The sequence below is a fragment of the Aquarana catesbeiana genome, linkage group LG03, assembly GCF_042186555.1.
Source record: "Aquarana catesbeiana isolate 2022-GZ linkage group LG03, ASM4218655v1, whole genome shotgun sequence".
NCBI classification, from domain to species: Eukaryota; Metazoa; Chordata; class Amphibia; order Anura; family Ranidae; genus Aquarana; species Aquarana catesbeiana.
The window spans coordinates 506,488,729-506,632,907 of record NC_133326.1 but is presented as its reverse complement, the minus strand read 5'-3'; the positions used below and the strand labels follow the sequence as shown (position 1 = coordinate 506,632,907).

Below are 144,179 nucleotides of genomic sequence, written 5' to 3'. Positions count from 1 at the left end.
TATCGTAAGACATATAATTTGACAGTACATCAGGCTATCATAAAAACTACCATTATGAGAGGTAAACTTGAAGCAGCCACTACTCAGTTATCACAAGACGCCCATCATACGTAGTATGATGTGTTCACAGGTTGGTCACCGACAGGAAGTGAGGTAGTGAAAACTACTATTTGGTTTGTACTATAAAAAGGAAAATTAACTGAATGATTAATAAGGCTGCTGATGAAGCCTGGGCAAGCTTATTTCCAAGGTAATATGGAGAAAATAATCATATTCATGATAAAAGAGGGGATTGAAGGGTTAATGATGTTTCTATGCTGTTGTTATTCTGTATATTTCCATGTTCCTCTCATAATTCTATTATCTGAGTTTGACTTGGAATGTTTTTACTTGCTGGAAATGTTTAGGCTAACTGATTTAGCATGGCTGAGTTCTCAGGCTGAGGATGGCCTGACCTGTACCTTTTACCAAGAATTCTATGAGGCCACACGTCATATGGGGGTAAACACCTTTTCTTACAATTGTTATTCTTTTTCTCTGTAACCGAACTCTAAATGTATTGTAATCCATCCTATATTTTACTTTGTGTAAAACCAAGGGGCATTCCCCTTATTAAACAAGTAGTATTTGATCTCATCTTAAGTGGGTATCAATCTGTGCTTCCAGGTTCCTGGTGGGGGTTATCCAGCTGTCTGGTTCAAGTCCCCGACAGGTTATAGATTATACAATTATAGAACACCCCCAACCCTGCCATTTAACCACTTAAATACCAGCATGCAATACTCCTTCTTTATCAAGCCATTTGTCAGTTTTCAGCACTGTGATTGTTTGACCAGCAATAACTTCCCCATACAAAACTGTATCAAAACATGTTGTTTTTTTTTAACTTTTTTGAGAAAAATAGAACTTTCTTTGGTGATATTTAAATGCGTTCTAAAGGCAGAACTTTTTTTATCTTAAAGCATTCTATTCCGCTGTTGTCAATCACAGTCAGTGAGACAGGAGCGGAGGCACGTTGGAGCCCCGCTCTGTGTGTCTTATGGAATTAGAACCAATGACCACCTGTTGGATGCCTTTTGAATTTATAATGACCCCTTCTCACACATTTTGTATAATAATTCTTTGGAACTTTTCCATAGTCAGATACTTACAGATCCTCTGAATAAAGGAATCTTAATGAATGGGAAGGAGTTAAAATTGGCTGCATTTGTGGACAACTTTTTATTGTTCTTGTCTGCTCCTCACACTTTGCTCCCCACCTTGCTTGCGGCTCTTACTAAGTTTACAATTTTGTCTAACCTGAAGATTAACTACTCCAAGTTTAACACATTGAATGTCTTACTAACGTTGGAGGAGGTGTTGTGCTGTAAGCAACATTTTCCGTTCCCCTGGCAGAATTATGCTATCACTTACTTGGGGATTCAGTTACCTGCCAACCTGTCTGACCTCTACAGTTGGAATTTCTTACCTCTGCTTTCTTGGATCCAACAGGATCTCCAACAGTGGGATAAATTGCTGATTTTGCAGAGCATCTCTCCTCAAAATGAATATTTTACCCCCTCTGTTGTATGTGTTTAAGACAGTCTTCATCCTCATTCTCTCTTCTGTCTTTTCATTCCTGCATAACATTATGCTCACTTTCTTATGGCAAAGGAAGACCCATCGGTTAAGCCATGCTCTCTTACCTCTTCCTAGGCCCAGAGGTTGTATCGGCCTCCCTGATATTAATAAATACTACTGGGCTTGCTAGATTGGTAGATTAATCAGTCCATCAGCAGGTGAATCACTGGGTCACTGTAGAGCAGATGTATTCTTCCGTGCTATTGGACGCTCTTCCTTGGCTCCGTTCTTCTCCTTCCTATCGCCAGCTCAGTAGCCATCCTGTCATCGGCCCTAGGCTGTGGGTTTTGATGATTAGTGATGAAACAGTTTGCTGTTTCATCACTGAAGGGCCCGCTCACACCCCTACAATTTAACCCTGATTTCCTCCCTGGCCTCACTGGTAAGTTTTTGGAGGACTTTTGGCCTAAACCTAATATGCAAGCAGATCACTTTTTTGACCGGGGACACTTCTTAGATTGGGCAGCAGTTCCCACTCTATCCCCAGACTCTCTGATACCTTTCTGGGCCTATTTTCAAATTTGGCATTTCTTGTCAGCCTCATTAGTGGGCAGGATTCTGTATGCTAGATCCCACACACTGAGTCTCTATGTTCCTCGAACAAGCTTTAAATGCACTCTAGTGACCCCTCTCTGTACCCTTCTCAATCCTCTGACAACCTGGCGTCGCACCTGAAATGGGAATGTGACCTTGACTAGACATGTGCAGAACGAAAAAATGTGTTTTGTTTCGATTTGTTATTTACATACATTTGATTAGTTTGTTTCATTCGTTTAATTTGTTTTCGGGATTCGTTTTGTTTAGTCATTTTTGAATTGGATGGAACAGTTTTCTAATCAATCTCGAATAGTTTTCGAATTCAAAAAGTTTTCGAATAGTTTTCGAATTTGAAAAGTTTTCGAATATAGAAAGTTTTCGAATTTGAAAAATTTTCGAATTTGAAAAGTTTTCGAACTCGAATAGTTTTCAAATTCAAATAGTTTTTTCAATTTCCAAAAAGAATAGAAAATAAAGGAATAGAAATATTTTTTTCTATTCTAGTCCTTTATTTTCTATTCTATTTATTTCTCTTTGGAAATTGGAAAACTATACAAATTCAAAAAGTTTTCGAATTTGAAAACTATTCGAATTCAAAAAGTATTCAAAAACTATTCAAATACAAATTTTGTCCGCATTCAAATTTCGTTATTTCGGATTCGTTTAAAATTAAGTACTATTCTAATTCGGAAATTTGGATACATCGAACATTTCCGAATAAGGAAAATTTGTCTGAATTTTAATTCAGAACAAAATGAACCGCTCATGTCTAACCTTGACATTTAGCTCACCACTGAAGATTGGGAGGCAAACCACACTATGATTGAATATTAATGTCAAATAGTGTGGCTTCAATCTGCAAACTCAGTGGTATCGTACGCCTAGTGTGGTACATATATACTATCCAGCTGTAACATAACAGTTTTGGCATTGTCACATGAAAGTAGGGTCTCTGCTTCACATCTGGTGGCAGTGCTCCATTCTGAGTGCCTTATAGAAAGCAGTTTATAAGATTACAGTGGCAATCTCAAGTTTTGCTCTGGAATTTACTCCTACATAGTTTCTCCTTTATCACTCTAGCATACGTAAATGTCAATATTTTAAATCATTAGCTATGCGTATGGTGAACATTGCCAGGCTATAGGACCCTGTCCACTGGAAATCCTCTGCACCTCCTACTATGGTGGAGTGATTCTCTCACAATAATAACATTTTTGAAACAGAGTAGTTGATTCATATCTCTCAGGACAGAATCTTCCACTTTAATAAGGTATGGGCATGTTGGATTCAATACAAGTCTACGGCTGTCTATGCCAAGGCACTTTAAGGGCCTCAGCTGAGGGTTTTGTACTTTCACCCTCCCCCTCCTCTTTTTGCACAGCTACTATGAAATCTAACAAATGGAGGTGTTTTCCTTTCCCTCTTTTCTTCCTATTTTGTCTCCATTTTCTCTTCTCCTCCCCATCTTCCTCCCCCCTTCCCCTACCCCTTCTAGTTTCTCCCTTTGTTTCACCTATTTGCCTTTTTCATTTGCTTTCCTGTTGTTTTTTGTACTTTTTTACCTGCCCTGGCTGGGTTACCCCTCATGGGAGTTAGGACCCTTCTGGGGGTTTTTTTCACTTCTGCGCCCATTTTTATACTCCTCACTTCTACTTGGATGGGCAGTCTTTATCAGTCTCCTGATTTTTGTTAGACATCTATTGCCCATCATTGTTTAGTATGTGGGGCCGTAGCCTGCTCCAGATTATTGGGTCTGTCTTGTTTCTAGTGTGTGACCTCAGCACAGTGTTCTTGTATGTTCCTATGGACTTCATCATTTTGATATTTGTCCCTATTTCCCTTGTCATTTGTACTGTTTATATTTCTCAATAAAGCTTTTATGAAAAAAAGAAACATCCCCAGTCCCTGCAACAGAATGAATGGATCAGCAGCTGCAGCTGCTGATCCGTACATTCTGTGTCCATTCATAAACACTTGATCTCTCTCCTTCCACTGTTGTAAGGGAGGAGCATGGATCAGCATTTTAAATAGTACCATGTGAGCATTGTGATGACCAGTCACAGTAATTGCATGGTACCTAGCAACTCAGATTGCCTGGATATATTGTCTCAGTTTACCAAACCATCTAATGTTGGCTTGGTACACAGCAATCACCTGACGGATCGACCAACCAGTGACTATTTATACAGTGGCATTCATAAACCGCACTGGGTAAAGGGCCACAGATCTGCTCTTAAAATAGGTCTCAAGGTACATAAGAGGTTAAGCTCCCATCTGAGAACAGTATCCAAAGTTGTCTTCATTGCTCAGTGTGAACCTCTGGGGGTATATTTGTTCCTTTCCATAGTGCACTATCTCTCTCCTTATTTGTAGAGTGACTTTCTGATTTTTCTTGGTTCCATCTCCTTTTTTTGTTATATTATTTATTGGCATAATAATGAATTGTCCGTTAATATGGCTTCTGATTTGCAGTAAGACTTGCATACAATTTAAATTATTTAAATAAATTGAATTGCTAATTTATTTTCTTAGTTGCATCTTACAATATTAGATTGGGTATCGTTTGCATATTTTGAATCATGGAATAGTAATTTAACTACTCATTTATGATAACTAGATTTTGAAGTGTGACTAAATTAATTTTGCATAGGGTGTTATTTTAGATGGAATTCTTGAATGTTAGATTATACTGTATATTATTTTATATCATTGGGGAATTCATCATATTGAGAAATACAGTACTCCAAGCACTTTATTCTTTACTCAGGAATAAAACCAGTAAGATGTTGATCCTACAACGGTTGCAATTTATTTTAGAGGAGCTTAGTCTATTGAATGATAGGATTGTTTTCATAGCGATATTATCCTCTTCCCACCCGGTCGGAGGGGCGGGTAGGATCATCATAGTGGTAACATGCAAGAGAAAAAGGGGGGTGAGGGAGAGGTGGTTCTGCCTAGCAACATGACAGGGATCTACTGCTCCCAGTGATCGGGAGCAGTGATCTCTGTCATGTTCTAGTGAGCCCATCCTCCCTACAGTTAGAACACACTGAGGGAACACACTTAACCCCTTGATCGCCCCCAAGTGTTTAACCCCTTCCCTGCCAGTGACATTTACACAGTAAACAGTGCATTTTTATAGCACTGATCACTGCATAAACGCCAATGGTCCAAAAATAGTGCCAAAAGTGTCCGATCTGTCCGCTGCAATGTTGCATTCATGATAAAAATCGCAGATCACTGCCATTACTAATAAAAAAAATGTAATAATAAAAATGCCATAAATCTATCCCCTATTTTGTAGACGCGATAACTTTTGCGCAAACCAATCAATATATGCTTATTTTACCAAAAATATGTAGAAGAATACATATTGACCTAAACTGAGAAAGAAATTTGTTTTTTTATATTTTTTGGGGATATTTATTATAGCAAAAAGTAGAAAATATTGCTTTTTTTTCAAAATTGTCACTCTTTTTTTGTTTATAGCGCAAAAAAATAAAAACCACAGAGGTGATCAAATACCACCAAAAGAAAGCTCTATTTGTGGGAAAAAAAGGTCGTCAATTTTGTTCGGGTGCAACGTCGCACGACAATTGTCAGTTAAAGCGATGTAGTGCCGTATCGCAAAAAGGGCTTGGTCATGAAGGGGGTAAATCCTTCTGGGGCTGAAGTGGTTAGAATAAAAAACATTCTGCCTTTACAACCACTTTACCTATGTTTTTTCCTTTTATCTTTGACTTGTCACTGGACATTTGTAACACAGTTAGCAGTAGTACCAAAGGAGGATGGGATTGGGAAACCTGAGGGGAGTTACAAGATTTTTTGTGGCTCAAAAATGGGTCTGCCTATTTTTATTTTAAACAGGAATAGCCTAGGAGTCCATATCACCTTGGATAGAAGAGAAGACCACCCTCACACTATCAAGTGTGATCCTTTACAGTACCTGTTTCATGACATTCACACGCCCATCAAATTTGCTGGTATTAACAGTTTTTCCCCAAACAGTGCAGAGAATACCACTCACACAGGCAAGAGTCCATTCACTCTGGCTGCATTCGACAGTCTAGGCGATGTCTTTTTAGTATTCATTGCTTGTAGAACTTATAACAGGAGAGGGGTTGGGGTGGTATGGAATACTTCAAAAATGCTGACATTGAAGGATACACTTCACTAGGTAAAACATATTTAAACAGTCTTTAAGCCAGAAACAAAGGGGAAGGCAAGAATTGACTTGTCTCAGAGAGTAAGCTACTACTGGCACACCAAAAGTAGAACAGCACACAATCACTAGTTTTCTGAGCTTTGGTCAGTGCTCACAATGTCCCAGGGCAGTTACACACCTTCCACCCTTGACCAGGCACTCTTCAGTGAGTTCACCCAACCAGATCACGAGGTGAAACTGCTTAGTTAGCTCCAAAAGTAATCAGGAATAGCCCCCCCAGCTCTGTTATAGCTGGGACCTACATGAACATCAGCGGACTCCAGCACAAATGCCTCAAAGGGACCAAAGCCCCTGAGGCTGAGAACTTCTCCAGCAGGACAAGATTAGGACTGCTCCAGACCCCAAACTATTTATGTTCCCCCCAAACACCTACTGAGCACACCTCCCCAGGGTTTGGCTGCAGCACAATAAATATTCAATCTGCCTATTTGACTCCCCTCTATGTTCTGAAAGCCTCTTGAGTGCAGCTGGAAGCAATCCTGCAGCCTGTGAGATCTAGAAGAACCCAAAGATATCAACAGCTGGATTACAGAGGAGCCAAAAAACTAAATTTACCTAGCAACCTACCTAGTAGGGTGCTACACTAGATTTTGGAAACAGGAAAGACACCTATCTTAGATTGTAAGTGAATAAGATAAGTGAGGCTGAGCCGCGGGTGTCTAATTCCATGGTATATACAACACATTTTATGACATTTGGTCCAGTGAGATATGTTAAACCCATATGATTGGTGTGGCTTTGTTGTCCTTGGGACTTGGCCTACCTTAAGCCTCTGCTGATTTTGTTCTGTGGCTATACTGTCTGCATTAAGGACACCAATTCTCACCTTCATTGTCTAAATAGTGTATGCTTGGAAGTGAAAATTATAGAGAACACTCAACTCCCCTTCCCTGAACTGGCTATATTTAGTATATGGCTTTGCTGTAAGCAGGTGTGTTGCAGTTTATTTTTCAGGTCTGCTCAGGTTTTCCATAAAGCTGGTGGCTGATTGCTCCAGTATAGCGCTGGAAGAAGATTCCAACAGTTGATCGGGAGGATCAATCACTAGGATCATGATTTGTTTTGGACCCTAGCCTGAGAGGCTGAACACTGGAGAGATGGAACCTTTCACCTGTCACCTTTCACCTGTTGCTCCAGGTATGGGTGAGATGCCAGAAGTTGCTGCTTAAGAACTGTGAGTGCTCACTTAAGCTGCACACTACAGCGTTTTAAATCGCGGGCAGATTTGCCGCGGATCTGCTGGCAATTTGACAGCAGTGTGAATGACAAAATGCAGGGCCCGTATTTGGGATGCCATTCATTTGAATGATACCAATCGTGGTGCGGGTCTGCCCCGATTATCGCACGATAAAATGTGCTGCAATCGCGGCAATATGCATCATGTCGCCCAAAAGTAGCTCCTGAACTATTTTTGGGCGACATGTGTCCCTCAATGTGGATTACCACTATTGCAGCACGTTTTATCGCTTGACAAATGCGGCAGACCCGCAACGCAATTTGAGGTGTCATTCAAATGAATTGGATATAATAGATGGGGAAATGGCGCTACCCTATATGTGTCTTATAATGATTACCTATGTCATAAAATGAACGAGGATATTACTATCCCAATGTTTCTACCACACTGTACTTAATTCCATAAAAGTGCATTAGGTTTGTAAAAATAATAATACTGAGTGATAATGGTGTCCAGTGTCTAAACTGTGACAATATGTCCCTTTGGCAGACGCCCTTAATGTGTGGTAATGTGTAACATCCAGAGACAAAATCCCTTTAAAAAGAATATCACTAGCGGTGCAAACTCAAACAGGTCTCAATGTGTACATACATTATATACAGTACAAGAATTAGTGTTTCAAGGTGGAATGTTTGTGGAGTGCCACCACTTACTACACCTATATATTCGAAACCTGTACCCTGCATGGGCTAATTGTGATTAGAGCATAGAAAAGATTATATGTATCTCAAACCGTATGTGCTGTGACCTGTTAAAAATAGAATATACATATATCAAAACTGCATTTTCAACTATATAATTGTGACAAGAAAGCTATAAAAAAACTATGAACAGAGTCCAATGAATCAAAAATAAATAAAAAATAATAAGTAAATTATAAAGCGTCCCGACTGTGTGCAGTCCAAACTTATTTTAAAAAAGTGGGTGAATATGTCAACGGTGACTTCTGTGCTCTTCAGAGACAAGAAAAATTGGTGACTCCAGGTGCTCCCCCCCAATGTGATCCCCACTCACCAGAAGTAGTCACCCCTGCAGGGGTAGCAGGCATAGAGTGGGTTTCTAGAGTGAAGATTCCTGTGTATTTCCTGGTTGCCTCCGGTTGTCCGTGGGTGTATCCCAATGGCTCGGTGTGGGGTCTCCAGCAGGCTTTGTTCAGGGATGGGCTCCTCCGTATTTCCTCAGTAGATCAATGTGTTTTCCTCCAGGATGATAGAAGATGCATGCTCGTCAAAGTAAAGTGCAGTCCTGGCATTCCACATGGCTCTGTGGGTCCCACCGCTGTTCCAGATAGCTGGAAAGAATTGAGTAGCTGGCTGGAATGGATCACAGTGTTTCTCCAGGAGCATAGGTCCAATCAGATGCCGGTGATATCACTTCCTGTTCCACGGTCTATGCTGGTCTGTGTGGAGCTGCTTGGTTCCTTTGCTCCTGGAGAAACACTGTGATCCATTCCAGCCAGCTACTCAATTCTTTCCAGCTATCTGGAACAGCGGTGGGACCCACAGAGCCATGTGGAATGCCAGGACTGCACTTTACTTTGACGAGCATGCATCTTCTATCATCCTGGAGGAAAACACATTGATCTACTGAGGAAATACGGAGGAGCCCATCCCTGAACAAAGCCTGCTGGAGACCCCACACCGAGCCATTGGGATACACCCACGGACAACCGGAGGCAACCAGGAAATACACAGGAATCTTCACTCTAGAAACCCACTCTATGCCTGCTACCCCTGCAGGGGTGACTACTTCTGGTGAGTGGGGATCACATTGGGGGGGAGCACCTGGAGTCACCAATTTTTCTTGTCTCTGAAGAGCACAGAAGTCACCGTTGACATATTCACCCACTTTTTTAAAAAAAGTTTGGACTGCACACAGTCGGGACGCTTTATAATTTACTTATTATTTTTTATTTATTTTTGATTCATTGGACTCTGTTCATAGTTTTTTTATAGCTTTCTTGTCACAATTATATAGTTGAAAATGCAGTTTTGATATATGTATATTCTATTTTTAACAGGTCACAGCACATACGGCTTGAGATACATATAATCTTTTCTATGCTCTAATCACAATTAGCCCATGCAGGGTACAGGTTTCGAATATATAGGTGTAGTAAGTGGTGGCACTCCACAAACATTCCACCTTGAAACACTAATTCTTGTACTGTATATAATGTATGTACACATTGAGACCTGTTTGAGTTTGCACCGCTAGTGATATTCTTTTTAAAGGGATTTTGTCTCTGGATGTTACACATTACCACACATTAAGGGCGTCTGCCAAAGGGACATATTGTCACAGTTTAGACACTGGACACCATTATCACTCAGTATTATTATTTTTACAAACCTAATGCACTTTTATGGAATTAAGTACAGTGTGGTAGAAACATTGGGATAGTAATATCCTTGTTCATTTTATGACATAGGTAATCATTATAAGACACATATAGGGTAGCGCCATTTCCCCATCTATTATATCCAATACCCGAATAGTCCCACCAGGGACTCACTAGGGGAGGCTGCAAACCCTGCCATTCCTAAGCGCGGACTAATCACATATATTAAATCATTCAAATGAATGGCATCTCAAATGCGAGTCCCGCGTTTTGTCATTCACACTTCGGCACTGTCAAATCGCGGGCAGATCCGCGGTAAATCTGTCTGCGATTCAAAATGCTGTAGTGTGAATGCAGCCTTAGGGTACAGATTTACTGGCTGTCCCCTTTTCTTCAGCATTATTTCTGAGGATGCTACTATAGGACCTATTACTGCTGGGACAAAACTTTCAGGAAGCTGTTCTCTAGGATTTATATATCTCTGTTATCCTGCACCCTCAAACCTCCTCCTTGCATTTCGTTCATGATCTACAATAAACCTTAAAAAGACCTCTAGACTGAGCTTGAATTTGTTGGTGTACTACTAGAACTGGACACAGGACGGGCAGCCTCTGAACAGGTAAGAGGGGCGCCCACTTTATTTCAAGCTGCCTCTTTGGGCATCATCACTACAAAGGGTAGATGTGAGTTTCCTATTTACCAAAGTGTACTGTACATTTTTGTTCTCCCCTTTTTTTTCCTTTACTGCACCAGATCTTTTTACTCTATTCTTTTAATATTTCTTTAAAGTTATTGGTGAACCATCACTACCTCCTGCAATCACAATTACACATTTAGAGATCATGCTATAAGGGCGCTTAGCAAGGAATCAGATATACAGTGCTGTGAAAAAAATGTTTGCCCCCTTCCTGATTTTTATGTTTTTTTGCATACTTCTCACACTTAAATGATTCAGATCATCAAACACATTTTAATATTACACAAAGATAACCTGAGTAAATCCGAGATGCAGTTTTTAAATTATTCTTTCATTTATTAAGGGAAAAAAGCTGTTCAAACCTGCCTGGCCCTATGTGAAAATGTAATTACCCCCCTCCCATGCTGAATGAACTGTGATTAACCACAATTGTTTGGAAAGCTGGGTTAAATTTCACTTGCCACACCCAGGCCTGATTACTGCCAGACCTGTTGAATCAAGAAATCACATAAATAGAAGCTGTCTGACAAAGTGAAGCACGTTAACAGGTCACAAAAAGCCACACATCATGCCACAATCTAAAAAAAATCAGGAACAGATTAGAAACAAAGTAATGTGCATGTATCCATCAAGGAAGGGTTTCAAAGCCATTTCTAAGACTTTGAAACTCCAGTAAACCATGGGGAAAGCCATTATCCATAAATGGAGATAACTTGGAACAGTGGTGAACCTTCCCAGGAGTGGCCGGCCTACAAAATTTACTAAAAGAGCATGACGACGACTCATCCAGGAGGTCATAAAATAACCCAGAACAACATCTAAAGAACTGCAGGCCTTACTTGTCTCAGATAAGACCAGTCAGTGTTCATGATTCAACAGTAAGAAAGAGACTGGGCAAAAATGGCATCAATGGGAGAGTTCCAAGGCCAAAGCCACTGCTGACCAAAAAGAACACAAAGACTCATCTCACGTTACCAAAAAACATCTTGATTATCCCCAATACTTTTAGGCAAATATTCTGTGGACTGATGAGACAAAAATATAACTTTTTGGAAGCTGTGCGTCCCATTACATCTGGCATAAAAACGAATACATTTATGCATTATTATTTATACATTATGCATTTCATAACAAGAACATCATACCAACAGTCAGACATGGTTGTGGAAGCGTGATGGTCTGGGGCTGCTTTGCAGCTTCAGGACCTGGACGACTTACCATAATTGATGGCACCATGAATTCTGAGCTCTACCAGAAAATCCTAAAGGAGAATGTCTGGCCATCAGTTCATGACCTCAAGCTCAATTGCACTTGGGTTATGCAGCAAGACAATGATCCAAAACACAACAGTAAGTCCACCTCCAAATGGTTCAAACAAAGCAACATTTTGGTTTTGGAGTGGCCTAGTTAAAGCCCGGACTTAATTCCAATTGAGATGCTGTATCATGACCTTTCACAGGCCTTTCATGCTGGAAAACCCTCCAATGTGGCTAAATTAAAGCAATTCTGCAAAGAAGAGTGGGACAAAATTGCTCCACAGCAATGTGAAAAACCCATTGCCAGTTATTGCAACCGCTTATATAAAAAAGAGGAATGACCTATTATAAAACACAGGAAACAACCTGGAGATCCTCTAAAGAAAAAATTAACAGGAACGTCTCTGTCACTTCAGATGGGCAGAAAGCTTGAGTAAAGGTCACCATACACATTCAAATCTGGCTGTACAATCTTTGTACAATCAGCTTTAGATTTACCAAATCTATGTGATATGAGGACCTACCTAACCTATCCAATCAAGATTTTGGTAGATCTAAAGGAGATTGGACACTCCAATGGATTATAAAGTGTATAGCAAGCTTTAGTGATGCAATGATCCCTTCATCCAACAGAACTGAGCACTGTCTGGACTCCCTACAAACACATCCATCAGGAGAGCAATCAGGCATCCCCTTATCAGGCTGGCCAAGCCCATCAGTATTGATAATAAAATAGTAGGAAACAGAGAGAAGAGTTTTGGGACTTTATAGGTGCAATCTATACACATTTGTGAGACAACAGCAGTTAAAGGGAAAAAAACATTTATTTATACACATAGATAAAAAAAAAATAATATTCTTTTGTATACAAGAACATAAAATACAGTACAATAGTGTCCATTAGACATACAGGATACTGTTTTCTGATGTGATTTGGCCGTTTTCACGCCTTTATTTCAACATGTTTCGCCAAAAGGCTTCTTCGGGAAATCATAGCTACTGAAAAGATAAACAAGCACATGTCAAAGATAATTGTACACAATGCTTGATTACGTACATGTTAAAACTACACTTATAATAAAACAGCAAACATCACGAATGCATGCCCCCATTCAGACAAAAGGTTCCTCCATATAGCCTATTCCTACCTCAATTGATAAAGAGGTGAAGTCACTAAGCAGCCAAGTGAAAGTAAAGGCCCTGCACATCCAGTCAGTCACATATTGATCGTCTACATGAGCCAGAAGTTCCCCAAAGAGGGATATATGGTGATAAAGTATGTATTCAAGAAAAAAGAGACACTTATGAATCAATGCAACACATTATAGTAAATACTAACTTTTAGGACAAAAGCCTCTGCAAACATAAAAGAAGAGATAAAACTCATAATATTAGATCATAGCTTACTTCTTTACAGCTCACAACTGAACATGTAGGGAGCCTGGATATCCACTAGAAGGTGTGAAATGCCTAATCCTTCACAATAAAATTCACTGAAAACAAGCAGGGAAAATTATTTTAAAGCAGACATTCTGTCATTTTTTCAACTTTCCATCTATTAAATCTTCTGGCCTTGTTGTTTTAACTTTGGATAGTAAAACATTTTTTTTCTGCCAGCAAATACCTTATATAGCCCATTTCCCGTTTCTTGTCTGGTCGTTAGCCTAGCCTTATAACATCATGCACAGCTCTCTTCTCACTCTCATGAGAGTTTGCCAGGAAGGTGGGGAGAGTCATAAGAGGGCCAATGAATGCTGCAGGGCTGCAGAGCTGGAGGTGTGCCTCTGTGTCTGTGAAAATCCAGGAAGTGAACAGGCAGCAGCTTCAGTTGTGGCCAGACTTAGTGGAGGGAGATTTCTGCAGGATATTGGCAAGTACAGAATCACAGTATAAATAAAATAATATGCAATTGGTTGGAGGGAAGCTTCAGAATTACAAAGATGTTTTTATTACAAATTATGTGAGCAGACTGCAGTTCCTCTTTAACAGCATACGAAAATATATATACCTTTTTAGTGTGGATTACATGCGTGGAATACACATCCTTGCACAACACAAAGGGTCAGTAAATCCAATGCAAATGGAAGAGGGGACCTGAGGTAACAAATCCCTCTTTTTAATCCTGCAAAACATAAAGGCACCAAACAGGGTGAGATTTCCATGCTGCAAATAGATCCACAGACAATCATCCAATCCAAATTACAAGGCTGCAGTAACAAACCTGCCAGTGTTGTAATGAAACCAGGCTCCCATAGACTCCAACAGCATGGCCGTGGCCATGTGGGTCCTTATATATCCCTCCTCATCATGCCAGGTGCTAATTACCATAACGTGATGCGAATGCAAGGGGGAGAAGACACGCACACATAGCCATCCCAGGTCTACACCCAGGGCAGCTCCAGAACATGGGCAGGGACAAGGCCCACAGGTAGATCCCACCTACCGACGAGCGCCGCCTCAGGAACCAAGCCCACAATCTGGAAATGCAAGTGGAGGGGAAACACATGAGTGCATTCCCGCCGCAGACCATGCACACCCAAGCCCCTCCAAATGGACGGGTATGGGGACACCAAGCCAGCAGATCTTTTTCATACTATATACCTAAGGGATGTTGATGACATATATTTACATTCTCAATTGATCCGGATTTGACCACATACTCACTATATAATTAAATGTACATCATAGCAGCCATCTAAAGTGGACCTAGCCTCAAATATGTTTTTCATGTTCAGTGCATAGAGCCTTTGCAGTTTTTGGATGCATTCACAAATACCTGACACCGAATCACCCTCTGCCACAGCCCCTCACCTTGTGAATTGCTATAAAGTTAACAAGGTTGATTTACTAAAGTGAAAATTATACTATGCACTTTGCAAAGTGCAGTTGCACTCTGCAAGAGCAATACCTCCAGAGCTTAGTAAATTAACAGAAGTTCTACTGACTTCCATCATCCAATCATGTGCAAGCAAAATGCATTTTTTTAATTTTCCTTGCACGTGGGTATTCTTTGCAAAGTGAAGCTTTACCTCATTTACTAAGCTCTGGATCAACTGCACTTGCACAGTGCAACTGCACTTTGTAAAGTGCACAGTCTTTTTGCCTTTAGTAAATCATCCCCAAAATGCAACATGATCTCTGGGGCAGAGTACAAAAGCTTCCTCCTGCCAGCAGCAGACTGATGACATCATTTGGGCCTAGGCAATGTCACAGGACTGGAACTCAAGATGACTTTTTAAAGATAGATGATAGAGTTTTATTTTTTTGACACGCCATGTATTTATTTATGCAGACTTGCAAAGTTACTTGAAGGTCCACATTAAGAAACCTCCTATAATATGTGAGTGAAATTTACAGTAATACATTACATTATCTGCTAGTAATTGTCAGTGTTCCTTTGATATAACTGCCGCCAGCTAAGCTTTGCATTCTGTTTGAAATAATTAAAGCTCTAGTGAAATATCTTCACTTTCTTACATATGTATTTGCCATATAATTGGACTAAAACAATCTCTTAGCCAGGACCCATTCTTTTCAATTTGCCTAAATGTCTCAGTGGACTTTTTTCAATTTCTTCGGAATACAAAATGGCAGTATTTGAAGGCCCCAGGAGCAGCCTTTGAGCCGTCTCTTATATATGTGAAAATTGTAATGTATGTAGTCTCTTGGCAAATAAAAATGTAAATGTTCACAAAGGACATACAAAGAACACAATGTATGAGCCAGCAAGAATTCTCTATCTCTAACTAAACCGGAGTCTAAGCAAATTGTTTCCTCCATACATTTTTTTTTACATATCTTAGGGCCAGTTCACAACAGAACGCAGTACACAAAAACTGTGTTCTCTGCCCCACGCTCGTCATATGTAGTGGGTATTGGTGATAACTTAATGGCACCCAAAAGCTAGGTCACAAACGCAGTGCAGTAGTAACACACATTCCACTTCCTATGCATTTTATAATTTAACCATGCACTACCTTTGCTGTGGTTTGGCGCAATTTCAGCCCATTCAAATGATTAGGCTGAAATTGCTCTGTACCTGGAGCTCTTGTGAATCACACAGGAACACACAGCACATTCCTGTGCGATTCATGGTGTGAACCAGCCCTCAAACTGTCCTACCTTTATTAATGAATTTATTTATTACAGGTAATTCTATAGAACCTTCAACTTACATATATATTGCTTATTCACATCAGTCCCTGCCCTGAAGGAGCTTACAATCTAAGGTCCCTAAATCACACTCATACATAGACATACTAGGGACAATTTAGAGAGGAGCCAACACCTACCAGCATGTCTTTGGAGTATGGGAGGAAACCGGAGTACTCCCACACAGGCACAGGGCGAACATGCAAACTTCATGCAGGTAGTGCCATGGTTGGGACTCAAACTGATGACCCTAGTGCTGCCAGGCAGAAGTGCTAAGCCACTGTGCTCAATGTAATCAAATTAATTTATTATGTAAAGAAAATTGCAGTTTCCTTAAAAACACATATAACACTGATAAAACATATCAGGAGAGACTGCAGCAACTTAATACGTACGGTTTTGAGGAAACAGGGCAAAGGGGAGATGTAATTGAAACCTTTAAATACATTTAAATTTTTCTGATGTTGCTCTTCCATCTTTATGTTCTAAGTGTAGTACCCTTTACTTAGGTAGTGTGCTAGGGTTGAGATTTTTGTCAGTACAGGTAAATTTTGTTTGTTTTGATCTGTGAGCTGGGAGTGGTTCAGAGTAGGCTGGTGACTCCCAGATAGCATTATCTTTTGGTTACCTCCCTTCTGCTTCTAGAGGATTCTAGAAGGAAGGAGGGGAAGAGAGGTGGAGCTGTCTGGGGTGTTCTAAGGAGCCCTGACCAATCCCCAACTTGGATTGTCAGGGGGCAGGACTCTTTAAATACCTGGAGTCAGCCCAGCTGGAGAGGAGTTGTTCGGGTGGAAGAACTGGAAATGGAGTATTAGGCTGTCGGGGCCTTTGAGGAAGCCCCCCAGTCTGGGGGGGGTGACCTTGGGCCAGAAGCTTGGAGCTGAACAGGAACCCCATACAACCCCAGGGGTGTCCTGCACAGGAGCAGGAGAGGACAGCAGGGAATACTGCCAGGCAAGTCTCCAGGAGGGATCCTTTAGGTATCGGTGAGTGACAGGCACAGTCGGGAGAGCTGGGAGAGGCATGCTGGAGAGGACTGGGAGTGTGCAGTCAGAAATGGATGTAGAGCCAGCGAGAGAGACTGTGATTTTGCTGGCAGTGAAGTCGGGCCACTGCAACTGGGAGGGCTGCAACGAGATGACTATGATCAGTAGTCCACCAAAGAGGGCAACTAGCACCAGGACTTTCTTTGCTACACCATAAGGGCCTGCGGTCCCTGTCTGTAATAAGGTACTTTTGCTAAGGCCTTGTTAAAACCAGAAATCAGGCCTAGCCATGTGCTAGCTGTGCCTGAAGAACTGTGCTGGAGGGAGAAGGAGAGATAGTCTGCAGCAAGTGTTGTGCAGGAGGAGAGTATCTAAATTGTCCTAAACCATGCAAGAATCGTTTTTTTTCCGAGGCATCCCATGAATTCCTTAACCCCATCAAAGTTTTAATCCCTTAATAAAAATACAAAAACAAAGCTGATGTACTTGTTAATTTTCTTGGAGTGACTGGAAGTGAATGCTGGGCAGCGTGACAGGTGGGCCCCATCACTCAGCAGCCCCTACGGGGGTACCGCTGCATAAGTAAAAAGCTAATTTTTTATTTAAAGTGCTGGTAAATTCTGACAATAAACTTCTCATATTTGCTTCATTTCAGTTTGCTAAATATACCATTGAAAGCATTTTGTTATATCTGATCCTTTAGTGAACATAAAATACTTGTTGATTGTGCCAGAAATCGTAATGTCCTGTGCTCTCCTCCTGTGCTGTACTCTTATCAGTTGTTCTCAGCTCTCCCTGGGGACTACAGAACACCCCCTCTCACTTAATTTTTTGGGGATGAGGAGAGGTGAATGAGTTTTGTAGTTGCTCTTCCACAGATATAGTATGGTGAGTAAGCATTGTCATTCTAGGACAGGACGTGCGATCCTGGCAGGAAAACATACTAAGGCAGTCACAACATCTAAGAACTGGTAAGCTGTAATATATTACATATTGTTCTTGTGTATAGATACGTTTAATATTATCAAAAATGTTATTGAAATTTCTGTTTCAGTTTGCAGCCCAACATGAGGTTCTCTAACTACCACAAGTAGGACCATCTTTAACACAGGGAAAATGGGGCAGTTGCCCCGGGCCCAGTCATTATTATAATTATTATTATTATACAGGATTTATTATTATTATTATAATTATTATACAGGATTTATACAGCGCCGACAGTTTACTCAGCGCTTTACAACATTAGGGCAGACAATACAAGTACAATACAATTCAATACAGGAGGAATCAGAGGGCCCTGCTTGTTAGAGCTTACAATCTAGGAGGGAGGGTCAAGTTATACAAAAGGGTAATAGCTGTGGGGGATGAGCTAATGGAGAAAATAGTGCAGTTGTTAGATGGAGGCAGGATAGGCTTCTCTGAAGAGGAAAGTTTTCAGGGATCGCCTAAAGGTGGATAAATTTGGAGACAGTCTGACAGATTGGGGTAGCAAATTCCAGAGGATGAGCGAGGCTCGGGAGAAGTCCTGGAGGTGGATATGGGAGGAGGTGATGAGGGAGCTAGAGAGCAGAAGGTCTTGGGAGGAACGGAGATGGCGATTAGGTTGTTATTTTGAGACTAGGTTAGTGATGTAGCTGGGGGCAGAGTTGTGGATGGCTTTGTAACTTATTGTTAGTATTTTGAATTTAATTTGTTGGGTGAGTGGTAGCCAGTGGAGGGATTGGCAGAGAGGGGTAGCAGACACTGAGTCATTATTGTGGGGCCCAAGGCAGGTGCCCCTTGAGCCCACGCTGCCTGCAAATAGTTGATAAGTGGATTCAGGGGAGGAGGGGCCCAAGGAATTTTTTGCCCAGGGTCCAATTAATATTAAAGACAGCCCTGACCACAAGAATAATATTAAAGTGATATTAAATGCAATTTAAAAAACAAAAAACAAACATGTTATACTTACCTGCTCTGTGCAGCGGTTTTGCACAGTGCAGCCCGCATCCTTCTCTTCTCGGGTCCCTTCCTCCTGCCGAGTGTCCCCAGAGCAAGCAGCTTACAAAGGGGGCACCCCAGCAGGCACGCTCTGAGCTGCTTCTCTACACGTCCATTCAGACATGAAGCCGTGTTCGGGCCCCGTCTCAATCTCTCCTCATTGGCTGTTTGGCTGTGATTGACTGCAGTGGGAGCCAATGCTCTTGTGCACACTGATGGATGGTGAGGGAGCCCAGGTAAGTATTAGGGGGGCTGAGGGGGACTGCTGCACACAGAAGGTGTTTTACCTTCATCCATAGAATGCAAGAAGGTAAAAACCTTCAGCCTTTACAAGCACTTTCTTGTAGTGATGAACACAGTAGTCAGTTTGTACAGAAGATTTCCCAAATTCCTCATCCCCCTGCTTCTGTAACTAGTTTAATACTTTACTAGTTTACAAACAAGCTACTGAACAAAATGTAGAAATACTGTCAATCTTCTTAGGTTTAATAAGTAGTTCAATTATGGTGAGCTACTTATATGTCAGGGTCAGCATAATATGTGTTCACATTTGTGTGTGAATTCATATATTCATAGCCATAGCAACGTCTGTATACTGCAATCAGGTCTGTTCCTATGGCTTCCTGCACATTAATATGGGGAATGACTAAAGCAAACAGTATCAATCACTATGCGATCTATGATAGCAAGAAAATCACAAACATTGACTGCTATGATAACCACCCTTTAAATTAGGGATGACAGTAAAACATGCTAATTCCTAAAGTGTGCAAGCGTAATGTGACATTCGTGCCTGTGAATGTAATACACATAACATAATAGTTCATATGGAATTATTATTAGTTTTAAAGGAAATGTATGGTGACCATTTTGTGGGCAAACCATTTGTATTTCCTATTATAGCCTATTGCATTAGGGTGTGCACCCCAAAGCTCAAAAACGTGTGTGCATGTGTATATGTATGTATGTGTAATATATACACACGCACACTCTTATAAATAAATGTAAAAAACATTTTAAATAGTGTTAAAACAGTGTTAGTAGCACAGTGGACATGTCAATAGGGCAGAGGTTGTTATTTTATTTTTATTATTTTCTTTTCGTATTATTTTTTACAATTGTTTTTAGGAGCCCCATTGGGGGGCTTTGGTGAAATATCATCAGGGGGAATCTGCACTGCATGCGGTGATTAATGTGTGCCCAGGAACACCTGACACACCCCCTCACACGCCTATGTTTCTTACAGTGTTGACCATCAAGTAATTTTTCTGACATCATTAACATTTTTATAAGCATGTTAAATTAGAGGCCATTAGAGGGAGTCTTCAGTCACTAGATGCAGTTATATTTGCTATACCTTCACCCCACATTCATCCAGAATTTGCTGAGAAACATTGATGCATTTCGATCTACATTGGCCTGATTAAAAAGAAAAAAAAATACATTCCCTAACTTCTGCAATATTTGTACTTGCATAGGAAAAGGTACCTACTGTAATACTTATCCTATTTATATAAAATGGAGTGCTAATGTAATTTACTGAACACATTTGAAAATTAAATTTGCCAGGGTCAAGGTGTCGAATCACTGCATTTTATATTGCATATACAATTGATGCCCATGGAGAGTGCTAAACCTGTGCTTTTATTACAGGTTCAGCACTTAAAGTTTTTTTTTTTCTTTTGTTTCTTAATAAAAATTGCACTTCCCATTCATTTACTGTCCAATGCAGCTGGGGCTGCAGAGAAAGGGACTGAAGAATTTGTCCTCAGTTCCTTTCTCTGTCTCAAAAGTGAGACGTCAAAAGTCTGGTTAGACCCCGGATAATTCACCAAAGCCCACAACAGGGCTTCTAAAAAAATATATTTAAAAAACTTGCAAAACATAATAAAAAAATAAAATTAAAATAAAAACTACTGTCACCATCCATTGCCCTACTGACATGTTCACTGCTCTGTTGACTGACAACAACCACTGCCCTACTGACACTTGTGTTTTAAAACATTTCAAAATGTTTGTTTACATTTATTTATCATAGTGTGTATGTCTGTGTATATACAGTAAATCACAAAATTGAGTGCACCCCTCACATTTTTGTAAATATTTGAATATATCTTTTTATGTGACAACACTGAAGAAATGACACTTTGCTACAATGTAAAGTAGTGAATGTACAGCTTGTATAACAGTATAAATTTGCTGTCCCCTCAAAATAACTCGACACGCAGCCATTAATGTCTAAACCGCTGGAAACAAAAGTGAGTACACCCCTAAGTGAAAATGTCCAAATTGGGCCCAATTAGTCCTCCCTGGTGTCATGTGACTTGTTAGTATTACAAAGTCTCAGGTTTGAATGGGGAGCAGGTGTGTTAAATTTGGTGTTATCGCTCTCGCTCTCTCATACTGGTCACTGGAAGTTCAACATTACATCTCATGGCAAAGAACGCTCTGAGGATCTGAAAAATGAATTGTTGCTCTACATAAAGATGGCCTAGGCTATAAGAAGACTACCAAGACCCTGAAACTGAGCTGCTGCATGGTGGCCAAGACCATACAGCGGTTTAACAGGACAGTTTCCACTCAGAACAGGCCTCGCCATGGTCGACCAAAGAAGTTCCAACTAATATCATTGCTCAAAATCATAATTATATTTAAAATAAACTTGTAGACAGTAATATTACAGGTCAAAGCAGGGAGGTGGGACAAAAGCCTTGCTGATGCCCCCCTCCCCTTAAGCCCCAGTGTTTGATGAGAGATACCTAATTTTTAGCCAAACCCTTTTAAACCACCACAATTCTAAAGGGTAGTTTGCTGCTCCATTGGCTTGGATACCAGCCCACATGCTGAATGTTCTGGGTTCTTATTTTTAATACTTTAAAAGCAAGAACAAAAAATTCAGTTAACCCTTTGTGATATGGAGGTGATTAAACTCAATGTGGTGAGCATTTTAAGTTAGTCCACATCACTCCATACTTGCGGTTTAAGGGCATGGCAGCCCATTTTTATTAAAAGGAAAAGAAAGTCTTAACACCAGTTTTCCCATACAGAGGTTTTAGCTTCACTCAGCAACAATGTTAATAGAAAATGGCAGGCCACCTGGCTGTCCTTTAAGCAGTACTAATGCTCTTTACACTGGTCCCCCAGACCATGGATTCCTCTGGCTCATTTAGCCATTACTCACAGCAGGTCACTGTACAGGCCCACTTCTGGCTTCTGGATAGGGTCTCCCAGCACCCCAGGCTCTCCTACTTAAAACAGTTGCCTCAGCTCTCTTTGTCCTCTGCCGACCTGCTTATCTGTTCCAACTCTCCCAATCGGGTAAGGGAATCTATCCAACATGGAGTCTTGACTCCCCAATCGATAACCTCTCCTGACTGAAGTACACTTCTATCCTCACACACTGTCCGTGTTTCTGAATGGCAGCAACTGCAAATGCTGTAATTCTGATTAGGCTTATATTGACCCTGCACACCTGTATCACTCAGACTGCAGGCATCTAGCAAAGCCTGGACACAGGATTGAAGCTTCCTTACTGCCCAAGACACTTTGGCACAATCAGGCTGGGTTGGAGTGGCTCAAAAAGGGGTCCTGTGCGTTCCTGTTCTCTGATTCAGGGATGAATCAGGCTTGAACTTTTAGCTGGATTCGGACCTGAAACGGACCAGAAGATACACAGGACTCCTCTGCAAACCGCTCTGGGTGAACTGGCTCCATTGAGAGCTGGTCACAATCTCCTGACATAAGAATTGAATGCGGGAAACCCACATCCAATTTGCACTAGTGTGAACCCAGTCTTAAGCTCCAATCCCCGACCCAGGACTACCAAATCTAGAGAAAATTTAAAACAGCTTTCTCCGCTTTCAATGCACATGCTGAATCTTCTCAAACTGAACCTTTGAGAATACTGTGACATCTGTATACCAATTTAATAAACTCATACCGCGGCAGGGCCTTCCACTATCACACCTCATAGTGCAGAAAATTCTCTCAGCAGATTGTCTTCTGTAAAAGTGACATTCTCCAGCATGCTACATTCATCTGGTACACATTAAACTTATCATAAACAGTGTGAATGTAGGTATGAAATGCCATGTGAATGTCAGGAGGGCAAATTGCTATAAAAGATAAAAGATGCAGTCAAAACACATATCTAATATATATATATATATATATATATATATATATATATATATATATATATATATATATATATAACTGAACATCAGGTGGGTTACCCTCTTATCTTGATATCCTTGTTCAATCAAGGCACCGTCAGGGTGGACTCCCAAAACTCCACCATAAATAATAGAAAAAACTCATGGAACGATGCTTGATGCCAAAAAAGGTGTCCTTTTACTGAAAAATTAATCCATTGAATATTGCAAAATACAAGCAAGCCACTGTACAGTTCCGAGCACAAATCGCTCTTCGTCAGGCTTTTCAGGCTGTGTGTGAAAGGCAAAACCACACTGTGTTCTTTTATCCACACCCAGTCTGATACATACCTGTGTCACTTAACTAATTATCTTATACAAAACACCTAAAGACCTATTTAACCCTACTGAATAAACCTACTACCCTAAAACCATCCTAAATTCCCCAATAGGGGATAATTTACAAGACAGGTTCATCATCTTACATCTCAAATCTCGTCATCATATCATTTATGAACCAATTATATTATCTCATTTCGTTAACTCGGTGTTATTGCAAATATTTATCATGAATATATATATGTTACTATTCTTGTACATGTCTCAAAATTCTTCATAGATTCCAGTTGATATTCTGCTATCTAGTATTTCCAACGGGAGTCTTTGTGATCAATCTAAAGGAAATATAACATATTAAAAAATCTCGCACTGTAAATTGCTAAACAAACAAAAACAAATCATAGTCCCTGTTCATACCATCAGGGTGTAGGGACTGTAATTTGTTAATCCACCAAACTTCACGTCTCTTTAATTTCAAAATCCTATCACCCCCTCTTTTGTCATGGGGAATCTCTTCTAAAACCATAAAACGTAGATCAGTGTCTTTATGGCCCATTTCTGAGAAGTGACGCGATACAGGTAAACTTGATTGGGGATGTCTAATTGTACTATGGTGTTGTGCGATACGGTCTTTAATTTTTTGGGTTGTTTCCCCCACGTACAGGAGATTGCAGGGGCATGTGAGAATATAAATCACATATGATGACTGACAGGTATAAAAGCCGTTAATTATTATTTTCTTGTTAGTCCTAGGATGAGAAAAATTATTCCCTTTAATAACTAAATTGCATTGAATGCAATTAAGACAAGGGTAACAGCCTTTTCTTTTGCTGCCAAGGAAAGTCATCTTTTTCTCATCCTGCCTCTCTTGTTTAAATTCAGATCGCACTAAGAGATCGCGCAAAGTTTTATTGCGCCGGTATGCCTTCATCGGAGTTAACTGAAACTCCTCTATATGAGGATAGGATCGTTTCAGTATCGTCCAATGTTTTCTCAATACATTAAAGATCCTATCGCTATAACTGTTAAACTGGAAGACAAATGGAATTCTAGGTTTATCAGCTGAGTATCTCTTCCTATTAGGAATTTCAATAGGGTTCAAAATTTTATTTAGTTCGTGTCGGATTATATCTTCTGGATAGCCCTGCTCCTTAAACTTGCAGCACATTTCATCTAATCTCTCATCTTTAACTGTAGTATCACTCACTATTCGCGTCACTCTGAGAAGCTGGCTTCTAATGATAGAACTAAAGACATGAGGGGGATGGTAGCTGTCATATCTCAATAACTGATTCCTATCTGTGGGTTTCGTGTATATGTCAGTTTCAATCCGTCCCTGTTTTATGTATGCCCGTATATCTAGAAAGGGGACCGAATCTCCGCCAATATGAATTTTGAACTGAATATTTGGTGAAATACTATTAATCCTCTCATCAAACGTTTTAAGTGATTCAATGTTGCCCCGCCATATGACAAAAATGTCATCTATATAGCGCCACCAGGTGGCGCAATGCTCCTGAAAAAGGTCATTCACAAAAATATATTTTTGCTCAAAATCATGCATAAATGAACAGGCATATGGCGGGGCAACATTAGAACCCATGGCTACCCCCGTCAATTGCACATAGTACCGATCTTTAAAGAGAAAATAGTTATTGTACAAAATCAATCTAAACAGTTTCTCAAAAAAAAATTATCTGAGCTTCCGAATATTCCTGACAATTCCTAATTAGGCTTAGCGCTGCCTCAATGCCAGCCCCATGAGGAATCGATGTGTATAAACTTGTTACATCCCAAGTGACCAGGATATATTCATTTTGAATTGGTGGTAGGTCCCTAATTTTAGTTAAAAAGTCACCGAGTCCTTGATATAGGATGGGGTGGCCTTTATCAAGGGTGATAGTACTTTGTCCAATAGCTTGGCCGTGGGTACAAAGATCGAATCCCTCCCTGATACAATCGGACGTCCCGGTGGGGAATGTTTGTCCTTATGGATCTTGGGGAGTATATACAGGACCGGAATACGAGTATGTGTTGGTAACAAAAATTCGCATAGGTCATGTGAGATTAGTCCTTCTTTTAATGCTGGTTTTACAATACTCTCCAAGATCTTTCTGATACTCCATGTGGGATCCGATTGTAGAGGTTTGTATACTGTATCATCGTCCAATTGTCGCCTGATCTCATTCTCATAAGCCTGAGGGTCCATAATGACTACCGAACCCCCTTTATCAGCAGGTTTACAAATAATATCATTCCGTTTAATTAGTTCCCGCAGTGTCACTCTTTCATGAGGGGACAGATTGTTAGGTACATGATCTTTGAAGTCCACTTGTTGTAACAGACGTTTCACATCTCGGGTAACCTCCTGTACAAACATCTCAACAGGTACATAAGTAGTAGGGGGGACGGATTTAGATTTCATTACCAGTCCTAGACTTTTACTACTTAGTTTCCCTTCAGGTATGTCATTATGAACAAATGGTTTATGAAGAAAATGGACCTTCCATCTAATATTGCGAAATAGGCGATACAAATCTTGATCTAACTGAAATGGATCTAGGTGACTTTTAGGACAGTAAGATAAACCACGGTTAAAAAGTCCTACCTCATCCGATGATAGGACCCGCCTGGAAATGTTATGGACTAGGTCTCCCTTGATCGGCCCCGGTTGCCTCGTGTATTGCGATACCTGTCGTGGCTTCCTTCTCTGTTGTAGCGGGACCTGGTTTGCATCCGAGTAGTGGACCGTTCTCTGCGGTCTGTTTGTAAAAAATTGGATGAGGAATCGGTATCTGTATTGGCTGAAGAGTTGTCAGATATCTCTCTCCTATGGCTTCCATAGTCGCTGCGACCTCGTCGGTTGTATGGACGAGGCCATCTGTATACCTGGTTCCTCTCATAATCCTCGATATCCCGATCGAATTTGCTACGTTTTCTGGTCTCCAATTCACAACGATATTTATTAATACTTTCATCGGCCATCTCCTTACATTTGTTAAACTCTTCCACAGACATCGCGGTACGCAATTCTGATTCAATCTTGGTGAGTTGTTCCGACACTGAAGCCAATTCCTTGTGTATGAATGAAATGGTCAAAGTCATTAAATCAAATGAACATTTATTGAGAATCTGCATAAATGTACTCTTAAACTCATCATTATCGCTGAATAAGGTCGGGGCCAGACGTACCCTCAAACCTCTAGGGATTCGTTGTACTCGATGGTATTCGGCCAAAGTTAGCCCGTGCAATTCAAGTGATGTGTGTTTCCTTCTTAATTTCTCCCATGTACGAGAGTTGTAGACCGGGGTATTGCCCGTTAGGAAATTTCTGGAACCTGAGATCTGAGACATGATCTGTGTGGTCTCTTCTTGGGTGTATGAAAATGTAGCTCCATTGGTATCCATCTCAATTGAAGGTAACTTACTCACTGGGAGTATAATAAATGAACATCAGGTGGGTTACCCTCTTATCTTGATATCCTTGTTCAATCAAGGCACCGTCAGGGTGGACTCCCAAAACTCCACCATAAATAATAGAAAAAACTCATGGAACGATGCTTGATGCCAAAAAAGGTGTCCTTTTACTGAAAAATTAATCCATTGAATATTGCAAAATACAAGCAAGCCACTGTACAGTTCCGAGCACAAATCGCTCTTCGTCAGGCTTTTCAGGCTGTGTGTGAAAGGCAAAACCACACTGTGTTCTTTTATCCACACCCAGTCTGATACACACCTGTGTCACTTAACTAATTATCTTATACAAAACACCTAAAGACCTATTTAACCCTACTGAATAAACCTACTACCCTAAAACCATCCTAAATTCCCCAATAGGGGATAATTTACAAGACAGGTTCATCATCTTACATCTCAAATCTCGTCATCATATCATTTATGAACCAATTATATTATCTCATTTCATTAACTCGGTGTTATTGCAAATATTTATCATGAATATATATATGTTACTATTCTTGTACATGTCTCAAAATTCTTCATAGATTCCAGTTGATATTCTGCTATCTAGTATTTCCAACGGGAGTCTTTGTGATCAATCTAAAGGAAATATAACATATTAAAAAATCTCGCACTGTAAATTTCTAAACAAACAAAAACAAATCATAGTCCCTGTTCATACCATCAGGGTGTAGGGACTGTAATTTGTTAATCCACCAAACTTCACGTCTCTTTAATTTCAAAATCCTATCACCCCCTCTTTTGTCATGGGGAATCTCTTCTAAAACCATAAAACGTAGATCAGTGTCTTTATGGCCCATTTCTGAGAAGTGACGCGATACAGGTAAACTTGATTGGGGATGCCTAATTGTACTACGGTGTTGTGCGATACGGTCTTTAATTGTTTGGGTTGTTTCCCCCACGTACAGGAGATTGCAGGGGCATGTGAGAATATAAATCACATATGATGACTGACAGGTATAAAAGCCGTTAATTATTATTTTCTTGTTAGTCCTAGGATGAGAAAAATTATTCCCTTTAATAACTAAATTGCATTGAATGCAATTAAGACAAGGGTAACAGCCTAGGGAGACCTAGCCCATAACATTTCCAGGCGGGTCCTATCATCGGATGAGGTAGGACTTTTTAACCGTGGTTTATCTTACTGTCCTAAAAGTCACCTAGATCCATTTCAGTTAGATCAAGATTTGTATCGCCTATTTCGCAATATTAGATGGAAGGTCCATTTTCTTCATAAACCATTTGTTCATAATGACATACCTGAAGGGAAACTAAGTAGTAAAAGTCTAGGACTGGTAATGAAATCTAAATCCGTCCCCCCTACTACTTATGTACCTGTTGAGATGTTTGTACAGGAGGTTACCCGAGATGTGAAACGTCTGTTACAACAAGTGGACTTCAAAGATCATGTACCTAACAATCTGTCCCCTCATGAAAGAGTGACACTGCGGGAACTAATTAAACGGAATGATATTATTTGTAAACCTGCTGATAAAGGGGGTTCGGTAGTCATTATGGACCCTCAGGCTTATGAGAATGAGATCAGGCGACAATTGGATGATGATACAGTATACAAACCTCTACAATCGGATCCCACATGGAGTATCAGAAAGATCTTGGAGAGTATTGTAAAACCAGCATTAAAAGAAGGACTAATCTCACATGACCTATGCGAATTTTTGTTACCAACACATACTCGTATTCCGGTCCTGTATATACTCCCCAAGATCCATAAGGACAAACATTCCCCACCGGGACGTCCGATTGTATCAGGGAGGGATTCGATCTTTGTACCCACGGCCAAGCTATTGGACAAAGTACTATCACCCTTGATAAAGGCCACCCCATCCTATATCAAGGACTCCGGTGACTTTTTAACTAAAATTAGGGACCTACCACCAATTCAAAATGAATATATCCTGGTCACTTGGGATGTAACAAGTTTATACACATCGATTCCTCATGGGGCTGGCATTGAGGCAGCGCTAAGCCTAATTAGGAATTGTCAGGAATATTCGGAAGCTCAGATAATTTTTTTTGAGAAACTGTTTAGATTGATTTTGTACAATAACTATTTTCTCTTTAAAGATCGGTACTATGTGCAATTGACGGGGGTAGCCATGGGTTCTAATGTTGCCCCGCCATATGCCTGTTCATTTATGCATGATTTTGAGCAAAAATATATTTTTGTGAATGACCTTTTTCAGGAGCATTGCGCCACCTGGTGGCGCTATATAGATGACATTTTTGTCATATGGCGGGGCAACATTGAATCACTTAAAACGTTTGATGAGAGGATTAATAGTATTTCACCAAATATTCAGTTCAAAATTCATATTGGCGGAGATTCGGTCCCCTTTCTAGATATACGGGCATACATAAAACAGGGACGGATTGAAACTGACATATACACGAAACCCACAGATAGGAATCAGTTATTGAGATATGACAGCTACCATCCCCCTCATGTCTTTAGTTCTATCATTAGAAGCCAGCTTCTCAGAGTGACGCGAATAGTGAGTGATACTACAGTTAAAGATGAGAGATTAGATGAAATGTGCTGCAAGTTTAAGGAGCGGGGCTATCCAGAAGATATAATCCGACACGAACTAAATAAAATTTTGAACCCTATTGAAATTCCTAATAGGAAGAGATACTCAGCTGATAAACCTAGAATTCCATTTGTCTTCCAGTTTAACAGTTATAGCGATAGGATCTTTAATGTATTGAGAAAACATTGGACGATACTGAAACGATCCTATCCTCATATAGAGGAGTTTCAGTTAACTCCGATGAAGGCATACCGGCGCAATAAAACTTTGCGCGATCTCTTAGTGCGATCTGAATTTAAACAAGAGAGGCAGGATGAGAAAAAGATGACTTTCCTTGGCAGCAAAAGAAAAGGCTGTTACCCTTGTCTTAATTGCATTCAATGCAATTTAGTTATTAAAGGGAATAATTTTTCTCATCCTAGGACTAACAAGAAAATAATAATTAACGGCTTTTATACCTGTCAGTCATCATATGTGATTTATATTCTCACATGCCCCTGCAATCTCCTGTACGTGGGGGAAACAACCCAAAAAATTAAAGACCGTATCGCACAACACCGTAGTACAATTAGACATCCCCAATCAAGTTTACCTGTATCGCGTCACTTCTCAGAAATGGGCCATAAAGACACTGATCTACGTTTTATGGTTTTAGAAGAGATTCCCCATGACAAAAGAGGGGGTGATAGGATTTTGAAATTAAAGAGACGTGAAGTTTGGTGGATTAACAAATTACAGTCCCTACACCCTGATGGTATGAACAGGGACTATGATTTGTTTTTGTTTGTTTAGCAATTTACAGTGCGAGATTTTTTAATATGTTATATTTCCTTTAGATTGATCACAAAGACTCCCGTTGGAAATACTAGATAGCAGAATATCAACTGGAATCTATGAAGAATTTTGAGACATGTACAAGAATAGTAACATATATATATTCATGATAAATATTTGCAATAACACCGAGTTAATGAAATGAGATAATATAATTGGTTCATAAATGATATGATGACGAGATTTGAGATGTAAGATGATGAACCTGTCTTGTAAATTATCCCCTATTGGGGAATTTAGGATGGTTTTAGGGTAGTAGGTTTATTCAGTAGGGTTAAATAGGTCTTTAGGTGTTTTGTATAAGATAATTAGTTAAGTGACACAGGTGTGTATCAGACTGGGTGTGGATAAAAGAACACAGTGTGGTTTTGCCTTGCACACACAGCCTGAAAAGCCTGACGAAGAGCGATTTGTGCTCGGAACTGTACAGTGGCTTGCTTGTATTTTGCAATATTCAATGGATTAATTTTTCAGTAAAAGGACACCTTTTTTGGCATCAAGCATCGTTCCATGAGTTTTTTCTATATATATATATATATATATATATATATATATATATATATATATATACAGTAAATATACTATATATATATATATATATATATATATATATATATATATATATATATATATATACACACTTGACATGGACATTCATTGTACTGTTCATTTAAGCACAAGAGAATCCATTTTGTTCTCACTGTTGAAATGTGTTCTGTAACCTTCACCTAACACACAGACACTTCTCCTACTAAACGCTCTCTACTCCCCCCTCCCTTCTCAAGGTTTTACTTTTGCAATTGTTCTATTCGCTAGTTTTTAATAATATATTTCTATTTGTTAGCTTTTAATAACATATTTCTATTTGTTAGTTTTTAATAACATCTCACACCACCCCTTTCTTATCTATGTATAAAATAACATGTAATAATAAATTTTTCACTGAACGGACATTTTAAACACAGTGATTGAGTCCTGTGAATCTGTTCCTGCAGCTGCAGTATTAACTTTGTTCCCAATCAGAAATCAGTCATATCAGTCTTGGCGAGTCATAACAGGAGTTTGGCAGAGTCTCCAGAAGGAACCGCGCTTCAATCGGGATTATCGGGAAACGCAGACCTCAAATGCCGGCTAGGTAAGCTGCCCTTAAGCTTGCTATATTTCTGCCTTTTCCTATGTATCCTATCTGTCGGTTCTCAAGGAAACCAGACCACTCTCGGACCTTACTGGTTGGGTAACGTGTGTGTGTGAATGTGTTTGTGTCCCCCTTCACGGGTTGGACTGTATGTGGATAGGGAAAATCCTCTGCAGTTCCCTGCGTTGACTCCTTGTGGGCAACCTGGGTCAGAGGCGCATGGTAGGGTCAGATAAAACTCACAGAGAAGAGAAGAGACGAGGAGGGTCTCTTAATGAGTATTTTATCTATTGTCATAAACCCCTTCTATCCACGTAGATAAGTGGAGACTATTCTTGTAAATCTGCAGATTTGCTGTACTATTTGTTTTAGAGGCAAGAGGGTATAGGCACAAGTAGAGAAGAGAGAAGACTGGCCAGTCATTATGGGCATTAAATTAATTAAGGGAATGAAGGGAGAGAGGCCTTCAGAAAATGCCCAGCGCAAGATGAGCGCTAGAGAATATATGAACCGAAGGTACGGTTCTGCCTATACTGAGCCCCTAGATAAATGGGTAGAATGGACAAAGGGAACAGCTAAACCTTTAAAATCTGAAGGGACTTTTGATTTAAAAGTATGGCAAACTTTTCTGCACGATTATGGCCCACTACTGTGCAGTGAAGGAACGTGGAGAATAGCTTGCACATGGGAGACAGAAGCTAAAGTAGCAAATCAAACTGGCTTGACGGAGATATTTAATAAAAGTACTGCCCAAATTTACTACGTTTGGCCAGAAGACTCTGTAGAGGAGGACCCCCCACCTTATGTGGCTGCCAGTTTGGCTTTAAGGGGTCCACGCACAAAAGCAAAAGAATTAGATTACATGGAACACACAAAAGATGAGCTATGCAATATAGTAGAGAGCAGAGGTTTAACAGCCCCATATCAACCTACAAAGAGGATTTTGGCTCGTATCCTAGAAACAGATGATTGGCATAAATCAAAAGGCACATATGCAAAACTAGATCTCTCTGAACTTAAGGCTTTGGCCAGAGAAAGAGAGATAGAGTCTGAACTTCCAGAGCAAACCATAATTTCCAAATTGTGGCAGCAAGATGAGGAGAGAAGGAAGGGAGATGCCAGCCCTTCTGCCCCTGGCATAGAGCAATCTGTTGCAGTTTATCCTGTCAGAACCCAATTAGTTTTTGAAGGTGATGCTGTTGACAGTAAGTCTCAAATTAAATGGCATGTACCTTTTAGTCCCCAAGATATGAGAGCCATATTAGAGGGATTGGGAGATCCTAGAAAGAATCCAATTGGGTTTGCAAACAAACTTAGTGCTGCACAGGAAGCATATGAGGCTTCTGCTACTGACGTTCATCAGCTTCTTATTAAAGCAGTGGGAAGCAACATGTCTGGCTATATACTTAAAGAATATGGTGTAGACATCAAAAATCTAGGTAAGATGGTTAGTGGATGGGAGGTTTGTGAGAAATTGAAGGAAAAATTGCCCCAAATATATGGACAAACCAGACATGCTGAATTTATGAATGCTAAGCAAGGGAAAGAGGAAGCAGCAGGGGCTTATTGGAGGCGGTTAAGCGATATGGCTAAGGAAGCAGGCATTAAAATAGAGGAAGAGAAGGCGGGAAAAACTGCAAGTCCATCTACACAACTGGTGAAACAAAGGTTTCTTGATGGTTTAATACCCCAGTTGAAAGAAAAGTTGTTCACAGCAAGGCCTGAGGCAGGCAATATGTCTATTCGAGACGTCCTGCCTATCCTGTTGTCCATAGAAAACAGGATTAACCAAAAAGACAGCAAACCCAAGGTAATGTACATGGGGAAGCAGAGAGGAAGAGGAAGAGGCAAAGGCAATTTCAGAAATCATGGCAATCGGGGACCAATTATATGCTACAATTGTGATGGGGAAGGACACATAGCCAAATTCTGCCATCTTCCTGACCGTAGACTAGAAAAGAGCTTAGAGGCACCTCATGCTGATCCCAGTTCTCTGCCAAAAGCAGTGGATCAGGCATAGGAAAATGGCATGCCAGTATCAATCATGTTAAATAGGGGAGACAATGGTCCCGAGGCCAGAGTAAAAGTATTTTTACAAGAACTCCCCTATCCTGGAGGAGAAACAGAATTAACCTGTTTAATTGATACTGGTGCAAGCCGAAGTGTTTTTAATATAGAGGACTTACCTCCAGGATTATTATCTACAAATGTTATCTCTGGTGTTGGCCTAACCGGGACCTCTACTGATTTGGTTGAGTCCAAGCCACTTAAACTCAGGCTAGGACAGCAAACAGAAATTGTCACTAAAGTGTTAGTTTCAGACACAGTTCCTACCAATCTTTTGGGAGCTGACATTTTGAACCAAATTTTAGCAAACATAGACTACACTCCTACAGGAGTCCAAGTGGTCAGTAGTCTGTCAGGAGAAGTTTTAAATTCTGCCTGTGGAGTATTTTTAATCCAGGACTCCACTCCACCATTTCCACCAGAATTGAAAGTGATTCCCGCTGAATTATGGGCCACCAGCAAATATGATGTAGGTCTGCTGGATTGCACCCCAGTCATGATAAAAATTAAACCAGGAGCCCATCTCCCACAGATTAAACAGTACCCACTTAGTATTGCTCAGACTGAGGGATAAAGGATCAAATCACTCAACTGAAAGCAGCAGGGGTTGTTGTACCAATTAAGTCCCAGGTCAATACACCCCTGTTCCCAATTGCAAAGAAGCCAGACAAGAAGGATGGGCAGGTGACATATCGCATGGTGCATGATTTGAGAGCCATTAACAATATAATAGAGGCAAATACCCTGATCGTGCCCAACCCCCGCACTTTACTAAGTGGAATACCTGCCTCCAGCACCTGGTTTACAGTGAATGATCTTGCATATGCTTTCTTTTCGGTGCCCCTGCACCCAGATTGCTGGCACCTTTTTTCATTTACCCATGATGCCCAAAAGTTAGCATAGACAAGATTGCCCCAAGGCTGTGTGAGTAGCCCCTCTGAATGTAATACTGCGTTAAAGCAAGTATTGGACCAATGGTCCCCCTCACACCCAAACACAGTTTTGCTTCAGTACATACACGATTTGCTTATTTGTTCTGATACAAAGGACATTTGTAGCAGAGAAACAGTAAGCCTTCTCATGTTTCTCTATAACAGTAACAACAAAGTTAGCAAAGATAAGCTACAATACTGCCAAGAGAAAGTGATCTTCCTGGGTCACTGCATTTCACATGGAATCCGTCACCTAACCCCAGATCGAGCTAAAATTCTACAAAACTTTGAAAAGCCAAGAAATGTACGGCAACTATGTGCCTTCCTGGGGTTAGTGGGATATTGTAGGGACTGGATTCCAAATGCATCAGAACTTATGGCTCCTCTATATGAGGCTACCACTAGAAACCCTTTTAAACTCACATGGGACAATGAATTGCAGATGAAGGAGCTTATTAAAATTTTGTCTGAAGCTCCTGCCATTGGACTTCCTGACTATACTAAGACTTTCTCTTTGTTCTGTCATGAAGTCAATGGATTTGCTGCAGGTGTACTCACCCAGCTACATGGAGACAGACGCCTGTGATGTATGTATCAGCCTCATTAGACCCTGTCATCAAAGGCTCCCCCAGTTGTATGCGAGCCATAGCAGCCTGCATTTTGCTGCTAGACAAAGTAACTGAGCTTATACTAGATTCTGCTCTGATCCTGTATGTGCCACATGCAGTACAGGAAATCGTGAATCAAGTAAATACCAGACATGTGTCTTCCAGTACCAGTCTGCTCTTTTTGCTCCATCGAATTTAACAATCAAACGATGTGTTACTTTAAATCCGGCTACTCTTCTTCCTATAATTGATGAGGAAGATGCAACAAATGGTACTGATGTAGAACCTGAGAGTTTTTCTCATGATTGTATGGCTCTTATGGAGGTAGAAAGGGCCTCTGTCACACCAGCAAAAGATGAGCCCTTATCAGATTGTGACACACACTTATTCGTAGATGGTTCCAGATTTTACACTGATGATGGTCAGCCACACACAGGGTTTGCTGTAACCACTACAGACTAGGGATGAGCCGAACACCCCCCGGTTCGGTTTGCACCAGAACCTGCGAACGGACCGAAAGTTTGCACGAACGTTAGAACTCCATTGACGTCTATGGGACTCGAACGTTCGAAATCAAAAGTGGTCATTTTAAAGGCTAATTTGCATGGTATTGTCCTAAAAAGGGTTTGGGGACCCTTGTCCTACCCCAGGGGACATGTATCAACGCAAAAAAAACTTTTAAAAATGACCGTTTTTTCGGGAGCAGTGATTTTAATGATGCTTAAAGTAAAAAAAAAAAAAAAGTGAAATATTCCTTTAAATATCATACCTTGGGGGTGTCTATAGTATGCCTGTAAAGTGGCACGTGTTTCCCGTGTTTAGAACAGTCCCTGCACCAAATGTCATTTTTAAAGGAAAAAATCTCATTTAAAACTGCTTGCGGGGGGGCGTGGCTTGGACGGGACCCGAGATGGCTGCTTGAAGAGACAGCTCCTGCACAGTGAGGACGAAAGAAGCTGAATCTGGGGTATTTGCGACTTGTCCCACGATGGGAAAGTCAAACAGGAGCACCTCCACACCCCGCACACAGAAAGAACCCACACCGCAACTTAGCGGTAGTATTCCAGACATTTTCCGGACCCGCCAGTCCGCACTGCTAGAGGCGTCACAGGCCTCATCGCAGGCCGCGCACGCCATACAGGCCGCATCCCCGGACTCGATTAGGAGCGCCATGGACCCGCTCATGGACAGCGGCGACCACACCGATCCGCACCCAAGCCTGCTAGACCTTCAAAGAGACCTCCAGAAGGTGGCTCTGGACATCAAACACACCATGATGTCAGCAATATTCGATCTCAAAGAAGACATTCATGCCATAACCCATCGGATCAATGATGTGGATGAGAACGCCAGAATGCAAGCCTCAGCTATCAGGCAAGTACAAAAAACGTACGATCTCCACCTGCCTCACATGTTTGAGCTACACAGACAGGTGGAAGACTTAGACAACAGGGGACGCAGGCATAACATTCGGGTGAGGGGGGTCCCGGAGGGGATTGACCAGGCCGCACTTCCCCAAACAGTCAGTACCATCTTTAATGACTTGCTTGATCGCCCGGCAGACTCCCCCATAGAAATGGAGCGTCTACACCGAGCCCTGCGTCCCCCCCCTCGAGACAACGAACCACCCAGAGACATTATTTGCTGTATTGTCAATTTCCCCCTTAAAGAGGAAATCCTCAGGAAGGCGAGAGAAAAAGGACGTATAACCTTTAATGGAACTGAGGTGAAATTATTTCAGGACTTATCACAAATCACATTGCAGAATAGACGCACCCTACGCCCCCTATAGGATTTGCTTCGTTCTCGCAACATTCAATACAGATGGAAATTTCCCTTCTGTCTTTCTGCATCAACCAGAGGTCGCACAGCCTTGTTAAGAACCCCGGAAGACCTACCCAATTTTTGCGAGCAGCTGGACATTCCACTGGTGGATATCCCTGATTGGCACTCATTCTATTTCCCCACGGAACTGTGGAAGCCAGTATCTACTAATTCTTCCCCCAAAGCTCAAAGGCAACACTCGAGACGCCGCAGGTTGGATCCTACCTCCCCTGGAGACCGCCTATCACGCCGAGACATGCCTGTACACAGCCCTGGGCGACATGACACCCCGCAACGAAACCTCCCGTTGACATGATAACCGCCTGAACACCCTATCCACGCAAACACGGGCAGCACTAACTTTTTCTTTTTTGTTCCAGCACCAATCTAGCCTTACTTTATGGAAGCTGACTTTCAGGTACTGCACCCCACAGACTCCAATGAAGGACATCGAAGATCACTGGGACTTTCCACCTCTTACCTTCTGCAGGAAGAAGGAGAAGCCTTGCATGGACTTATGTTTATGTAACCTACTCATCCTATTTCCAGGTACTGTTCACCAGCAAACGCACACATGCTGATGGAGATAACGTCTCTATCTTAGTTTGGTCACCCTCTTGGAACGTGGGTATCCACTCCCGTGGAGAACCCATGTGGTCCTAGAGGATCATCAAACTAATCCCATTTACTTTGTATTTTACCAACCCAGATTAGGAGTATGCTAAGACACTCGCTTACAGATAAACTTAGCTAACTTGTGCACTTTACTCACGATCCCAAAAGGCCTGCTTCCAAAACACTCTGTCTTTTGCTCTAGGAGTTAATTAAAACCCTGTAGCGACAAAATAACCTTTAATGAGATAATTTAAAGCTACTGCCCTAGACAAACCAGCCTGCTCTCCTTCTCAAAGAGTAACTATAATTGAGACTTGGGTTACACTCACAAAATGTCTCATATAATGTTTTATTGCGGTACTGATATACGCTATCCCTACTTACATAACGTAATTTAGCCTTGCTGGAGAAGGAGTCTACACCACGCTGTCCGGATTATTACTGTTACAGTTACTGTTATTGCTAGGCTTAGGCCTAGGTTTATGTTTTTGTTTTCTCTCAGTTCAATTTGGTACAGGTAGCCCTCTTGCTCTCAGTCAACATTGACCCAGGTCCTTATCCATTAATATAGTGCCTAAGATCCGTCCACCTTAGATACAGTGGCCTGCTCATATAACATACCCCCTACTTAAATGCCATTTGTTTTTCGTCTCCTGAAACTTAGACTACTATAGTTTGTTTTTTTTTTGTACACCCCACCCAGCCGAGGTATAACTCTCCACTCGTCCTCACCAGTGCAACAGATCTCACACCCGCTCAACCCTACGTACCCCACATAGCTGTCCGTACGGACTTGAGCTACCAACCCGGAATTTTTACTAGGTGGATAGGCACGCCTACGACCACCTCCGGTAACTGACTCGCCCAGTTCATTAACTGGTGTCTTTTCCCGTCTCCCCCCCCCTCTCCCCCCCCTTTTTTTTTTGTCTTCTTCTTTTTCTCCCTCTTCCCTTATTTTATACTACCCCCACCCAAACACCTCACCCCACCCCTTTCTCTTTTCCCCTTTTCTCCCCGCTCATACTTATCTTCCTTTTGTTTTATTTTCTGGAGGGGGCCGCCCCTCCGTCCGGCTCCCCGTCGTCGATCCTTGATCTCCCCCGATCGGGCAAACAGTACTAGAGGGCGGGCTAACACCCATATAAACTTCCTTCATTATTCACAATATTAACACAATGCAGAAGAGTGCCACCAGCAACTATCAACTCTCACTCAAATGCCTGTCACTTAATGTAAGAGGCCTAAACCTCCCTGAAAAGAGATCTCAAGTTCTTTCAGAACTCACAAAACACAAAGCTCACTTCCTATTACTGCAGGAGACACACTTCCGAACCAAAGCCATACCTAAACTGACAAACCATGTATACAAACAGGCCTTACACTCTACAAATCCATCTTCTAAGACAAAAGGGGTTTCTATACTAATCTCCAAACATGCAGACTTTCAATTATCTGATACACTGATTGACCAGGAAGGCAGATACATTTTCATTAAAGGCACGTATGCGTCCAAACACATTACAATAGCGAATATATACTGCCCAAACGACCATCAAGTCTCATTCCTCCGGAAAATCTGTGACTTACTTTCATCCTTCCAAACAGGCATTCTGATACTGGGAGGAGATTTTAATGTTCCATTGAACCCTTGCCTTGACTCCTCTACTGGCACTTCCACACTCCCATTCCGGGCCTTAAAACAAATTAAACTTCAACTACAAAACCTCACCTTACACGACTCATGGCGCACTTTATATCCGACTGATAGAGATTACACGTACTTCTCCCCCCACACCAGAAATATTCTAGAATTGATTATCTATTTCTATCCCAACCAGATCTCTCATATCTTTCGCAAGCTACAATAGAAAACATGTTCTTATCCGACCACCACCCCATTACGATAACCCTTTCATTCCCAGAATCGCAAAAGACTACCAAAACTTGGAGATTGAACCCATCTCTCCTAAAAGATCCTGAAACAATCCGGCAATTGAACGCCCAAATCCAACTGTACTTCCAGGAAAATTCAACCCCAGATATCACTCCGGTGACGCTGTGGGAAGCACATAAGTGCGTTTTAAGAGGCAAACTCATAGCCCTAGCCACGGCAGAAAAAAAGAGACACCAAGAACAGGTCAAAGCACTTACAGCAACAATCCACAGACTTGAAACAACTCACAAAAAGTCCATTTCTCAATCCACACTACAAGCCCTCTCTCAGGCAAGAGCATCTCTGCTAGACAAACTGGGAAAGCGCACTAGGCGAAGATACATCCTAGGTCAAAAAGTGTTTTATGAACACGGCAACAAAAGCGGGAGACTTCTCACTCGCACAATCCAGGCAGCTAAAACATCCTCCACTATACATCACCTCCGCACTGCAAAAGGCACACTTCTCTCCAAAAATGAGGAAATAGCCAAGCACTTTGAGGAGTTTTGCTCTAAGTTGTACAACTTACCTCAAAATTCACCAGATTCCCCTTCCGCTCATGACCGGTCCTTACAAATTCAAGAGTTCCTGACCCAATACTGCCCCAAGCCAATACCAACACAAAAAGCTGAGGAATTAGAACTCCCCATGACCATAGAAGAACTCAATCTTGCCATTAAACAAACGAAGGCGGGCAAAAGCCCAGGCCCTGATGGCCTACCTCTTATATATTACAAAACTTTCCTAGAGACACTTGCACCCAAAATGTTGTCGGCCTTTAATTTTCTTTCAAACCCACTCGCTACATCTGGACACATGTTAGAAGCCCAGATAGCAGTGATACCCAAAACAGACAAAGACCCAATGCTAGTTTCTAATTATAGACCCATATCGCTGCTCAATGTAGACATTAAATTGTATGCCAAAATTATAGCAAATAGATTATTACCCCTGATTCCAGACCTAGTTTTGCCCGATCAAGTAGGCTTTATCCCGGGCAGAGAGGCAAGAGACAACACCATCCGCACCCTGAACCTACATCACTGGCTCAACACATCTAATACCAAGGGATTTCTATTATCCCTGGATGCTGAGAAGGCGTTCGACAGGGTGGCCTGGGACTACATGCAAGAGGTACTCAAAGGGATTGGCCTTTTACAACGCATGTTTGCACACATAAGTGCCCTATACACCAATCCAACAGCAAGAGTTAAAGCAAATGGCCTCCTGTCGAACGCCTTCCAGATCAGCAACGGTACCCGTGATGCCCTCTGTCCCCCCTAATTTTTGTCCTGTCTCTTGAACCCCTTCTCAACAGAATAAGAGCCAACCCCGATATCCAGGGTATCCCCATAAACCGCAGGGAATTTAAGGTTGCCGCTTTTGCGGATGACATCCTATTATCACTCCAAACACCCCGAACATCTCTTCCTAATCTGTTGAAAGATATTAACCACTTTGGAACATTGTCCAACTTTAAAATTAACTATTCTAAATCCCAGGCCCTTAATGTCTCTCTCCCACCATTAGAAGTTACCCACTGCCAAGCCTCATTCCCATTTCAGTGGAAAAATGACTATATCACCTGCCTAGGCATTAGAATCCCCCGGCATCTAACTGAGCTCTATGATCACAACTTTCTCAACGCCTTGACGAAAATCCAAATAGACCTTCAAAACTGGAGTACTCTGAATGTCTCCTGGTTTGGTCGCTCGGCATTGATAAAGATGATAATTCTTCCCCATCTTTTGTATCTCATGCAAACGATCCTAATTCACTTGCCCCCATCTTTCTTTTTGGCCTATAAAAAAGCCTGTTCAAAATTTATCTGGAAAAGCGGTCCCCCTCGCATCAAATATCCGAAGCTGACATGCTCCAAAACGAAAGGGGGGATTGCTTTGCCAGACCTACATAAGTACTACTTAGCTTGCCACCTCTCTAGAGTGGTAAACTGGAAAACTCATAGACTAAGCAAACTTTGGACTATTTTGGAAAATGCCTTTAGTACTATACCCTTGCACACCCTAACATGGGTTCCAATGAAACACTACCCCCATGCTGTCAAAACACACCCGCTCATATATCCATCACTGGGTGCTTTCCCCACAGCTAAGAACTTATACCATATAGCCTCTACACCAGGGCCGTTAACCCCTCTTCGGGCCAACCCAGAGTTTCCTTCTGGAGAATCAAACTCTTTCCTAACACAAGAATGGCCACATGACGATATTTATACTCGTCACTCGTACATATAACGAATTAAAATCCATCTCACGCACAAAAGAGTTCCCCTTCTGGTCATACAGACAGCTAAGACACTTTTTCACATCGACCAACACAAACGACATTTGGACAAGACCACTTACTCCATTCGAAACAATGTATTCTCAGTCCATTCCACAAGGTCACTTAATTTCCATGATTTATTCCTTCCTCCAAGATGATTCGCTTCGCCCACAAACGGAAACCTCAAGAATATCTTGGGGGAAAGACCTACAAGTCAATTTTTCTGACGACGACTGGGAATCTATCCTCACATATGCTCATAAGGGGTCTATGAATGTAGCAATTCAAGAGAATGGGTACAAAATTGCCACAAAATGGTACAGAACTCCCGCTCGATTACATCAATTTTCACCCTCCATCCCCAACATTTGCTGGAGATGCAATAAGGCAATAGGAAACATGTTACCCATCTGGTGGGAATGCCCATTAATTCAACCGTTTTGGAAAGAGGTACACTCCATTATTACACATGTAACAACTTACTCCTTAAATTTTAACCCAGCCCAATATCTCCTCCATCACTCAACCTTGTCCAAAAAAATTTACCACAAATCACTAGCAATGCACATGGTGAACGCCGCTAGAGTGTGTATTCCTGCACACTGGCGCTCAATTACTCCCCCGACCATTACAGAATGGTTAACCAAGGTTGCAAAGTTCGAGGAGATGGAAGAACTGATTTACATATCCCAAGACCGTATCCAAAAATTTACTGCCATATGGGCTTGTTGGTCCCATTTTAAAACCACTGATTACTATAAATCCTTCTTTCCGTCCTAAACACCCTCCCTTTTCTAGCCTAATATCCATGACCTCCATGACCCGTGGGGACGCTCGTGGGGCCTGGATCGAGGGGCGGTCCCCCCTTTCTCTCCCTTCATCTGCCTTCTTCTCTTTATCTGCTATCTTTTCTTTTCTCCCCTTCTTCCGCTATACCTTCCCCCCAATCCCTATCCCTTTGCCTTAACAATCCCTCCCCACCCATCCCTTTATTTTTCCTGAATTTGGGGTCATGCTCCATGTATGACCGTCATAACGTGCCTAATTCCCCACCACAGACACTCAAATTTGTCTCCTTATATGTAATTTACTCAAGGAACAGGACGGGTATTGGACCTCTCTGCACCAGAGACAATGGAATATTTCACTACAGTGTTAGCAATAATGGTGCATTTCTTGCTATCAAGATTGCCCCCTCTTGTGTGTATACTTCAATCATTACATATGCACTATGTAAATTCAAACGTGTTACAACAATAATCTTTATGATGTATCATTGTCCAATGAGTGTACTGTATGATTCTTTCTGATATTCTTACGATGTATTGTACCTGCTATCTTATTCTTTTTTCAATAAAATCTTTTTTGTGGAAAAAAAAAAAATGTTTATGCAAATTAGTGAAACTCCCACAGGCATGCCCTCCCTAAATATAAAAAAGTGTTATGCCGCGTACACACGGGCGGACTTTACGGCGGACTTTGCCCGGCGAACTTTTCGACGGGCTTTATGACGGACTTTCTGAATGAATGGACTTGCCTACACACAATCCACCAAAGTCCGTCGAATTCGTACGTGATGACGTACACCGGACTAAAACAAGGAAGTTCATAGCCAGTAGCCAATAGCTGCCCTAGCGTGGCTTTTTGTCCGTCGAACTAGCATACAGACGAGCTGACTTTTCGACCAGACTCGAGTTCGACGGATTGATTTAAAACATGTTTCAAATCTAAGTCCGTCCAACTTTTGAGAAAACAAAGTCCGCTGGAGCCCACACACAATCGAATTGTCCGACGAAATCCCATCCGCCGGGCAGGGTCCGCTCGTGTGTGCGCGGCATTAGGATCTCTTGACAGATCACTGAAGCAATCACATGTGGAATTTAGGAAAAAGTGTGTCCATGCCATTTAAGTAGTCGGTATTTACCTAAAGTGATTGTAAAATATCGTTTCTTTTTCTCTAAAATGTTTTTGTCTAAAAATAACAAACATATTATACTTACCTACTCTGTTGACATGTTAGTTATTGTCTACATTATTATTAAATAATTGTTATATTTTCGGTTTTGATAAATTATTTGGCTGCCTTTGTTTGTTTTTTGATTATTTTTATTGTTTTCATGTATATATTAGACAGCAAGCATAAGGGCATGTAACATGTAGAGTTTTCTTCACTACGTCTTTACCACTAACCAGTTGCTCCTTCTATTGATATCACCTCAAGCGCATAAGGGCATGTAACATGTAGAGTTTTCTTCACTACGTCTTTACCACTAACCAGTTGCTCCTTCTATTGATATCACCTCAATTGAATCATTTTTGATCGATCTGTTTCACTGTGGTAATAGTTGATTGTGTTAGGTGGTGCGAGCGTTGTTTGGACCGGTGGTCATCGGCCCTGTCCTCGTGGCACACTGACGGGCCGGGTTTTATGTATTACCTTTGGGAAGATGCAGACTAGAATACTGCAATCACTGAGCAGAAAATGATATCACCTGTGATGTATTTCAGTTATCTTGCAAGCCTGGCCTGTTGGTGGGCACTGGGGGCGGGGTTGGTGACCACTGGTTTAGACCAAACACCATGTTTTGTTTTTAACACGTTCTGTCAATATTGTGAATTTTAAACAAAAATAAAAGTTTATTTTGTAAAACTGCTTGCGGGTTTAATGTAATGTCGGGTCCTGGCAATATGGATGAAAATCAGTGAGACAAACGGTACCCCCCAGTCCATTACCAGGCCTTTTGGGTCTTGTATGGATATTAAGGGGAACCCCGCACCCAAATTAAAATAAGGAAAGGTGTGGGGCCACCAGGCCCTATATACTCTGAACAGCAGTATACAGGCGGTGCAAACAAGACAGGGACTGTAGGTTTGTTGTTAAGTAGAATCTGTTTGTCATTTTGAACGGGTACATTTTTAACGTGTTTAGCTCCAGCCAAAATATCTTTTTTAAGCTTTTTGGAAAACATAGGGAAGGGTTATCACCCCTGTGACATTTGTTTTGCTGTCTTTCCTCCTCTTTAGAAGATTTCACCTCACTTTTTGTCCCAATGACAAATGTTTTTTGAAAATTTGGGGTTTTTTGTGGAACAAGGATTGGAAAGCATCAGTGGAAAGGAGAAATGTTTTTCCCATATTAACTCTTACAGGAGAGAATTTCCCTTCCTAGGGGTAGATTTCATCTCACTTCCTGTTGTCTCCTTCCGTTTGCAAGTAGGAGTCGTTTGTAAGTTAGATGTTTGAAAGTAGGGGCCTGCCCTATATACTCAGCAGAAATTTGGGCCTTAGGTGTTGTTGTGGCCACAACAACGTAAGCCCTCACAGGGCCCTGCTGTGAAATATTAGATCAAGAATTGTAATTACATGCCCCTGTTGAACAGGGGCAGAAAAACTGGGCCTTTGATGGTGGTGGTGGTGGTGCTGGTGCCACAACACTGTAAGTCCTCACTCGCTCTTGGTGGGTGCAGAAATGGGCCCTGCTGTGAAATATTAGATCAAGAATTGTAATTACATGCCCCTGATGAACAGGGGCAGAAAAATTGGGCCTTTGGTGGTGGTGGTGGTGGTGGTGCTGGTGCCACAACACTGCAACCCCTCACAGACACTCTAGTTGGAACGCAGGAACGAGCCCTGCTGCAAAGTATTGCATCAAAAATTTTAATTACACGCCCCTGTTAAACAGGGGCAGAAAAATTGGGCCTTAGGCACTGGTGCTGGTGCCACAACACTGCAACCCCTCACAGACACTCTAGTTGGAATGCAGGAACGAGCCCTGCTGCAAAGTATTGCATCAAAAATTGTAATTACACGCCCCTGTTAAACAGGGGCTGAAAAATTGTGCCTTAGGCACTGGTGGTGGCGCCCAGAACCAAAAATGTTCTTACAAGCTATCAGCGTGATGATTGAGGAGGAAGAGGATAATTACTCAGGGATAGTCACTCAGCATCAGCATAGGCAGTCTTTGAAGGGATCTGAGATTTAAAAAAAAAATATTCGGTTACATCAGCATCAGGTGCTTGGTAGCTGGTGGTGATCCAAGACTGATTAATTTTTATGAAGGTCAGTCGATCGACCGAGTCGGTGGACAGACGCACCCTGTGATCGGTTACCACGCCTCCAGCAGCACTGAATGTGCGTTCCGAAAGAACGCTGGATGCAGGACAGGCCAGTAGCTCAATTGCATACTGTGCAAGCTCTGGCCAGTGATCCATCCTCAAGACCCAGGAACCCAGAGGATTTTCGGTGGGAAAGGTGTCCAAGTCTGATCTTGCCCCTAGGTATTCCTGCACCATGTAAAACAGATGCTGGCGATGGTTGCTGGAACCGATCATACCTTGGGGCTGCGGACCAAAAAATTGTCTGAACGCATTGGTCAGACGGCCACCTTCTCCACCGCTCCTTCTTTGACTGACCGAAGCCTCAGCAACACGTTGTCCAGAAACAGGAGTTTGTAACCTCCCAGTCTCTGGGAACGCGTTGCACAGACCTTTCTGCAAGGCCTCCCGAAGATGTTTCATCCTCTGCTCCCTCTGCGATGGCAAGATAAGGTCCGCAACCTTACCCTTGTAACGTGGATCAAGAAGGGTTGCCAGCCAGTATTGGTCCTTCTCCTTGATACCACGAATACGAGGATCCTTACGCAGGCTTTGCAGGATCAGGGAGGCCATGCAGCGTAGGTTTGCTGAGGCATTCGGTCCGGAGTCCTCTGGGTCACTAAGGACGACATGGTCTGCAGCCACCTCCTCCCAGCCATGTACAAGTCCATGTGTTTTTTGGGACTGATCCCTTAAAGACTGCTGCTGATGCTGAGTGCCAGGCTCCACCTCCATATTGACACAATCTTCCTCCTCCTCCTCCTCCTCGTCCTCTTCCTGTGTGATCGGCGGGCACGCAAGAACACTGTCTGGATAAAGGGGGCCTTGAGAGCTAAGGAAGTCCTCCTCTTCCTGCCTCTGTTCTGCCTCAAGAGCCCTGTCCATTTTTCCACGCAGCGTGTGCTCCAACAGGTGGACAAGGGGGACAGTGTCACTGATGCATGCACTGTCACTGCTCACCATCCTCGTGGCCTCCTCAAATGGTGGCAGGACAGTGCATGCATCCCTGATCATGGCCCACTGGCGTGGGGAAAAAAAACAAGCTCCCCTGACCCTGTCCTGGTGCCATAGTCGCACAGGTACTCATTGATGGCCCTCTGCTGCATGTGCAGCCGCTGCAGCATGGCCAACGTTGAGTTCCACCTGGTGGGCATGTCACAGATTAGGCGGTTCTTGGGCAGGTTAAACTCCTTTTGGAGGTCCGTCAGCCGAGCACTGGCATTATATGACCGGCGGAAATGCACACAGACTTTCCTGGCCTGCCTCAGGACATCCTGTAAGCCCGGGTACCTGCCCAAGAACCGCTGCACCACCAAGTTAAGGACATGAGCCAAACAGGGCATATGGGTCATTTGTCCCTGTCGGAGGGCAGAGAGGAGGTTGGTGCCATTGTCGCAAACCACCATTCCTGCCTTAAGTTGGCGTGGTGTCAACCACCTCTGAACCTGCCCCTACAGAGCTGACAGAACCTCTGCCCCAGTGTGGCCCCTGTCCCCCAAGCACACCAGCTCAAGCATCGCATGGCATCTTTTGGCCTGCGTACTTGCGTAGCCCCTTGAACGGCTATGGAGCACTGCTGGTTCCGAGGACAAAGCACAGGAAGAGGCCATGGAGGAAGAAGAAGAGGGGGGGTGGAGGAGAGAGGTGTGTCACAATCATTAGCATTTTGGAGGCGTGGTGGCGGAACAACCTCCAACACTACTGCACCTTGTCCTGCATCCTTCCCAGCTGCCAGCAGAGTCACCCAATGTGCCGTGAAACTTAGGTAACGTCCCTGTCCATGCCTGCTGGACCATGAGTCAGCGGTAATATGCACCTTATCATCCCCTCCCTCCTCATCACTGGAGCAAACCTGGCAGTATGCTGCAGCAGAGGGAGCATGACTGCCAGATTGCTGTCCTTCTTGGGCACCCCCTCTGTCCGTGCTCATGTTACTGCCTTCATTGAGCTCAGTATCATCATTAGAGCCTTCCAAACGCTGGGCATCCTCCAGGAGCATGTACCCAACACTGTGGTCAAACAGTTCAAGGGACTCCTCAGGAGGACATGGTGGGGCTAGGGAAGGAGTCACTGATGACATTGAGCCGAGGGAAGAGGCCGCTGCTTTGCCAGACAAAGTACCCTGGGCATGGGTGAGAGAGGATGAGGAGGATGAGGACGGCTTGGTCATCCACTCGACCAAGTCTTCCGCATGTTGCGGCTCAACGCGGCCAGCTGCCAAAAAAAAGGCCAAGCGTGTCCCACGGCCACGTGCTGATGAGGATGCACCGTCTCCACGACCAGCACTAGACACAGAGCCTGCTTGCCCTCTCTTATTGGCTTGTGACTGTCTGCCTCTCCTTCTTGGCCTTCCAGACATACTAATGGCCTGTAGCTGCACTAAACTGGGATATATATATATATATATATATATATATATATATATGTACTGATACTGCAGCTAGCAAAATCAACTGCCTGCCTGTAGTATGAGAACACCACCAACCTTCTACAGGTAGCTTTAGCTGAACACTATGAGGTGGACGCACCCCACTAACTTGTAGGTTTAGCTGAACACTGTGAACAGGACGCACCCCACTAACTTGTAGGTTTAGTTGAACACTGTGAGGTGGATGCACCACACTAACTTGCAGGTTTAGCTGAACACTGTGAGCAGGACGCACCCCACTAACTTGTAGGTTTAGCTGAACACTGTGAGCAGGACGCACTGCACTAACTGTAAATAGTCTAGCTGCCTGACTGTGGTACTAATAGGATCAAAAGTACACCAGTAATTTTCTTCAGGTAGCTGTTTATACTGTAACAAGACAAGCCTGCCTGTCAGTAAGAAGATAACAGGAATGGATCTAGCTGAACACTGTGAGCAGGACGCACTGCACTAACTTGTAAGTTTAGCTGAACACTGTGAGGTGGACGCACCCCACTAACTTGTAGGTTTAGCTGAACACTGTGAGCAGGATGCACTGCACTAACTGTAAATAGTCTAGCTGCCTGACTGTGGTACTAATAGGATCAAAAGAACACCAGTAATTTTCTTCAGGTAGCTGTATATACTGTAACAAGACAAGCCTGCCTGTCAGTAAGAAGATAACAGGAACGGATCTAGCTAAACACTGTGAGCAGGACACACTGCACTAACTTGTAGGTTTAGCTGAACACTGTGAGGTGGACGCACCCCACTAACTTGTAGGTTTAGCTGAACACTGTGAGCAGGACGCACTGCACTAACTGTAAATAGTCTAGCTGCCTGACTGTGGTACTAATAGGATCAAAAAAACAGCAGTAATTTTCTTCAGGTAGCTGTATATAATGTAACAAGACAAGCCTGCCTGTCAGTAAGAAGATAACAGGAACGGATCTAGCTGAACACTGTGAGCAGGACGCACCCCACTAACTTGTAGGTTTAGCTGAACACTGTGAGGTGGACGCACCCCACTAACTTGTAGGTTTAGCTGAACACTGTGAGCAGGATGCACTGCACTAACTGTAAATAGTCTAGCTGCCTGACTGTGGTACTAATAGGATCAAAAAAACACCAGTAATTTTCTTCAGGTAGCTGTATATACTGTAACAAGACAAGCCTGCCTGTCAGTAAGAAGATAACAGGAACAGATCTAGCTGAACACTGTGAGCAGGACACACTGCACTAACTTGTAGGTTTAGCTGAACACTGTGAGGTGGACACACCCCACTAACTTGTAGGTTTAGCTGAACACTGTGAGCAGGACGCACTGTACTAACTGTAAATAGTCTAGCTGCCTGACTGTGGTACTAATAGGATCAAAAGAACACCAGTAATTTTCTTCAGGTAGCTGTAAATACTGTAACAAGACAAGCCTGCCTGTCAGTAGGAAGATAACAAGAACGGATCTAGCTAAACTGAATACAGTGTATATATATATATGCAACGCCTGGGATGCATATATATATAAAAATACACTGTAAGTGCAGCTAACTGACTGACTGTTCTGCCTAATCTATCTAACTCAAATCAAATGTCACTGTCTGTCTCTCTCTCTCTCTCAATGAACGCCGGAACACACACTACACAGGGCCGCTGTGCAGGTGGCCTTATATAGTGTGGGGCGTGTACTAAATCTCCTGAGCCATAATTGGCCAAAGCCTCCTTGGCTTTGGCCAATTACGGCTCTCTGTTCAGGCGGCGCTGTGATTGGCCAAGCATGCGGGTCATAGTGCATGCTTGGCCAATCATCAGCCAGCAATGCACTGCGGTGCCGCAGTGAATTATGGGCCGTGACGCGCCACACGAATTTGGCGCGAACGGCCCATATCGTTAGCAATTCGGCGAACGGGCGAACAGACGATGTTCGAGTCGAACATGGGTTCGACTCGAACACGAAGCTCATCCCTACTACAGACACCATTTTACATCAGGAAGCATTGAAACCCCAGATGTCAGCACAGGAAGCGGAGTTGTATGCTGTAGTCAAAGCATGTCATCTCCTAGAGAATCAAAGGGGAAACATCTACACTGACAGCAGATATGCATTTGGAATAGCCCACGATTTTTGGCCTATCTGGAAAGCACGGAACTTTCTGACTAGTACAGGGAAGCCAGTGAGACATGCAAAACTCATAGAGTGGCTATTTGAGGCCTTTCAGAAACGAGCAGAAGTTGCCATCTTGAAGGTAAAAGGGCATGCAAGGGGAAGTGACATGACAGCCAGAGGAAATGCTTTAGCGGACCAAGCGGCAAAGGATGCTGCCCTTATGGCATTTGGAGTCACATCCACTGTAGGGGTTGCCCAGGTAGCGGGGACAGATTCCCCTCATCAAGAGCAGTGGGATGTAGAAACTCTAATTCAGTTGCAGAACCAGGCCCCTGATGAAGAGAAGGATAAGTGGATCAAATGTAATGCTACCCAGAAATCAGCAGGGCCTGTGGAGCGCTGACAACAGGTGGTGTCTACCCAGGAGTTTGTACCCAGTTTTAGCACAACTGGCACATGGTGTCAGTCATCTTGCTAAGGGCGCGATGGTGGCACTTACTGACTGCTATTGGATAGCACCTGGATTTAGTGCATTTGCAGCCAGGTTTTGTGCTTCATGTCTCACTTGTGCTCTGTACAATGCAGGGAGGCCTGTTCATGTTCCCCAAAGGCATTCTCCTAAGCCAGATTTCCCTTTCCAAAGAATTCAAATAGACTACATTCAGATGCCCAGAATAGGCACCTATGAGTTTGCTTTAGTGTGTGTTGACATGTTCTCAGGTTGGCCCGAGAGCTGGCCAGTAGCCAAAGCAAATGCAAAAACAACAGCAAAGAAAATTTTAAATGAAATAGTTTGTAGATATGGAGTTCCTGAAACTATTGAGAGTGACAGAGGAACCCATTTTACTGGGGAAGTAATGAAAGAGGTAATGGAAGCACTTCACATACAGCAAGCTTTCCATACACCTTATCATCCACAAAGTAGTGGTAAAGTTGAGAGACTTAATGGAATTTTGAAAAACAGATGTGCAAAAATTAAAGCAGATACAGGAAAAGGATGGGTGGAAGCTTTGCCATTAGCCCTATATTCTGTACGAACTACCCCTAAACAACCACATGGGCTGTCCCCCTATGAGATTTTATTTTGAGGGCCACCCAAAACAGGGCTATATTTTCCCCAACAGTTGCAGGCTTCTCACTCTAATCTGTTAGAATATGTTCAGATTTTGCAAAGAACATTGAATAAAATACATGAAGGTGTTTATAAATCTATCCCCGACCCAGATTCTGTTTCAGGTATTCACAGAATCCAACCAGGTGACTGGGTGGTGGTCAAGCGACACGTCAGAAAGCCGCTAGAACCAAAATTTGACGGACCATATTTGGTGCTTTTGACAAGCGGTTCTGCTGTCAAGTTGGAAGGAAAGCCCACCTGGATTCACGCCAGTCACTGCAAGAAAATCCTGAAGTGATGATATCCTTTGAAAAAAAGATGATAATGTTTCTTTTCTTTTTGTTGTTTGTGAGAACTGAGACATGGAAAAATAACCCTTTCATCCAAATGTTAAAATTGTATGCAACCCATAGCAATGCTAGTAACTGCTGGGTGTGTTCTCACTTACATCCCCAAACAGGCACAATACCCATGATAGCAATGCCTCTCAATTTCACTGATCTAAACAGGACCAGAATAAATGGCTCATACATAGTCTCCACAGCTAATGAGAACATATCAGTAACTTTGATGGTTTCAAAACAGATAAACACTCCACAGATTTGTTTAAACATTACATGCCCCTTTAACACTAAATGTACACGGTTGGGCAATTCAGATTGCACCGAAGCAATAATTACAGTTTATGGAGGAAACTATGGTCAATATTATTATATCCCAGATGCAGAACTAAATAGAACCCTTTATAGTACAAATTGCTCACAGTTCCCAATATGTGAAAATATCGGTTTCCTGAGATTCCATGTTATTGCTTCCAGTTTTTTAGGAGCAGGCATACCGTCCATACGTAGAGGGTTATATTATATATGTGGAAATAAAGCTTACGCCTGGCTTCCTACTAATGTTACAGGTACATGTTATATTGGGAAGTTAGTACCTGCTTTGGCTGTTCGCAAAGATACAGTGCGTACAGATCAAAGTCCAGAATACCCTTTAGTGTTCAAAAGAGAGCTGTTCACTGAAGGTGACATGACATGGTCATGGTTCCCTTCCTGGACAGGATGGGGAATTGAAGCAATGAAAAGACTAAATAATTACACTAGAATTGTAGATGAGATTATTAACCTTACTACCACTGATATGAGTTTATTAAATGAAGAAATGGCTCAGCTTAAAAAAGTAGTATTAGAGCACAGATTAACGCTAAATTATCTTACTGCAGCTCAAGGTGGGATGTGTAAGGTACTTCACACTGACTGTTGTATATACATTTCTGATAATGAGGACATTATTAAAGGGCATCTTGCTAAGATAAGAGAACTACAGAATAAGGCCAGAGATATTGCTAAAGATGGATGGAACCCCTTTCAGGGTTTAGGAGGTTTTGGTGATTTTTTTATATGGCATAGCAACATGGTTACAGAAACTAGGCACTTACATTGTGATGTTCCTATTTCTCATGTTTGTTATTTACTTCCTCATCAGGCTATGCCTCTGTGTGACTACCCGCTGTACCAACAAACGTACCACCAGCCCTGATGAACCCATTATTGTGAGAAAGCTAGAAGAGAGCTGAACAGGACGCCGTCTCTCTGCGCCAATGTAGCAGGAGTTACCAGCAATCGGCTGAATGTAACGCGGAGAAAAATGGTGTCAAATAAACAAAAGGGGGGAAATGACATGGACATTCATTGTACTGTTCATTTAAGCACAAGAGAATCCATTTTGTTCTCACTGTTGAAATGTGTTCTGTAACCTTCACCTAACACACAGACACTTCTCCTACTAAACGCTCTCTACTCTCCCCTCCCTTCTCAAGGTTTTACTTTTGCAATTGTTCTATTCGCTAGTTTTTAATAATATATTTCTATTTGTTAGCTTTTAATAACATATTTCTATTTGTTAGTTTTTAATAACATCTCACACCACCCCTTTCTTATCTATGTATAAAATAACATGTAATAATACATTTTTCACTGAACGGACATTTTACACACAGTGATTGAGTCCTGTGAATCTGTTCCTGCAGCTGCAGTATTAACTTTGTTTTAGAGTCCCAATCAGAAATCAGTCATATCAGTCTATATATATAATATATATTATATATTATATATTATATTATATATTATTATATATAATTTATATATACACTATATAACCAAAAATAAAGGGACACCTGCCTTTACTCGTACATGAACTTTGATGTAATGCCAGTCTTATGCCCCGTACACACGGTCGGATTTTCCGACGGAAAATGTGTGATAGGACCTTGTTGTCGGAAATTCCGACCGTGTGTAGGCTCCATCACACATTTTCCATCGGATTTTCCGACACACAAAGTTTGAGAGCAGGATATAAAATTTTCCGACAACAAAATCCGTTGTCGGAAATTCCGATTGTGTGTACGTGCCACGCATGCTCAGATTAAATAAAGAGATGAAAGCTATTGGCCACTGCCCCCTTTATAGTCCCGATGTACGTGTTTTACGTCACCGCATTTAGAACAATCGGATTTTTCGACAACTTTGTGTGACCGTGTGTATGCAAGACAAGTTTGAGCCAACATCCGTCGGAAAAAATCCTAGGATTTTGTTGTCGGAATGTCCGAACAAAGTCCGACCGTGTGTACGGGGCATTAGTCTGTAGGGTTCAATATTGAGTTCACCCTTTGTAGCTTTAACAGCTTCAACTCTTCTAGGAAGGCTGTCCACAAGGTTTAGGAGTGTGTCTCTCCCCTTCCCCCATTATTCCCCTAAACAGGTTGGAGGATGGAGTTTTGCCTTCTATGTATCGGCATCATGATTGGATGCCCTGCTCAGTGCATCAACATGCCTGAGCAATAAGCAGATTCCCTCTTTCCATCTAATTGGTGCTCATGGTGTTGGTGGGGAGCCGCCCCTTACTGGGAATATAAGCTGCTCGGGCTGGCCAGCTGACCATTTCACAAGGACCACACAAGCAGGATTCCAGGCATGCCTATGGCCACAGAACTACGCACAAGGTAATTGAGTCTGACTCACACTCACTACAACATTTCTTTGGGCTCATTTTAGTTTTACATTACACAGGCCACCATTACATGGTGGTTTTGTTTTTGGTTCTATCTTTTGCAGGTACATGCATACATAATTTCCCTGGCTGTAGTTTTTTCATCTAACACACTTCATATCACTACAGCAATCTTCAACATTCATCACTTCACTCGCTCACAGGCATAGGCTCATCCTATTAATTAATACATTTATTTCACATGGTTTTATCTTCATACCCTTGCAGAGCAGTGTGGATTGTTAAGCACACACCAGATTCACATGGTCGTGACATGGTCGCCTGGTCTTCACCTGGCTGCTGTCTCTGGTCTGGATGGAAAGAATGAAATGGATGGAAAAGAATGAAAAAAAAAAATTACACTCCCTCTCCCTCTGACGTCAGATTGACGTCAAAATCCCACCTAAAGTGTTAACCACTTGCCGACCGCCTCACAACGATGTACGTCGGCAGAATGGCACGGGCAGGCAGAATCACGTACCTGTGCCCGAGGCGGTCGGCATTTGTCCCCCGGAGATCGGAGGTGAGGGGGAGGCCATCCATTCGTGGCCCCCCTCCCAATCGCTCCCAGCCAATGTGATAATTTCCCTGCCTCTGTATAGTACACAGAGGCAGAGGAAATGATGTCATCTCTCCTCGGCTCGGTATTTTTCATTCCGGCGCCGAGGAGAGATGACTGTAATGTGAGTGCACCAACACACACACACAGTAGAACATGTCAGGCACACATTACACCCCCCCGATCCCCCCCGATCACCCCCCAATCACCCTCCCCCCCCCCGTCACACTGACACCAAGCAGTTTTTTTTTTTCTGATTACTGCATTGGTATCAGTTTGTGACAGTTAGTGTGGTAGGGCAGTTAGTGTTAGCCCCCTTTAGGTCTAGGGTACCCCCCTAATAAAGTTTTAACCCCTTGATTACCCCCCCGTCGCCAGTTTCGCTAAGCAATCATTTTTCTGATCGCTGTATTAGTGTCACTGGTGACGCTAGTTAGGGAGGTAAATATTTAGGTTCGCCGTCAGCGTTTTATAGCATCAGGAACCCCCATATACTACCTAATAAATGTTTTAACCCCTTGATTGCCCCCTAGTTAACCCTTTCCCCACTGATCACCGTATAACCGTTACGGGTGACGCTGGTTAGTTCGTTTATTTTTTATAGTGTCAGGGCACCCGCCGTTTATTACCAAATAAATGTTTAGCCCCCCTGATCGCCCGGCGGTGATATGAACGGATCAATATCTGATCCAATCAGATCTATACTAGCATCCCCAGCAGTTTAGGGTTCCCAAAAGCTCAGTGTTAGCGGGATCAGCCCAGATACCTGCTAGCACCTGCGTTTTGCCCCTCCGCCCGGCCCAGCCCAGCCCACCCAAGTGCAGTATCGATCGATCACTGACACTTACAAAACACTAAATGCATAACTGCAGCATTCGCAGAATCAGGCCTGATCCCTGCGATCGCTAAAATTTTTTTTGGTAGCATTTTGGTGAACTGGCAAGCACCAGCCCCAGGCATCGTCAGGTTAGCGCCAGTACCGCTAACACCCACGCACGCACCCTACACCTCCCTTAGTGGTATAGTATCTGAACGGATCAGTATCTGATCCGATCAGATCTATACTAGCCTCCCCAGCAGTTTAGGGTTCCCAAAAACGCAGTGTTAGCGGGATCATCCCAGATACCTGCTAGCACCTGCGTTTTGCCCCTCCGCCCGGCCCGGCCCAGCCCACCCAAGTGCAGTATCGATCGATCACTGACACTTACAAAACACTAAACGCATAACTGCAGCGTTCGCATAGTCAGGCCTGATCCCTGCGATCGCTAACAGTTTTTTTGGTAGCGTTTTGGTGAACTGGCAAGCACCAGCGGCTTAGTACACCCCGGTCATAGCTAACCAGCACTGCAGTAGCACTTGGTGACGTGGCGAGTCCCATAAGTGCAGTTCAAGCTGGTGAGGTGGCAAGCACAAGTAGTGTCTCGCTGCCACCAAGAAGAAGACAAACACAGGCCCGTCGTGCCCATAATACCCTTCCTGCTGCATTCGCCAATCCTAATTGGGAACCCACCACTTCTGCAGCACCCGTACTTCCCCCATTCACATCCCCAACCAAATGCAGTCGGCTGCATGAGAGGCATTTCTTTATGTCCTCCCGAGTACCCATACCCAACGAACCCCCCCAAAAAAGATGTTGTGTCTGCAGCAAGCGCGGATATAGGTGTGACACCCGCTATTATTGTCCCTCCTGTCCTGACAATCCTGCTCTTTGCAATGGTGAATGTTTTGAACGCTACCATTCACGAGTTGAGTATTAGCGTAGGGTACAGCATTGCACAGACTAGGCACACTTTCACAGGGTCTCCCAAGATGCATTTTGAAAGACCCGAACCTGGGACCGGTTACAGTTATAAAAGTTAGTTACAAAAAAAAGTGTAAAAAAAACAAAAATATATAAAATAAAAAAAAATAGTTGTCGTTTTATTGTTCTCTCTCTCTCTATTCTCTCTCTATCGTTCTACTCTTTTTACTGTATTCTTTTCTGCAATGTTTTATTGTTACTACGTTTTATCATGTTTGCTTTTCAGGTATGCAATTTTTTATACTTTACCGTTTACTGTGTTTTATTGTTAACCATTTTTTTGTCTTCAGGTACACCATTCACGACTTTGAGTGGTTATACCAGAATGATGCCTGCAGGTTTAGGTATCATCTTGGTATCATTCTTTTCAGCCAGCGGTCGGCTTTCATGTAAAAGCAATCCTAGCGGCTAATTAGCCTCTAGACTGCTTTTACAAGCAGTGGGAGGGAATGCCCTCCCCCCCACCATCTTCCGTGTTTTTCTCTGGCTCTCTTGTCTCAACAGGGAACCTGAAAATGCAGCCGGTGATTCAGCCAGCTGACCATAGAGCTGATCAGAGACCAGAGTGGCTCCAAACATCTCTATGGCCTAAGAAACCGGAAGCTAAGAGCATTTCATGACTTAGATTTTGCCGGATGTAAACAGCGCCATTGGGAAATAGAGAAAGCATTTTATCACACCGATCTTGGTGTGGTCAGATGCTTTGAGGGCAGAGAAGAGATCTAAGGTCTAATAGACCCCAATTTTTTCAAAAAAGAGTACCTGTCACTACCTATTGCTATCATAGGGGATATTTACATTCCCTGAGATAACAATTAAAATGATTAAAAAAAAATGAAAGAAACAGTTTAAAAATAAGATAAAAAAGAAAAAAAATAATAAAGAAAAAAAAAAAAAAAGGACCCCTGTCCCCCCCTGCTCTCACGCTAAGGCGAACGCAAGCGTCGGTCTGACGTCAAATGTAAACAGCAATTGCACCATGCATGTGAGGTATCACCGCGAAGGCTAGATCGAGGGCAGTAATTTTAGCAGTAGACCTCCTCTGTAAATCTAAAGTGATAACCTGTAAAGGCTTTTAAAGGCTTTTAAAAATGTATTTATTTTGTTGCCACTGCACGTTTGTGCGCAATTTTAAAGCATGTCATGTTTGGTATCCATGTACTCGTCCTAAGCTCATCTTTTTTATTTCATCAAATATTTGGGCAATATAGTGTGTTTTAATGCATTAAAATTTTAAAAAGTGTGTTTTTTCCCAAAAAAATGCGCTTGAAAAATCGCTGCGCAAATACTGTGTGAAAAAAAAAAAAATGAAACACCCACCATTTTAATCTGTAGGGCATTTGCTTTAAAAAAATATATAATGTTTGGGGGTTCAAAGTAATTTTCTTGCAAAAAAAAAAAAAATTTTCATGTAAACAAAAAGTGTCAGAAAGGGCTTTGTCTGCAAGTGGTTAGAAGAGTGGGTGATGTGTGACATAAGCTTCTAAATGTTGTGCATAAAATGCCAGGACAGTTCAAAACCCCCCCAAATGACCCCATTTTGGAAAGTAGACACCCCAAGCTATTTGCTGAGAGGCATGTCGAGTCCATGGAATATTTCATCTTGTGACACAAGTTGCTGGAAAGAGACAATTTTTTTTTTTTTTTTTTGCACAAAGTTGTCACTAAATGATATATTGCTCAAACGTGCCATGGGAATATGTGAAATTACACCCCAAAATACATTCTGTTGCTTCTCCTGAGTATGGGGATACCACATGTGTGAGACTTTTTGGGAGCCTAGCTGCGTACGGGACCCCGAAAACCAAGCACCGCCTTCAGGCTTTCTAAGGGCGTAAATTTTTGATTTCACTCTTCACTGCCTATCACAGTTTCGGAGGCCATGGAATGCCCAGGTGGCACAAACCCCCCCCCCAAATGACCCTATTTTGGAAAGTAGACACCCCAAGCTATTTGCTGAGAGGTATAGTGAGTATTTTGCAGACCTCACTTTTTGTCACAAAGTTTTGAAAATTGAAAAAAGAAAAAAAAATGTTTTTTCTTGTCTTTCTTCATTTTCCAAAACAAATGAGAGCTGCAAAATACTCACCATGCCTCTCAGCAAATAGCTTGGGGTGTCTACTTTCCAAAATGGGGTCATTTGGGGGGTTGTGCCACCTGGGCATTCCATGGCCTCCGAAACTGTGATAGGCAGTGAAGAGTGAAATCAAAAATTTACACCCTTAGAAATCCTGAAGGCGGTGATTGGTTTTCGGGGCCCCGTACGCGGCTAGGCTCCCAAAAAGTCCCACACATGTGGTATCCCCATACTCAGGAGAAGCAGCTAAATGTATTTTAGGGTGCAATTCCACATATGCCCATGGCCTGTGTGAGCAATATATCATTTAGTGACAACTTTGTGCAAAAAAAAAAAAAATGTCACTTTCCTGCAACTTGTGTCAAAATATAAAATATTCCATGGACTCAGCATGCCTCTCAGCAAATAGCTTGGGGTGTCTACTTTCCAAAATGGGGTCATTTGTGGGGGTTTTGTGCCATCTTGGCATTTAATGGCCTTCAAAACTGTGATAGGTAGTGAGGAGTGAAATCAAAAATTTACGCCCTTAGAAATCCTGAAGGCGGTGATTGGTTTTCAGGGCCCCGTACGTGGCTAGGCTCCCAAAAAGTCCCACACATGTGGTATCCCCGTACTCAGGAGAAGCAGCTAAATGTATTTTGGGGTGCAATTCCACATATGCCCATGGCCTGTGTGAGCAATATATCATTTAGTGACAACTTTTTGTAATTTTTTTTTTTTTTGTCATTATTCAATCACTTGGGACAAAAAAATGAATATTCAATGGGCTCAACATGCCTCTCAGCAGTTTCCTTGGGGTGTCTACTTTCCAAAATGGGGTCATTTAGGGGGGTTTTGTACTGCCCTGCCATTTTAGCACCTCAAGAAATGACATAGATAGTCATAAACTAAAAGCTGTGTAAATTCCAGAAAATGTACCCTAGCTTGTAGACGCTATAACTTTTGCGCAAACCAATAAATATACACTTATTGACATTTTTTTTTACCAAAGACATGTGTCCGAATACATTTTGGCCTAAATGTATGACTAAAATTGAGTTTATTGGATTTTTTTTTATAACAAAAAGTAGAAAATATCATTTTTTTTCAAAATTTTCGGTCTTTTTCCGTTTATAGCGCAAAAAATAAAAACCGCAGAGGTGATCAAATGCCATCAAAAGAAAGCTCTATTTGTGGGAAGAAAAGGACGCAAATTTCGTTTGGGTACAGCATTGCATGACCGCGCAATTAGCAGTTAAAGCGACGCAGTGCCAAATTGTAAAAAGTGCTCTGGTCAGGAAGGGAGTAAATCCTTCCGGGGCTGCAGTGGTTAAAAACTGTTATATGTAAAGGTAACATGAATGGTTAAGAGTACTGGCATGTGAAAAATCTTGGAGTGTGGATCGCCACTCAAGAAGATGCCTAATAGTACTCGTCACTCAAGAAGATGCCTAATGGTACTCGCCACTCAAGAAGATGCCTAATGGTACTCGCCACTCAAGAAGATGCCTAATGGTACTCGCCACTTAAGAAGATGCCTAATGGTACTCGAACTCAAGGAGATGCCTAATGGTACTCGCCACTCAAGAAGATGCCTAATGGTACTCGCCACTCAAGAAGATGCCTAATGGTACTCGTCACTCAAGAAGATGCCTAATGTTACTCACCACTCAAGAAAATGCCTAATGGTACTCATCACTCAATAAAAGAGGCCTAATGGTACTCGCCACTCAAGAAGATGCCTAATGGTACTCGTCACTCAAGAAGATGCCTAATGGTACTCGCACTCAAGAAGATGCCTAATGGTACTCGGACTCAAGAAGATGCCTAATGGTACTCGTACTCAAGAAGATGCCTAATGGTACTCGTACTCAAGAAGATGCCTAATGGTACTCGTCACTCAAGAAGATGCCTAATGGTACTCACCACTCAAGAAGATGCCTAATGGTACTCGCCACTCAAGAAGATGCCTAATGGTACTCGCCACTCAAGAAGATGCCTAATGGTACTCGCCACTCAAGAAGATGCCTAATGGTACTCACCACTCAAGAAGATGCCTAATGGTACTCGCCACTCAAGAAGATGCCTAATGGTACTCGTCACTCAAGAAGATGCCTAATGGTACTCGCCACTCAAAAAGATGCCTAATGGTACTCGCCACTCAAGAAGATGCCTAATGGTACTCGTCACTCAAGAAGATGCCTAATGGTACTCGTCACTCAAGAAGATGACTAATGGTACTCGCCACTCAAGAAGATGCCTAATGGTACTCATCACTCAAGAAGATGCCTAATGGTACTCATCACTCAAGAAGATGCCTAATGGTATTCGCACTCAAGAAGATGCCTAATGGTACTCGGACTCAAGAAGATGCCTAATGGTACTCATACTCAAGAAGATGCCTAATGGTACTCGGACTCAAGAAGATGCCTAATGGTACTCGCACTCAAGAAGATGCCTAATGGTACTCGTACTCAAGAAGATACCTAATGGTACTCGTACTCAAGAAGATACCTAATGGTACTCGTACTCAAGAAGATGCCTAACGGTACTCGTCAAGAAGATGCCTAATGGTACTCTTCTCAAGAAGATGCCTAATGGTACCTCCGAGTTATTAGGCATCTTCTTGAGTGGCGATCCGCACTCCAAGATTTTTCACATGCCAGTACTCTTAACCATTCATGTTACCTTTACATATAACAGTTTTTAACACTTAAGGCGGGATTTTGCCGTCAATCTGACGTCAGAGGGAGGGGGAGTGTATTATTTTTTTTCATTCTTTCCATTCTGCACATGTTTTTCCCTAATTGGTGACCACTGTATAAATATGTTGTGTCTGACACTATGCACCTCATCACTTGCCTGACGAAGGGGTCCTGCGCGGCCCCAAAACGTTGCACTTCTTTTTGTGATGTAACTTCTTTCCATTAAAAAACCTTCTTGGACAACTTTTTGCTGATCCATGGTGTGCTGGCGAAGATGTACATTTGTCTGGTCTGGATGGGACTTCTCACCTCAGCCCCGGGGGAGATGATCATCCCTGTCTTCCCTTGGACATAGGTTGGGTGCCGCCATTGGGCCGTATTGTAAGTTACACACGTTTATTTTGAGAGATTGTTCTCTGCTTAAAGGATATCCTATATTTATAGATATTACTGTTTTAATTTCAGAGCATTTTACTCCTGATGATTGGCATGAGCCATGAAACGTGCTTCGACTTACATCGAACTAATGCCTAGACAAGTTTGGCTCACCATGAGCAATTGATCATGTTCATTGAATTTTCATGAATGGATAAGTGTTTTTATGTAACTGTAATGCTAATTATGTTGTATTTTATTTTGTATAATAACTATATATTCATACTAGTGTATCACAGTACATTGTGTCCTGTATTACAGATTGACACTCTTTACAATGTGATTTGTTATTAATAAATAATTTTATGAATGATTTGAATAAGGTATCCATTCAGTTACGTGCCTCACACAAAGTCCCATTCCTTTCTCTTTTCCGTTGTTTGTTAATATAGTGTATATTCAACGCATAATATATACCAGTGTTTCTCAACTCCAGTCCTCAAGGCGCCCCAACAGGTCATGTTTTCAGGATTTCCCTCAGATGAAAGGGCTGTGGTAATTACTAAGGCAGGGAAACTGATCAAATCACCTGTGCAAAATAATGGAAAACCTGAAAACATGACCTGTTGGGGCGCCTTGAGGACTGGAGTTGAGAAATACTGATATATACGCATATATATATATGCTCCCAATAGAAGTTCATTATGCAAAGTATGATCACTGTGTATCATTGCAAAGAAGAAAGTAGATCCTAAGTATTTTTAAGAAAATAAGGCTGTTCCTAAGTACATATAAAACTAAAAATTCACAAAAAATCACATTTTTCTAAAAAAAAATAAGGAAAAAAAAAATATAATTTCCTTTCAAGCTGACTGGCCATTTTATTTTATCTCATGCATGGCAAACTGAATCTGGTTTATGGTTCATTTGCCTAATACGTGTTAGATGTTAATTTCAAAATGTATTTTCACATTACCAGCTAACATGTTGGCAAATGCAATTTACCTTGGACAGTTTTCATGGCTGTATTCATCTGTTATGATCATCCAGAACACATAACATTCTCATTTTCATCTGGTAGAATAGATGTAATGGTGTGTCTTAGGAATTAACCCTTCTGTGGCTTGCCACACCAACCTGCACTGAATATCAGCGATCGTGAAAGCACCAGTGACAAGCAGCAAGAACCTTTTCATCTCAGACTCGTGCTGAATGCAGCTTGAAGTCATTGTTAGAAATGTTGAATAATTTTGGCCATCCAATCAGCATCCTTCAGGGGAGGAGAGTTTTCCACTTAAAACAGAGATCTTTGAAAAGCAACTGGTGTACAGTATCACACAGCAGCACAAACTGAGACTTGAGCAGTTTTCTCCCCTATTGAACGGACTTGAGTCCCTTGGAAAGTGCTTGAAGAGGAGCTCCTGTGCCAGTATTTAAACAGAATCCATGCTACTTCTTACTATTTTTAGCTTCTTGACACCTAGTTAAGTATTTCTCTCCTATTTATACATCATTCGGTGTGTCTTCATCTTATATCAACCTTTTGTATATCTTTATGTTTTAGTGACATTTTATTTCATCGTGTCTTTAGTTATTTAAAATTATACATTTGATTTTATTAAACCATTTATCCCTTTGTTTATTTGTTTTTCTGTTTTTGGACATACAAATTAAGTGAATCCTGGTTGTGTCTTAACATCAGAGCAATGGATGAGCAGCAGAATGTCAGTCTCATGTTGCCAGGTCATTTTCTTCCATCTGATGACACTCTCTTAAAATACCTAAACAGCACAGAAGAGTACCTGGCATATTTTTATGGCCCAAGGCGCAGTGATTTATCACTCCCCATAACTCTTATATACACAGTGATTTTCTTAGTGGGGATCAGCGGAAACATGCTGGTGTGTTTGGTGATCCTGAAGCACCATAACATGAGGACTCCGACAAACTATTACCTGTTTAGTCTAGCAGTTTCTGACCTTCTTGTCCTGCTCCTTGGGATGCCTCTTGAAGTATATGAGATGTGGAGCAACTATCCTTTTCTCTTTGGTGCTTGGGGTTGTTATTTTAAGACTGTGCTTTTTGAGACTGTATGTTTTGCCTCCATTCTTAGTGTGACAACGGTCAGTGTGGAGAGGTACGTGGCCATTATCCATCCTTTTCAAGCCAAGCTCAAAAGCACCCGACGGAGGGCCCTTAGAATCCTTATTACACTTTGGATCTCCTCCATTCTTTTCTCTATCCCCAATACTAGCACTCATGGTATCGAAGTGAAGTACTTCCCCAATGGAAGTCTTGTACCGGGCTCTGCTATGTGCACTGTTGTCCAACCCTTGTGGATTTATAACTGCATTATCCAGATAACATCATTCCTGTTCTACGTGCTTCCAATGGGAGTCATCAGTGTCCTTTACTGCCTGATGGGTATCAAAGTAAGTTGAATGACATCTAAATACATTTTTAAGATTATGCTATAACTGCATTCATCTTTATGTATAAGAGTTAGTCCACCCAAAACTGTTATTTCATTTATTGCTAGAGGCTGGGAAGGTAAACCTTCAAGTTTCTTACATCTTTTCGAAACTCTATCGGTAAGTTCTCTACTTCTGAGGTCCCAAATCTAAACCTTTTTCATGACTATTATGAGGGAGTCCTGCTCTACTTGCTGTAACTTTAGTTTATATTACAATTATCAAAATACAACAGTAGGAATAGGAACACCAAAGTTGGGTGAGAGCATCCAAAAACACAAAGTGGGAAAGGGAGAGACCCAGGGAATCACCAGGGATCACTAGCTGTTATTTTAATGAAAGCTGCAGATATAAGAATGTTAAAGATAACTTTTGAAAATTTATAATAAAATATAATAGATTGGGTTTGACCATACTTCTCAAAACAAACTACACCAGCACTTTAACCTTCAAAATTGTGATGTAGATAGCTGTATTCCTGAAAATGTTTCAGTCACATAAATACTATATCCTATGTCTCTTGTAGAAAAATAATACAGGAAGCAAAATTGGGTTTCAGCATCCTCCTTACTTTAAGCCTGATATAGAAAATACATGCTCAAATTTACAATATAGAAGGTTCCATAGATTAGGAGAGAGGAGTGAAAAAGTGTAGGGTTTTATTTCAAATAAAACGCTTACCTTTAGGACCCTGCACACGGGGCTGTCCAAATTCAGTGCATCTCTCCCAGTGTTTTAGTACACTGTGGAGGGGCAGGTGCAGTGCCCAGCCTCACTGCAGGCAGCCTGTCAATGTCTTAGGCAGGCTGTGGCTGAACAGGGCTGAATGCTGTACCAAGAGGTTCTGTGCTGAGGAAGTGAGCTGAAAGGGGGGTCTGGGCTAAGGGGGGTTAGGACTGTGGGTGAAAATCTGTACTGTGTGGGGAATTGGTCCTTTTAGGGGAGATCTGTACCATGGGGGATATGGGATGCGGGAGGATTCATACTGGCATTACATACTTTTGGCCCCTGCACTCTCTGCGTCATACAGTCCTTGACATCTTGCACTCCTAAAACCTGTGTTACACACTCCTGAACCCTGCACATTGCAAAATAACTATACCTGACATCTGAACTCTGTGTGTTATACACTACTAAACCCTGCACATTGTACAGTAAGTCCCCTACTTACGAACGAGTTCCATTCCGGGAGCTCGTTCGTAAGTCCAACAAAGACCAGTGCTTACAGACAAAGGCTATGAGCACTGATCAGCATGTTCAGGGGGGGGGGGGGGTCAGAACACAATAGCACAGCTGGAGAGATTGGCTGTACCAACATTACTTGTGTTGGTATGGTGATCTGTCAGTTTTTTTTTTTTTCTTTCAGCCCGCTAGGTTGAATGGAAAAAAACTGTGCAAACACATATTTGCATCTTTGAATGTTTGTAACTCAAAGGTTCATTTGTAGGGGACTTACTGTACAATAACTATTCCTGACACCTAAACTCTGTGCATTACACACTTCTGACCCCTGTACTTTGTGTGTCACACACCCTCCCCCTACTCCATTATATACTCCCACAGTTTTGGCCAGCATTCTGCGTGCCACCTGTAGCCAATGGAGTTGATTTACTAAGAGCAAATAGACTGTGCACTTTGCAAAGTACAGTTGTACAATGCAAGTGAAGATGCTCCGGATCTTAGTAAATGAGGTAAGACTTCACTATGCAAAGAATATCCAATAACGTGCAAGGAAAATAAAAAAAAAAACTGCATTTTTGCTTGCACATGATTGGATGATGAAAGTTAGTAGAGCTTCTGCTCATTTACTAAGCTCTGGAGCAACTGCAACTTTGCACAGCGCACAGCCTATATGCCTTTAGTAAATCAACCCCAATGTGTCTTCTGCTTCTAGATGCCTGTGTGTATGCAGTAAAATACCATAGACATCTACAGGGTCAGGAAATTGATCTGTCCTCCAGCCCTATAGAACTCTATAGGATTTTAGTGCCCCTAACACAGGAAGTTTCGCCTGGCTGATATCCTATTTGTGTCTCTCTTCAGTAAATCATGTGACATGTAAGTAATTAGTGACGGGACACTTTGTGTAACTACAAAGATTGCTGCAGATTAAAGGAGATCCACAGCACTGTCACTAAATGCTGAGTCCACTCTGGGGGTACTGTAGAGTCCTTGAGATACTCCAAAATGGCAGCAGTAGCAGCAGGAAGGAGAAATCATTGGGGTTGATTTACTAAAGGCCAATAGACTGTGCACCTTGGAAAGTGCACAAGTGCAGCTGCTCCAGAGCTTAGTAAATGAGGTAAAGCTTCACTTTGCAAAGAATACCCAATCACGTGCAAGGAAAATAAAAAAAACAGAATTTTTGCTTGCACATGATTGGTTGATAAAAGTCAGCAGAGCTTCTGTTCATTTAATAAGCTCTGGAGAAACTGCTCTTGCAGTGTGCAACTGCACTTTCCAAGTGCACAGTCTTTTTGCCTTTAGTAAATCAACCCCATTGTGTTGTTATTATGAATGCATGGAAGCCTCAATGTTTAAATGTAACCAGCGCCATCCACAACATCCATACCCAGTAGAAAGTACCTGCAGCAGGTAAGTCTGTGTTGCAATGGCTTTCTAATTTCTGGCCCCATCAGACACATCGGATCACACTACCTCCCTACCCCCAACCTCTGCCGTGGCTTACACAGACACTGCAATCTTTGGCCTGGCTGCTCACAAAGCCTACCCTCACCCCGAAGGACTACATCTGGAGTTACAGCTCCCACTGTACCAATGTGCGCTCCTGTGCTCTCCATCACTGCAGTGATGTGCCCCTCTGTTTTCAGACAGTTCAATGAATGGGCACACTTTTGCTAGTGTACACAGTCAGCAGCAGAAACGCATTCAGCCAAATACAACATTGAATGATATTGAGAATGATACCCCATTGATTAAAAATTTGTAGTTAGCCCTAAAACAATTTCATTTTCTGAGTATTACCTTCTTGATATTGAGAACCTATCACCAGTAAGGGATGAAGCAAGCCGTTTTAGGAGGCTGGAAAGGCAACTGTTAAAATATATTCAAAATGTAGAGCCTCCAAGTGTTATATAAATCTTTCTGCTTAAGATATCAGTGGTGAATTACCTGAAACTCAGCCTGGTAGAAAAATGTAATAGAATTTAGCTGATGTTTTGCACTCAGCTGTTGTTAACAAGACAACACAAATAACATTAGTTTGCAGACATATGGTTAGTGGTTACAAAACAGCACAAGGAAAACATCACTGCACCATGAAAGCAACACCTCCTTGTCGTTTCATATGAACAGGTTCCAGTAATCAGCACAGGTTTATTGTATTAAGAGACCAATGACAGCAACCTTTTTTTTATAGCAATCACACATTTTATTTTATAGGAAACAACAATTTGAATTAAAGGTGATTTTTAGGACTATAGGCTTAAAACGATTCAGACACAAAGTCATATTTTAAGCCCATCTAATCATATTTAAGTCTTGCTTAATTATTCTAACATTTTTAACCACTTGAGCTCTGGAAGGTTTTACCCACTTCATGACCAGGTCATTTTTTTCTAATCAGCACTGTGCTAACTTAACTGGCAATTATGTCATCATGCAACACTATACCCAAATGAAAATGATATTGTTTTTTTTTCACACAAATGGTGCTTTCCTTTGGTGGTATTTGATCACTACTGGGCTTTTTTTAATTGTTTCTATATAAATGAAAAAAATGAAAATTTGGAAAAAAAAGCAATATTTTCTCATTTCTGTCAAAAGACATTGAAAATAAATCAAATTTCTTCGTACATTTAGGTCAAAATGCATTGTGCTACATGTCTTTGGAAAAAAATCCTAATAATTGTATATTAATTGATTTGTGTGAAAGTTATGGTGGCTACAAACTATTGCTGCCTGTGTGTTTGCAGTAAAACCCCATAGACATCTATAGGGCCACCAAATGGATCTGTTTCCCAGCCCTATAAAATTCTAAAGGGTTTTTGCTGCCCCTAGCACAGGACCTCCCATCTGACTAATATTATATTCGTGTCTGTCTTCAGTAGATCATGTGACATGTAAGTACTGTAATTATTATTGAGACATGTATCTGCAAAGATGGCTGCTGTGGCTTACATAGGTACTGTAATCTTTGGCCTGGCTGCTCACAATGCCAAACCCCTCCCTGGAAGACTACAGCTGACAGCACTACAAGGGGCACCATTCACCCCCACACTTGCTACCACCCCACCATCACCACTGCATCAGCACACCCTCCTCCCCCTTTGCTAATGTGCTGCACTTCTCTTCTTAACACCATGCCTGAAAATTCCCCACCACTGCACCTTTTTAACAACCGCCCCTCCAAAGTTCTCAGTACATTGTCTAACTACTTTCTGTTATGAAACATATCCAATAAAAAATCAAATTTCTTCATAAATGTAGGCCAAAATTAATTCTGCTACATCTCTTTGGTAAAAAAAAAAAATCCAATAAGTGTATATTAATTGGTTTGTGTGAAAGTTATAGCGTCTACAAACTATGGTATATATATTTGAAAATTGATCACTCCTGATGTACTGATATCATTTCTTGAGGCCCCTCAAATGCCAGGACAGTAAAAATCCCCCCCCCCCCCAAATCACCTCTTTTGGAAAGTAGACAGTCTGAGGCATTTAGTAGGAGGCATAGAGAGTTTTTTGGAGTTGTAATTTTTTGTCATAATTTTTTGAAAATGAAGAAATAAAATAAAATATGTTTCTTTTTCATATTTTTCTTTTTTACATATTGTCACCAGTGCAGTACAGCATCAGCATATGACTGGTGTGGCAGTGATCAGGCATACTTACTGATGACAGTAAGTAAAAAAATAAATACTGTACATACATAATTTAAAAAAGAGCCAAACCAAAGTCACCAAAGCGACACTTTAATACTCCGAGGGGGGGGGGGGTATGGTGATCAGGAATTTTTTTTTGTTTTTTTTTACACTGTTAGTGCTTATACAGAAGAATCACTGTATAAGCAATAGTTTTAGCTGTCAATAATAGGTTAACCATTCACAAACAGCTTTCTTTTGGTTGTGATCTGTAATTGGCTACAGCTAATCACATGGTACAGGTTGCCAGGTACCATATGATTGCTGTGGGCCAATCACAGATCGTAACAGTATGCAAACTGTTCATGAATGGAAAGCCATTCTTGACAGGTTGTTTACATTGTTATTATATGTTCAGTATAACCAATCATAGCGATCACATGATACCTGGTAAAATTGTAGTCACAGGAGGGGCGCACTCCTAACCCGGAGCAGGCAAAATGACATACGTGTACATGATTGTTCCTGCATGTGCCATCCTGCCGCAGTAGAATTACTGTGACGGGTTGGCAAGAGGTTAAAGCTGAACTACAGGATAAGAAAATATTGTCTCAATACAAGAGTCATGCGTATTCTTACTTGAATCTTACTGTACTTTGTTAATTTCTTCCAGACCTGTGCAGTAATCCACTGCGAAATTGTGGCTCTGTGTAGGAGCTTCCTGTAATACAGACCGGTGACTGCTGCTTTGTCTCATTGTACAGGCCTTATCTTTGCCCCTATTGTATTTTTCTGCAGAAAGCCTATAATGGGTGGGGCCTGCTGGGTCCCTCTTACAGCTCTGCTTACTGCACAGACTTTGTACAGCACATTGATATCGTCACTGCTACTTTTACAAGGTAATATATGGGTGTGTAAAGACATATGGTGCACACAAAGTGGATTTATATTCTTTCTGACTATGAAGCAATATATTTAACCACTTGCCGACCAGTGCACCATGATGTACGTCGGCACAATGGCACGGCTGGGCAAATGGGCGTACAGGTTCGTCCCCTTTAAATCACAGCATTGTGGGCGCGTGTGCGTACCCTGCTGGGGGCCCGCGATTGTGTCACGGAGCAGAAGAACAGGGAGATGCCTTTGAAAATAAGGCATTTCTCTGTTCTGCTTAGTGACATGACAGGGATCTAGGGATTTTTGTGGGAAAAAAAGGACGTCAATTTTGTTTGGGTGCAACATTGTACGACCGCGCAATTGTCAGTTAAAGCGACGCAGTGCCGTATCGCAAAAAGTGCTCTTGTCAGGAAGGGGGTAAATCCTTCCGGGGCTGAAGTGGTTAAATAAACGTTTTTTGTGCCTGGAGTTTAGGTTTGAGAATCTGCATGAAGCAGCGATGTACTACAATCCATAATGCTACCAATAAGCAAGCAGCCTTTGTTACTATAGATACATTGGCAAAACATATGTCTGGTTTAAATTACCAGTAGTTACCGTAGATCTCAACTTTCTGAGATTAAAAAGAGGGACACACTACGGCATAAAGTATAGGACACACTCCCGGGGCAGACCATGAAGAATTTATGTGCAAAAAAAGATTAATACCACTAATTTTTTCACAATATCAGTTGGAATAACGTAGAGGTTGGCTGAAAACACGTTTGGTAGTTGAATAATACATATTTACAGAGGTCTATGCATCAGAAAAAAAGAGAGACAACTAAGGGGGAAAGAAGAATAAATGAATTTGGATCCAAATGAGGGACAGTTGGGAACTATGCAGCATTGTACAGTATTTAAAAAAAAAGGCTTTATGGATGAATTATATTTTGAAACTGTGAAAGACAGGACCTAGAATGCAATATGTATGCAGAGCCTTGTAGTACCACATTACATTTACAAAGACACTGATTTGTGGCTCTTATGCCCTGTACACACGAGCTGACTTTTTGACCGGACTGGTCCGGCGGACCGAATCCGTCGGACAATCCGACCGCGTTTGGGCTTCATCGGACTTCCGACGGACCTTTTCGGTCGAAAATCTGACTAACTTTAGATTTGAAACATGTTTCAAATCTTTCCGCTGGAACTCCGCCGGACCCAGTTCCTATCGGGAAGCCCGTTCGTCTGTATGCTGGTCCGACGTACCAAATACAATGCAAGGGCAGCTATAGCACCTGCCCGCGAGAATGTTTCCAGTGCGATCCTATCGCGCTGGTTCTCGGCGACAGGGTACTATGCATCTCGCGCTCGCTGCAATAGGAAAAAAAAAACATTTTCCTATTGCAGCGAGCGTGAGAGAGAGGCGACAATGTCCCTTAGGTCTGCTATGGATTTTAAGGAGAACCCCCTACGCCGAAAAAAACGGTGTGGGGTCCCCCCAAAATCCATACCAGACCATTACCCAAGCATGCAGCCCGGCCAATCAGGAAAGGGGGTGGGGACGAGCGAGCGCCCCCCCCCTCCTGAACCGTACCAGGCCGCATTCCCTCAAAATGGGGGGTGGGTACTTTGGGGAAGGGGAGAGCCCTGCAGCCCCCCCACCCCAAAGCACCTCGTCCCTATGTTGATGAGGACAAGGGCCTCTTCCCGATAACCCTGGTCGTTGGTTGTTGTCACAGTCCCAGGGCATGCTGGGACTGTGCCGTCATAAGGGGAGGGGTCACCACCTGGTGACCATGCCCCATGCCTATATAAGTCATTGCGCACCATGAACACAGCATTACAGTGGGAGAGAGTGTCGTGTCAACATCGGAAGAAGAGAAGAGGAAAGAAGATAATGGAGAAGACCAGGCCACTGCTAGCAAGAGAGCAGCAAAAGAGCAGAAGATAGCGGAGGAGCACGGCAGAAGAACCGGAGAGCGGGAGAAGAAGTGGAGAAGAGGCCGCAGAGCGGGAGAAGAACCGGCACATGGGAGAAGAGGCCGGAGAGAGTGGAGAAGTCAAAAGAGACCCCGAAGTCGGAAGAAGACCCCGGAGCTGCCTAATAAATTACTTTAAAAACCTGTGTAGTGTGTTTTTTTATTGACACTTTTTTCCCCAGGTGAATGGGTAGGGGTACGATGTACCCCTTACTCATTCACATAGGGCAGGGGGCTGGGATCTGGGGGCCCCCTTATTAAAGGGGGCTCCCAGATTCCGATAAGCCCCCCGCAGAACCCAACAACCAACGGCCAGGGTTGTCGGGAAGAGGCCCTTGTCCTCATCAACATGGGGACAAGGTGCTTTGGGGTGGGGAGCACAGGGCGCCCCCCTTCCCCAAAGCACCCACCCCCCCATATTGAGGGCATGCAGCCTGGTACGGTTCAGGAGGGGGGGCGCTCACTCTTCCCCACCCCCTTTCCTGACTGGCCGGGCTGCATGCTCAGATAAGGGTCTGGTATGGAATTTGGGGGGACCCTCACACCGTTTACAGCATAGGGGATTCCCCTTAAATTCCATACCAGACCTGAGGGCCTGGTATGCTATGCAACAGGGCTCACAAGATGTTAATCTCGCCGATAAAAGCGGTGAGATTGACTTCCTTTTCTAGTCCCGTCAAAATTAATGTGTGTGGGCAAGTCCAGAACTCCGTCGAAAGTCCGTCAGGAAGACCGTCGGACCTATTTTGCTGGAAAGTCCGGTCGTGTGTGCGCGAGTCCGTTCGTTTGGAAAGTCCGTCGGAAGTCCGCAGAAAGTCTGTTGGATAGACCGTCTGACCAGTCCGGTCGAAAAGTTCACTCGTGTACGCGGCATTAGAATCATAGAGAAAAGTGTTTCTAAATAACGTTCCTATATTTCCCATAAGCACTAACCTAATGGATATGTGTGTTATCTGTTTAGTTGAATCCAACTCTGCAATTTTGTGGGCCAATTCTCTGGACAACATCTAAGATACACTTGAGAGCTTTGTTCATAAAGTTTCTTATCACATTTTTTTAAAGTAGTAGCTCAAAGTATTTCCTCAACCATCTCAATTCCTATGGGCTTGGGACTGGCATGTAGAATGTGATAGCACAAATGCCCAGCCACTTCACAAACACATACTAGGTTAAATTTATTCGGGAACCAATTAAACTACCAGCATGTCTTTGGAGTATGGAAGGAAGTCTACACAAGCACATAGAGGACATGCAAACTTACCAAGATTCAAGGAAGCCACTGTACTGCCCTAAGGGATACACCACTATTGATTATTACCATTTTAGAAGGACCATCGCCATTTATAGATATTTTTATGTATTAGTAATCAGTGTTACTTTAAGGTTTTTAGGGGTCCCTAGATTACCACTGTGGTAACCTCTCAATATGAGGATCTAGTAAAGCTTTGAAAAACAACTGTGTTATGTTATGGAGCACCCTCTAGTGTGTGCTACAAGAAGTGAGTGTAGGCAAAAGCATTTGTCTGGTTTTGGGACAAACCTAAGTCACTAAATGTGGGTCAGGGATATTAGTCTTCAAAGCTGGATGATTCATGGGATGGATGGTTGCCCCTCCCCCCTGTTTTTGGAGAACGTTCTAGAAAATAATGGGTGGAGGTCGGGCGGGACTGCCTTGAATATTTATGGGCCCTCAGCCAATCCCCAGGATGCCTGGCATCCCATTAAATCCTTACCTCATTCAAGATATCATCTTCTAATAAAACAACAAAAAAACAAGCAAAAGACTTGATTTCTGTGTCCAGATGAAAGAAGGAAAATGCTGAGTGACTGGCCGTGCAGCAGTGAGGAACCCTTTTACTTTTAATCCCTGCGGGGGTAGTGCTACAGTTATAACCTGGGAACTTCACAAACTCTGGGGTCCTGACTGCAGACCTTAAAGTGGTTGTAAACCCTTACATATACCAACTGAAATGACTAACCTCTGGTCATACACAGAGATGAAAAAAATCCTCCTACATAAGTTGTATTTGTTCATTTGTGTAGCGCCCACCTACTTAGGTGTGTGCTAGATAGTTTAGAAAAGAGTTAAGAGGTAAGAGTTAGGTAAAAATCCCAGGCATTACCCTGTTTTGGTTTAAGCCTGGATGGGTTTAATTTGGTGGGAAGGAATGACAGAATAGAACTGGGGGTGTGATCACCTGCATTCTGTCAAAAGTGACACCTTGTCTGACCAGTGAGAGGTGCTGGAGAACAGGTTGTTTTAACGCAGGATGTAGTTAGTTGTATAGGTCATCCTAAGCCTATCATTAATTTGTATGGGCAGGGGTTTACAGGCCTATATAAACTGTAGGTCACATGCTCCGGGGGCTCTGGCTTGCTGATGGGAAGATTACAGCAAAGAAGGACAGAATGTAGAAGCTGGTACAGCTTAAGAACTCTCCCCTCCGGGAAGGGGAACGTGCTTTCACAGGAGAAGAGATGGAGGAGATAACTGTGGGAACCTGCAACATCTAAAAAGGAGAGGCTGCTATTACCAACAGAAGAAGAGAAAAAAAAGTTTTACAGGCCTATATAAACTGTAGGCCACATGCTCCGGGGGCTCTGGCTTGCTGATGGGAAGATTACAGCAAAGAAGGACAGAATGTAGAAGCTGGTACAGCTTAAGAACTCTCCCCTCCGGGAAGGGGAACGTGCTTTCACAGGAGAAGAGATGGAGGAGATAACTGTGGGAACCTGCAACATCTAAAAAGGAGAGGCTGCTATTACCAACAGAAGAAGAGAAAAAAAAACTGGGAGAGGACCTAAGTATGGCAATCATGGACGCTCGCTCAAATGTACACGTGAGTGCAAACCCAGCGGAGCAGTATTTTCAAGGACTGAGGGTGCTGAGGATCACCCGGGAGAAATTTCATCAGTCTGTCCAGGAACTCTATTCAGAGTATTGTTCTTAAGACTTAACTTGGATATACTGTGCGGTTGGGAAATAGTAGTAAACAGGAGGGAGAAGATTTGCAGACCATTACAGGAACCAAGTTAAGAAGGCAACTCATATTTCCGGAGGATTGTTCACATTCTTTCTGCCTTATACAAATGGAAAGAATAAAGTTCTTGTTATTTGTTCAATACTGTCTGCGGTGTCATCAATGCAGGGAAGTGGGGGGGGGGGGTAATGGAACACACTGGCGGAAAGGAACAAACTACCCAGCAGCTCCTACGGGGGTAGTGCGCTTCATTTGTTTCCATCTGTTCTCTACATCCTTCTAAAGCACATAGATCAAAAGCTTTTTCTCAGCTACAGCAGCCAGGGGACAGGGATCTGACCCCACACAGCAGGATAAAGAGGAGAGCTAAGTGTAACCTGACATCTGAGTAGAGGGAATAAATACACCCAATAATCCAGCTTTATAGGAAAACATGCACAACTGAGGCTGTCAATCACCTTTTTTTGTGTTGGAGGGGGTGGTGGGACTAACTCCAGTGATTGTCTGCTGTCAAGATAGGCTGTCAGAAGTGACCCCTGCAGACAGCAGAGGGAGGAGAGATCGGAGAGCAACCCAGTATGTGCTTTGGATTGAAGCTAGAGGAATATGCTCTGTTCATTTTTCATTTCCGATGTTTACAACCACTAAAGATATGTCACTGACAGTTACTGCGCCTTCATGCGTCAAGTAAATCCCTAGTTATGGTGTAAGTATACAACTGACTGTACTAAAATAAGGGCTGCCAAAATAGGATTGGCTGCTTCATGTGTATGTCTTTTGGGGTTTTTATTTTTTTGTTTTATTTTGTTTTGTTCACTTCTCCGTTTAGTTATCTTCACCTTACTCCAAATATCCATTTTAGTTGCACTTCTCATTAGCTTTTATTTTACAGTTTTACTATCACTCTGTATAACCTATCAATTAGGCAGATAACATTTTCCTTTCTTTAGATAGGACAGCACAACAAAACAAAACAAAATAAGTTTTTTTTTTCTTATTTCTTTTTTATTTTTTATTAAGTTTACACTGTCACAAGAAATGTAATATCCCTTGTGACAACAATAGGCAGTGACATGTACTCTTTATGCAGGGATCTGGGGTCTAAAAGACCCCAAACCCCTCCTTTGCACTTCAAAGTATTCCAAACGCCAAAATCTGCATTTTTGAATACCTTCGATTTTTTTAAATTGGCGCTGTTGGCTGACGAGTAAACCTGAAGTGACGTTGTGACGTCGCTTCCGGGTTACTATATTGGAGACCCAATAAAAGCCGATTCTGGCCTTGTTTTGGACTCCGGCCAGCAGGCGGAGATGCTGGCTGGTCGCTCGGGTCTCCCGGTGGGACGGGAGACCCGGGCAGAGCTGTGGAAGGTGGTGGTAGGGGGGGTTGTCCCTTCCCACTGCTTGTAATAATGGCCAAGCGGCTCATTAGCCGTATCGGTTGTTATCAAATGAAAGCTGACCGCCAGCTCTAAAAAACAGTACTGGCTGCAGGCATCACCCCGGTACAACCACTTCAACAAGATGATGTACAGGTATGTGATTTTGGGTGAAGTGGCTAGAGGACCCCCCAGAACTTCCAAAATATTCCCAATCAGCTGACCTTTTTTGACCTATCACAAAACCCCCACTGAAATCAATCAATGAGGGTCTTGAAACACCTATTGCCTCCTTCATATGAGGGTAAGGGAGGCCTTAAAACAGACTATAACCCCGTTTCCACATTTTTTTGCTTCTGCTGTTTGAGGAGACACCTAACTAGTGGGAAGCCTCACTTTTATCATTCGCTGCGTGCACTGCTAGTAATACGAAGTCATGTCAGAGCTTACTGCGTTTCAGTGAAGGCAAACTGTTGGTGCCATTAGCTGGTGCCTCTGTGACTGAAGTTGCCAATTTATTTGCGGTGTCGCGAGGTACAGTATTAAAGATTATGACAGAATATACAGTTTCTGGGAAAACAATAAGTGCAGCCGACATGGTCAACTGACCGAAAGAGACAAAAGGATATAGTGACCTGAAATAATATTTGTCAATGCCCAAGAGAATTCAGGCTGTCTTGGATGCCCAAGACGGTCCAACACCATATTAGGTAACAATTTTTAATTTTTTACCTGGTGTTTCCATATTTTTGTCCAACCCCTGCAGCAACCAGTCAAATTTACCTGCAGTATTATACATTTTTTCTTGTTGATTTAACACCACTGATGTTTTTCCTACATCTTAAATAAATCCCCTTTTGGGTTTCCATTTAAATTGCAACTTTGGTTATTTTTAATAACCCATAAGTGATGGCATCTACCAATTGCGCTAGACCATTAAAATGTTGACTCTTGTGTAGAAAAGATTGACTATTTGGTATAGCCTAGAAGCCATACCATCTAAACACTAGCTTAATGTTACATAGTACATATAAACTTCTTATTTGCGGCACAGACATCATAGATACACAAATATTAAAATGTTCAGCATGTGGTGTTTACAAGGCTAAGTGGCAAATGGTGACTATTTATCAATAGAAAGTCAATATGACAAATGACCAGAAAAGGTCATGTACATATTGTAGCTGTATTCTGTTGGTGTAGTTTAGAGACTAGACAGACACTTCTTTAACATTGCTGAGGCAGCTCAAAAGGTTGCAGATCAATAGTGCTGACTACTGGCACACTTTTAAAGATTCAATATTTGCATTACATCTTAAAGCAATAGAATAAAACAAAAACATAGTGCTCCTGTCCTGACAAAGAAAAGAGTTTATACTTACCTTATACTTACCTTACCTTATACTTACCTCTTTTCCTTTGCCACCAATCTGCATCTGACACACCTTAGTCAGGGTCGGATTTCTGGTCCCCTGCTACACTGTGGTTTTTCCTACTGAACCCTACATGAGTGCATGATTCATTACTGACATAATGGCTGGTGGATCAAACCACTTAGTGTAGTATGATATCAGGAGTCAAACCCTCCTGAAAGTGTGTAAGATGCTAAAGATCCTTCTGCAGTGGCATCCCTGCAATACAGCGCAAATCAGCAGAACAGACAGAGGGAGAGGTAAGTATGAACTCTCTTCTTTGATATTTATTCTAGAGAAGAATCAGCCTACCCAGAATGGATGTTTGAGTTTCTGGCAGATGATAGAGAGCTGAACCAACTAAGGGTTCCTTATATTTCTGAGGACTCCAAGATGTCACATCTACACTTGGGTTCCTAGGCCTTCACAATGGATGTGGCTAAGTGGGTATTCCTGCTCTCTACTCTCTGTAATATTTTTTTTATGTTATGAGGAATGCAGTTGGGAACAAGTCTCACCTCCTGTTGTGTCTACAAGACAGGAAGTAAAGACAAATTTACCAAGCCAGACACAAATGGCAAAAAAAAAAAAATCTGACAGGAATTTTTAGCCTTTTCAAATGGATAAAAAAAGGTTTTGTCTTCAGATATGCTCATCAAATGGTATACAGACAAAACATGCAGATGCTCTGGTGATGAATTGTTGTGGTCTGTGCAGTGATTGGAAGAGCCAGATTCTTCTCTTGTACTGTGAATGTGCATAGCTTGGAGTATTGAAATTAATAGGAAGTCTGATGACACAGGATCACAATCTCTCTATTCCTTTGTAATCTTGAGAAACCCCATATGTTAAGATCATCTCTTTCATGCAGAACATTTTCATACTCTCTTCTCCTTACCAGAGTAAAGTACCGTGGCTATGTACATAAGCTTATGTGAGATAAATGGATTTCTATGATGATAGGAAAACATGTGGTTAATAACTATACAGAAAAAGCTGCCTTTTTTGTGTCTGCTGCCTTTAGGCACTAGCCTACCATGTCTAATTGTAAATCTGGTCCTGACAACAGGCTTGATAATTTAAAAAATGAAATAAATGGTTGTATGGGTAATGATCACCATATCTTCCTAATAATAAAATTTAAAAGAACATTCCATTTAGAATATGAAGCATTGAGCTGCATATAGGTAGCAAAACCCTGCCTACATGTAAAGGGACATCTGATTGGGTAGTTGTTGGTGCGAAGGTATGCAAGTCCCTGTTCTACTTGGATAGGACAACTACCCACCTGTTGTTGATGGAACTCTCTGACATATTGTGTCATTCTCCTGGCCATAGGCCAGCTCATGACATTGCTAAAACTTTGATACTTGACAATAAAGAAATGTTCCTATCAAAAATGCAATTTACTAACTTTACTGTCACTTTGCAAGACTTTTGTGACATCTGACATCACATTTGACATACCAGCAGAATTCTTTGGCTCAGAGTGCCATACAAAGGAGTAGACATTCTGTAGTTGTCATTTATATGCAGAATGGCAGCACCTAATTTATAAGCCATCTTCCCTCAACACCCCCTCTACTTGGGAGCACCACAGAGCTCAGATTCCTTCTCCAAATAGTATCAAGGGGCTCTCATTAGTATATCAGCTTCTCCCAAATTCCCCTCCAAAGCTCTGCACAGCCAAGCACACTCCCAGATGACCTGGCCTAAAAGACCTTTTGCAGCATGCTGCAGGACCTGCTGTGTTCAGTTTCACTTTGCCTGGGACTTCAGCCCTACAAAGAGCCCTTTAGATCAGCTCTGTAGTGGACTACATTCTAGCAGCTCTGGGTTATTTAGCTCCCATGCCCTGTCTACTATGGGCCTCCCCCCACACTTGCACTTATAAGAGCAGTGACTACACCCATGACATCACTAGAGGAAGGTTTTCACTAAAAGGGGACTAACACCCAGTTAACACTTTTCCTCTACTATACTATATTTGGAAGAGAGCCACCTAGTGATAAAGAAGCTAACTGCACTTGCCTACATGCTCGGTACTTAAAGGCTAACTACACCTTTTGCACTATGTTACATAATACACATATATTTAGGCTATACCAAGTGACATGGTGCAGCCGCTTCACTTTTGAAATTTGCATGGCTGTGCAGGGCTCCGTTTGCACAGCTGCATCATTTATTCACAGATGTCTGTGAATGGATGAACTACAAGTCCCATCTTCAACTGTGCCAAACTGAATCACCACACATGCGGTTTACTGACATTTCCTTCAGCTCTCTAGACAGACAGAGAACTGGAGAAAGAGTCTGCAGGAGCCTGTCATTGCACCCCCGGTGCAGTGATTGTGGTTGGAATGCTTTATAGGCTCATTTGCAAATAAAATAATAAATGCTCATTTTATTCCTCTGCACATTTTTTTTTTTTGTAAATGATGGACTTAAGCCTTTAAGATATTCATTCAAGCATTAATATATTTAAATATGCCTTGGAAGACATTGTGACTTCAGCGCAGTGTTTGCTGAAGAGAATAAGTAGATTACTGATTGCTTGTACTTGTTGATTGAAAATAAACAATCTCGGGCCTCTAGAAAAATGAATCAGTGAGTTGCTAATTCTATCCAGGAGATATTCCATCTGTGCTAAGGCCAGGAAAAGAAGGATTTGTAAAGGAAGGTACAGAGAAACAATGTGGAAAAGAAATGATGCTTAATTAATTAGGACAGATTTACTATATAACATGTAGTTTGGTTCATTAAATATCACTTTGGCTGGTCTGAAACAGCTGTGCACCAGTACAGAATATACCTCTGTCTTAAATCCCTGCTGAATGTAGTTGCTGACCTCTCCTTCTGAAAATGCTAGTTGCTGGTATGCATAGTTGCCAACATTGTAAAAAAATTTTTAGGGACACTTTTTTGGCTGCAGGCGGAGTTTTATTATAATTAGGGGGTGGGGCATGCATTTGTAGGTGTGGTATAGGGAAAAAAAATGGGTGTGGTTTATGCAAAATAGTGGGCATGTCTTAAATGGAGCGTGGCTCAAAGGGGGTGTGGTTAGAGTCTGAGATGAATAAGGGATGGAGAGGGAAAGGGGGGGAGAGGGATGGAGGGAGAAGGAGGGAGGGAGGGACAGCAGCCCCAGATCCTACAAAACAATAGAAATATGTGTATTCCAGAAAGTTTAACAATCAGCAGCTAAAGATACTCCAAACAACTGGTGTTAGCACTTCAATCATCCTGGGCACCATGGTTGTTATGGTGTCAGGATGATTGAAGTGCATTATTTCTATTATTACATTGTAATATAAAATGAAATCATTCAACTCACCATAATGCTGAATCAGTGGGATCCCTAAGCATGTCACCTGCCACGTCGCCTGCCACCAGCCGTCCATCCTTGCATCAGGTGCCACCAGAAGAGTCCGTCCTTACATCAGGTATCCCAGCAGAGTCCATCCTTGCATCAGGTGCCCCCAGCAGAGCCTCCCCTTACATCAGATGTCCCCAGCGGAGCACCCCCTTACATCAGATGTCCCCAGCGGAGCCCCCTTACATCAGGTGTCCCCAGCAGAGATCCCCCTTACATCAGGTGTCCCCAGCGGAGCCCCCCTTACATCAGGTGTCCCCAGCGGAGCCCCCTCTTACATCAGATGTTCCCAGCGGTGCCCCCCTTACATCAGATGTCCTCAGCAGAGCCCCCCTTACATCAGGTGTCCATAGTGGAGCCCCCCTTACATCAGGTTTCCCCAGCGGAGCCCCCCTTACATCAGGTGTCCTAGTAGGTCTCTGCCGGCCGCGTGGTTACAATAGCACCCCCTTTCCATAACAGACCGGCAGAGGGGCGGAGTGGGGCGGGGGGTGGTTGGAGTGAAGCGGGGTGGGGGGTAGGTGAAGTGGGGCGGGGGGTAGGCGGAGCGAGGTGGAGCCGGGCGGAGGGTGGGCGGCGACGCAGGAGCTCTGTCTAGCCACCCAGCCCTGTTCCTGGTGTTCCTGGTCTTTTTAAAAATGGCGGCTGGCAGAGACAATGTCTCCGCCGGCCGTGGACCTCTAGCAGTGGCAGGTGGCGGCGGGGGGAAATCGCGAAAAACCGGATTTCTCTGGACATTTCCTGGGAAACATTAAAATCGGGAAAATAGTCTAAATTCCGGAAATGTCCCAGGAAATTCGGGACAGTTGGTAAGTATGCACCTCATGCTGAGGTGATGGCTTCAATACTATCTGAATCACTGACCTGAAACAAGTAGTCTCTAGAACTCTATGGATCAGGAGGAAAGTTAGTCAATTAGCTTTTTTGGAAGGACAACTCAGCAATGGTATTCTGCATATTTCACCACCTCTGGTTTTCTCTACACAAGGCATATTCTTCTTTTATAACATGATTTTTAATTGAAAAACATTGTTTAATAAGTCACCCCTGCAAAGTTTGCTCATTTTGCTCAGTTTAACCAGAGTTTTATGTGATACACAACAACAAGTACTTACAGTATTTCTGTGCAGAACTGCAGCCTCGCCTCACATGATTCCATACCCCACAGAATGGTCATCTGAAGCACATGGTGCATTGTTAAAATCATACCCCTGTCAGGTGTGAAGGCAGCCAATTTTTGAGCACCACACTCTTGAAACATCAATAGGATTTTGATGGCATATGGGCTACTGTCTACATAAAAACCTATCCCTTTTTTGTCATGTGCGTGCCAGTTCATATGCCTGGTGAGATGGATTAGTAGCAATTAGCACTATTGCAGTACATAGACAGAGAAGAGAAGAAATTATTCATTTATTCAAATCAGAACTCTAAGCAGATATAAAATTCACAAATTAATGCAGCTCTCTAATTGTTAACACATCATTAACTGTTTTTTTTTTTAAATGCAAGCTTTTATCGACCTCTTGCAGTTCTTGTTCAACAAGGTTTAATGTGAGAGCAGCAGAATGAGCCAATCAGTTCATGCATACCTCCCAACTTTCTGAGATAGAAATGAGGAACACCTATTAGCAAAAGTATGTAGGCATAGGACACACCTCCTGCCATGCCCCCTCCTAAAGAAGAATTGTAAAAAAAAAAATGATTGGTTAAACCCACAAGAGCTTTATTACCACTAATATTCCTATATTGGCTTTTGGAAATTGGAAATGCAGCAATTTAGAAATTGGATGAAAGGTTTAGCATAGGAAAACACTTTTTGATAGATAAGTAGTGCGATTTTTTTTATACAACTATATAGATCAGACCAAAATGAGGGACAAAGGAGGAGGAAAGAGGGACAGTGAGACTTTGCTCTGTATGAGGGACAGTCCCTCCAAATCAGGAACAGTTGGGCACTATGGTTCATGTGCTGGCAAGAAGCATGCTGGTAGGAGGAGAAAACAAAGTGACAGAGAGATGAGACCATCACTGTGCTGCTTCTTCTTTTACTGTCCAGTAACAGTCTTGGGTGGGTCCAGGACAACCTGGTTTTAACAGCAAAATAGTGCTGCAGGAAAGATCTCTGGATTAAAGGTATATATTGCAGCAAAAGTAATTCAATTTTATCTTGTTATTTTTGGCTGGAGTGCTGTGCACTGCAACAGAGATCGGTGCAGTGATGATGTGCTGATTTTGGCACATCCACTGTTACCTTTTTCTGTTAACAAACTTTATTGAGATGTCATACAGACATATACAGTTCAATTGGCAGCTATGCGATGTGAGGCAATGGATTGCCTCACACTGTGTTGCGCTGAAAAAAGTACTACATGCAGTCATTTTTTTTTTAGCTCACCATGTCCACACACCACCACAAAGCAATAGTGTGAACCGGGCAGATCGGTAGACAAAACATAATGGGGTTGATTAACAAAAGGCAAAAAGGGGTTGTTTTACTAAAGGCAAATAGACTGTGCACTTTGCAAAGTTCAGTTGCACTCTGCAAGAGCAGTTGCTCCAGAGCTTAGTAAATGAGCAAAAGCTCTGCTGACTTCCATCATCCAATCATGTGCAAGCAAAAATTCCGTTTTTTTTTATTATCCTTGCATGTGATTGGGTACTCTTTGCAAAGTGAAACGTTACCTCATTTACTAAGCTCTGGAGCAACTGCACTTGCAGAGTGCAACTGCACTTTGCAAAGTGTACAGCCAGTGGCATAACTAGAACCTTCAGGGCCCCAGTGCAAGAGACCATGAAGGGCCCCCTGACACCCAGCTGGGGCCCTTCCCTCCGAGCCTGGTGGCGGAGACACCAAGGCCCGGTCGCAAGTGCGATGTTTGTGACCCTGGTAGTTCTGCCACTGGCGTCTGTTTGTTTGTTTTTGTTTTTCTACCATTTATTTATTTATTTATTTACAATATTATTTTTTAAAAATATTTTTAACAATTTTTTAAGAGTCTTGTTGGGGGGCTTTGGTGAGATATCAGGGGTCTAAACAGACCTCTGATGTTTCACCTTTGAGACCAAGAAAGGAGATTGAGAACACAGCCTCAGCTGCACAGAATGAATGGACAGGAATACCTCTGGATAGAGCTGACCCTTCTTTCACAAACTGAAGCATTGTAAATACAGTTTACTACATTTCAGGCATGAATGGACTGAGTCCGTGATTGGTATGGATCACTGACTCTCCATTCAGAAAAGGCTTCATCCTGACAGATACACTGCAACAGCCAGCAGGAGAGGGGAATTTTGCGGAGCTGTGGGGACAAGTGGAGGGGCCAGGAGAGAGCACGCGGGGGGGGCAGTAAAAAGTACAGGGGTGCTGGAGAGCACACAGGGGAGCAGCAGAAAGAAGCACAAAGAAGCTGCATAGGAGGAGTGATGGGGGCAGCTGCATATAGAGTAACTGATCTTTCCATTTCCCCCACTTCTCCTCTCCTTCCTGCAGGCTTTCAGCAGCTGCAGGAGGAAAATAGAGAGGTTACTTTCTCTGTATCAGTGTTTCTCAACATTTTACCAGTCAAAGTGCAACATATTGCCTCTTTACTGCCTGTCAAATGCATCTGAAAAGCGATCTGAGCCTGCATCACTTTTCAGAGGAATGGGATTTTCTTGTTGGTATTATAAACCCACCCTAAAAAAATATGTTTTGATCGTAAAGAAAAAAGGGGTTAGTAATGTGTATACATACTCACGCATGTAAACACACATGTACGCACATACACACACATATACATACACATATAAATACACACATGCACACATATAAACATACACACATGCACACACACACATATAAAACACACACGAGCATGCACACACAAACATGCACACACACATATATAAACATACAGACATGCGCACACATAAATGCACACACACACATATAAACATACAGACATGCGCACACACACATATAAACACACACACATATAAACAAACATATATAGATCGCCTTTTTAAAAATTGGCAGCTGCAGCACTGTACCTTCACTCTCCATGCTGGGTACTGCACTGTAGGGGGAGGCAGAGAGCACAGCACACAGTGTGCTAGACACATCTCCTTTGTTTCACTTTCAAAGTAAACACAGCGTGACCGAGCTCCTGCACTGCTGATTTACGCATCAGCTGAGGATCGGAACGCTCGGTCCAATATGCATCCACCGCTCAGGGAGGGGGGCACCCCTGCAGCATGGGGCAATGGTGACTTCTGCGACCCCTATACTTCCGCCCCTGTGCACAGCCTATTTGCCTTTAGTAAATCAACCCCATAGACTGTGCACTTTGCACTCGGCAAGTACAGTTGCTCCAGAGCTTAGTAAATGAGGTAAAGCTTCACTTTGCAAAGAATAACCAATCACATGCAAGGAAAAAAAAATATTTTTGCTTGCACATGATTAGATGATGGAAGCTATTGCATGTGGTGTGAACATACCCTTAGAGGACACCTCTGTTCTAGGGATACCAAAAGTAATTTTTATTGGTCTATATAGTCTTCTTTGTTATTTCTGTTCCTGCCTTTCTTCATTATGGTGAAAACTTCTGTAAATTTCCATAACAGTATCTGACTTTTTTATTCCATCCCTTCTATGAACTGCAAATCACACATTTGGGAGAAGCTAGCAGGATGTTCTGTCTCGGAAATAAAAAGCTGTTGCCCATCATAGCTCTTATAAAATCACTGAGTAGGAAGACAAAATAGTCTCTGTAACTGCCGAGCAGAGATGTTTTTCATTTCAGACTCTGCTTAGTAAGCTGAGGTCATTTGGTGAATGGCTGATTATGTAACAGCCATTTTGCTGGCATTAATGGGAATTCTGGCAGCCCTGAGGGACGTAAACTTACCTGTTGCTTCTCATCCAGACAGGGAAAGCTGGAAGAATTAACTATATATATTGTATTTTCTGATTTCCTGCTTTATTCTCCTTTACACCTTGAACAGAACATGCTGATTCCTTGCCTGTCTCTCTAACACTTTTCACTTGCCTCCAGTGTCACCCCTTATCCCCATTTTGTCAACTTAATTTTTATGTAGTTGTAATGATTAGGATATCAGGCAAATTGCAATCCCAATTCCGTGCCTCTGTCTTGAATCGATGGCCTGTTTGAAATGAAATAACTCACTAGTTTTGACAGCATAGATTTATATTGCGGCAGAATACATTTTTACAGGAATTAGAATAATGGGGCTGATTCCTAGTTTGCATTACAGAGAACAACATCCCACCATCACGCTAACCCTTCCTGTATCTCTTATGTGGTGAACACACGAGAAGTTTGATAGATCGCAATACTAACATGTGTAATGTTAGTGCAGCAATCACCCCTCACTGTGATATTGTGTTCTGACAGGGGGAGCCCCACACACCAGACCACACTGATCAGCTCTTGCAGCCATTGGATGCCGGTCAGATGCTGGTTTTTCCAGCATGCCCGTTCGACCGGCTTCTGTAGAACAAACAGGTGTACACATGGGTCGGTTCCTGCCAAACCGATCATTTTTGGATGATTTTTGGACTGTGTGTACCCAGCCCAACACTAACCTTTCATAAAATGCTAACCCTCCATGTAACCCTAATGCCGCGTACACACGATCAGATTTTCCGACAACAAAATTTGGATGTGAGCTTGTTGATGGAAAGTCTGACCGTGTGCATCGTACATTTGTTGGCGGACTTTCCGCCAACAAATGTTGGCTAGCAGGTTCTCAAATTTTCCACCAACAAATGTTTGTTGTCGGACTTTCCGATCGTGTGTACACAAGTCCGTCGGGCAAAAGTCCACGCATGCTCGGAAGCGCTCGGTCTTGTAAAATTAGCGTTCGTAATGGAGCTATCACATACGTCTTGTACGTTACTATGTTCATAATTGTTGCCCAACATTTGTGTGACCGTGTGTGTGTGTGTGTATGCAAGACAAGTTGGAGCCAACATCCTTCGAACAAAAATCCATGGTTTTGTTGTCGGAAAGTCCGATTGTGTGTATGGGGCATTACACTAACCTTTCCTATGACCCTAACCTTCACATTAGCCCTGGAGCTAACCCCTTCTGTTACCCTAACATTAACCCTTCTTGTAACCATAACACTAATCTTCCCTTTAGACCTAAAACAAACCCTTCATGGAACCCTAACACTAACCCTTCCTATAAACTTAAAAGTAACCCTCCATGTAAACCCAACATTAAGGCTTTATATATTTCTAACACTAACCCTAATATTAATAACTCTGTACACTTTAACCCTAACACTAACCTTCTCTGTAACCCCAACATTTATCTTTCTAAGACTAATCCTCCTTGTACTCCTAAAACTAACCCTTCAATAAATCCCTACCATTAGCCCTTTTCCTAAGCCCTTATCCCTAACACTAACCCTCACTGTAACCCTATCATTACCTTATCTTGTAATCCTAACATTTCCTCCCTTAACGCCTAACAATAGCTTTTCCTGTAACCCTAAAACTAACCCTTTAGGTATCAAATAATTTTGTGCAGCACTATAAAAATAAATTAATACATTTTATTATTGTCCTTAAATAATACATACTGTATAATAAAGTCCACCTTTTATCTTCAAAAACCCTCTGTGTTCCAAAAAGTGACATAAAAGTTTATATATTTTCAAAGGCTTTTGAACTTTATACCACATCTTCTGTTTGTGACCAAGTGGACACCTCACCCAACACCACCACACTCATGTATGTGATTCTGCTCGCCTTGGATGTGACCACCATATTATAAGAGGTTCAGACAGCATCAAGAAATATACACCAGAAAACACTCCACACGTCTACTCTCAATGGTAACCAAGGATCCTACTCCAACTTTTTCCGTATGTATTCACAAGATCTTCTCCATTTCAATTTAAACGCCCCACATGGGTCAGATGAATCCCCTCAGTATATTTCTATCCAACCTTCACAAGGTTAATATGCAGCCAAGAAAAAGATCGGGTGCCCTGGTGCTCCAATGACTATTACCACACTTTCCAGGTCCTTTCTGTTCTCTCCTCTTCCTCTAGATGGGGCTGTATTTACCAAAATGGCACTTATGGGGCAGTACCTAGGGTGGAAATGTTATGCCCTGTACACACGGTCGGACATTGATCGGACATTCCGACAACAAAATCCTAGGATTTTTTCTGGCGGATGTTGGCTCAAACTTGTCTTGCATACACACGGTCACACAAAGTTGTCGGAAAATCCGATCGTTCTGAATGCGGTGGCGTAAAACACGTACGCTGGGACTATAAACGGGGCAGTAGCCAATAGCTTTCGTCTCTTAATCTGTTCTGAGCATGCGTGGCACTTTGTGTGTTGGATTTGTGTACACACGATCGGAAATTTCCGACAATGGATTTTGTTGTCGGAAAATTTTATAGCAAGCTCTCAAACTTTGTGTGTCAGAAATTCCGAAGGAAAATGTGTGATGGAGCCCACACACGGTCGGAATTTCCGACAACAAGGTCCTATCACACATTTTCCATCGGAAAATCCGACCGTGTGTACAGGGCATTAGAGGGGTCAGCACCAAGCCTTTACTTTAACAAGCTATGATTTTTTTTTTTTTTTTTTCTTATTTTGTTTGCCATTCTAAATCTGATTTGCAGGGAAGCAGGAAAATACACATATAAAGCACATTTATTGGAACTGTTTTACTTGCCAAAGGGTTTATATTTTTGGCCATCTGTTTGGTTTACACAAACTTACTTTACTGCACAGCAATGTCTCATGGGGCAGAAGACCTCATTTAATATTGGCTGTAGTTCATTTGCATCTACAGGTCTCCATCCTCCTGAAAAGAGCTCACTGTTCTGTCACTCTAATCTCTCCTCATATCAGTATGTTCCTTGTGCTGCTTTTCTCTCCCAGTCTGAACTCTGCTGTACAGGGACTGTGCAAGGCTGATATTAAGTCATATTCAGGTACTAAAACTGCTTATATTTACAAAAATATATTCAGATATGCATTCATGACTACAGAACTGAAATGATATGATTTTTTTATATATCTGCCTGGAAATCCTTTAAAGTTATATCAGTTTGCGGAAAATCTGATTTCCCAACATGGACTAAAATACACAGAAGGTGATGAGTAACAGTAATTCTCACCCCCTGCTGTACAGCATGATTGATTTATTGATGGCACAATATTTCCTGCACTCCAATGTATACATGTCATTGTCGAGTTAATGGGCACTTTCTCAACATAGTTGTGCTCTTGCATTTCATTTCAAAATCATTTTTTTTCACATTTTCAACTTGTATTCTTGTTCAGCTAAGGGGGGATCGCTCGCTGGAAGTGGATAAAATGTCTGTGAATGGACAGAGACCGTCTCGAAAATCAATCACAAAGATGCTTTGTAAGTAAAATATGAAGTGTACTTATGTGTTGTGTATTGTAATACTTGTGTGTATAATGGAGTATATAGAAAAAATGATCAAAAGCTGCTTTTCCAGCAATTTTAAAGGTTTTCAGTGTCTATATTATTCACAGTATTTACAGTCCATTATACTTTTTTTTTATGTACATATAAGAGTAACAAAAAAAAAATCTTTCTAATAAACAAAAGGTGCCAGGCATGGTAGGAAAAAAAAAAGAGCAAAAAAAAACAACCCTTTTTCAAGATATTTAGGTAAGCCAGGAAGGCATGTACAGTATGTACTTCATCTTCCAGAAACCAATAAGTGGAGGCTCAATACTAAACCCCAAAAATGAATTGTGTCTTGATTCATTTCCCTTTGCTAAGCTACAAGGTGATGACAAGGCTGCTTCCACTTCCTTGTAGTCAAAGCTTGTCTGTTCCTTCCTGAAACCAGAGGTCAAGGAGGCATTACAGTGATGAGCCAATAGAGATGAGGGGGCATCCAGGCTCCAACACTACAAGAGACCTGAATGGCTGTAGCAGAGGAGATTGACAGGGGGCAGTCAATGTTAAGCCTACTGTGTTACCTACTAGCAGTTCCCTTTTTTAAGGGACAAAGTCATGTTAACCACTCAAGGACCAGGCCTATTTTTCAGACTCAGTGTTTACAACAAGTTAAAATTATTTTCTTTTGCTAGAAAATTACTTAGAACCCCCTAATATTATATATTTTTTTTTCAGACACCTTAGAGACTAAAATGGCATATGTTGCAATACTTTATGTTACACCGTATTTGCGCAACGGTCTAACAAGTGCAATTTTTTTGGAAAATATACCCTTTTTTGACTTAAAAAATAAGACAACAGTAAAATTAGCCCAAGTATTTTTATATTGAGAAAGATAATGTTATGCCGAGTAAATTGATACACAACATGTCATGCTTCAAAATTGCGCCCGCTCGTGGAATGGCGACAAACTCCATAGGCAACGTTTAAAAATTTCCACAGGTTACCAGTTTTAAGATACAGAAGAGGTCCAGAGCTAGAATTTTTGCTCTCACTCTAACGATCGAGGTGATACCTCACATATGTGGTTTGAACACCGTTTTCATATGCGGGCGTGACTTACATATACGTCCGCTTCTGCATGCGAGCTCGGCTGGACAATTTTTTTTTCTTCTTTATTTTATTTTTTTATTTTTACACTGTCCTTTTAAAAAAAAAAATTGGGTCACTTTTATTCCTATTACAAGGAATGTAAACATCCCTTGTAATAGATAAAAAGCATGACAGGACCTCTTAAATATGAGATCTGGGGTCAAAAAGACCTCAGATCTCATATTTGCACTAAATTACAAAAAAGAATTTCCCCTTTAAGAGCACTGGGCGGAAGTGATGTTTGATGTCGCTTCCGCCATCCAATGCTATGGAGCCGAGTGGGGGCCATCTTTCCCTCACTCGGCATCCAGCCTCTCAGGGGAGTGGACGTGATTGTCTCCACCGCTACCGACGGAGACGACCAAAGCACGGCAGGGGGGGTCCCGCCACCGACAAAAGTGCCCTTGCGGTGAATCCACTGCTGAGACCACTTTTATCTGAAAGCCAGCCACCCGCCGTTTTTAAAAATACCGGGGTTATGGCAGCTAGCAGTATTTAGCGTCAAAGTACCAACGTAAAACGTCAGTGGCTGGCTCAACACAGGGCTTGGGTCCTTCCTCTTGCTTGTCCTTCCCTCATAGGAGCACCCCTGCATCCATTTTCTGGATGGCACCACCAGAAACACCACAAGATACATTTTATTTGTCCTTTAAATCTGTATTAAACCCAAAAGCAAATATGTATTATATTTCTAAGCAAAAGCAATAAATGTTAAAACATTGTGAAAACAAAATCAAAATACTCACCTTACAACTTCCAGCTGCTTCCTGTAGGCATTGATGACATCATCAGACCTTAAGGTAGGATCTTGGAAAAGCTAGATACTCAAAATCACAAAACTTGTGCAAGAGTATATTCTTGCAGGATTAGAGATTTCTTTTTGTTTTAATTTTTTTTTATATTTTTTATTGGATAACAATATCAAGATTACAGTATTATCATACATTCGTTGAGGAATCAAAGATCATTGGTTGTTATGGGTAAAACAAGTGTGTCAAAGGCATGTACATAACAATCACAAACAATCATATCTTGAGTATCTAGCTTAAAATCCAGAGGGAGATTAAGTATTATGCAGGGTACAATGATAAATTGTAGTTAAACTTAAGCCTTGTACACACAATCGGATTTTCCGATGGGAAATGTGTGATGACAGGCTTTTGGCGGAAAATCCGACTGTGTGTATGCTCCATCGGCCAAAGCCCTTAGGATAAAAGTTTTGTTGGCCAACAATCTGATTGTGTGTACGAGGCTTTAGAGTGAATATTACTAAATACCGTAGCACGTCTTTCTGTGTTGTGTTAAAAAGTAGTCAAGGTAGATTCCATATGCGGGAATAATGATGTGGGCCTTTGTATGATAATTTGATCCAAAGGGAAATAATGTTGCCAACTTGGTGCTTTGTCTTAAACACCTGATTAGCAACAGGCAGTACAAGGGGGGCTTAGTGGATTATGTAAGACAGTCAGAGAGGTGAAAGGATACGGTGGAAGACAGAAGGAGGGGAGGCGGGGAGGAGGGGGTGGGGATGAGGGGGGGAGGCAAGGGGATAGGTAGGTTAGTAGTTTTCTCCTCAGTCTCCGCTAATAGTTATGTAGTTATGGGATGATATCTTAGTAAGGTGATGGAGAGTAGGTGTATTAGACACCTGTTGCTGGAAAGCCGCGTATGGAAAAAAATTGACATGGGACATCCCAAGCTCATCCCTTGGGTAGGTGTGGGAGGCCCATGTCCCCTGCTAAAGTAAAAGAGAAACGGGGGGGAGTTGGGAGAGATATGTGATGAAATCAGTGTTTATCTTGGGTGAGCGTATCATGGTAAGGGGTTATCCCATTAATGTCAGGTATCTATTGGTTGTTCAGAAGTGGTTCCAACAGGCCCATGTCTTTGAGTATTTAGCTGGAGAATCTCGGGCAATGAAAGTTAGTTCTTCCATCTTAGCAATTTTGTTCATTTGTTTAAACCATTCTGGGATGGTCGGTATATGAGCAGAGCCCCAAATGTCGGGGAATACACATTTTGGCTGCATTGATTAGCGGTAGAATTAGTGTTTTGCAGTAATTGTGTGTCGGTATATCAGAGTGATAAAAAAGGAATTGGGCTGGGGTATGTTCTATAGAATATGTGGAAATTGACTGTGAATTCTTGGACTTGTAACCAAAATGGTTGGATTAACAGGCATGACCATAGGATGTGTAACAAGGTGCCTGGTTCTCTGGCGCATCTCCAGCATTTGTTGGGAAAGGAAGGATTATACTTCTTTAGAATCGCTGGGGTTCTGTACCAGTGAGTCAGGGTCTTGTAATTGTTTTATTGAATGGAGACATTTAGGGAGCCTTTATGGGCAATCATAAATAAATGTTCCCATTGGTCTTCTGATAATTCTGAATGTATTTCTTTTTCCCATGTTGTGCAAGCTTTTCCAGCCTTAGGGGAGATATCTGCAAATAGCATGGTATAAATATTGAAGATCAAATTTTGTTGGGGGCTAGATTGGGAGCATAAGTGTTCAAATGGATTGAATGTTCGTGAAATTGAGGAATCATGGTTGATCCCCTGTAGAAAGTGGCGGATTTGGAAGTAGGTCCAGAGTGGGAGTGGTTTATTGGTGAGATTAGGCACTAACGCAAGACATTCTAGGAAAGAGCCGTCATGAAAAAATTGATGTGCTAATATTTCTGAGTGTTGCCATTGATTTGTTAGGAATTGTGCAGACATACCAGGGGAAAAGGCAGGGTTAAGTCTCATAGGAATAAAGGGTGCCAGAATGGAAGAGATGTGTAATTTTTTACATGTCTCCCTGAAACAATGAAGTGTCCAGTCAATGAGAGGGTGTTCCTTGAGTGTGGAGGGGATATGGCTAAGCGGCTAAGCATGTCGTCAGCAAAAGCTGCTGATATATATGTGCGGTCTGCTATGGGTATACCTTTGATATTGTCGTTGTTCCTGAGGTAACATAAGAGTGGCTAGAGGGTTAGTACAAATAGAATAGGGGAGAGTGGGCAGCCCTGTCTCGTCCCATTGGTTATGAAGAAGGCGTTCGACAGATGATCATTGATCCGGACCCTGGCAGTTGGTGTCATATATAGGGACATGATTGAGTTAAACATTCAGTTTTGAAGTCCTAAGTGTCTTAATACTGCTCCCATGTAGTCCCAGGCCAGTCTGTCAAACGCCTTCTCCGCATCCAATGATAGGATGCGGAGAAGGGGTTCTTATGTTTGTTGGTGGTCATCCAGTGGTGCAGATTTATAGCCTTTGTAGTGATATCTCTTGCTTCTCAACCTGGAATAAAACCAACTTGGTCCTTTTCTATTAGAGACGATAGTAAAGGAAGTAAGCAGTTGGCAAGGATTTTGGCAAAGAGTTTTATGTTGACAATCAATAGGGAAATTGGCCTGTAGTTGGTAACTGATGTGATGTCCTTCCCTTCTTTTGGTATAACTGTAATGTGTGCTTCGAGAAGTCTGTGGAAGGGAAGTGTGGAGGATGAGAGGAAGTTAAAGGCCTCGAGGAAAGGACCAGTGAGTACATCTGTAAAAGTTTTAAAATAGGTGGCTGTAAACCCTTCTGGACCGAGGCTTTTTCCGGCCTAAAGCTGCTTGATTGCTTTTTTGCGTTTGTCTTCCGAGATGGGATTCTCTAATTGGCGGGTATCCTCTTTGTCGATGGGTTGAGGACAGTGTTTTTTTAGAAAGTTCTTAATAAGGGAACTTTGAGTGTTGTTTGCTGTAGAGTCGGCTGATTGCATATTGAGGTTATATAGTGTGGAATAAATTGGGACGCTATATCTGGGGCCGTGACTTTCGGCCTACCCTGGGAGTCATTAATAGTATAAATGTTGGTGTCTGCTTTGTTCGTTTGAATGGCTTTGGCTAAATACTTTCCACACTTGTTCCCAAATTCATAGAATAGTTTTTGTTGTAAAACAAATTTACGTCTCGTTTTGTGATTTAATTCTTCAAGTAAGAGCTCTCTGGTCTGTGTAAGGTTGTGGTATGTCTGTTGTGCCTGAGTCTGCTTATGAGCAATCTCCAGGGCTTTAATTTTGTGGATCAAGTTTTCGGTTCTGGCTTGATGGGCCTTCTTCTGGGAGGTTTTTAATGCAAGGAATTTTCCCCTTAAGATGCACTTGTGAGCTTCTCATTGGGTGTATCCTTATTGTCATTGTCTAAGAAGAATTTGTGTATGGCTTTCCTAATGTCTTTGATATCAGTTTCCAATGTCAATAGAGCTGAATATAGGCGCCAAATCTTTGAGAAGAGATTTTTGTCTGGGAAGGTCAATGTTATAATGATTGGGTGATGGTCAGATAGGAGCATCGGTTCGATAGTCGTGTGGGAAAGGAAGAGGGGATCCGTCTGGGAAAGGAACAGGTGCTTGATTCTAGAGTATTTATTATGACGGACGAAGAAGAACGTGTAAGCTTTTTAATTGGGATGGAGAGTGTGCCATGTGTCATGCAAGAGTAGCTCTTGAAATTGTAATTTGATTTGGCATAGGGTCCTATAAGGTAGAGATGTGGAACGGGACGAGGTGTCCAATAGTGGTATAAGGCGACATTAAAGTCTCCTCCGAGTATGGTTAATCTTGCGGAAAAACCTGCCAGGAGTTAGGAAATCGACCTAAAAAAGTTGACTTGTGTGGAGTTAGGGCTGTAAATATTGGCCAAAGTTACAGGTCGGCCCTGAATCCTACCTTTTAAAAAGATGTATCTGCCTTCCTTGTCTATAAGTGAGTCAGTGAGTTGCCAGTTAAGGTTTTAAGGAGATCAGAATTGAAACTCCTTTAGTTTTTGCAAGTGGGTTGGTTGAATGATAGGAAGTGGAGAATAAATGGTTTGCAAGCTTAGGGATCTTGTCTGTGTGAAAATGAGTTTCTTGTAGGAAGATGATGTTGGCTTTTAATTTTTGCACCTGGGAGAGTACTTGGCTGCGTTTCTCAGGGATATTGAGCCCTTTCGCGTTTAGAGAGATTACTTTTAGCGTGGTTACAAAATGGAAAAACACATGTATGAGCTGACACAGCTACGCACCCCAAAAGTATACAAAGAAATGGAAGATTTTCTCCAAGGGGTTTTTTAGCATCAAAATATTTCTAAAACTGTAATTGGTAAAACATTATTTAATTCTGACATAAAATGAATTTCATTTGTACAATCAATTTTGTAATATAAATTCTGGTTGGCGACACAAACAACATAAACCATCACTCATGGCAAACACTACACCAAGGAGATCCTAGTTATACAGTTACAATGCAATATTGCTATCCACATGAATACCCCATGAATACCCTGATGCATTTCGACCCTTTTCAGTTCTGGTCTTCTTCAGGGGGGTTTTTTATTCAAAAGAGATATGTCAAAAAATTCTATTATGGATTTTGTACAGTATACAAAATATAATTAAACATTTCATAATATTTTAAAAAGAATACATCTCCGTATAAGTGGTGAAATATTTACCATTCAGGGGATGGGACAGTAGGGATGCATCGCACAGCTAGTGGTATTAAAAACGGTTACATTCGGTGATCCCATAATGTCTGTATATTCCCTCCGCCTCCTCCAGGTGGGTCCATAGTCCACGGGGCTTGCAAGGAGCCACATACTTGGACCCCAGTGGGGAAGGTATGGGGCGAGGCACCTGTAATTCGAAATTTGTAAAAATCAGTATGCAATTAGCAGGTATTGGGTAAGTGTTTAGTGCTGCCTTGTAATTCCAGACTTGCTGGTATTCAATCACATGTTAGAAATATATAATTTTATTTGTATTTGAGTTTATTCATTTAATTGACTTATCATGATATATAGTAAAATGAGAAATAGATGTACTATATGTTATTGCCTAATAAAACAAATTACATGGGTGATGTTGAATTGTGGTGAAGCGGTGAGTGTGAAAATGAATAAGTGATGGAGTCTAACATGAAAAGAGGACTTGAAAAAAAGGGTGTATTCAAAAATCGCAATAATATTAAGAGTGCCAAACCCTGTGCAAAAAAGGAGAAAAAAGGGTGAATGCATTGTTGTCGTTGCTAATGGGGGAAATCCAATATGGAGTGAATAAAAGTGAAGTATAAAATACCTGATAAATAGGGATAATTCACAATGTTAGCAAAAAAAAATAAAAATTATTAGAGATAGGACCATGTGTGTGAAGTATCAGTATGTTGATAACATGGTGAAAAACCTAAATAATGAAAGATATGTAGGTAAATGAAATATTCAATGTAGTGTAGACTGCAGCCAGTCTGGCATGTCCAGCAAACGCATTTACTTGTTACTCCAAAACTTTCTGCATGTGTCTGGCAGCATTCCATTCCTGACGATCCTCGGGAAGCTGCACCTGTATGTAGTATTTAAATTAGATACCTATTAATCGCAGGTGTTCATCTCCTCCCCACATCTCCCCCCCACATGGAGACCTTACCGCAAGGATCGCGATGTTCATGTGGCCCCCTCGGCGTTCCAGAAGGCTAGGCCCCGGCATTAGCCGTCACCTCCGACGTAACATACGTGACGTCATGACATCCCGCACATGCGCGGTTAAACCTCGCATGCGAGGGACCTTTCTGATCATCCGGCGGTGATCAAGGAATGCCGCCGGCATGTAAACTGCTCCCTCCAGTGGCCCAAAAAGGAAGGGTCCTACTTCGGGAACATAAAAAGGGGAGAAATGCAAGCTAGCCACGTCTCCCCACCGTGCTGGTAAGCCGAGTGGAAAAACTTTTAGCGTGGTATGTTTGGTGGTAGATCTTGTATGCGACATAATGTGTGGGAGGTAGGGCTGTAATTATGTAGAAGAATCCGAGGTATTTTTTGGCTATTACACCTAAGTGTGAATAGGAGTAAGTCATGAGGATAGTAGTATCCAGGGGGGAAGGACAGTGACTATGGTATTGGGGTAGTGGAGACTCAGGAGGAAGGGAGGAGAAGGGTGAAGGAAGAGATAGAGAGAAAGAGAGAAAGAGAGAGGAAAAATTATTTAAAAAAAGGTGGAGGGGGAGAGGAGGTGAGAGGAGAGAGTGGCAAAAGAATGAGAGGGGGGTAATGTGATAACAAGGGGGTATGAAGGGGGAGGGGTGAGAAAGGTTACCACTAAGAGTGGAGAAAAGAGAGAAGAGGAAGTGTTTCAGAGGTAAGTAGGGATCCAAAGACCTTCCTTATGGGTTGTTATGTGGTCTGGTAGGGGTCAATGGTAATAAATGGGTTCCTGTCAAGTGGAGAAGCAGAAGGTGTCGGTATTGAGTGAGTAGATGGGTAAATAAAGTCCTCTAGTCTACTAGAGGTAGGTGAGTATTGTAGACAAATGGAGGAGCCCTTCGGTTTTAGCACCAAACAGAGAGACTATGGTTCAACAGATGAAGAACTCAATTACAAGGTTAGTAGAAAGTTATAAAACAAAAAATAATGTGAACTCATCTGGAGACTGTGTAGATTAATACATAACGGCATATTTTAAAGTGAGACAGCACCAGTATTGTGATAGTATGCACTTTTTATCTAAAGATAGAGTGAACTTAATTGTTTTGTGAAAAAAAAAAGTGCTTTTTCTTTATGAATACCTTTGTTGTATAAACTTAGCATTCAGTAACCAATATTTCAGCTGGGCTATAGTACAAAAACTTATCAGTATGAGATCTCTAGTGTGTGTGGTCAACCTCCAGTCAATCTACGTTTGGGTTTTGGAGAGCCGGTATTGGAGATGGACCGTTCCAACTCACCCGAGCATATGATCGCATGACAAGCGATGAAGTAGGAAACGTTAGCAAATAATATAAAGAAATCAGCCCCACACACCAGAGAGTTACCGTGGTTAAACCGTTTAGCTAAAGAAAAAAAAAAACCCTTGAGTGAGACTGAGTCAGTCATTAATTATGCACAACAAAGGGGGAGATATGGTTTCCAACAAGAACCAACAACAATAAACAATATCCTTCCTTTTTATTAGCATTCTCGGCTTACCAAGTGACTTTACCTCGTCTGGAGACCATAAAGTGATACGGTATGCCCTTGAGTATGGTGGATGGGGCGAATTCACACGGAGGATGCATCTACAGGGGTAGGGCGCATCTAATGCCCTGTACACACGGTGGGTTTTTTCAGACGGAAAAAGTGCGATCGGATTGTGTCGTCGGAAATTGCGATCGTGTGTGGGCTCCATCGGACTTTTTCCATCGGAATTTCCGACACACAAAGTTTGAGAGCAGGCTATAAAATTTTACGACAACAAAATCCGATCGGTTAAATTCCAGTTGTGTGTACACAAATCTGACACACAAGGTGCCACGCATGCTCAGAATAAATTAAGAGACGAAAGCTATTGGCTACTGCCCCGTTTATAGTCCCGACGCACGTGTTTTACGTCACCGCGTTCAGAATGATCGGATTTTCCGACAACTTTGTGCGACCGTGTGTATGCAAGACAAGTTTGAGCCAACATCCCTCGGAAAAAATCCATGGATTTTGTTGTCGGAATGTCCGATCAATGTCCGATCGTGTGTACAGGGCATAAGCGGTATCCAATGTGGGGCAGCTTAATAGTTGCATTGGTCATGAGGCCTATTCTCAGCTGTTTTAAGAAGGGGGGATTAAGTGCATATAGAAGTATTCTCTCAACGAGAAGGATAAATTGCTTTAAACTGGTTTGTGAGAGGTAATGTGACAATGAGAGTCTATTTTAGATTCCGTGTGAAGTTGGCTCTCCAGGGAGGGATTCTCTAAGCAGTATATATCACAAGGAACTGTTTTTCAAAAGAGGCCTATGGATACAAGAAGTCATTATTAGTACTTCAACTATGTAATCCAGTGGAAGCAGTGTTATGAGCCGTGGGGGATTGGGAAGGGGTTGGGTAGGGGGGGAGAGGGAATAAGGAAGTGGAGGGATATGGTAAGGGGGAGACTGCTTAGGGGACAAGCCTGTAGTCCTAGAGGTTAGGCATCTCACAGCATGTGCATGCTAAACTTGTGTGTCAATGTTTAAGTTGTCAATGGCTATTATGCATTGCAAAGGTTACCATTCGTTTCCATCAGTGAAGGTGTTCAAGCGTTATGGTGAGTTCTTGCTTCTTGGGTAGAAGTTTGATAACGGAGTGGAGAGAGGCCTGGTATCTAGATGTGGGTGAACATTGGGGTCAATGTTGGGGTTGAGGGAGGGTGTGGGAATGAGGCCCACTAGGGATAGATAGATTTTTTTCACTTCAATCGAAAGGACTGGGAAGACAGTGAACTTGGCATTTGAAATGTGGATCAGTTAATCTCTAAGGGCGGTATTCTTTGTGAAGGTATCCCTTGATGGAAATCGTGAAAACGGGGTAGATTAATATGGTATCAAAGATATATCGGGTTTCAGAGTTTCAGTTGAAAAAGGAAAAAAGATGATCGGTCATTCTGGACCTCCATGACGAGGTCTTCTGTGGGCTGGAGAAGCTGTGGGACTATTATTCTGTGTGTTCCTCGATCTTGAGGATGCGGTGGATCTAGGTGAGTTGGACCTGCATAGCCGAATGTGGAATTCATTGCGGACTGGGATGGCATCCATGGAGGTATATCTCCTGAGGTGAAGAGGGTGGACGGTTTTACACCAGTCAGATAATTCAATGCGGGGTATGTTTAGTGTCTCACAAAAGGCAGGTAAGTTCTCTGGCACCCGCAAGTTGGCCGTGCGGCCTTGTACTGGGGCAGATAGGCAGAACGGAAATTTCCAGCGGTACTGGATTCCGTTAGAGCGTAGTAGGTCAAAGAGGTGACACAGGACTCTTCTATTTTGGAGAGGGATGGGTGAGAGGTCTTGAATATTTTTTATATCTGTGCCTTGGTATAATAGGTTGCGGCAATTCCTGGCCCTTCGCAGGATTTCTTCCTTTGGTTTAAAGTTAACCAGGCAGCATACTGCATCTCTGGGAGGATCAGTGTGTCTTACCCTGGGTCTGAGAGCTCTGTGCAGATGCTCATAGTCAATGGTGGATTCAGGGGGTCTGCCTAAAAGATCATTGAATATGGCTATAGTAGCCTGGGCCAATTGGTTATGGTCAATTGTTTCAGGAAGGCCTCTTACCCAAATGTTGTGATGCCGACCACGATTGTCCAGGTCTTCCATGTATCTATAAAGGTCTCTGAGCTGTACATTGTGTGACTGGGAGGATGCCTGGAGTTGATGAATGGCAGTTTCATTATGCAATGTCGTCTCTTCTATGTCATCCTTATGAATTGTCATGGTCTGGATGTCTCTCCTGAGGTCTGTGTTCACCATTTTCAATGTGGCTTTTATATCTTCTGCCACTGATCGCAGGTCTCAGATACTCAGGGGCTGATCTGCAGCCGTGCCTGGCATAAAGGAGTAAACCTGGTGTCTGCCCGAAGGGCTGAGGCTGGAGGAGCGTGCCACATTCTTGTAGGCCCGAGATGAAGCCGGGGCCTCATGTGGCTGCGTCCGGAAGATCTCCGGTATACTGCGGCTCATCTGGGATTCGGTTCCCCTGGGGGATAGGGACCGAGTTGGGGACGAGTTCCCCTTTGGGTTCCCCATGTCTGCAGGGGAAGATGGCTCCACTAGACTGAGAGAGGCACCTCTGGAGACAGGAGCACAGGGATTATGCGGCCATTAGTGTCTGGCACCAAACCACATCCCCAGGATTAGAGATTTCTACCTTTCCCAGGATCCGCAAAAAAGTCCAGTGATGTCATCGCCTAGGTGAATGTGGCGAAGTTGGGGTAGAAGGTGAGTATTTTTTATTTTTACTTCCAATGTTTTATCATGTTATGGTTATCACCTAATTCTTTTAATTGTTAAGTGGTAGGCTGTGAAATAAGCAGACCTTTCATTTGTATGCAAAGTCCATTAGGTGCCTTTGATTTAGGTAGTATTGTTAGTCTGGGAACTTAAATCCTGATAGACCCACTTTTAGGAAACCCTGTCACCAATTAAAAACATACCTCCCAACTTTTGATTAGCAAAAAGTATGGAGGCATAGGACACACCCTCTTCCACACCCCCAAAAAAAAATATTGGTTTAACCCACAAGTGCTTTCTACCACTGCTATTCCTTTATACTGGCTTTTGGAATTTAGAAATGCAGTAATTTATAAATTGGATAAAAGGTTTAGCACCGAGAAACCCTTTTTGATAGATAAGTAGTGCATTTTTTATACAACTGTAGATCAGACCAAAATGAGCTACACATGAGGAGGAAAATGGGACAGATGGACTTTGTCCCAAATCAGGGACAGTCCTTCGAAAATTAGGGACAGTTGGTAGCTATGTAAAAAATTGCAATTGGAGGCACAGAAATATCAAGCATTTTAGGTGCTTGCTTGCAGCATTTATTTCTTTCCATACATGATTTGTTAACTTGCACTGTGCCTCTGAACTTCCTGTCAAATTTGACTCCTACAGGAAGATCCTATGCGAAAGCACAGCCCCCTCCCTCCTTGCACAATATAGCCCTCTCCTGCTCTGAAAGCAGGCATATGGTGCTTACATTCAGTAGAATGCTGGGGGCTGGCTTTCTATACCAGAGTTGCTTGTGGCTATTCACTGAACCTACTACAAGGGACAAGGGATGCTCTGCTGTCCAACGTGTGCACAGGGTAGAGTAGGATTGGTATGCTGATTACATGCAAAGTAGTTCCTTCTTCCCATCACTGCAAAAAACGCCAGGAGGTGTCCGGGATGTTTGCAAACTGTCTCTTTTCCACAGGAACCTGATGCTAGGCTCAGCCTATCTCTCCCTCATAAGTGGGTCTCTATCCCTACCTACTTTCCCTAATTTGGAAGACTCCCCAAAGTGACACAGCAGGGCTATATATCCTCTCTGTGGCAAATAGGGCTGCCAAATCCCAACAGTACTCTGTGTAAATACAGACACACGCTTCCCCAAGATGGCACCCAGAATTCATGGCAGAGGACACACTTATGCCATGCATGATGTCCCTCCAGAAGACAGAATAAAAGGGTAGTACTTCTCTTAAACAGAATTCCAGTTCAGGAACGAAAGATAGGTGGGGACATCTAGTTGTAGAAGGTCACCAGAAATCTCACTACAAGGAAATAATGTGAGACTTAAACCCAGTTACAACCTTTTATGTAGCTCCTGTGTGTGTGTGTGTGTGTGTGTGTGTGTGGGGGGGGGGGGGGGGGGGTGACTTGAGTGAAAAGAGTCATCTATGGCTCTTAACAACACATTCAAGATGACGGTACCCATCAGCAGTCTCAGGTCTTCTGTATGTCTACAGCAGATGACTTTTACAAGTAAATAACATGCCTAAAATACTGTATGTAAAGTAAACATATCATATGGGCAACAGGGTCCCTTTAAAAAAGACTGAATGTGTTCTTGTATCAAGTGGTATTTTTAGTTACAATTACTAATGCATTGCATTGTAACATTTCAATCCAGGAAATATATCTAATTACCTTTGTGAAATAAGGAAGGATTATTTTTTTATTAAGGCCAAACTGAAACTAAATGTCCACGTTGATTTGTTTGTCTTTTTCTAGACCAAGCATTTATACCTGCCCAACAGTGGCTTCACTTTTCCCCATGCAGCTATGGCCAAGCCATTGCTTGTCAGGGAGACAGGACGCTTGATGTGAAATTACGAGAGAGCCGGTACGATAAGCATAGGCTTATCGTTTTGGCTCTCTGGTGATGTAATGCCATATGTCCATATAACATGACAGCCAACTGCTGCCTAGAGTCCCAGCTCGGGCAGCCTGTGTGGTCTCCAGTGCATGCACAGTGGTAGCCTCTCTCCTGTCTAAACCTGAGCAAAGGGGAGAAAAATATAAGGCAAATTACTAGCAGTTCTTGCTAATCTGTCTCCTCTCCTGTTTGTTGTGACTTACAGAAACATGTAAAAAATAATATGATGATATGGACAGAAGTATTTTGCATTAAGATATTTTTATGAATAGGATCCTTGATCTATGCATATTTTCAAAGGTAGAGAGCCTAGGAGATGAAGGGTTGGTCCATTCAAGGTGTAAATCCACAGCCCCAGCCAACTAAATCTAATGGACCACCTACCAGTGTATGGCTGCCCCTGAACTCTAATGCAAAGGTAAAGTTTGTCCCTAAACACCAATACAGAGATAAAATTTGTCCCTGAACACTGATGCAATGTTAAAGTTTGTGCCAAAGCACAAATGCAAAGTTATAGTTTTTCCCGAAACACCAGTAAAAGCTAAAGTTTGTCCCTAAACATGAATGCACAGTTAAAATTTTTCCCTGAACTCCAATGAAGTTTTGCAATGAGCACTGATAAAAAGTTAGTGTTACCATTAGGCACTCATGCAAAGTCAATGTTTTTTATGACTGTCATTCTGATATTTAGTATGCAATTCAGTTTTTTTTATTGTATCAGTGTTTGTATTTGTTTTATCTACACATATATTGCTATATCTACAAGTCATTGATAACACTAATGTACCACAAGCTGTAGATGAGAAAATTATTTCAAGGGTCCCCTAAAATGTTTTTAAAAGTTCCTTAGCGATAAAAAGCCTGAGGAAGGCTGTTCTAGACCAAAGCTGATTTTTATGCAAGGCTGACTTTCAAGGACTGTCTCTATTTGGCCTTTCTAATTATGTAATTAAACAACTATGCTATCTCTCACAGAATGCCAGTGGACTCCTATTGGTCTTGCCAATCTACACCAGCATCTGCATGGGCTGCCAACAAATTCTGGCCATACATTTTATTTGAGCATTTTATTGTCAGAGCTGACAATACCAATGCATTTGGTAATATGGTTTTTCTTTGTGACTCCTCACTAATTACTATTGTTTGAGTTAATATAAATATCAGGTACTTCACAATTTATAACTCTCTGGGGGCCCCAAGCATTGAAAAAAAAGTTTGACCATTTTAAACCACATATCTTGATTTCAGCAAGGCATTTGATACAGTTGCACATAATGAACAGATGAATTCAGTCAGCACAAAAACAGATATAATACTCCAATCATAAGCAGCTGAACACTCAAGGCCAATATATTGCACTCCTTGAACAGACATAAAATACAGAATAGTGCATAATTCTAAAATCTCATATAGGTAATATCTAACAGTTCTAAGACATATAGACAGTCCCAGTTTGTATAATTTAAAAACCAAGGGTGACATAGAAGGCACCAACAGGCAAGAATAAAATCCACAGTAGTGATCAGGGTGCTCGAATATAATTGCAGTTATTGTGCATCCTTATCTGTGCTTCCACCACCGTAAGCACAGGCTGCTCAGCTCATTCTGTGGACCTCTGATAAAACAGAAATGTCATTCGAGCATTCCCCACAGGGGCAATCAAAAGATGAAGTCCTGCCTTTAAGCCACTCCAATGATCGAAATCCGGCCTCAGAAATGTTGCAGAAGTATAACCCTCTTATATGCAGTTGATAGCGATGTGGTTCATGCAAAATAGAACTTGTACCAGCGAAATTCGCTGAGGAAGTCCTGCCCACAGGGACGATACACATGTGGGCGGGAGGGCTTTGTGACATCATTACAGCCACCTTTCAGATCTTACAAAGAGACTTAGAGTCATGTTGTGGTACAAGTTCTATTTCCTAGCACTGGGGATTCAGTGCTTTGTTTGTAAGTAACTTTCCTTACTTTTAATAAAGAGACAGTTTAAGTACAAGCAGAGAGCACTATATATGTTCTATTGATTTTGCATGAACCACGTCACTATCAACTGCATATAAGAGGGTTATACTTCTGCTACATTTTTGAGGCCGGATTTCGATCGTTGGATTGGCTTAAAGGCAGGACTTCATCTTTTGATTGCCTCTGTGGGGAATGCTTGAATGACCTTTCTGTTTATTCAGAGGTCCACAGAGTGAGGTGAGCAGCCTGTACTTATGATGGTGGAAGCACAGATAAGGATGCACAATAACTGCAATAACATATTTGAGCACCCTAATCACTACTGAGGGACTGGGACTGCCTATATGTCTTAGAACTGTTAGATATTACCTATATGAGATTTTATAATTATGTTTTTTTTTTATTTTTTATTTTTTCCATTAAAGAAGTTTATTACAGAAGTATTAAGTAGACAATACAGAACAGAGAGTACAGTAAAATGCTTCTGATCTAACATAAGTTTCAGTAAAAAGGCCGCAGTTTACATTTGTTTATGCAATGTTGATTCAAAATAACCAAAAATTGAACACTGTAGTATCGGTTGTGTCTTTTACATGAACCATATCGCCTCAGAAATAGGCCTGTACAATGTCACAACCCATTTCGCCTATGCCTTTAATAATATTATATGCGATATTGCAATTGACCCTCTGAATAGATCAAAGAGATGAAAAGAGGGGAAAAAATAAAGTATACATGTGAAAGAAGGGGAAACGAAAACCTAAACCATATGTGAAGTAGGAGGAGTGGAGTTTGTGTTTATTCAGTATCGTATTATAAAAAAGAAGCGGAAATGATCTTGAGTAATCCTAATTGATCTCGACCACCCACGTCGACCAAGTGTGTAATCCAGCACAGATCTACTGTTATGCCATATCTAAGACTAAATTAGCTTATCGCCTAAACTTGGGCACTGAAAATGTCGGAAAATGTCTGAGAGTATTTAAACACGTTCCATGGGCGCCAAGTATCGAGAAAGTTTTCAACTTGTTCGTTTGCTTGTGCCAAAGTGTCTTCCATTTCATAAAATTCTATGACTCTATTTAGCCATTCCTTAGTTGTTGGTACGTGAGTTGATTTTCAATAAAGTGGGATGAGGGGCTTGGCCGCATTTAGTAAGTGTTTTGTGAGCGAACGCTTATATCTCCTCAGAGGCCAGCTCGAAATATGCAGCAGGCAACAGGCTGCATCTAAAGGTAGAGTGGTCTCAGTGATTTTTTTTATATATTCTCGTACACTGTCCCAGAAATGGGCAATCAAAGGGCAATGCCACCATATGTGTAGCAAAGTCCCACTATCTCCCAAACACCTCCAGCATCGATCCGATGTCTGGGGGAACATCTTATTTAAATTTGTTGGAGTTAGGTACCACTGAGTCAAGAGTTTGAAAGCTGTCTCTTGCACTTTGGTGCTGATAGAGCACTTGTGTGATAAGATGCAAGCGTTCCTCCACTGTTTCGGGGTTATGTTTACCTGTAAGGCTTCTGACCACCGCTCTCTGAGTCTGTCGTCCATGGATGTTTTCGTGTTCTGTAGCCACTAATAAATAATTGAGGTAGCCCCACGTACTGGCTCTCCCCCAAGGCACACCGACTCGAAATCTGTCAAAGGCCTAGAAAAGTCTCCCACCTTGTGGTTAGTGCTTACATAGCTTCTAACTTGGAGGTATGTCCAAAAGGACAAGTCAGTCACATTGTCATTTTGTTTAAGTGTCTGAAAGTCTTTCATTTTGGCTTGATGGTAACAATCTCTTGCTAAAAGAGGTCTGTCACTGTGGGAGGATCTGAGGTGAGGGTTGCCCACCCCTGGGATGAAATCTGGGTTGTCTCGCAGTGAGGTAAGTGGACCTAAGGCGGATGTAACTCCTGTGTCAGCGGGTATCTCATGGATCACTTTCAGAGTGGTACCCGTTAAGGGGTGTTGCTTCAGGTCGTCCGTGTATGAATGCCAAGGTCGCCAAGGTGCAAAGGTAAGTGGTAAGGCTTGAAGGTCCATTTCTAATTTCACCCAGTCTTTGGAATCTCTGTGACAGTGCCAGTCGATAACCCTTGTTACGTGGGATGCTTTGTAATAGCCCTGTAAGTTGGGTACTCCTAACCCTCCCAGTGCCTTCACTTTCTGCAGTGTTTCAAGTTTGATTCTCAGATTTTTGTGTGCCCAAATAAATTTCAAAAACATGGTTCTCAGTGTCCTGAACATGGTAGGCGGCAGTTTAATCGGTAATGTGCGCATTAGGTAGAGGAGCCTAGGGAGGACTGTCATTTTAATGACCGCTGCCCTTCCGAACCAAGAGAAGGTTCCAGCGTGCCATTTGCGCAAGTCCGTTTCTATAGATTTTAAGAGAGGGGGGAAATTTTGTTCGTATATTGTCGATAATTGTGGTGTTAAAAACACCCCCAAATATTTCAGTTTTTTGTGGTCCCATTTGAAGGGTGAGTTCTCTATCACCGATGTGAGTGAGTGGTTGGGGAGGGATATATTCATTGCTTCCGATTTGGAGTAGTTTATCTTTAGGTTGGAGACATAGCTATAATGTTCAAAGGCTTTCATAAGATTGGGGAGAGTAGTGTGGGGCCTGGATATAAAAAATAACAAATCATCGGCATAGGCGGCTACCTTGAACTCACGCCCCCTTACCTGGAATCCCCTGACCGATTTATTTGCATTGACCTGTCTAATAAATGGCTCTAGGGTTAAAATGAATAGGAGTGGTGAAAGGGGGCAGCCTTGTCTTGTACCATTCGCGATATGTACCCACTCCGAGAGAGTGCCGTTTATTTTCAGTCTAGCCGAGGGGTTATGATAAAGTGCGGAGATCCAGGCCAACATCCTATCACCCAATCCAATATGTCTACAAGTAGACAACATGTAGTCCCATGCCACGCGGTCGAAGGCCTTCTCCGCATCCGTGGACAGGAGAAGGCCCTCTGATCCGCTGGAGCCCATTTGGTGGATTAGTAGAAGGGCTTTAGTGACATTATCTTTGGCTTCACGGTCGGGCATAAAACCCACCTGTTCCGGGCCAATTATTTTTTGGAGGTAGGGTCTCAGTCTGTCAGCAAGAATCCTCGCAAAGATTTTCACGTCCAGGTTCAGCAAGGATATAGGACGATAACTGGCACAATCGGAGGGGTCTTTACCTATTTTCGGTATTACTGTTATATAGGCTGAAAGTAAATCTGGGGTTGTGGTCCTGGGTTCGGACAAGGAGTTCAAGGCCGATGCTAGAGGATCTGTCAGCAGGTCTGTAAATGTTTTGTAGTAGATAGCCGTGTACCCATCCGGGCCGGGACTTTTACCTAGCTTCAAATTCTTAATGGCCATTCTAATTTCGGTCGTGGTTATTGTGTCTTCAAGGGTGTTAGCTTCCGTCGTGTCAAGAGATGGGAGACCACTTTTACTAAGATAGTCTTTGATTACTTGTGTCCTATTGCCATCCATACCCGGTTGTTTGTGCTGTGGCGGTAAATTGTAGAGATTTGAGTAAAATGTATGGAAATGTTTAGCAATCTCCTCTGTAGTGACATCTAGTGTCCCATTTTTTTGCTGTCTTATGCCTATAATGCTATTGTTTTGGGTGTGGACTCTTAGCGCCCTCGCCAACGTCTTGCCTGGTTTGTTGCCCCCCTCATAGTAGATTTTTTTCCTGAAAAATAAGAACCGTTTGGCTTTAGCATCAAAAAGTGTCTGTAGTTGTTTCCTGGCTGCTAATAATTCTGTGGCTGTATCCACTGCAAGAGATTGTTTATGTTGGGACTCTAACTTATGGATACGACTTATTAGAGTTTTGATTTCTTTTCCTCTCTCCTTTTTCCTTCTAGCCCCTATCGAAATCAATTCCCCCCTTAGAGTACATTTGTGGGCTTCCCAAATCATCAATGGGTCCATCCCTGGGGTGTTATTCTGGGTGAAAAAATTTGACAGGGCCTCTTTGAGTTTGGGTAGATGGGTGGGGTCTGAGAGTATCGAGGAGTTAAGCCTCCAGATCTGGATCTTTTTTTGCGACTCTGTCAAGTCTAATGTTACTGCCACTGGGGCGTGATCGGAGAGGGATTGGGTGCCTATGCCTCGGAAAGAGTAGGAAGGTCTTTTTGAGTTATAAACAGATAATCTATCCGAGTGTATTTTTTATGTGGTGCTGAATAAAACGTGTAGTCACGTCCATGTGGGTTGAGGAATCTCTACGAGTCTATCAGTCCCAACTTATGGAGGAGGCATTTAATGCCTTTCAGGGTTTTGTACCTAATGCTAGTGTTGCCATTGGAGGTGTCCGGGATTCAGGGGGATGTTGAAGTCTCCTCCCAGTATCAGACACCCCGTAGCAAACTCCTGCAGCTTATGTACCATTTGTTTACAAAATAGCAGGTGTGCTGAGTTCGGGAAGTACACATTTGCTATTGTGATGGGCGTTCCACTGTAGTTCCCTTTTAGGAAAATGTATCTGCCCTCAGGGTCTGTCAGTTGGTCCGTCAGGTCAAAAGGTGCATTCTTACTGACCAGTATCGAGACCCCTTTAGTTTTAGCGAGACTGTTTGTGGCATGATAAACCCTTGTGTAGTTCGAGTCGGCGAGCCTGGGGACGCGGCCAGTTTTAAAGTGGGTTTCCTGTAGTAGTATGAAATGTGGCTTACCTTTTTTAATTTCTTTAAGTAACGTGGATCTCTTCTCCGGGGTATTCAATCCCTGTATATTGTGGGATATTACTGTGGGATTGCGCCCTAGAAGAGAGTAAGCCATGGTGCAGACTCAGGAGCGGTGCGGAACTCTATTAATCTGAAAAAGAAATACCGGTGGTCAGTTAAGGTGTTCTTAAGGTCGGGGACGTGGGTGGTCAGAACCTCTGAGAGGTGTGACAAGAAGTAAGATAGAGAGGTGGGTGTGAGAACAAAGAAAGGAGAAAAAGGGCAGAAAGTAAGAAAACAAAAAATTGAAGGTGAGAGGAGGAGCGAGTAGAATAGGAATTAAGTTCAACCTCTAGATAGAGCCCTATCTAGAGAACTGTAGTGCGTCTGCAAAGCTTAGTGCAGTGACAGACCACTTGTGGGGGTAGGGGGAGGCGGCTGCCTGGTGTATGAGTCTAACAAAACAAACCGTTAAGTTTAAGCATAAAACTTATGAAGGATATAACTGGCAAAACCGTCCTCCAACAGACACACAGCCTAAGGCTAATAAGAGATATACATCTCTTAACTGGAATAACATATATATGTTTAATTCACCCTATCGCTTAAAGGGTCCTCTCCGTCCCCAGACAGGAGGACCGAGAGGCCCCGCTATCACTGTCACTCCCGCGACGTGAAGACCCAGGCGGCCGCCACCTCCAAAGTGTCACGGTCAAGCCTGCCTCCACCGCCGCGAGGGCCCCAGAACTGCTATAACTTAGATTAATGCTAAAACATCATGAAATAAATTGTGGTACACATCATGTGCATATAGCAAGCCTGTGACTACCTTAAGGAAATGAGAGTCAGTGGGGCATGGCCCTAGTAAACTGAGCCTTAAAAAGGCAAAAACAAAAACAGAAGAAAAAAAAAAAAAAAAAAAATCTGCGGTTGAACTGGTCAAAAATAATTCCCTCTGGGATCAAAACAGATAGCCAGGTCTTTGTAAAGGCTTGTAAGCTGGACAGCTCTGCATCAGTCCTCCGTGTGGTCACAATCCCAAAGAGCTCTTGGATTCGGTGTGTTGAATTTGGAGCTTCCTGCTTTGCCTGACTTCATTTTCTTGGAAGACCTTTTTTCAGGTGTGGAAAATGGTGATCTGGATGGGCTCGAGTTGTGTGGTGGTAATGCAAACTCGGCATACCAATCTGGCAAGTCCACTAGGTCCAGGCCGAGTCCCGCACAGAAATCGGGAAGATCCAATGGGGTGCGTAGGATATGCTGGTGCCCATTTGTCGCCACAATGAGGGCAAAGGGGAAACGCCAGGTGTATCTGAGGTCTTTTTCACGAAGTTTGTCCAGTAGTGGGCGCAGAGCCCTACGGTTTTTAAGTGTAATCTGGGATAGATCTTGGAATAACATTATGTTCTCTCCATTAAAAATGATCCTCTCATTCCTCCTCGCTTTGCGCATTATGTCCTCCTTTAACTGGAAGCTTTGGAGGCAGCAAATGATGTCCCGGGGTGGTGCAGTGTCGGGGCCTGTAGGCCTGAGTGCTCTGTGGGCCCTGATAAAATCAATCACAGTCTCCTCCTGCCTTTCCAGTAGGCTATTAAAGACCCTCTGTAGGGCCGGGGCTATTTGATCTGCCTCCACAGTTTCGGGGATCCCCCGCACCCTAATATTATTCCTCCTGCCTCTATTGTCGAGGTCTTCCAGGTGTCTGTTTACGTCTATAAAGTGTTGGGTGTGGGACACAGCAATCTTGTCCATCCTGTCCAGGTCAACAACAGAAAGAGGAGACAAGGGAGTCCCCAGAAAGCAAAAAAGGGGAATGGTCAACTACGGCTTATGGTACAAAAATGCAAAAAGGCTTTATTAAGGGTAGGGGGGGTGGGGGTATTTACATATACAAAAAATTCCAAATATATGTAAGATAAACAATGTATCTAAATAACACAGTCCGTCTCACTACACTAAACCAAAATTAAAAACCATGCTGCAACATTGATGAATAAAACTGCAGAGCGTGCCTGCAGGCCAAAAACGCATGCAGTGTCCATTTGAATCCAAAGAAAAAAGTATTGCACCAAACATTACATGGAGTAAGCTACTGATGGGATATCAAGTCTTATGTGGTCTAGTATTAACTGTGCATCAGATTGAGCAGTACTGAGAAAAAAAAAAAAAAATGCTGCATTGAGGAAATAGTGTTTGTGCACTGGACATACCTAGTAACAGGAACGCTGGTCTTTCCATTTCCAAAACAACTGGTGTAAACACACATTTAGTGCACTGAGGTTGGAAGCTGCTTGTGGAGGATTTCCTTTTAACAGAGGTTTTTTTTAAAAAACCCCACCTAATTCAGCTATGTAAGGTCCTGTCTATGTGGATATATGTGGGTTTTTTTTTTTTTTTTCTCAGTACTGCTCAATCTGATGCACAGTTAATACTAGACCACATAAGACTTGATATCCCATCAGTAGCTTACTCCATGTAATGTTTGGTGCAATACTTTTTTCTTTGGATTCAAATGGACACTGCATGCGTTTTTGGCCTGCAGGCACGCTCTGCAGTTTTATTCATCAATGTTGCAGCATGGTTTTTAATTTTGGTTTAGTGTAGTGAGACGGACTGTGTTATTTAGATACATTGTTTATCTTACATATATTTGGAATTTTTTGTATATGTAAATACCCCCACCCCCCCTACCCTTAATAAAGCCTTTTTGCATTTTTGTACCATAAGCCGTAGTTGACCATTCCCCTTTTTTGCTTTCTGGGGACTCCCTTGTCTCTTCTTTCTGTTGTTGATATAGTGCCATTGCTTTTAGGGCAGGTATCCCGTCACATATTAACGAATCGGCTGGTACTCTATTTGCTGTTTGCTACTTTGGTGAGTGTGGATTCAAGGACCTTTTACCCCCCATTTTTTGCCATCCTGTCCAGGGCCTTATCTCTCTGTTTCCCTGCATGTTCCGCCGATGCTAATTTTTCAGTGAGGACAGCCAGATTTGTTTTGAGATCGGTTATGGCGGCTGAAAAGGCCAATTTAATTTTGGCTGTGAAGCCGGACATATCTGCGTATGTTAGGGGCTTGTGAAGTCTTGATTTCCCCCTGTTAATGTCTTCATTAACGTCTGACTCACCGCTGAGGTCTTCCTCGTGGAGCTCTGCCTGCTGCGTCGGCGCCATCTTGGATTCGGCCTTGCCGTTCTCAGCCTCCGTCTTTTGTCTCAATAAATCCACGATATTCCTGGCTGTGGGAGTCATCAGCTCTTTGCGGGAACGCGTGTGCGGGGTGCTGTGTAGCTTCCTGGCCGGCATGGAGGGTTTTTGGAAAGAGTGTCAGGCTAACAGGCTGTGTGTCTGACGGAGCTCCTCTAGTGCGCTGCCATCCAAGCCGCGCGCCAAGCCACGCCCCCTTTTTTTTTTATTTTTAGTGCTGCACTATTCTGTATTTTAGTTCTGCATAATGATCTAATGTAAAAGTTGTACAAACTAAGACCTAACCCTTGGGTAGTTCAGTGGATATGCAGTTGGCTAAAGGATGGACACCAGGGTGTGGTTGTAGGTGGGGTTCACTCAGCACTGAGAGCAGTCACTAGTGGTGCACCACAAGGCTCTGCACTAGGTCCTGTCCTATTTAATCTTTATGTAAGTGATATAACTAAAGGTTTGTTGGGCAAGGTATATCTTTTTGCTAATGACACAAAGGTGTGAAATAGGGTTGATATCCCTGGAGGTGTCTGTAATATGGAACATGATTTGGCATTGCTGGAAGATTGGTCAAAGCAATGTTAACTGCAGTTCAATCTATCCAAATGTAAAATAATGCACCTAGGGGGAAAAAATCCCTTGAGAGAGTACAACATTGGAGGTACAGTGTTAGGCAGCCCTACAGAGGAAAAAGATTTGAGCGTACTTATTTCAGACAATTGCAAAATGAGCAAACAGTGTAACCAGTGACATGGAAATTCATAGATAGGCAACTTCTATCCTCGTATTGATTAGTGGTTCCAAATTAATAATAACTACTGCAGTAGGGAACAGACACAAAAAATACACTCAGCATCTTTCCAAATAGCTGTTCTGCCTTATTATGACGCAATTGAAGGTTTTTTTACACATGATTACGTAGGTATCAAATTAATATTACAATTGTACTTTTATGGTAACAAGGGGCGTAACATAGGCAGGCTAATTCTAACCAGGACTCAAAAGAATGCAAACATGTAATGAAAACATTATTAGTGCCGTGTGCACAGTGAGGGCAGTGTGCAATACATATAAAATAGAACACAATTATATACAGAACTTACAAATTTGCTTTAAACCAGTCAGTGGGAAAAGTGAATAGAATTCTAGGCTGCATCACTAGAGGGATCACCAGAAGGAGGAAGGAGGTCCTGATTCCCTTAAATAGATTTTTAGTGAGACCTCATTTAGAATACTCTGTACAGTTCTGGAGACCTCACTTACAGAAATATATTAATAACGAGTCCAGAGACGGGTAACAAAAATGGTGAAAGGTTTGGGGGATAAAACATATCAAGAGTGACTTCAGGAACTTAATACGTACAGTCTGGAGGAAATAAGGGGACGGGCAGACATGACTGAAACCTTTAAATACATCAGGGGGTTGAATAAGGTTCAGGGTGGGCAGTATTTTCAATATAAAACCAAAATCAAAAACACGGGGACATGACCTCAAACAATCAACAGTAAATGGCTTCAAACATGCATGGGATAAATATAGATCTATAACTACACAAAAGAAGTTAACAAAAAAGAAAAACTTAAAACAAGAAAGATAAAAAATAAATAAATAAACAGGCAGACTTGATGGATTACTGGATCTTTTTTCTGACGTCACTTTTCTATGATTCTATGTTTCTATTTTTATTAAAAAATATTTAAAGTCAGAACTTTTTTGTTAAAGGTAGGGATTGAACTCCAAACTTTTCTCCCATTACTGTTTTGAAGAAACAACAGGAAGTGAGAAGGGATCACTCCAAAGTAAGGACAATCCTCAGCAGTTGTCACCAGAACAAAGGTCCCGACTAGAACATTTGCCCTCTATTCCTTTCCAGTGACCACTGAAAATGTTGGATTCTTTTTTGTGCTGGTGACAATGGTCACTAGGACAAACAGAGGCGGTGAATCTCTACAGCTGTGACACAGACAACAATTAAAAACCTATCAAAGTTTTTAACCCTTCACTGCTCTATCCAAAGCAAAAATGGCTTTAGACATGCTTTAACTTGCACATTTATGTGTAAAGTGCTGACAAGCCTCCTTCTGCCATAGGTACATAAAGCATAAATTAAGAATAGCCAGGTTAGGCAAATTTTTAAATACTTAGAGGGCTCTAATATTCTCATAGCCAATTACATTTTTTGAAGTTGCACTTGGCCTTCCTCTTTCTTCCATCCCTTTCTCATCATTGGTCAGGTAAGGTATTATAATGTTCAAGCATGGACCAATAGAAACACCAAGGTAGGTTGGCCAATCATCACTTCAGGAACCTCAGGACCACAGTGAAGTTCCTGCCGGGATCTGCAATGTATCTGGTGGCTACACATGTAGAAGCTTGCAGGTGCCAGCAATGCATAGATTCCTGCAGCTGGAGAATCAACTTGTATACATTTTAATCTTTTAAACCTAAATAAACTATTAGCATCTGAGGAGTAACACTAGCTTGTCAATCTTTCAGCTCACTTATTTATAGATAAAATTAATGTCCCAGTAAAAGCAACTGGTGCAGATCACATATTGCTTAAAATAGCTTCAGTTAATCCATAGACTGAAATGTTTTATCCATGCTGACAGCACTGCAGTATCAGAAATATATCCTTGGTCTCTCAACTAGTCATTTTATATTCTGTGGCTGACAGTGACATCAATCAATACACAAAATGAATATATCTAGAAAGTATGCAGAGATAAGTGCCAGGGTGAAGAAACTGAGTGAGATGAAAAGTGCTCTCAAAAAACATAATACCTTGGTGCAGCTAATGGTCTGGAAGCAAATAAAGAGATGTAATACATTAAAACCCAACTGAACGATCAGTTTAAATCAGCAAAATACATTCCAGGTGCATCAAAACAAAGTATGTACAAAGTCTTAAAGATATTTTAAGCTTGTCCCCTGCTAGCATTTTGCACAGAAGGACCTTTGTTCTCTGTATGGAAGCCATGCTCTCTGCTGCAGGGGTTCAATATGACCCTTTCTTATAGATGCGCAAACTTGTGCCCGGGGTGATCATCTTTCCCCTACTAAAGGTAATGGCTCCATGTGCGATTCCATGTGAACACTTGCATGTAATTGCTTTGTACAGGCTGAGTAACCGCAGTCATCCACATCCACCAGTAAAGCCCGCTGCAGGAATACGCCTGATTGTAGCCACAGCCGAAACTAAAACACCATGAGAAAGAGTCTTTAGACTACATTAAAGCAGAACTCTGTTCAAAAAGACTTTAATGTGTTTAATTGTGTTATGAGCTCCTAACCTCTTTAGTGTAGCATTTTATTTTTATTTTCTTCCATCAGCATACAAAATGGCTTGTAGATGTTCCTTTTTGTATGTCTACTCCCCAATAACACCAGTGCTGCAGCTAAGATTGACACCGATTGTTGTTAAATCCCTGTCCCTGTGTATGATTGCACACTCAAAATACAGTCTGTGATGACAAACACACAGCCACAGGTGTGTGTGTTTCCCAGGATGTGATTATGAAAGGAGAAGTTAACACAAGGGGAGACATGTCACCAGTGCTGGCGTTAGTAGGGAGTGAAATGACAGCAAAGACTGTTCAGAAAGTGCAAACATTTTTATGCCGTAGAAGAAGAGGCAAACAAAATGCAACACTGCACTGATAAGGAGCTAATAATACATTGACAAATATTAAAATGGTGGTGCCCTTAAATGTTTTAATTATTTATCGGTATATAACACGCACAGGCGTATAACACGCACCCCAATTTAAGAGGGAAGTTTCAGGAATTTTTTTTTTTTTTAAATAAACCACTTTGAAGCAAAATAATGGTCAGTGAGCATTAATGCAGCCTGATTAGTGCCCATCTGTAGCTTCAATGCAGCCTAATCTGTGCCCATCTGCAGCTTCAGTGCAGCCTGATCTGTGCCCATCTGCAGCTTCAGTGCAGCCTGATCTGTGTCCACCTGCAGCCTGATCTGTGTCCACCTGCAGCCTGATCTGTGCCCATCTGCAGCCTGATCTGTGCCCATCTCCCCCATCAATGCAGCTCACAGTTTCTCATAGGAAATCGCAGAGCCGTCATCTCCTGTTTACTCGACTCTCAGTCGGCAGTCACATACACAGTCCTGCCTCCGACATCGGCATTGGACCAGCTCCTGTGATAGACAGAACACTGGGCCAATGCTGGTGGCAGAGGCGGGACTGTGTGTGTGTGATGTGAGACCCGAGTTAGAGCCGAGTGAGAGCCGAGTGAAAAGCCGAGTGGAGAGGAGATGACGGCACAGTGAATTCTGGTGGCACTCGTCCCTCTCCGAGGTACTCCGTTGGCGTATAACACGCACCCGATAAATACAGTATATTTAAATCAGCATACAGAGATCAGCATAGATATCAGCAGAAAGAGATTAGCATTAACACTTTGCCAATGCATTTTGAATGTATATTACCTCTAATAAAAGCAGTATCAAAAATGTTAATATATTTCATATACTAATCTTACCCTGTGTTATTACAGTTGTCTTAGTGATGGTTTTCGCCATCTGCTGGGCTCCTTTCCACATTGACCGACTTTTCTTCAGCTTTGTGGGGGAGTGGACTGAGCCTCTAGCCAACATCTTTAACCTCATGCATGTGGTGTCCGGTGAGTTGAATATAATTGTTATGCAGATGTAACATATGGGTTATTTGTATGGTAAACTATAATCAATCATGAAAGAGTTTCTTCAAAACTGCTCCATTCTCCTAAACCCTATAGTATGTATAGTATAGATAGCTAGTACCCTGGTTTTCTGAATGCCCTAACATGACAGGCTAAAATTTTCTCAGATGCAATGAAATATTCAGGCCAGATGTATCCAAAGGTATGCTATAAGTGCTTCTACTGAGGATAGGCCCATTTCATCCACTACTTTTCCCCTTCTCAACACTGCATGGGCATCAACATTAGGGTCTGTTCTTTTTGCATCAAGTGGGTGATACATTCTCATGCAAGTCTTTGGGAACACAAAACCTGCTTGAAGCTGGTCAAATGCAGGTCAACTGCTGGTAAATACAACTGTCAGTGAATTCTGAATGATCTCAGGATCATCTCAAACCGATGCCATCAACCAAACCTAACCCCCATCAACACAGGACCTTTCTGGGCCAAGTGCTTCTTTCCAGGCAAAACAGGCTGCTGCTCAGCACACAGACTGCAAACTTTTGCATAGGGAGCACCCTTAGTACAGTGCATCCGGAAAGTATACACAGCGTTTCACTTTTTCCACATTTTGTTATGTTACAGCTTTATTCCAAAATGGATCCATTATTTTTCTCAAAATTCTACAAACAAAGGCCATAATGACAATGTAAAAGAAGTTTTTTTTTTTTAAATCTTTGCAAGTTTATTAAAAATAAAAAAATCACATGTACATAAGTATTCACAGCCTTTACCTACTACTCAAAATTGAGCTCAGGTGCATCCTGTTTTAACTGTTTAATCATCCTTGAGATGTTTCTACAACTTGATTGGAGTCCACCTGTGATAAATTCAGTTGATTGGACATGATTTGGAAAGGCACATAACTGTCTATATAAGGTCCCACAGTTAACAGTACATGTCAGGGCACAAACCAAGCCATGAAGTCCAAGGAATAGTCTGTAGACCTTTGAGACAGGATTGTATTGAGGCACAGATCTGGGGAAGAGTACAGAAAAATTTCTGCACAGTTGAAGGTCTCAATGAGCACAGTGGCCTCAATCATTTGTAAATGGCAGAAGTTTGGAACCACCAGGACTCTTCCTAGAGCAGGCCGCCCAACCAAACTGAGCAATTGGGGGAGAAGGGCCTTAGTCAGGGAGGTGACCAAAAACCCAATGGTCACTCCGACAGAGCTCCAGCATTTTTCTGTGGAGAGAGGAGAACCTTCCACAAGAACAACCATCTCAGCAGCATTACACCAATCAAGCCTGTATGGTAGATTGGCCAGACGGAAGCCGCTCCTCAGTAAAAGGCACATGACAGCCCACTTGGACTTTGCAAAAAGGCACCTGAAGCAAAATTATATGGTCTAATGAAACAAAGATTGAACTCTTTGGTCTGAATGGCAAGTGTAATGTCTGGAGGAAATCATCACCTGGCCAACTCCATCCCCACAGTGAAGCATGGTGGTTGCAGCATTATGCTGTGGAGATGTTTTTTCAGTGGCAGGAACTGGGAGACTAGTCAGGACTGAGGGAAAGATGAATGTAGCTTCCAGTACTCCTTTAGCCCCTAATTTTTGAATATTTGAACAAAGATGCTATGTCAAAAGATATAGGGATCAACATTCATCCTGGAGTACGGTGGGACCTTTTAACAGCGGCTTATCCAATAAATCTAAACAGAAAACCCTAAATCCTGAAAGATCAGATTAGATTCAATATGGGTGCTAAATCCTAGGTATAAGAGGCCCATCTGAGAGTACAAGTAGTCCAAAAGGTTTGGTCTGTATCATTCAAAGCAGCCTCTTCAAACCTCAGGAAGTTGTGGGCAGTCAGCCATTGCTGGAGTGCTTGCATGTAGACAGGACAGCCATAAATATTTTCTACCATGGCTAAGAAGCATGAATATAATCTTTCTAACAGACAGCTCTACAATTTTCTCTTATCACAAGGAGTAGGGAGGGGAAGATCTCCTTTGGTCCTTGACAGCACAGTTGGAATTTTACTGTGCTAGGAAAGGAAATTGTTGTTTCTTATAACTATTCATCTAAAAGCAAGACTTGATATGATAGCAGACAGCATGGGTTAGAGGCAATTGACTCTGAACATCAAAGTTTTGAACCAAATAATCTTTAAATAGCCCCTCCAACCCAAAGTAGATCAATTTACTTCCTGGAAACATGCAGATACAAGAAATTACCTTTACCAAATCCTGCCCAATAATCCTTGTTGAGCAGTGGTGTCATTTTTTTACATTATATAGTTCAATTACTGTAAATCCATTCCTTCCTCTTTTACCAAAGACGTTTAAAAAAAATTAGCAGGAAAATGGAATACTTGTTAAAAGCTCCTGGTTTGTCGATTGCTATAATTGGGTAGAGGAATGTCCTTGGTTACTGCAGACATTTTTATATCTTCTGCATCAAGGCCCTGTACTCCACCGATTGTCCAATGGTTTTGTCTCTCTGAATCCTGTATCTTCATTGTGAGTATTTTCACCTGGCAATACAGAGTGGATTTGCTAGTTAACAGAAACCTCTCCTCTTACCTACAGCAGAAAACTGTTAGAGGCTAGGCACTACCTAGTGCTTATTTTTTTAAATGTTAACTCTCACCAATTACATATTTTTTAGGTCAGTACTTGCTCACCAGATAGTTATTTCATGCAGTATATTGTGTTTGTGTCCATTTAATTTCTAGAAATACAGAGGAGTTATATCCTCTGCCAGATTTTATTTCCTGTGTCACTTTTGGGGAGATTTCCATTATTTTCCTGTCTAGTTGCCAGGGCAGGAAGTGAGTGGAGCACTTCAACAAGGACTCAGCAAGGAATAAGAAAATGAGATTCTAACTTTACCCAGCCCTATCTATAAAATAACTAAACGTGTGCATTAACTAAGAGAAAAAAAGAACATTCTACTACTTTTTGACTTTCAGTTAATTGCCTTTTGACTTCTGTTCTATACTATCATTAACTTTTGTAATCAGTAGCAGTGTAATGGCATTCTGTCCATTTTAACACTTAAACCGTCTGCAGTTTTTGGCAGTAGATTAAATAATTCTGATGCAAGGAATCCTCTGGTGCTTTGATATGGAGAAGGTCTTGATTAAATGTCTCAGATCTGATGAATTACCCAGAATTCCTTGTAATAGGAAACAGTTTGACACCTGCTGAATTTTGCCTGCCAGCTGCACAAATAGGGGGATTTATGGATAGTCACTGGACTGTAGCAGAATCCTATTTACACCCCATAGTAACAAAAAATGTTGGCAAATCAAAATGGTTAGGTATTTTGACAAGTTTTTCACATTTTTTGCTGATATTGGCTCCACACAGGTGATAATAGTTTTGTTTAAATGTAGCCAGCATACATTTTTTAATTTATTTGTTCTATATAAAAAACAAAATTAGTAAAATAAGTTTACTAAGAACAATTATTTAAAAGAAGATATTTATTTTGTGACTATGTACCATGCATTACTTATTTCTCTACATGAATTGTTTGTTTGATTATTTATTTGTTACAAGTAATCACCATATTTTTCGCTCCATAAGACAAGCCTGACCTGGGTTTTAAAGGAAGAAATCAAGAAAAAAAATATTCTGAACCAAATGATGTACTAAAATATTTACCAGTGACCATGAAATGCAGCCTGACATGTGCCAATGAAATGCAGCCTTACCAGTCCCATAAAATGCAGCCTGACCTGTGCCAATGAAATGCAGCCTTACCAGTCCCATAAAATGCAGCCTGACCTGTGCCAAACAAATGCTGATTTACCAGTCCCATAAATGCAGCCTTACCTGTGCTAATGAAATGCAGCCTTACCAGTCCCAAAAAAGGAGCCTTACCAGTGCCAAAGAAATGCAACCTTATCAGTCTCATAAATGCAGTCTGACCTGACATCATCACATCCGCCTGACAGAAGACAGAGCAGCCTGAGAGGCTGCCACAGCCGTACTCCATTCGGCCGCTTGGGCTGCTCTGTCTTCTGTCTGAGTGACAGGCCCAGCCGGGAGATTGCCTGGTGCTCGAGGCGGCTTTGAATGTCTGTCCTCCGTTCTCCTGCCTGTATTGTAACATGGCAGCAGCAGCGGTGCCTGGTCAATATTCGCTCCATAAGACGCAGAGACATTTTCCCCCACATTTTTGGGGGAAAAAGTGCATCTTATAGAGCAGGGGTCTCAAACTGGTGGCCCTCCAGCTGTTGCAAAACTACAAGTCCCATCATGCCTCTGCCTGTGGGAGTCATGCTTGTATCTGTCAGCCTTGCAATGCCTCATGGGACTTGCAGTTTAGCAACAGCTGGAGGGCCGCCAGTTTGAGACCCCTGTTATAGAGCGAAAAATAAGGTATACAGTGCCAACAAGTTACACAGTGCTTTATATATATATATATTTTTATATATATATATATATATATATATATATATATATACAGTGCTCAGCATAAATGAGTACACCCCATTTAAAAAGTAAGATTTTAATCAATATCTCTACAATTTCCAAAATGTTGACAAAACTGAGTCTTATAGAATATTTGCTTAGCTCATTACATGAAAGTAAGGTTAATAATATAGCTTAGATTACAAAATCTTCAGTTTTACTCAAATAGTTGATGCAAAAATAACTACTACATCTAGTATTTTGTATGACCTCTGTGATTTGTGAGGACAGCACCAAATCTTCTAGCCATGGAATGAACAAGTTGGCGACATATTGCAACATCTATCTTTTTCCATTCTTCAAGAACAACCCCTTTTTAGAGCCTGGATGCTGGATGGAGAGTGATGCTCACCTTGTCTATTCAGAATTCCCCATAGGTGTTCGATTGGGTTCAGATCTGGCAGGATCAAGAGGTAAGAATTCAGGAGGCTCTGCGCAGGAGGACAGCAGACTGGAACTGGAGCAGTAGACTGGACCTGGAACAGGCTGGATCAGCAGACAGGTGCAGCAGGCTGGAACTGGAACAGCTGGCTTGGAGCTGGACAGCAGACTGGAACCTGGAACAGGCTGGATCAACAGACAGGTGCAGCAGACTGGAACTGGAACAGCTGACCGGGAGCTGGACAGCAGACTGGAACCTGGAACAGGCTGGATCAGCAGACAGGTACAGCAGACAGGAACTGAGGAAGGTCAGGCAAGCCGGGTTGGTTATCAGGTGGGCAGCAGAAGGACCAGGGGAGCAGGCAGAAGGGAAGTCAGACAGGCCGGAGTCAGGTGCAAGCAGATGGCTGGGATGGTTAGAGACAAGCCGGGTAAAGCACAGGAACAGATTTCAGATAACAAAGAACACACAGGACGCTGTAGAGCAAACAGCAAAGTCCCTGTGTTTCAGTCTGATTTAAATAGCCCGACTGGCGTAAGTGGGCGTGCGCGCACGCAAACATGTGCACACTCGCGCATGCGCACTGGCGCCCACGATCGCGCTCCAGCAAGTCTAGAATGCCTGTTACTGGCAGGATCCTCCTGACAGCCACTGAATCACTTTCACCCTGTTCTTCTTCAGAAATGCAACAGTGGCCTTATATGTGTGTTTTGGATCATTGTCATGTTGGAAAAGTGCACGACGACCAAGGACACGAAGTGATGGTAGCATCTTCTCTTTCAATATAGAGCAGTACATCTGTGAATTCTTGAAACCATCAATGAAATGTAGCTCCCCGACACCAGCAGCACTCATGCAGCCCCACAGAAGGATACTGCTACCACCATGTTTCACTGTAGGCACCATGCATTTTTCTTTGTACTCCTCACCTTTGCAATGCCATACAGTTTTCAAGCCATCAGTTCAAAAAACATTTATCTTGGTCCCATCACTCCAGAGTACAGAGTCCGAGTAGTCGTCTTCTTTTTTAGTATGAGCCCTGGCAAATTTTAGGTGGGATTTTTTGTGCATGGTCTTTAGGAGATGCTTCCTTTCATGGACGACACCCATGCATACCATTCCTTTGCAGTGTACACCATATTGTGTCACAGGAAACAGGCACCCCAGTTTTGCTTTCTACTTCTTTAGCTAACTGCAGTGAACTTGCATGGTGATTTTCTTTGACCCTTCTCATCAGAAGATGCTCTTGTCAAGGTGTTAACTTCCGTAGACAGCCTGGACATCTCTGAGATGGTTGCAGTTCCAGCTTGTTAAATTTTTGTATCACTTTTGCTACAGTATTCTGACTGAAAAGTAAAGCTTTGCTGATCTTCTTCTAAAGGAGGGCCAATTATCCCATGAGCATGTCTTTAGAGTGTGGGAGGATACCGGAGTACCTAGTGGAAACTCACACAAACACAGGGAGAACATGCAAACTCCATGCAGGCAGTGTTGTGGTTGGGATGCGAGCTAACAGCACTAGTGCTGCCAGGCATTAAATCCATTAGCATAAATTAGATTGTATTTAAACTGAATAAGCAAATTTTCACAAAAACACATCGCATTCTCTAGAAGTGACCCTGCAGTGAAAAAAAACAATGCCTGCCACTAGTTTGCACTTTAATATGCCTGGTCTTATTGAATGTTATAGCTCTCAAAATTCCTGTGGAACACTTGACTTTCTCAAAGTCACCAGTGCATAGGGCTTACCAAGTTTCCCCTACCCCATGTGTCAGCATTAAGGCCTGGCCGTTTAGGCATCAAGCACTGCATTGCAGTAATCATGGTAGGAATGAAAGCTGTACACATGTGCCTTCATAACCATCATTTTTTGTACCTCTGGAGGCAAATGTTAGCAGTGGAGTAAAAGCAGGAACCATGATTTCCTACTAGAAATACTCATGTTATCATGGTTAAATTCCTTTGCTTGTGTTTAAACATTATAAATGAGCTATTTTCAGTTTTATTCTATACAACCAGCACTTGAAGTATTCACCCAAAATATTTTGTATCAGCATTGTAAGATCTCAGTGCAGTCACTGTTGGTATTTGGGACAGAAAACATTTGTCATCAGACAAGCAAATATCCATTTTAGGAAGTCTTTTTCTTGTAAAGGCTGGATTGATGCCTTGGTTCATTGTTAGGATCAAGTGTTCACTGCTCATTTTGCTTAGGAAATGATGAATGAAGTAATATTCTTACTTCAATACTTGCTCCTGGCTACTTGGAGGGACATTGATGTCCTTACATACAATATAGGATTGCTATTCCTGCATTGTGCGGGATTACGTAAGAGAGCTGTAGCCGGTCAGGAAGTGAAGGAAAGAGGCTTTGGGTGGCAGGTCACATGGACAGGAGCAAGGAATAAGGTAAGTATATCACCTTATTCATCATCTCTCAGCTTCTCTAAGCAGGTAAGAGATAGACCCACTGCAAGGGTAATGTGTTTTCCCTCTATACTTTGGCTTTAGGTGTAAAGAGATAAATATAGTATATTTTCAGTGAACGCATGTTTTAAGCTATTTTTGCAGTGTTTACCTATAGCTGGTGTCTTGGCAGATGTAAAATACACAAATTAAAAGACAAGTGTCCTTATCCTTTTAATACGTGCAACCAGAGACAAATCTTATCAATGGTGCACAGGAGAAAGTGCTCAAACACAGCAATAAAATGACAGTGGGGTGGTGATATGCAGACAAAACACTCTGTGTCCTCTTCATGCAGCATGCGCTAGTGTAGGTAATGGCCCCTTACCTAGCGGTGCTAGGTCAACCGCATATAAGTTGTTTAATCATAAGGTCCTGGGTCTCTACTGTGTCTCTGTGTCCACGCTTGCTGACTCTGCAGGATCCTTTGGAGGGCTGGATGTATCTAATTATGGTCCTAGTTGGGGTCCTGGGACAGTGCGGCTCCTAGCTCCTCCTCCACATCTCATCTCAAATATATATATATGTAAAATATAGGACAAGGTACCCGAATAGTGAAGTATGTTTTTCCTGGGGGTCACTTTATTCATATATACATATGTACAGAGTACTCACATTCAGCAGTTTGTTAATACAGCGTTGTATCCTACGAGCGGCGAGCTCGTAATGCATTCAGCAGAGAAAAAAAGAAACAAGCCTATTCCGTCCCTACGCGTGACGTCACCGATCACGTGACTTCTTCAGGGGATCTGAATAAAGTGACCCCCAGGAAAAACATACTTCACTATTCGGGTACCTTGTCCTATATTTTACATACATATATTTGAGATGAGATGTGGAGGAGGAGCTAGGAGCCACACTGTCCCAGGACCCCAACTAGGACCATAATTAGATACATCCAGCCCTCAAAAGGATCCTGCAGAGTCAGCAAGCGTGGACACAGAGACACAGTAGAGACCCAGGACCTTATGATTAAACAACTTATATGCGGTTGACCTAGCACCGCTAGGTAAGGGGCCATTACCTACACTAGCGCATGCTGCATGAAGAGGACACAGAGTGTTTTGTCTGCATATCACCACCCCACTGTCATTTTATTGCTGTGTTTGAGCACTTTCTCCTGTCCACCATTGATAAGATTTGTCTCTGGTTGCACGTATTCTTTGGACACTTTATTTCTTATCAATTTTTGTGGACACTAGCAAGTATACTGGATTAATCAACTAATTATTTATTTATTTATTTACTTGATCACCCACACCGAGTTTTCACTTTGCACCAGTTGTAACACCAGGATTAGGCGATTATGCCTCTCTTGGTTTTTCACTTGATATATTGATATTTTTTTTCTGTAATATTACTGCTTCATTTATGCACTTTAGTATACGCATCAGTTTGTATTTTATGTAAGGCACGAGAGCACTAGCACTTTGATATATCGTAATTATTGGATTGAATAATTTTAGACATATGTTCAATTGTTTACTTATATCTATCACCTTTGGATCAACATATATGTATTGCTTATATTTATATTAATCATTTTCTTTGGATCAATTTATATACAAACCACCTGTCCCTATTTTTAGTTAAATACACCAATTCATGCGTGTTAAACACTCCAACCCATGCGATTTTTATACGTATATTTATTTATTCTATTCTACGATTATTAGAAATTATTAACAATTATCAATAAGCATAGACCCTCTGGGTAGCGCAGCACCCCCCCCCCCTTTTTTATTTCATTAGTTTCGGGCTTCTGTCTGGGCCCTTATTTTGGTGCATGCAGCTGTCCAATTGCATATGTTTTTTACAGCCTTAGAAGTTCAGTTTGAATTTTGTACGATCACTACACCTTTTTCCAATTTGGTAGCGCAGGAATAGGTCCCGTCTTTTATTCCACTTATCCTTTTATGCCTCTTTATCTAACCTAACCAAACCCACCCACCCCTTACCCTTACCTCGCACCTTCGGTTGATTGTTTGTTTACATCCGGGCCAAATCTGTGCAATACAGCTCTATAGACTTCAATGAATCTGTTTCTTTTTGTTTCCAGCCTTGAGACACAGCCCAGTAGAAGTTTACGGGGTTGTAATACACAGGCACAGCCAGGACAGCAAAGACTTACATCATTGGATTTAAACAATCACTGGAGGCTGCCACTGCCAGATCAATATAATTAAGCATGCATGGTGGGGGATGGTAAGATTAGTTAGATCAAAACAAATGGGCAAAAAGGGTAAGTGTACGTTTTTTTTTAAACTGCACTTATCTTTTAATGCAATTGTGTAATCAGCAATTCATCATTAAGTGAAATGTTTTAATTTAATCAGTGTAAGTCACTGAATTTGACCTGGTATCAGCCTTTTGCACTAACTGTACAGCAAAGCTGGAGTGTAAGGAAAAGAAGCAGCACAAGGAGCCAATGGGGAAGATTTACAAAAACTGGTGCACACAGAATCTGGTGCAGCTGTGCATAGTAACCAATCAGCTTCTAACTTCAGCTTACTCAACTAAGCTTTGACAATAAAACCTGGAGGCTGAAGGGTTGCTATGCACAGCTGTACCAGATTCTGTGTGCCCCAGTTTTAGTGAATCTCCCCCTCCCCCTATGAGTTCATGAATTGGGAGGCTTTGAACCCAAATTAGACACAGAAAATCTATGTGTTTATGAAGGTACCATAGATCCAGTATCATATAATTGCATTGTGGGAGTGTCTAATTATTCTCTGTGCTGACCCAGAAACTCTGCCCCTCCTCTCACCTCTCTAACAAAGGTTAACCTTTTATGTAGCTACTGGGGTAGGATTGAAGAGGAATAATATAGAGTATCCTTTGAGGGACACCTCTGTGTCTTCTGGGACTGCTGACATCACATCCAAGATTGCAGCTCTCGGCAGCAGTCTCAGGGCTTTTGTATGTCTACACAAGTGAGTCTTGTACATAAAATATAGTAAATGCACATATAATCTTTTTGGAATATTTTTGTTGAAATGAATGGTCTGGCATAAGTGACTTTTTAGGGGCTTGGGGGGGGGTGCAATTGCAACTGGCTGACCCCGGGCACCAATGAAGTCTCTAATAAAAAACAGGCAATGTCAGATACACTTATGAATTTTCTGGATTTTCATTAGTCTTGACTTTGATCACTTTCTCTGTTTAACTGCTGTAAAGGCTGCTGCGTGTCTAAGCAGTAAAGCCCACTCCTTCTCCACATCTGGAAATAGATGGATTTCCTCAGAGCTTTGGGTGCAGCCAGACCTGTGAAGTTAATCATGTACAGTGCATCCGGAAAGTATTCACAGCGCTTCACTTTTTTCACATTTTGTTATGTTACAGCCTTATTCCAAAATGGATTAAATTCATTATTTTCCTCAAAAATTTACAAACAATACCCTGTAATGACAATGTAAAAGAAGTTTGTTTAAAATATTTGCAAATTTATTAAAAATAAAAAATGAAAAAATCACAGGTAAATAAGTATTCACAGCTTTTGACATGATACTCAAAATTGAGTTTAGGTGCATCGTGTTTCCACTAATCATCCTTGAGATGTTTCTACAACTTGATTGGAGTCTGAATTTACCTGTGGTAAATTCAGTTCATTGAACATGATTTGGAAAGGCACACATCTATATAAGGTCCCACAGTTAATAGTGCATATCAGAGCACAAACCAAGTCATGAAGTCCAAGGAATTGTCTGTAGACCTCCAAGACAGGATTGTATCGAGATACAGATCTGGGAAAGGGTACAGAAAAATGTCTGCAGCATTGAAGGTCCCAATGAGCACAGTGGCCTCCATCATCCAAAAATGGAAGAAATTTGGACCACCAAGACTCTTCCTAGAGCAAGCCAAACTGAGCGATCTGGGGGAAAAGGGCCTTAGTTAGGGAGGTGACCAAGAACCCGATGGTCGCTCCAGCATTTTTCTGCAGCACCATCTCTGCAGCACTCCACCAATCAGGCCTGTATGGTAGAGTGTAAACAAAAAGAAGGGGGGCTTAATGAGCTACACCTCCGTACAAATGTGTGGGGTTAAATTACTTCCAGTTAAACCCACAGCTGGGACACCCGTCTACGTTCAAGAACTATTAACTCCTCTAGACAATAAGCAGCATATAATAAAAGGAGGAAAAACTCCTCAAGAGACTCATCAATGAGGAGTAAGTGGGTTTAAAAAAAAGTACAATTTGCTTTATTACATAATCATACATAAAACCACAATTACCTTCAGCATTTCATAGTCAAAATTGACAACGTTGTCAGTAACAGACTTACAACCACCCTGCCCAAGCCTTCATGCTCACTAACACACATCAGGTATTCCGTAAAGGAAATATTGCTGGTAGATGAAAAAATGACAGCCAGTCGTAGTTACAGTTTGGCACTAGGACAGTGAACCTGTCAGTATAGTGATAATACAGTCCAGGAATTGGAGCTGTAGTTATTCAGCAACTTAGGGGAAGTGTGTGTGAAAAAGAAGGGACATAGATTTGTACTGAAGCAGATAAAAGTTACTGGGTTAGATCCTCGGACAGATTTCAATGAAGATCACATTGAAGGCAGCAAACTCAGTGCAAAATAGATGGAAAGTAAAGCTGGTACATATCAAAGCAGACAGGCAGAGGATGTTCGCGGATGGAAGTGTCACCGGGAGATGGGGTGGTGTTGGATTTAAGCAGGTACAGGTAGATAGTCCAATAAATCTCACCCGTCCATGATAGCACCCAAAGATCCACCAGTAAACTCCGGGATCTGTCTCCACAGCACGTCAGTCACTGCATCCACACTCCTCCTGTCACGGCAGCTGAAATCTCTGCTTGGTAGTTGGAGCATATAAGGCAAGCCAAGTGACCGTAGTCTGGATCAAAGCATCACACCCTCTGTGATGATAATGTCACGCTGACATATTTCACTAATCAAGCTAGTTTCTTCAGAGCGAGGTGACCAAGAACCAGATAGTCACTCTGACAGAGCTCCAGTGTTTCTCTGTGGAGAGAGGAGAATCTTCCAGAAGAACAACCATCTCTGCAGTACTCCACCAATCAGGCCTGTATGGGAGAGTGGCCAGACGGAAGCCACTCCTCAGTAAAAGGCACATGTCAGCCTGCCTGGTGTTTGCCAAACCTGAAGGACTCTCAGACCATGAGAAACAAAATTCTCTGGTTTGATGAAACAAAGATTGAACTCTTTGGCCTAAATGGCAAGTGTCATGTATGTAGGAAACCAGGATCCGCTCATCACCTGGCCACTACCATTCCTACAGTGAAGCATGGTGGTGGCAGCATCATGCTTTGGGGATGTTCTTTAGCGACAGAAACTGGGAGACTAGTCAGGATGGAGGGAAAGATGAATGCAGCAATAAACAGAGACATCCTTGATGAAAACCTGCTCCAGAATGCTCTGGACCTCAGACTGGGGCAAAGGTTTGTCTTCCAACAGGACAATGACACTAAACACAAAGCCAAGATAACAAAGACGTGGCTGCAGGACAACTCTGTGAATGTTCTTGAGTGGCCCAGCCAGAGCCCATACTTGGACCAGATTGAACAACCCTGGAGAGAGCTGAAAATGGCTGTGCCCCGACACTCCACATCCAACCTGATGGAGCTTAAAAGGTCCTGCAAAGACGTATGGGAGAAACTGCCAAAAATAGGTGTGCCAAGCTAGTAGCATCATACTCAAAAAGACTTGAGGCTGTAATTAGTGCCAAAGGTGCTTCAACAAAGTATTGAAGAAAGGCTGGGAATACTTTTGTACATGGGATTTTTTTTGTTTTTTATTTTTAATAAAGTTGCAAAGATTTCAAACAAACTTATTTCATGTTGTCATTATGGGGTATTGTTTGTAAAATTTTGAGGACAATAATGAATTGAATCTATTTTGGAATAAGGCTATAACATAACAAAATGTGGAAAAATGTGGAAAAAGTGAAGTGCTGTGATTACTTTCTGGATGCACTGTATGTCCAGCAAAGTCTACCTGAGGCTCTAAAAAGCACCCCCTCAGCTAAAACTGATAAGGAAGTTTGTAGTTCTGCTAAAATTGTATTCAGTTATAGGGCAATTGTGTGTACCAGCACTAGCATAATAATTTAAAAAAATATGTATGGTTTTTATTATCACTACTACTACTACTCTTTTTTTTTTTTTACTGACTGCTAGACCCTACAATTTTATCCCCTTAAAAGATCAAATGATTTTGCAAAGACTGATGCGCTTCTAATGCTCCGTACACACAATAGGATTTTCCAACGGAAAATGTTCTATGGGAGCTTGTTGTCGGAAATTCCGACCATGTGTAGGCTTCATCGGACATTTTCCATGGGAATTTCCATCACACAAAATTTGAGAGCTGGTTCTCAAATTTTCCGACTTTTCCGACAACAAAATCTGTTGTCGAAAATTCCGATTGTGTGTACACAATTCCGATGCACAAAGTTCCACGCATGCTCAGAATCAAGCAGAAGAGCCACACTGGCTATTGAACTTCCTTTTTTTTCGGCTCGTCGTATGTGTTGTACGTCACCGCGTTCTTGACGTTCGGAATTTCCAACAAGATTTGTGTGACCATGTGTATGCAAAACAAGTTTGAGCCAACATCCGTCAGAAAAAAAACATGGATTTTGTTGTCGGAAAATCCTATCGTGTGTACAGGGCATAAGAAGAGAGAAGTCAGCTGAAAAATTAAGGTTAAAACGTTAATTCCACACACTGTTGCACCTCCATGACCTGAAAGTTTATTCAGCACTTGGCCTTGATAGTGTACCAACCATGCTCCTGTTGGTATTGATTTAGACTTTATGATCAGATCAGTACAACATACCATAACAGATGATGCTGCCAGGTGCTGTAGAGAGAGAGGAAGCTTGAGGTACCATAAAACTTTGCCATGGCTACTGATGATCTCTAGTAACTTCGTTGAGAGCTTACATTACTTTGCTGAAAGCCCTTCACTGAGATAAATTGCAACAGGCTGCAGACACAGAAATTTAAATTTCTTTCTGATGACACTGAAGGGAAATTAAAGCTGGTATTAGGATAGCATGGAGCAGGCAAGCTTACAGGTTAATTATAGAAAAAATGAATGTTGATTATAGAAAAAGTGCACTATGGAACCAAACTCAGCAATCTAGAACTCAGGAATGTAATTAGCAAATATTCAATAATTGTATTGTTTGATTATTTATCAAATTTGATTATACTAAAAAGAATAATAGAGTTTAGTAACATTGTTATTAACACATACCAAGGTTATCTGAATGCTTTAACTACAGCATTTTGTAATGTTTTCCTGCTTCATCTATGCCCACATACGATGTTCTTATAAATTCTGAGAACCTTTATTAACCAAGTGAATGCATGATCAACAGGCTTTTAAATTTTGCTTGTCCTTGTCTCTCTAGGTGGTTTCTTCTATCTCAGCTCTGCTGTCAATCCTTTGATCTACAACCTTCTCTCCAGACGTTTTCGTTCTGCATTCAGAAATTTCCTTCCACCTCTTTTCAAACACTGGACTCCTAAACTCCCAGTCCAGGTCTTGGTCCCCCAGAAAAGCACCTTGATTCTGGCTCGCCGTAACCGCAAGGACTCCACAGAAGAAGGCAGTCCCTCTTTTCCCCATCGCACCTCTGTCAGCAGTTCCCATTTCTCTACAGTGTTGTGATTTTGTACAGTTGACTGGGCAGTTGCGATCCTTTGGAGATTTCAATATTTGGATGTGTTAGCAGGCAATGGGTTACTGTGCAGCATAAAAGTTATACTGTCCCTAGGGAAGACCTCAGTCAGCTGAAAAGGATGAATCTTATAGCCAGACAATAGCCACAGCAGTCATCACAAGGGGAAGTGACTTAATCAGAGACCAGCTTAATCATTTCATTGCTTAAGTGGATTAAAACATGTTGCTCTGTGCATGCAAATCATGTTAAGCAACTTGTGGTTTTCTGTACTTTCCTTGTAGCTGTCTGATAGTACAAGACAACAAAAGATGTATGCTGTTCAGTGTATGCCATGTATATTTTTTTACGAGTGACATTTAACATTCTACTTTTGGCGCTGAGATAATTAAACACAAGGTAAAACATGCAAGCACAGAATATTGTTTGTAGTCTTCAAAACATCTTATACATAGGTTCCTAAACTTATGCTTACAGACCTCCAATGGATTGCCCAAAATGTCCCATACTCCTTTCTATAAATTGTCAAAATCACCATTAGCAGTCCTTTAAGGTACCAGTATGACTTCAAAGATGTCAATAGTTGGGTTTTAGGGCCCCTTCACACCTTGACATGTGGTATGCTGTGCATTAACCACTTAACAACCAGCACATAGCCAAATGACGGCTACAGGGTGGTTCGATAACTCTGGGAGGGCGTACTATGACATCCTCCCAGAATTGCGCTCCCGCGCGCCCCCCTGGGGCGCGTACACGGGAGTATCCGTCCGGTCCTCTGCATCACGTATCACGGTAAATGGCCGCTGACAGCGGCCGTTTACCACGTGATCTCTTCCTCAAATGACGGAGCGATCACATGTAAACAAACCGGTGTGATATCCGGTTTCTATCTCCCCTCTCTGTACAGTGTGAGGGGAGAGATCGGATGCAGCAGCGCCTTGGGCTGGATGTTTAGTGCCCACAGCGCTGCTTAGTGACAACTGCAGCCTCTGCCATCCATCCACCCCTCTGCATTAGCCATCCACACTGCAGCCTCTGCCATCCATCCATCCCTCTGTATTAGCCATCCACACTGCAGCCTCTGCCATGCATCCATCCCTCTGTAATAACCATCCATGCTCATCCATCCCACCATCTACGATCATTGATCCCACCATCCATGCTCAGGCATCCCGCCATCCATGCTCAGCCATCCCGCCATCCACGATCAGCCATCCCGCCATCCACGATCAGCCATCCCGCCATCCATACTCAGCCATCCTGCTATTCACACTCATCCATCCCGCCATTTATACTCATCCATCCATGCTCAGCCATCCCTCTGTCATACTTATCCACCCATCCATGCTCAGCCATCCATACGCAGCAATACTCATCCATCCATCCATGCTCAGCCATCCCATCCACCCCCAGCCATATTCAGCCATACCCAGCCGTACCCAACCATACTCAGCCGTACCCAACCATACTCAGCCGTACCCAGCTGTACCCAGCCATACTCAGCCATACCGAGCTGTACCCAGCCATGCTCAGCCATACTCGGTGATACCCAGTCGTACCCAGCCATACTCAGCCGTACCCAGCCATACTCAGCCATACCCAGCCGTACTCAGCAGTACCCAGCCTCACTCAGCCATACCTAGCTGTACCCAGCTGTACCCAGCCATATTCAGCCCTACCCAGCCATACTCAGCCATACCCAGCCATATTCAGCCGTACCGAGCTGTACCCAGCCATGCTCAGCCATGCTCAGCCTCTGTATGTGGCCAGGCTGTGGAAGTCTCCCACATGTGGATCTCCGTACTCAGGAGGAGTAGGAGAATCTATTTTGGGGTGTCATTTTTGGTATGTACATGCTATGTGTTAGAAATATTGTATAAATGGACAACTTTGTGTTAAAAAAAAATGCGTTTTCATTTTCTTTCCACATTTTCCAAAAATTTGTAAAAAAAAAAAATGACATGTTCAAAAGACTCATTATGCCTCATAGATTGTATGTTGGGGTGTTTACTTTCAAAAATGAGGTAATTTTTGGGGCATTTCTATTGTCCTGGTGCTCCAGGGCCTTCAAAAGTGTAAGGGGTAGTCAGGAAATTAGATGTGTAATTTATGCTCCAGAACACCTGATGGCACCCCCTGCATGTTGGGCCTCTGTATGTGGCCACGCTGTGTAAAAGTCTCACACATGTGGTATCGCCATACTCAGGAGTAGTAGTAGAATGTGTTTTGGGGTGTAATTTGTGGTATGCATATGCTGTGTGTGAGAAATAACCTGCTAATATGACAATTTTGTGAAAAAAAAAAGAACAAAAATCTTGATTTTGCAAAGAATTGTGGGAAAAAATGACAACTTCAAAAAACCCACCATGCCCCTTTCTAAATAACTTTGAATGTCTACTTTCCAAAAAGAGATCATTTGAGGGGTAATTGTACTTTCCTGGCATGTTAGGGTCTCAAGAAATGAGATAGGCCGTCAGTACTTCAGGTGTGATCAATTTTCAGAGATTGGCACCATAGCTTGTGGACTCTATAACTTTCACAAAGACCAAATAATATACACCAATTTGGGTTATTTTTACCAAAGATATGTAGCAGTATAAATTTTGGCCAAAATTTATGAAGAAAAATTAGTAATTTGCTAAATTTTTTTAACAAAAACAAAGAAAAATGCATTTTTTTTACAGAATTTTTGGACTTATTTCTTTTATAGTGCAAAAAATAAAAAACCCAGCGGTGATTAAATACCACCAAAAGAAACAAATAAAGAGGGAAAAAGGGAAAAAGGGTTGAAGAACAACCCCGGGACTTTTAAGGTGCTTACATTTCAAGGTAGATAGGGTAGAGAAACATGTACAGCTTATCCATAAAAAAATTAGCAAATAGCAAAAGTTTTCACTCAAAACAGTGTATATATCTCGAAAAACCACATCTAATAGTGGGAAAACAGTAGGAAGAGTACCACTTGGTTAAATACCACTCAACATGTTTCGCTCATTTGGAGCTTCCTCAGGAGTTTTGGCATAAATTGTAGATAATAAAGAGAACATGAATGAGATATACTGTTGTATTGATACAATGTTACATGATAAAATGATAATATATAAATATGTATATGGATAATAGTTCATACAATTGAAAAAAGTCAAAAATATTTGTCAATCAAAGGAATAGTACTTCAATATTTGTGATCTTACCAGGCTGCCGCACATAGAAAGCAAATAATATTTTGTAAAAAAAGCCGATAATTGACATCAGCGATATAAGAAATTCAACTAGGCCTCTCTCACATCAGAAGTTCCCGTCATTTTTGGCCACAGGAGGATATAGAATATTGTGTATCCTTAATGAAAAAGGAAAAGGAAGTGTAAGGAGTAAACTGGGATATATGAAAAGTTTATATTCAAAAGGGCATCCACACTGACCATTATGTTAAAAATGAAAATGAAAAATACCTTCAATAGAATCAAAACTCTTTTGCTGGAGGTAGAACCACCTCACTGCAAGTTTGAAAGGCAGTAATGAGTCAGTATACTATGGAAAACCCTAATTGATCATCTAGGAGTCATACATGATATTCAAGAAGGTGAATTTAAAGGTGCTTCTATAAAGCAAAAAAGGGAAAAACAACAAAGAAAACTGATCAGGAAGGAATCCCTATATGCAGCCTCTGTGAAAGTCAGACATGAGGGACACTTACCAATTAGATGGGATCAGCCAGGCAGGGAGTTGGGAGAGACACAACCTCTCCCCTCGGTGAAGAGCCTATAGCAGAGGGTGGCGGTGTAAAAACCGCATTCTTATACTCCTTCCATCCCGACGGCGTCTGACGTCACCGCCGGGATGCGGACAGGTAGTGAGGAAGCCCGGGAAATGGATGTACAGAGGGAGTGGCGGCATCGTAAGCATGACGCTGACCGCGTCTGTAGCTGACAATGCGCATGCGCCAGATAGAAGGAATGTACACATGGCGCGTCTGTGAGACAGCCAAAGCCTGAGAGGCCATCTTGGAGAAGGGATAATCATTGAGGCCAATACAGTAGATCAAGCAGGTAGATGTATGAAGTGAAGCTGACAGCGCCATTTGAAAAAATGGAAAAGGGTAATAAATAAGTAAATGCTACAATGTATATTAATCCCAAGAGGGCACATTAAAAATATATATACAGTCAGGTCCATAAATATTGGGATATTGACACAATTCTAATCTTTTTGACTCTATACACCACCACAATAGATTTTAAATGAAACGAACAAGATGTGCTTTAACTGCAGACTTTCAGCTTTAATTTGAGGGTATTTACATCCAAATCAGGTGAACGGTGTAGGAATTACAACAGTTTGTATATGTGCCTCCCACTTTTTAAGGGACCAAAAGTAATGGGACAATTGGCTGCTCAGCTGTTCCATGGCCAGGTGTGTGTTATTCCCTCAATATCCCAATTACAAGGAGCAGATAAAAGGTCCAGAGTTAATTTCAAGTGTGCTATTTGCATTTGGAATCTGTTGCTGTCAACTCTCAATATGAGATCCAAAGAGCTGTCACTATCGGTGAAGCAAGCCATCATTAAGCTGAAAAAAACAAACAAACCTATCACAGAGATAGCAAAAACATTAGGTGTGGTCAAATCAACTGCTTGGAACATCCTGAAAAAGAAAGAATGCCCTGGTGAGCTCAGCAACACCGAAAGACCCAGAAGACCACGGAAAACAACTGTGGTGGATGACCGCAGAATTCTTTCCCTGGTGAAGAAAACACCCTTCACAACAGTTGGCCAGATCAAGAACACTCTCCAGGAGGTAGGTGTATGTGTGTCAAAGTCAACAATCAAGAGAAGACTTCACCAGAGTGAATACAGAGGGTTCACCACAAGATGTAAACCATTGGTGAGCTTCAAAAACAGGAAGACCAGATTAGAGTTTGCCAAACAACATCTAAAAGGCCTTCACAGTTCTGGAACAACATCCTATGGACAGATGAGACCGAGATCAACTTGTACCAGAGTGATGGGAAGAGAAGAGTATGGAGAAGGAAAGGAACTGCTCATGATCCAAAGCATACCACCTCATCAGTGAAGCATGGTGGTGGTAGTGTCATGGCGTGGGCATGTATGGCTGTCAATGGAACTGGTTCTCTTGTATTTATTGATGATGTGACTGCTGACAAAAGCAGCAGGATGAATTCTGAAGTGTTTCGATCAATATTGTCTGCTCATATTCAGCAAAAAGCTTCAGAACTCATTGGACGGCGCTTCACAGTGCAGATGGACAATGACCCGAAGCATACTGAGAAAGCAACCAAAGAGTTTTTTAAGAGAAAGAAGTGGAATGTTATGCAATGGGCAAGTCAATCACCTGACCTGAATCCGATTGAACATGCATTTCACTTGCTGAAGACAAAACTGAAGGGAAAATGCCCCAAGAATAAGCAGGAACTGAAGACAGTTGCAGTAGAGGCCTGGCAGAGCATCACCAGGGATGAAACCCTGTGATGTCTACATGTTTCCAGACTTCAGGCTGTAATTGACTGCAAAGGATTTGCAACCAAGTATTAAAAAGTGAAAGTTTGATGGATGATTGTTAATCTGTCCCATTACTTTGGTCCCTTAAAAAGTGGGAGGCACATATACAAACTGTTGTACTTCCTACACCATTCACCTGATTTGGATGTAAATACCCTCAAATTAAAGCTGAAAGTCTGCAGTTAAAGCACATCTTGTTCGTTTCATTTTAAATCCATTGTGGTGGTGTATAGAGCCAAAAAGATTAGAATTGTGTCGATGTCCCAATATTTATGGACCTGACTGTAAATGATAATACTACCGCCATCCTAACCATCCCCGGGGCTGACACCTCTAGGGCTCACAGGTCGAGGGCGATTGATTACTCGCCCACCACATGAGTGCCCCTGGCGTCCGTGTGGACCAAAAGTATACAGACAGAGATACAAATGAGTGAGAGATGTTGAATTTGATACTCACTACAATATTTATAGATAATATTAATTTTAATTTTGGAAGGCAGCCTGTAAGAGCATAGTATCAGATGAATGGGGAAGAAACATATGCAAATGAAATACGAAAAAGAGAATGAAAAATAAAAAATAAAAATAAATCCAGAAAACCAACTATAAAAAAGATATTAAGGTAGGGTTTATAGAAAAGGTTTAAAGCTAAATGCATCATTGAGACCTGGGTATTTTAAAGCTGATAGCTCATGTATCCAGCGTGCCTCTTTTTGTAGAAGCAACTTATCATAATCACCACCCCTGTCACCAGGGGGAGTATGTTCAAGGGCAAAGAAGTGCATGTAACTGCTGTCAAAGTTATGGTACAAACCAATATGTCAACTTATAGGGGTTTCCATTCTTTTTTTGTGTATCAAAGAGACATGGTCCCTTATTCCACAGAAAAAGGGTCACTTGGTTTTGCCAATGTAGAACATTTGACATTTACATTGCATGATGTATACAATGCCTATTGATTGGCATGTTACTGAAAAGTTAGGTCTGGTGACAGGGGTGGTGATTATGATAAGTGACTTCTACAAAAAGAGGCACGATGGATACATGAGCCATCAGCTTTAAAATACCCAGGTCTCGATGATGCATTTAGCTTTAAACCTTTTCTATAAATCCTACCTTAATATCTTTATTATTACATTATCTCTGTCAGCTACTCAAAAATGAACACAACTTTTTATTACACATAGATCATGCTATACCCCCGAAAAACTATTTAAGTGGAAACACAGGGAATCCCCCTTATGCCTTAGTGGTGCACCGCTAATCTAATACACATGTTGTGGAAATGCCCCAAACTCCATCGATATTGGCAGGATATAATTAAAAACATAACTAGCGCATTAGTTATAGGAATTTCACTAGACCCAAATTTATGTTTATTAAATATAGTGGAGGAACCAAATATTTAAAAACATACCCATATCGCAATGACGAGAGGCTTGTTTCAGGCACGAAAGCTAATAGCTCAGAAATGGATATCTATATACCCCCCAACGGTCGAAGAATGGAGATCACAAATAAAAGAAACCATAATAAAGGAGGAATTTATTTATACACATAGAGGGAGCCGAGATAAATTTAATGCTATCTGGAAAAGCTGGGTAGAGGCCTGGGACAATGAAAATAAAAGATGAATCAATATGGGAGAGGGACAATATTGGGAGAGGATGGGAAGACGGGGGGGGGGGGCTTTTGGGGTCGAGGGGGGGGAGAGATACAGTAGGGGGAAGAAATCTTTTTTGTTGTTTTTTTTTTTTTTTTTGGGGGGTGGGTGAATGCTAGAAGTAAGATTATGTATCTAGAATAAAATGTATGTGTAAGTGTATAACTTGTACTACTATGAAAAGAATAAAAAAAGTACTGAATTAAAAAAAAAAAAAAAAGGGGGATGAGCGAGAACCCCCCCTCCCTGTTGAACCATACCAGGCCACATGCCCTCAGTATGGGGGGACTTCCCTCCCAAAGCACCTTGTCCCAATGTTGATGAGGACAAGGGCCCCTTCCCCACAACTCTGGCATGGTGACTTAATGGAATCTGGAAGCCCCCTCTAACAAGGGGGCCCCCAGATCCTGGCCTCCCCATGTGAATGGGTATGGGTACTCATTCACCAAAAATATGTGCAAAGTAAATAAAAACACACAGACAGTCCTTTATTCAAACCCCCCCTTTAAAAAAAATGTCCCCGGAAGTAGATTCAACTTAAATAACAATGAACGCCAACTGCTGACCTGAACTTAATCGTTCATTAAGCGTTCATCCATTCAATAAAAAACACAACTGGCACCGCCGAATGACAGCTCTGCCACCTACCTGCAGCTAAATAAACTAAGGGGCAAGGTCACCCAATGACCCAATGACCCCACCCCTTATGATGTGTTCACATGTTAAAGGGGGCTTCCAGATTCGTATAAGTCACCCCTCCTGCACACCCACTAGGCCAGGGTTGTGGGGAAGAGGCCCTAAAATGGGGACAAGGTGCATTGGGGCCAAAGCATCACCCATGTTAAGGGCATGTGGCCTGGTATTTTTCAGGAGGGGGTGCTCACTCATACCCCCCTTTCCTGGCTGGCCAGGCAGCATGTTCAGATAGCGGTCTGGTATGGATTGAGGGGGACCCCCATGCTGCTTTTTTTTTTTTTTTTTCATTTTTAAATGCTGGCAATTCTTTTGTTTACATTCTGCTGACAGCAGATGAGTAATCGTTGTTAAGGATGTAGAGGGGTGACCGCTCCTTAACCCTTTCATGACTAAGCCTATTTTTGAAATTTGGTGTTTACAAGTTAAAATCCATATTTTTTGCTAGAAAATTACTTAGAACCCCCAAACATTATATATATTTTTTTAGCAGAGAATCTAGAGAATAAAATGGAGATTGTTGCAACATTTTATATCACACGGTATTTGTGCAGCGGTGTTTTAAACGCAAATTTTTGGAAAAGGGACACTTCCGTGAATTTTAAAAAATCCAAACAGTAAAGTTACCCCAATTTTTTTGCATAATGTGAAAGATGATGTTACGCCGAGTAAATAGATACCAAACATGTCACGCTTTATAATTGCACGCACTCGTGGAATGGCGACAAACTATAGTAGCTATGAATTTCCATAGGCGACGCTTTAAATTTTTTTTACGGTTACCAGGTTAGAGTTACAGAGGAGGTCTAGGGCTAGAATTATAAGGCCCGGTAAGAGCGGCGGAAGGCGGCGGGAGGGAGGGATGTCCCCTCCCGCTCCTCCGGTATAACAGCCGAGCGGCTTTTAGCCACATCGGTTGTTATATACGGGTAGCCGATCGCCTGCTCTAAAGAACGGTACTGGGATGATGCCTGCAGCTGCGGGCATCATCCCGGTATAACCCCCGAAAGCCGAGTACGCAGATATGCGTACGGTCGGCGGGAAGGGGTTAAAAATCAGTTATTTACTGGTTGTTAAGGATACGGTGGCTGCCTGCTCCTTTCGCTCATGTGGATCGTTCAGGTCCACCTGTCAGTTTTTTAGGCGGACATGAACGGATGCTCCATACAGTTCTATTTTCCATCCATCTGGCAGATCGGATGAAAACAGACAAGCGGATCCATTTTCATCCGATCCCCCATAGTGGAGAGCGGAGATCTGACAGGTCCGTCTCTCCACAGTGAGCAGAGACGGATCTGTCATCCGGCGGCTCAGCGGGGATCAATGAAGCGATCCCCGCTGAGCAAACAAAGTCCGTGAAAATGGACAACAATGTGTGAAAGGGACATTAACAACAAGCTATTTACTGATTGTTAAGGACTGTGGTGACTGCTGACTCCTTAACAACCAGCTAAAGTGAAAAACATTTCTTAACTATTGCATGCCTGGACCACTACTTATTTACTGCATGCATTTATTTATTTCCCTTAGTGAATTGACTTTAATGCATTTTTTCTTTTTGAGGTAAATACTGCATAAAGGGATAGTAAATGTGTCAGATCACCTGCATGTGATCTGCTTTAGTGAATGGAGCCCACTATGACTAAATTCAACCCTTGGGTGAAACATTTTCACCCACCTAATTTTGACCATCAGCCCATAGATTCCTCTCTAGCTGTGACACCCTATGCCCCTATCATTTGCTTTGCTTCCTACATATCCAGACCTGATCTTTGTGTTTGCTCCTTCTTTATGCTGTCCATTATATTATATTGCAAAGAACACACAGTATTTCTTTCACACAATTATGATATAAGAAGCACACAACTTCTCGTCTCACACTTACTTACATAACTTTTATTTCCACTCCCACCATTACCATACTTAATTGACTTTATCAGTGCTTATTGCATGCACCATATTGCCTTGCCTTGGTTACCAGTAACTTCTGCTCCATTGTCATTTTTACTTTTAAAAAAAAAAAAAATAATACATTGAATTAAAACCAGCAAAAACACAAGGTAATAGTGAGATTTTTGCAATCAAAACATGAAATTAAGTTACTGAAAATGTTACTTGTAAGTCATCTGACCCATCACAATTTCTTTACTTTGATTTCAAGTTCATAAACGCAGGAAATCCTGTTCATTTTTTTTAATTACTCATAGATTTGACACCCCAGTTAAAGTGATTGTAAATATTTTTACAAGAGGGGGATGAGGGGGCATACTGCTACTTAAACGTGTTTTTACCTTAATGCAGGTAAAAATTGTTTAGGCTTTAGAACCACTTTAAAAAACCCTCTTCTAGAAAATGGACAAACTTTAAAATTCATTGCTTTGTTCTTTTGTTGTTACAATTTTATATTTTAGGCTGTGAACATTCAGGTTATTATGGACTGATCTGTGTGTACTTTAAAATATTTTTAATTTAGTTTTTTTACAAAAGTGTGGTGTTACATGACTGTAAATATAAGTAATTTATTCTCCCATAGCATTTTATTTACTTACATGGCTTATACTAGGAATAAAAGTCTGCATACAAATAAAGGTTATATCGTAAATAAAGATCTAACATATGTAGTTATCAGTACCCTTAGTTTATTGTCTTATTTGTTTGTACAGAATGTACTATACATGCCATTGTGTGCAATAACGCATCAATTCAATCATATACAACATATTATTACTAACCGCAGAGCAGTAACAAACTTACATCCAGAGTAGACACTTTCTGTATGAATTAGTTTTGGACTGATGATAAGTACTGTATTTTTTTTTTTTGTATGTATAAGAAAGGTAATTTAGTGTGTGTAGCTATAATTCAGGGCTCAGACAACTATTAACCTTTCATTGGTCAGTTTTCTAGAATTCTTCAGTCCTATCATTGTCTTGTAGTCCTATCATTGTATCTTTAATTTTCTTGGTATTATTTACCATTCAAAAGGGTTGGTCCATTAAAAAATTAATATTTTTGTTGTATGTCAACCCCTTGTTTGTTTATGACTTTGATACTCTAAAGCAGCCTTTTTCAAACTAGGGTGCCTTGACATTTCTTCAGGGGTGCCTTGGCAAAATGCCTACAAATTGCCCCAAAATTGTACACAAACCAGTGGGTGGATGAAACCTGCCTTTTTGCTACATAAAACCACAGGTTTTCATTGTACACCATTAAACCTTCCAGCTGCTGACCTCCGAACAACCAATGACATCATCAATTG

The 144,179-nt window shown here is 42.0% G+C and overlaps 1 protein-coding gene across 1 annotated transcript; it reads left to right on the top strand.

Annotated features, from left to right (window-relative positions):
- The first annotated feature begins 63,391 nt into the window (after positions 1-63,391).
- NMUR2 (neuromedin U receptor 2) lies at positions 63,392-137,254 on the top strand. The gene is made up of 4 exons (XM_073621134.1): positions 63,392-64,485; positions 89,672-89,756; positions 117,902-118,027; positions 132,774-137,254. Exons 1-4 carry the CDS (start codon positions 63,760-63,762, stop codon positions 133,031-133,033), a joined length of 1,197 nt encoding a protein of 398 aa, XP_073477235.1. The 5' UTR covers positions 63,392-63,759; the 3' UTR covers positions 133,034-137,254.
- Positions 137,255-144,179: the final 6,925 nt, after the last annotated feature.

What these genes read in the sequence shown, in the direction of transcription:
- NMUR2 (XM_073621134.1), top strand. Translation starts at nt 63,760, where the DNA reads ATGGATGAGCAGCAGAATGTCAGTCTCATGTTGCCAGGTCATTTTCTT. An exon ending in ACTGCCTGATGGGTATCAAA is followed by an intron (nt 64,486 to 89,671) that starts GTAAGTTGAATG and finishes ATTCTTGTTCAG; the next exon opens with CTAAGGGGGGATCGCTCGCT. An exon ending in ATCAATCACAAAGATGCTTT is followed by an intron (nt 89,757 to 117,901) that starts GTAAGTAAAATA and finishes GTGTTATTACAG; the next exon opens with TTGTCTTAGTGATGGTTTTC.